Source organism: Homalodisca vitripennis, chromosome 7 (genome assembly GCF_021130785.1).
Source record: "Homalodisca vitripennis isolate AUS2020 chromosome 7, UT_GWSS_2.1, whole genome shotgun sequence".
Taxonomy (NCBI): domain Eukaryota; kingdom Metazoa; phylum Arthropoda; class Insecta; order Hemiptera; family Cicadellidae; genus Homalodisca; species Homalodisca vitripennis.
The window spans coordinates 41,864,455-42,008,633 of record NC_060213.1 but is presented as its reverse complement, the minus strand read 5'-3'; the positions used below and the strand labels follow the sequence as shown (position 1 = coordinate 42,008,633).

The 144,179-nt window shown below is 30.5% G+C and overlaps 1 protein-coding gene across 1 annotated transcript; it reads left to right on the top strand.

Annotated features, from left to right (window-relative positions):
* Nucleotides 1–61,138: 61,138 nt before the first annotated feature.
* On the top strand, nt 61,139–118,743 carry LOC124366692 (zwei Ig domain protein zig-8-like). The gene is made up of 7 exons (XM_046823291.1): nt 61,139–61,265; nt 109,250–109,366; nt 111,689–111,849; nt 112,753–112,963; nt 114,278–114,405; nt 116,650–116,818; nt 118,529–118,743. Exons 1-7 carry the CDS (start codon nt 61,139–61,141, stop codon nt 118,627–118,629), a joined length of 1,014 nt encoding a protein of 337 aa, XP_046679247.1. The 3' UTR covers nt 118,630–118,743.
* Nucleotides 118,744–144,179: the final 25,436 nt, after the last annotated feature.

Below are 144,179 nucleotides of genomic sequence, written 5' to 3'. Positions count from 1 at the left end.
TAATAATAGTAGGATATATTTACAAATACTTCTCTTTCGTTAATTCCATGATAACCTATTTTTCCACACAATCCAAACACTGCCTTATATGGTCGCCAAACCCATCTAAATAATACAATTGCATATAAAATTGTAAACTGGAGCTGTTTATAATTTCGTACACTTCAGACATACAAAATTTATGTAGTTCTATTAAACAAATAATCTCATATAAGTATATTTATTTAAAACTCTTTACTTCTATAGTTTAATCAGGAAATGATTAATAATCTTTATATAGTAAAAAGATAACACACACTTCATCAATAAAACATTTTAAAACGCTTAAAGATTCCGCTGGGCCACAGTACAATTTTTTAATTAAGAGCTGGAAATTTCTTTTGTTAGGAAAACTATATTCTAAGTTTCCCACACTTTGGGGGGGGGGGGTGGGGGGGGGGGGGGGTGGGGGGGGGGGGGGGTGGGGGGGGGGGGGGGTGGGGGGGGGGGGGGGTGGGGGGGGGGGGGGGTGGGGGGATTTAATTTCAGAGTTTAAAACAGGTTTAGTTGTTTAACTAAACCGCAGAACATAAAAGACTCACAAAGCGTTTTATTAACTACTGATTATAGGACGATATTAAATGTTCCAAATATATAATTCACCCACTTTTGACATATAAATTTCGAGTGTGTAGCACAAAAATTGATGCTCGTCTGTTAGAGGGACATTTACCATAATCGATTTGGATGTTAGCTATATGTAAATAAATAATAAGCAATTTATATTATTTATTATTATTATTTCATTATATCGTGAGGAAAGAAACAGTTTAACATATTTCTGCAACCTCCTTTCATTGATTAATACGTTTTACGACTGCTAGCCAATTAGACTAACTGCTAGACATTAACTTTAGATTAAACTAAAAAATTTATTATGAAATAGTTATTTTTTACAATTGTTACTAAACAACTGTGTACGACAACCGCTAGACTACTACTACTGCAAATTGTTATAATTGAAATAAATTTGTCTATTATTATTCTCCTGTTTTGTATTAACATATTACATTAGAAAACATCAAAGACGTTCTTTATTTTATTTTGGAGAAAAGTACACTTTATACTATACGTAAGATTTTTAATACACTCAAAGGGGTTAAGGTTAACGATATGTCCCACGTAGTTGTAGTGTCTTTTTAACATGTATAAATAAGCACATTTGGGATAGCGGTAGAGATATGTGGATTTTCGTTTCTTTCTCGTGCACGTGAACATTTGCTAAAGTCTAGATAAGTATTATAATATTAAACAGAAATTATATATATATATATATATATATATATATATATATAGTATAGCTGTTCTAGAAAAATTATAATTAGATAAAACCCGTATTATATTTTTTCTTAATATTTACTGACAAAAAAAACTCTAAACACGGGAGTTGAGTTATTCAGTTTTTAAATTTATTACATCTATAAAAATTAAAAAAACGTCAAGTTTATGTAAATTTAATGTAATCATATCCGAAAACTTGTGTATCTTTTTTAAAGAGTGGATCTGATAATGTTAAATAGTTATCAATCTTCATTATGAAATCACAGCGGTAAAGCTTCATACATACTCTCCAAAGCAACTGTCAATATGAAAATTGTTTAAAGCTGTAAGTGACAGCACAACAATTTAAATACTAAATCGATTATTTTGATATAAAAAAATACTTTAATAAGACGGTAAGTCATTATTTTAATTCATCTGCTATGTTTTAATATTTAACCTGTATATAGTATTAGGATCTAGGCCAAAAAAGTCCATAAATTTCCTCGGAGAGCTAAAATCGAATTAAAATATTTATATTTTCGGTTCTTATTTAAAGTTTTTTGCTAAATTCGGTTTAATATTAGTTATATGGATAAAATAATAATCATTGATTTATATTATAAATCCATACCTTTTTGTTTTGTAATGTAAGTTATTGATGATGGATATTAGAAAGAAAAATAGGAATTTGATCATTTACCATCGTTATACCAAATGACTAAGTAAGTGTGTAGAGATACAAGCCAGATATGATACATTTTTGATCTACTATAGGTATAAGTTTCCTTAGGCTCATCTAACAATGTTAAATTAACAACACTGCAACAAATATATGGATTGTTTAGTTACGCATACATTTCGTATTATTCCACTCCCTTTTATACTATTACAAGATTTTTTATAAGTAAAACTGTTACTCAGTTACGATGCAAGAATCAATATTTTCTTCGTTAAATTATTGAAGGAAATATATTAACTAAACTTTCGAAAAACGCAAAGTGTTTTTAGGAATGCTTCGGTATAAGCAAACAAGCCGCAATGAAAAGCAAAGACAAATTGCCTGCGTGAGAAAATGGCGCTGTCATTATTCAAAAAGGCCAGCAATTTATTCACCACTTAGTGTGTAACATCGCTAGCACTCTGTTGAAGGTTTGTCTTCCTGCATTCACATATCTTACCAGATCTTTACAAGCTTATCAAATAGATACGTGTGTTAGAGGCTGTTTCATTTTATAACATTGCTTTTATAACTGCGTTTTATTGGTAAGCTGTATAGGACTATACAAATTTTAGCAAAAAATAATTGTACTTAAATTAGCAATATGTAGTTAACTATAACATTATAGCTTTGTGTGATTGCCCTTTTTTCAACCTGTGTTACAATAATTTGGTATATAAAGCCAACGTTTTTTTTATGATTAAAATGTTTGTTATTATGCAATAGTTATTGTTGTTCGTTAAAGTAAATTGTGTTATTCAGGGACAGGGGATCCTACCACAGGAAATAAAAACACTCGCAACACAACAGTCCAACCCGCAATCCGCATTATCACTGACAATCCTTTACCACCCGCCTTACCACCACCCAACCCAACCACATTTACTTGGTCGTAAAAGGAATTAAGAAGAGATTGTAGACAATATTAGACTTATAATATATATATATATATATATATATATATATATATATATATATATATATATATATATATTTTACTTGAATCAAACTCTTAAGCCTAATATTGCCTAAAATATTATATATTGTAAGACATGACTTAATGGTCCACTACCTTTGAGATTCCTATCAGTACACAATAAATCCCTTTTTTCTTATTTAGTTTGTTCACCACCCGTCTATGTTTATCTACTAAATCTCGAACACCTACTACATCAATTATTCACACCTGTGTATACTGGTTACAGGTCTTTTATTTACTTATGGAAATAATTTAAAGAACTTAATCTTCGAGTTTGAGCAGCCAAAGTAAACAAAAAGGCTTACACCATTTCTTAGGGTTGTAAATAATTAATATTTTGTGATGGAGGAGGCAAAATGTAAAGAATCTAAAGCATGGTTTACAGATAACATGAGACTCAAGTTTTTGAATGAAGAACGATACAGAGATATTCTAAGACTGGGATTGTTTATCGACAAGCTTATGTGTTAAAGGAGAATCCTTTCATTCTGGTTTTATTTTTTAGATGTTCAAAACAGTTTCCACAAACAGATTGCATTCTCTTTTTACTCTTTCCTTTGACTTGTCCTCATCCCTAGTCAACAGGTAAGTGTGATGTGAGTTACACATTGTCTGACTTACTTCTTTCTGTTACAAGAGCAAGTTGCATCGGTGCAATTAATACTAAAACGTTTTTGTAACGGCCTGTTACACGATACGTAGTGGGTCGTCCTCCTGCATTGTAACAACTTATTACTTTTTAATAATTAACATAAAATATGGCTACTAAAAAGCCATTATTAAAAATGAGGAATAGAGCACACATTTATGTATAGGACCCTAACTCCTATCTGCGTTGTACAAACATATAAGTAGGGTTTTCTTTAAATTGAAAGTGGAATTTTACTTAGTAAACATACCAGTTATAAAACCTAAGCCTAGCTAATTTTGTAAATCGTTAAAACTATAGAAACATAAACTACGAAATGAAGTTTTTTCTCCATTATATTTCCAAGCTTGTTGGAAGAGAAATCAATTATATAACTATTATCTTATATAAACGTTATTTAGTCTATTTCTCTCCTATCATTGCATTGATATAACTAAATATACTATATATAATATATGTGATATAATATATATAATATAACATGTCACTTGGTCGGTTTGTTCATTGAATTTGAAACAAAAGTTTGTATGACAAAAATTACCGTTAAAAAGTTTAACACATCAGATACCCTTAAATTATGTCCCCTAGGAAACCCAGTATGGCTGATAAATCATTGATTTATTAGAATCATTCTCTATAAACTTCAAAAACTATAAAACAGGAGATTGCACGCAAAAAATCCTTCTTGGCTCCTACTTCTAGCTGATAGATAAGTCATACATAATCAAAGCTAACCTGAATAGTTATAATAACGACAGAACCATTTTACATGCTTTAAACTTCTTTTCTGTACAGTACTTTCCTATCTTCAGTAGAACCTCAAATACAACATATTTATAAATTAGAACGATTTATATTGTTCTGTTTAAATATAAACTAGTTCCTGATCCAAATAATTAAATTCCAGTTTGGACGAATAACCAAGTACCTTCTACTTGTTGGCATCCAGGTAAGAAAATTACCTGTTTATACACACGAGTGGATAGACTCTTCTAAGAGCATTTCTCCAGCTCAGCACACAATCTAGCCGACATAAAGTTCACTTCTCTGTTGTACATGGGTATAAATATTTTACCGTCTAGTCCATTGTTGACCTAAACTCAATGCTGCACACTATGGAAGGTTCTGTCCTCTGCTGATAGATATTCAAGCGGTCTTTTATGTAAAAAAGATTACGTATTTATATACAATAAAAATTGGTTTTTGTGTCGTATTTTCTGTTTTTGGTGTGAGAATATTTGTTGTGAAAGATGAATAAAAATTCACTGGACTAGTTGTTAAATACATTACGTGGTACGAATTTAAGTTTTTTTAAGCAACTGTAAATTTACTGTGTTCAGTAACCTAAACTAAAAATTGCATTAATAGTTCTAAATAGAAAAATATTTTAAGCCTCTCATATAAACTCAAACGGGAAGGTTAAAAGATGTGTTTTAAACTGGTCCATTTAAGGAATTTTTAGCATAGCCAATGTTTAATGTTAAAGATATATGCAATATGTACAATTAGAATAAGGAGTAACACAAGTAAGATTATTGTGCTATATTGATATTACAAAAAGGCTTATTTTACATGGAACTTTGTTACAATAGTGTATCAAGATTTCAAGTGTTCTAACATTTCTTAGGGAAGTAATGCATTAATTAGTCTATTATGGTATAAATTTGGTAAAAACATTCCTTTTAAAATATGAGTTATTTGTTGAATGTGTGAAGTCTAATAATTGAGGAGCTGGAAAAATTAATCTACGTCTGTATGTCAACACGGTAGTATGTCAAAATCAAAACATCAAATTTTGCATGGAGTTTCCTTTCCATACGAGCTTTCATGTAACAACGATTAATTCGGTTGAGCATTAGCTAACATCTTTACAAAATATTTAATCATTATGCCAAAAAAAGCAAAAATATTACTACAAAATTACTACAAAAAATAATACAGCATTTAATATATTAGTTAGTTACACATGTAGGTAGTTAATGAAATGAGCTATAGACTTTACATATCACATGAAAGCCCACTAAACCCTGTTACACGATGAAGTTGTTACAAGCTCCAGCCATTTATATATTTCATTAGATAAAAATCAAAAGTAGTTTGTATATATACTGTAGTTATATTGTCACTTTTATTTTTTTAAAAATACAACGATAAAAAGTTTTTCGAGTAAGGGTTTGCAGGTCGATAATTTTAGGCTGTGACAACCAAAAGTTTACTACATCATAACAATTCATTGGGTAAGTTGGCGTTGCCTATCGAAATGTCTTAAAATCGTAAGCAATTAAACTATAACTTGATGTCTTTTGAAAGCAATAAGATTTTAACTAGTAATTAAATTTAAGTTTAGTGCAACAAACTATTTTTACAATATACATTTTCGTTTTAAACCTAAAAAGTGACTTATTTTATTATCAGCTTGTAGTTACCCATATAAAAATAACAGATTTTAATAACGGCAACCGAGAAAGTGTGTGGAAAACATCCCAATTCACGTGTAGTGACATTAAACGAAATTTCCGAGTGTATTAATTACATTCAATTCATTAGTTATATTCAAATTGCGAATCATTTAACACACAACTCAGAAAACGGAATGTTTGCTCGTTTAATTACCTAATTGTACTTCAAGCCACTTTAATATTCAGTTTGATTCACTTTTGAATCTGTGTGGAAAGAGGGTTAACATTTTTAAAAGTAAAAGAATTTATTTCACGTCGAAATGAGGTTACATTACAAATAAATCTTTATTCTTCCTCTATTGTAAAAAGACCTTGTTTATAGTTATCTTAAAACAAGATAAAGCAATATTCTATATTTATTTACAGATCTAAATATAATTTAAAATATACAATGAATTTTAATTAGGTTAGCATACATTAAACTATTGTATAGAGTTTAATATGCAAATAGGTCGAGCGACTTTAAAAGATTTAATTAAGTTCAAAGCAGAAAAAATAAAGTATTATTGATTAAAAAATATATACTATATTTTAAAATGGTAAAGCCGCATTCATGTAATTTATAATATAAGTGTATATTACTATACTAAAGGCCCTCATTAGACGACTTGGACAACCACCGCTTCTACACAGTCCCGGCATTCTTGGGACAAAGTGTAATCGTTTAAGAATTGGGCATTTTGATCCTTTGTTATAAGTATTTTTTTTCACATCTCTAAATCAATTCTCTATTTCTTTACTCCGTTAATTAGGAAGGAAAGTATTTAAGGGTTCTAGGCTATATTTGTCTGTCCGTGTATTGGCGTCTGATTGTAATATTATAATTAACTGTTCGCAGATCAGGAAGTTAATGTGTGACAAACTGTATTGTGTTTTATTTCTCTTATCTATAAACAGAGATGATATACTTAAGTTCAAGTGCATCTATGGACTGACTAATTTATCAGCTGAATTGTGTACTATGACTACACCATTACCAGTTTCTGAGGAGGTCTATCTTGGAGAAGAAAAAATGCCCAACCCTCCCTTAAAAAAAGGAACTGATGTTAGGAAATATATTATGCTAAAGGGTAGCATGATAAATAATTTATTATCCCGAAAACTACCTTTTAAGTGACTGAGTTAAACCCCTACTTTCGTATAAGTGTGGTGATTCGTTATATTATCCTGCCTCAGACATAAGCCATTGCGGGAAACCAAATTCCAAAATTTTGAATCTGTAAATATTTATTACAAAATTGATATAAGGACATTGTTCAGTGTTATATGAGTAGGTTTTGTTAAAGTCTGTGTAATTAAGAATGGTGTTAGCAATTTGTCAAAGATTGTAGTTTATAATATCATCAGAGTGTTACACAAATAGATTATTGTCAGTTCTGGATAAGAATTACTCATGAGAGTACACCTTCTGTACTTAGGTATGAGTCTTCATTCTATTAGTTAAATACATTACACATCGATAATATGATATCATTAACGTCATCACGTTACCACATGTTCAATGTGAGCACTCTCTAAACCACGTACTATTTTAATTGTTACATTAGGAAGTGTGTATTTTTTAATGTATATTACTTGTAGACCTCTACTGGACATTTATGAAGTTACAATATCGTCTAATACGAGTTCTCTAACAAAAATATTAACAATAACAAGAACCAGTTTAATTTATAAAATTCCTTTGTGTTTATTCTGAGTTATAATTAATTTCATGTTATATTTTTAAATAAATTACTTTTAATATGGTTTAATGTATATTATTGTAACTTCAGGTATAAATAATTTGAATTAGGTCATTTTTATATCAGGATATGAAACCGTTCAAAAAATTATAGCTTTTGTTTTTGAGTGAAAACATTTCCCGAAAAACCCAAAATACTTTACATTTTTTTTTATTCATTTTATTGTGAGAGATTACTTTTCGACGTATATAAAAGTAATAAGGTACCAAAAATATTAATAAATATATACAGATAAATACGGTAAAAATTGTTTTGACTTTTTAAAGAAAACGATTATAATATGACTGGATACAAGCAATAAAGTATATAGAAAATACGTAAATGCAGACTCATTTAAGAACATATTGGGTTCCCTTGGTGAAGTAAATATTTAATTATTTAGAAAATAACAGCTTATAGCAGTTTATTGTTATTGGATAGTTTAAAAGAACAACAGAATTCAACAATAATTGCATTCAAAATCCTCACGCTTTTGAAAGTTACAAACATTAATTGAAAAATACTGTTTACGAGTATCCTTTGGGTATAGTAGATGTAATATTCGAAATAGAAAAAAAGTCTATTTTGAATGCAGTCTTACATAAGTTATCTAAAAAGTACAATTTATCATGCATTTTGCTTCATAATGAAAGATTCCACTGTCTTTTAACTATTTCACTGATTTAATATTTAAAAAAAAATTCGTGAAGAAGCCTCATAACTCGATTTATATTGCCATTAGTACTAAATTGTTCAAAATATAATAACGTTCATCCTAATCGTTCGTTAAGGATGCCAAATTCATATAATTAAAGCTGTAAAAGAGGTTTTATTATCTATAAAGAAGACGGGGTGTTTCACTCAGGGTATTAAATAAGAGAGACTTAGAAAGAGTCCAAATATAAATTGTCTAGTAGCAATACTACTTTAAGAATACGATATATTTACAACTATAATTTTGCCAAAAGTACATACCGCCGAATGTGTGGTTGCACAACATGATTTTAACAATTTACCACTTGTTTTGTTGAACAGTTCACCCTCGTCCGTAACATCTGTTTAACTCTGACAAACAACAGTTATCCTGCTCAGAGATTTATTCCTGCTGGGCAATGTTTTGTGATTTCCCATCAAAGCCAAAATCTCTCACAGGCTGTATTTCCTTTGAACAAACATCACGTTTATTGTTAGTTCCTAATAGTAAATATAGAAATGCTTTTTGATGATTGGACAAAGTTTAAATTCTTCTACTAAACATTCTATTTATCTCTCTTTCATTGTCAGGCACACACAACTCATTCAAATTTTTCCATCGGCTTAAGAACATATTTAATATAATAAATGTACTATTATTACCAATTGCTTTGTGTATAGTTCTTGTTACCTAGCTAGAAGGTTTTTGATTGTAAATTAATTGGTAAAAACATTTAAATCGTTTTATGATACGAAATATAACTAATACTAAATTTAGAGTACTACATTGCAATTTATCTCATCAATATAGATAATCTTTCTATGATACCAAAACTCGAATATAGGTAAGAATATCAGGTAAGAATATCTGTAGAATGTACTCCACTCGTGGCTTTAGGTGTTTTGTAATTGCGTGATAATTTGGGTGTAGACATGGTGTGACATGTATCGTTAGTCCAGTTTTATTAATTTGTGTTTTGTGTTTTAGGGTTGTATATTTTTACGATAGGGTGCATTGAATTGACCCATCAAATTGTCATTGTAATTCCTGATATGCTTATCACAGCACTTTGGTATGATAGTTTATTTAATCTAGATTTTAGTTAGTTTTCAAACAAATAAATAAATCATAGGACATATCTTAAAAGTAGTGTTACTGATTTAAAATTAGATAAATGTTCTGAAATTTTGTTCAAACTTCGTAATAAAAATATTTTCCATATTAAGCCTAATATGTAAATAGTTATTTATCGTAATGTATTTGAACACATATTACTAAATTACTTCATGATATAAAAAAATTGTTTTATACATTTTTCATTACTAATGTATGTTTTAGAACAAACCGTACTAAGTTTTGTACATAGTATTTACTGTTGTCAGATTTATTGGCGTTAACACATTAAATGGTACAAAACGTCGAATTAATTCTATGCACATATTATAGTTTATGCAGGGACTCAAGAGCCTAAATGTTTTTCAATTACGCAGACTTTAGTCCGAAAACTACTTCTTTCACATTTTTATATTACTTTAATATTCTTGTAATATATTATTTTTGAATTACATTATTTATACAGTGCGAAATACCTGATGTATATTATAAATATTGTGACCATTGACCCCCTATATCTAAGTTACGTCAGGTGTCGTATTTATTTCGTGTTGGACTCGATATTCATAACGTAAATGTAGATTTTAATTTTTCAAAAATTCTTATTTAATGTAAATATAAAAATGTTTTCCATATCTCGGAGTACATAGTACTACTTCAAATCTGAGAAGACCATGGCATTGTAAATATCATTTTGTTACAGAAACTTTCCAAATTGTGCTGAACAAAAATGTGTTGTAGTGTTTAAAGACAAACAGAAGAACTCGTTAAAGTTGCTACCCACCAACAATTTAACATTTAGTTTATAATTTCTAACTTATCAACAGTTTTGAACATAGGTTATAAATCATTACTAAACCAACACCGGTTTTATAGCCAACTTAAACAGTCATAGCGCCCAGTAACATAATGATTTTTCAACATGCCGCAAAGTGACATTTTAACCCACATCCTATAGGTGGATGTCCTTGGAAATTGTAGGTGAGGTATATTAATTCAATGTGCTTTCTAAATGAAAGATAAAATGTATTTTTCAACGTAAGTGTGTTTACACTGAAAATTGAATAAGTAATCCAAAAGGTCAATAATGAATCATGTCAAGACCATAGAGGGAGAAGCAACATTTTAAATTTTCATTTGTTGCAATGGTTGCAACACTGGACTGTAAAAATAAATATAAATGTAAAGTGTTTTAAAAACATATGTATAAACAAAACAACAATTTGTTTGGACAAGGCGAATAATAGATTTAGTATCAAACATTACAATATGGGGTTTTGGAAATTATCAGCCTTTTAGATCTCTCAACGTCTTGAAGGTCATTAATTTTGGGAGCTTTTAGCTACACAAAGGTTTTGAAGTATTTGAGATTTGAAATATTTCTGCTTCTAAAAGCTCTCCATATCGTCGTAAGTAAGCAGCAGAATTATTGAAACCATACCGAAATATAAAATAATCTAACTTCTCTTAGGCTCTTAAATGTACTTCAGGAATCTTCTGCAATCTGGAAGACGTATCTTTATGTTTTATGACCTTATACATTCACGAGGTCTTCCAAACTTTTGTAGCTTTAATATAATGAGGAAGACTATTTACTCCGTTTTATTTCAAGTGTATTAGTCAGAGATAAAAAGAAATAAATATAAAATCCTACAAATTCTTATTCTATTAGTATATGGCCATAGTGTCACCATCCCCGTTTGTTTATAGTATAAATTATGATTGGAACATCAGGATTAAAGCAAAGAGTATTTGTGTAGAAAGCAATTTTTTCTAGGACTATAGCATTTGTGAACCAGTATATGAACTATTATTCATCTCATCATTAGAATATTTAATTTTTACTAGAAATCGTGCATGCATATTACATACTTGCATAACAATAACAATACATAGAGTTTTGTACTAACCAAACGATTTCAACAGGTTTAATTAGTGAGTATTTTGTATTACATTTATATTGGAAGTTACGCAGAGCATTTATCCAGACTCCCATGCCAGGGAGCGTAAAGCAGGACAAAATCTGGCCTATGTAAAGTTCACTTCTTTGTTATACAGTTCGTGCCATACATATTTTACCGTACAGTCCATTGTGGTCTGACCTGAACACTGCATACCATATAAGGTTATGTCAAGGACATTCTTGGAGGTTCTTACGTCCTAAAGTTAAATTGTTATCTCTATAAACTTTTTACTCATTTCTTATTTTATAAACCCGTTTAGCTCTAAAAGAACGCATGGTTTCACAATTAAAATATATTAATTGCAATAATAGAACTTAATTGTAATTTTCAGATAAAAATAAACATGAAAACAATTAGTACAGGTTACGTCGATCAAGAATTTATAATTTTCAGAATTGGCAGCATTAATTTATGAATGAAATAAATACGATACGAAAAAAAATACATTGAATTCCTTATTGACTTGGATGATAAACCATTTTGCTATCATATTTGTCTTTTGGGTGTACAGGTTTAAATAATTATTGATACAAGTCATACTATTTGTTAGTTTATTGCACTTGAAAGATTAATTTTTTGAAGAAATTTTATTGCAAATCTGTATCTCCTTATATTTATATGAGTCTTGCCACTTATATAACATAATTAATTATAAATACTTAGGAAATTTCACACATCTCTTTATAAAAGTTTAGGAAAATAAAGTTTTTATGAACCATACGGAAATTCCAAACACACTTATTCCTTATGAACTGAAAATTACCTGTTTAAATCGATAATGGAAAATATCTGTATATAAAATATCAACGTGAAAATATTCCAGGAAGTTGGATTTCCCCTGGATTTTGTAAATGAATGACATCAAATCTTCGCATAACACAACATTTTACTAATTCACGTATAACAGTAAACTACTCGTATGTATTATATAATGTTTAATGTTACATATGACGTAGCAGTATATTGAACGAGGATGCCATATTTCTTATAATGCTAAAAAAGTACCTTTTCTGTATACTTAATTCAATAGTATCACCTAAATGCTTGTCAAGTACAATATAAGTTACTCTCATCTTAGAGATTAAAAAATGTTATGCTGTTCATAAAAAATTAAACTTTAACTTCAAGTAGTTTTAACGGTATACTATGTCTAAAAATCACACCAATATATATTCGCATTTAGTATAGCCATCAATTCTCATTAGAGTGTATAAGTTATGCATGACAAATAAACAGTAAGGTATTAAATAAAATTAATACACTTCTTCTAAATTATACTGCAGTGTAGTGGCGTGAAGTTATAAATATGTATTATCTTCTAGAACTCAGAATATCAAGAGAGAAATAATTTATTCACAGTAAACCAAGTAAAATAATATAATGTCAGATTTGATAATTACAAACATTGAGAATTTAGATTTAAACTGGAAAATAATAGTAGTAGTATTATATAAATGCATAAGTATAAATGCCTTTAATTCTGAGTAATAAGTTAAGAATTTCTGTTAGTTGTAATTTATTGAACCACAGTATTATGTTAAGATAAATTTTAAGCCTTATTATTGCTCGGAAAGCCATTATTGTAATGTGTAATCCATTCAAAAGCTAAAATAGTATAATTTATCAAGGGAAGATCAATTATGGCAATTTCCTTCCTGAGATAGTTTAAGTGACTCCCACATTTTATGTTGGCAAGAATCACCAACTTTTTTGTGATCTCAGTTGGTATTGTTGGAAACTGGCCATTACTGCACTTATTAACACTTCGATCCATGTCCTGTACAAGTCATGTCTAATGCTTGGCCATTTGTCAAGCTGCAGTTATAAGTTTGTATCCTATCGCTTAGTGCCAAAATAAGGGAATGGGATATTTATATGTTCCTGGTATTTTACAAATGGGTTATATCATTACTATAATTGGTACTATTCTTTTGGGTTGTTTTCAAAATAATATACTTATTTACTGGCTAAAATATTTATAGTTAAGGAGGTTTTTATGTTTAATTAGTATAAGATGCTGAGAAAACTCTGAATGCCCTTAGGACTTAAAGGACTTTTGCGGTTGCTTTCGGAGGATTCATTAAGGGTATTATTAGTTCAACGTGTCTTATTAGTTTCTGAATTATTACAGTAAATAAAAATACAGTATTTATGTATTGATCCCTTTATACAATATGCATGAAAAGGAAAGTTTAATTGATAGAGAATTAATATAATTATTTAACAATATACACTATACCTCGTGTAAACAAAGCTATAATATTGTTAAAAGTTAGTTGTGCTAAAGGATTATCTGGTATAAACAATTATTCCCATTATTATCTTTATAACGCGAATAGGATGTTTACGTATAAATATAGATTGCTAAAAATATCAAAGAGTCCAACAATGTATAAAGGAGATGTGATGGAATATAAAGAACCCTTTGCTGAAAAAATTAAAGCTCAAAGCTGAGTTAGGTGTTGAAAGGATCGCAGCTAAATTGTTAAGCACACGAAGGGGCAAGTACTGCGTCAAACTGCTTTCCGACGATGAAACATTCTTAATAAATTCAACAAACTTTTATTTCCCATTCGCCTTTAAACATTGGTATAATCATAAAGAATCTACAAAATTAATTGGTTTCTCTGTCTCAGTTTGTGGAGTTTTATTTTTATTCTTGGTATAATTAAATTATAAATATATCATTTAAAGAGTTTATAACAAAAATTACAGTTTATTATAACAGTTATTGCTTACTCTAGTTAAATAAAACAAATGTCTTGTACTTAAAATCAATTTCACTCCTTCAAAGATTTTTAAACTGTAGTTGCTGCCATACGTACTTCGTCCATTGTATAAATCTATACGTTTAGGTGTGCATTTGGCATGGAAATTATGAAAACAACAGTTTCTATTAGGCATTTTAATATAAAAATGTATAACCAGTATTATGATGAAACGTTTATTATAATACAAATGTGATTATTATAAATGATCAAGTTGTTTTCTGACAAACATATGATTAAATATTTTAATTTTATCAAAGCACTAAGTTTTGTAAAAGAAAATTATTTATTTTCAACTTAATTTCGTTACTATTACTTATTCTGGCAACAAAATTCTAGCGTACCTTGTTTTACTAGGAATAAGCTGTATTTCTATATAAATGTATATAATAGAATTTTGGCAGCAGTATCCGGTTAATGGTAAATTTTATAAACAAGTTAGATGTCTACATGTAAATAACAGTTGCAAATATCACCGTTCAGTATACCTCCACTAATATGAAAGAAACGAAACAAAACTGTTACGAAAGAAAGTAATTTTTTACTCCAGTATAACAGAAATTTTTATAACCACTCTACGCTCCATACAGACTTTACAATGTGTAGACTCTTGCAGAGTGTTGTCAATATTAATCCACAATGACGTCACAACACGACCTATATTCATATGTACCAGTATGCCTCTAGTGTGTTGTTTAATATTATAGTTCCGCTGAGGTATTTTATTTTGTTCTTCCTACAGACATAGGTTAAACGTCAGTCGATCAATTAATTAATTAACTGTCAACAGATATACGATTTATATATAGGTATTTTCTACAATGCAAGTAATAGTACACTATGTGAAGTTGATAATACTTTAAAATAAACAGGCTTGTAAGGCTATCAATGTTCAATGTAGGTTATACTTAAAGTTATATACGTGTGCACAGCGCAGTCATTATTTATTTACAATAACATAAAAATTATTGTAACAAAAGATCAGAATTAAATTTAATTACTACAGTAAGTAAGTTAATTAATACTGAAAAGGACAATCAACTTTTTGTTATAAGTTACTAATACACAAGTATTTTTAATTTTTTTTTATAATTTAACGGTATTCTTTAATATTTGTAATAGTAGTTTTTCTAGTAATAGTGAAAAACTGATTATTGATTCTTCAATTATTGTACCGTTACATTTTAAATGTCTTTTACTAAGTTTTTTAAAGTAATCGACTTTAAAATATTGCTGTAGTTTTAATTAATTTATGATCAAAGTATTATGGAAACCATATTAGTTGCTGCAGTTATAGCAAATGTATAGTCTCAATTTGATTTCATATTTTAACATGTATAACAAATGTTTACAAATTACCTTCCTCAATTATAATGCAAACAGTTAATGAATTTATATTTTCCTTGTTTACACGATCCGATCAAGTATACTCCATATTTATGTAATTTTAGTATGTTTTATGACAATCACTTATTATTAGAGCTAATAATTGATATATTTTCCAACACGAACTATATTCATATGTACCAGTAAGCCTCCAGTGTGTTGTTTAATATTATTGCTCCGCTGAGGTATTTTATTTTGTTCTTCCTACATACATAGGTTAAAAGTCAGTCGATCAATTAATGAACTGTCACAGATATACGATTTATATATAGGTATTTTCTACAATGCAAGTAATGGTACACTATGTGAAGTTAATAATACTTTAAAATAAACAGGCTTGTAAGGCTATCAATGTTCAATGTAGGTTATACTTAAAGTTATATACGTGTGCACAGCGCAGTCATTATTTATTTACAATAACATTACAATTATTGTAACAAAGGATCAGAATTAAATTTTATTACTACAGTAAGTAAATTAATACTGAAAAGGACAATCAACTTTTTGTTATAAGTTTACCAATACACAAGTATTTTTAATTTTTTTTTTAATAATTTAACGGTATTCTATAATATTTGTAATAGTAGTTTTTCTAGTAATAGTGAAAAACTGATTATTGATTCTTCAATTATTGTACCGTTACATTTTTAAATGTCTTTTACTAAGTTTTTTAAGTAATCGAATTTAAAATATTGCTGTAGTTTTAATTAATTTATGATCAAAGTATTATGGAAACAATATTAGTTGCTGCAGTTATAGCAAATGTATAGTCTCAATTTGATTTTATATTTTAACATGTATAACAAATGTTTACAAATTACCTTCCTCAATTATAATGCAAACAGTTAATGAATTTATATTTTTCCTTGTTTACACGATCCGATCAAGTATACTCCATATTTATGTAATTTTAGTATGTTTTATGACAATCACTTATTATTAGAGCTAATAATTGATATATTTTCCACCTAGTATATTGAAAATACTCATCACATCACAAAATATAAACGTACAAGTGTACTTTGTGATAAGAATTTTCAGAAAAGCTTTTAATACAGCATAAAAATGCAAAATATTAAAGTTGAGGAGTGGCCCATAATAATGACCTGATACAACACACACGCTCGTGTCCCTGCTTCCGGCATTTGTTCGCTGAATATTAAATTGCCTTGCCTTAGCTGGTCGATCGTGATAAATCTCTAGTATTTCACAGAATTGTTTTATAAAAATATTACATAGCTGGGCGGTGACCTTTTGTGTTGTCCTTAATTGACCTATATCCGTGTTTCCTCGCTTCCGATGTATGCATTCTGATTATTACATTGCCTTGCGTCAGCTGTTCGACAACACTAAAAACAATAGTTCCTATTTCACAGTATCCATTCATAGAACCATCATAGCTGAGCGGTGACCTTTTTTGCTGTCCTGCCTCGACCTATATCCTTATGTCACCGATTCCGGTACATGAGTACTGATTATTATATTGCCTTGCCTTAGCATCTTGATATCGTTCTTAAATCTTTATCTCGAATATTTCAAATTATCCATTCACAGAAACCATCACAGCTGAACGGCGACCTTTTTGTTTGCCTGCTTCGACCAATATCCTAGAGTCACCGCGAGAATTCAAATCCTACGTATTATTAATTATTTAAATTTTTGAAAGACTTTGTCAAAAACTTTAGGGTTTTTTGTTTAGATACATATAGCAAGAGTATTATAATAGAAAAAAGGGTGAATGTTTGCAAACTTTTCGCATCGAGAAAACACTGAGGAGTTGTGTACACCTACCACTTAATTAGTTAAGTTGAACCTAATTTCAAACATATATTTAGAGATGATGGCAGTTTTAAGCGGAACTGGATAATATAGATGAAGATATATTATTAGATTTTGAATAGGAAATGTGACCTTGAACGTTTAAAATAAGATTTACTGGTTTTGTAAGTTATTAATAGAATCTTTTATTCATGAATTAGTGTCTAATATATTTTAATTATAATAGTGTGAGAAGATTAAAAACTATCACCCTTTAAATAAAAGATATTTACAATTAAGACATAAAATATCTATAATTTATAATAATTACTGTATTGTAGAATATAGTGAGAAACCAAATTATTTGAATCGTATATACTGAAGAAAATGGTGATTACGTTAAAGATGTGGCGTACATATTCCTAAGTTTTTTTCAATAATTTGTTATTAGGTGTGTCCTTCGTCCTCTGCTAGCCGCGAGAGTGTCTTGATTGCTGAATATGGAGAACTGTTCATCCCATATGTCACTGTTGTTAGCTTAAAAGTAGATATCTACTGTTCCGGAGTATCTCGCCACAAGGTTAACTGAAAGTTTTGATCTTCAGGTTGCACTAAGATCTGTCGATACATTTGTTTTATATCACATGAAAACACTATAGCCGTGAGAGCGGAAGTTTATTAAAATACTGGAAATGTCTGGTTGTAGTTTCCTTCCAGTTAGTAGCACGTCATTCAAGGAAAAACCTGAAGTGGTCTTGTTGCTTGCGTCAAAAACAGTCCTTAGCTTGGTAGTAAAGCTGTTTTCCTTTATTACTCCGTAGTGGGGTAAATAGTAGTGCGGTTCGTCGGCGTGATGTTTATCCAAAAGTGTCATATGACTTGTTGCTTTTGTAGTCTTTCATAAAATTCCTGTACAGTTCAGCGAATTGTGGTTGGGTTTGAAACTTCCTTTCTAAGGATACAAAACGTCTTTCTGCGGCTGCTCGAGATGAGCCTAAACAGCTGGGTTTCTGTTTTAAACGGTAATCGAACAACATACCGTCCGTCTCCATTTCGCGTATGAGTAATATCAAAAAGTTCATCACACTTTGTTTCTTCAATGCTTTTATGATTGATTATAGGCGGTTCCTCTTGAACCCAATGTCGAATAAACAAATTTTAAACATATCCAAATATCGTTATTATCATTCATACATCAGATCAGCTATCCCAAAAGATTTATTTCAAAAAGTATAATATCACCTCGACTTTTATAAATATTGTTTTTGTGTTTAAAATTGGGTTTTATGGGTTCTTCTTTGTAATTTCTTCCTTTTTCAATGTATTAATTATTATTGTTAGATCCGGTCAAAAGGATCAAAAGGTATGTTAGGAGATCCGGCTTGGCGGACCGCAATTATATTCGAAGGACCAATAAAATGTCTAATATTTAATACTCATTATTCGATAGCTGAGCAGGTAGAGCCCATACGTTGATTTTCTAAGAATAACTATTAGTCGAATGGGAAAAATAAAAATACGAAATGAGATCACAAAACATAGTATTAGAAAAAGGCACACAATTAAAGGAAAAATACAGGTGTTAAAATGATTTTCGATTTCTATTAAAATGTCCAAAAATGTCTGAATTAGTTGAGGATTTTTAAATCTTGGTTAAAAAGAGAATTGTCTTTAGTTACGAAGGACCATGATAAGAATGATGAAACACTGTTACCTTGCACCGTCCATTGTCTGACACCTCGACACACATGAAGTTGGGTTGATTGTAGTTCGACCTGGGTTGCTTCCAAGGAACGTTGCGCTGGTGGAGTCCTTGTTGATGGATGAAGATTCCACCATGAAGATTCCACCTTCACTTGACACTGTTTTCGGTTCACTCACGAACGTTGAGACAAAGTTACGTTTGGCTCGTTAACCAATTAATATCCGGCAAGGGGACTGTTAATTGCCATAGAACGGTTTACGGTTCAAAAAAGACAAGACAAGGGGGCACGGCCCGAACTTAGTTAAAGCTGGTGTTGACGTACAACCTAGCGAGACGGAGTCTTTAGAAGAACTGGAGAGATGCCTTGGGGAGCTTTTCTTGTCCGGCGTCCTGGACGCCTGATTGGAAAGAGAAGTCACCTCATACCACGTGACAATTGGACCACTATAGATTTGGAATGCAGGTGGGTGTCTGTGTTTGTGTGTGTACAAAGATAAGAGGAAATAGATGGCTTAATTAAAAATGGTACCGAACAATGGTGGGCAAAGAGCAGTTCTAAATAACATACAATTCTGGTTATTAGTAAAAAACTATATTAATGCGTAAAATTTGATTAATTATTATAACTAAATATGAAAACCTAAAAATTATTAAAACATCTATTATGTTTATGTAATAAAAGACATGAAGAATTATGTTTGATAAAACACACTGAAGAAATAGAAATACCTAGTTACAAGATCAACACATATTTATATAATTAAAATAGTCCTGATAACTTTAAGTAAACAAGATAATGAATAATGAAAGACTCATAAAAAAATATTCTAGAATATATATACCATCACATACTTATGACGCAAGAGAAATCCTATAGTCAATTATAGTCAACGACAGAGTAGTTCATGGTTGACACAGTCAACAACTAGTTAGTATTCCACACTTATAATTTGGGATATTTTCATAATTATATATAAAATTGAAATAGTGTGCATTTTCTTCAAATCTGTATTAAAAATAATTACGAGACTATTTATATTCAATCGAAGTACGAGTATTGTTAGATTGTAACAAAATGTTGTTATTGATTAGAAATTAGTATAATATTTGTATGAATTATATAACAATAGAGATGGATTTATCATCGTGTTTAAACTTCAACGTTCAAATAATGTTTAATGGCAATGTGTGACAAATAACGACTTTGTGATGATTCTATTGTTTGGTCATTAATGTAAATGGAATGATTATACAGTTACAGCAGAGTGAATATCATTTAAATAAATAATAGTATACTTGGTTAGAGAATGGTTAATCATATCAATACTGATTGAAAATTCCTTAAACAATTTTATTATTAAATCATATCTTATTTTAAATAATTTCAACTTACAGGTGGAATCTTAACTGATAGCAAAACGTAAATAGAATTCTTGATAATCCGAGGTGATTCTGACCAGGCAGTAAAGTAACTCAACCGATATTATAACTTTCGTGCTCATTATTCAGGCACCTCGTTTCTTCACTGAAGTAATACTTTCTGATCACATTGCTACCAACCTTCTAAAGTAAAAAATATCTTGAAAAACAAAATGAAAGGATTTCATTTCTGACAATATACTACAAGTATCTGACCTTATCCGTAGCTTCTCAGGATTTTTCTTACAGTAAAGTAATAACGTTATTGGCAAATAAATTTTAATCCACCAAACTATTCCTCATGCGGATGGTAATTGAAACATATTTATTACATTTACAGAATAACAAGAACAACATAGGCAACACACGAAATGTAGCCATGCATTCGTAATATTTCGGGCATTGTAATATAGGCATATCATTTACAGTTTATCTACCGCGATTATACCTAACGTTTAGCAGCATTGCAGCATTCCTTAATAGAAGTGATGTTTGTTGAAATATGTGTATAACACTTAACAAGGCATGACTGGATTTCTAAGACAAATTACGATCTCAACGATTTAATGTATGATACGTCATTAGGTAAAAGGTACAGAGATCCTTAATATACAAGGCAAATGCAAGTCTTTTATTTTAGATTTATCTAAATTTGGTTCCATAACTCTGTTTTGTTCAAAACTTTCTGCGAAATGTTATAGTTTTCATACGTGTATGATATTGTAAAGCAAGTCTTTAGGTGCAAGAAAGTAAAGGCATCTGTCACAATAGTCAAGTCCATAATAATATTACATGCATTAGCTATTATAAAAACAAAATAATTTTTAAACGTTATATTTATTTTGAGCTGTTGTAGTACTATAGAAATGTAAAGTAAAATATTACTTATACAATGTTACTACAGACAGACCCTAGTACAAATTAGAATTGAAAATTTATAAGAAAACTTGAGTGGACTTAACGGCCACATCGTAAAGTATATACAGTTTATCAAACAATAACATATTCGCTTTTCAACGTTTATACTAAATAACACACAGTGCGTTATGTGCTAGTTTTTATGATGTTATATTAATATAAAAATATTTTATATTTAAAAATTACGTAAGGCAACATTTAAATACACTAATATAAAAGTAACGTATCTAAACAGTTGCAGCCTCTAAAACAACAACAAAATTTCGGAATATAAAGCAAAGTGTTGCTTTATTTTTTCAAATAATATGTCTGTGGTGGTCAATAAAATTATAACAAAGTTTACAAGCTAATACCCTGGATTGGGAGCCTTGTCAAAAGACAGAAACCCGTGTATACGATATCGACGGCTGAAAATTAAGTCTGGCGTGAGTGTTAATAATGAATAAAAGGGATTTTCTACATGCATAAAATCTGTAAACACCATTTTAATTACATTCTTGAAGCTCTTGTCTATTTGAAATGAAATTATTAATTTTAAAAACCAACTCTCCAATAATATAAAGTTCTTATTTTTGTGAGGCCTTTCGAAACACCATTTTATTGTATACATTTATCAAACAATCTGCCTTACCATTGAGGTTTATTTGACAAGCGTCACATGCGCTTTTTCTGATTATAAAAAAACACATATGTTATTGCAAGTATCTCTATTACAAAAAGTAGATATTTTATTTAAACAGCACTTTTTGACCATCTTAAATGCTTCATACAAATTTTATCTTAATCATTTGAATTCTAATTACAAATGCTCCTGGATTTAATTTTGGACTTTTCTTTTCCTTCAGATAAGACTGGCAAACTTAATTCTACACATGAAAAAATGGAACAAAACTACAACCCTACATGTCGTGGGTAAGCAACGCTATAATATAGTTAAGCTAACAATTTGTGTAAAGACACTTAATTTAATTAAAAAAAAATACTTTAATTCACGAGCCATTTTGAGCTTTCTTTTCTTTTCCTATGCATAATTAATTTAAAAAGGGTTCCTTCATAAATATAGTATACAAATAATATATAGCTAAAAGATGAAGGTAGGTATTAGCTCATAATTAAACAAATTTGAGACAGTGCACTCGCATCCTTAAAGAAAAGTTGGGAACGAATGTTATTAGTTTCATTTTAGTTCTTCAGATTTTACACCACTGAGGCTTTTATACTGAGACTATTAGAATTTTGTTTATTTCAAAACCTGTACTTTTATGTGTATAATATATTAAAGAGTAATCAGTAAAAATATCTGTTTTTTAAAAGAATTGAATCTAATATCTTCAAAACGACTATATACCAACTCAGTAATAACACTATTTCAAACTTTGTTAGCTATAAATTACGTAACTTATGTCCTTCAAACTCTTAATTACAAGTATTTTTGGTACCTTTCATACCAGTTATTATAAATTTTACCATTCAAATGATTATTACTGTTTGCATTTTCCTTCAAACGATACAGAAAAGTATCAAATTGCAAAATAAAAATTTTAAAAAATATGCCAACATATATAAATGTAAATTTTTTAAAATTTTTCCCCATGTTGCTATACTATTGAAAATGGTTTTACCTGCGGGTTAAACACAAGATTGTGGTATTTTTTATATTGGAGCTATTTTGTAGTTTGTTAGCTGTTAAATGATTTTTATAAAGCAGAATCTTTAAGGCACCTGGAACATGAATGTTAAAGTGATGCAGATTATTGTACAAAATATTACAGTAAATACAATGTAGGTTTGTAGCCCAAAAGGTGTGTAGCATTGTGACGAAAATAAAGAGCTGTGCTCTTACGTAATAAGAGTAGATAAAATGCAACATGATACATAACAGCTGTGCTATAAGGTTATAATTGTTTAAAGAAGGTTTTAAATGATGCAATATATAACATTCGATAATACAATAGAGTGGTTGTAAAAATCACATGTCACAAATTTAAGAGAGTAATAACGATACTCTCTTCTACCCCACTTTGAAAAAGCGGGGGGGGGGGGAATTTTTTATCCATCACAAAACTCAAAAGAATTATATTAAGTTTTGTAAATATTTTACAATAATATATCAATCTGCTTGGAATATCCAGGCGTATCATAATTTAATTACACCCTGAGATGGAAATACACCCCCATAACTTTTGCTAAGAATGTCGCCGAATGGTTTTATTCGCATCATTGGTTTGTATTAAATATACCTTTAAAATATATATTACAAGATATTTGTGAGAAAATCGTAAACTTTATAATTACCCTCTTTTTTACTCTCTTTAAGAAAGATTAATATTTTTTAATACTCCAAACTATCCGTAACAATATTTTTTTATAAAGATAGTGAACATTGTAACTTCGATATCTCTATTCTATTTGGAAATTATCCAGGCGGAAACAGAAATTATTTTACACCTCATATATTATTATATAACGTGAGGGTTAAACCTGTCTAAATTTTTTTAGATTATATGGTATCTTAAGAAGATTGAAATATTTTCTCTTAAACACCGTTATATCATGTAGTTATAATATTTATTAATAATGAAACGTGGGTTTGATCATTATTTTGGTACTGAAATGATATAATATTGTTGTTCTCACCTTCAAGCTGTAATCAAATGTCTTGTGAAAGTATAGATACACGCTTGCAGAGTGCTGTCAATATTAATCTACAATGACGTCACAACACGACCTACATCCATTGTATGCACCAGTGTCTCTCTAGTGTGTTGTTTAATATTCTAGTTTCTCTGCAATATTTTATTTTGCTCTTTATTTAGATATAGTTTTAACGTCAGTCGATAAAATAATGAACTACCATAGGCATGATATATAAATACAGTTCTTTACTAAAATATAACGAATTGTACACTACTTGAAATGATAATACTTTGAATAAAAAAATATCAAATTTTCGACTCAAGCTATGTAGAATTTATAAATTTGTGGACAGCAAAGTAAATATTTAGCTAACTGCTTTATGTATAGGTACAATTTAAGTCGATAAAATGATGAACTTTCATAAACGTTAAATTTATATACCAGTCACTTTTGCAATATTACATAATATTCAGAGACAATATTTTACAATGACCATGCATGGAGTGTTGTAGAATGTAATTTAGAAGGTATAGACGTTTGTATAGCAAAGTCAATATTTAGCTACCTGAACATCACATCACGATTCGCATGTATGCGTACAATAGTCCCTAGGGTTTGATGTTGACTGTTCTAATCTCACTGTAGTACTTGCCGTTGCTTTCGGTAGAGTAATTCTTTAATGAAAGTTATGTAATAGATTCTTACAAGAAACATTACAGAAATAGTACAATAATTTTGTGTATGTACGTGTTAATATATGCTTACGGTGAAATAAACCTGCATTGTTGAAAAAAATATGTTTTTTACAACTAATATTGCTAATTATTTTGCTATTTTGCTAAAATCTGTTGTCACTGCTATTAAAATTTAAGTCACATAAAATGTAAAGTTAATTTTGCTTCTTCTCTTTAAATTTGTAAGAAAACATTTTGGTATAGCTAAAAATTTATTTACTACTGTTAATCAATAATTAATTGACATAAAAGGCAATATAGATAAAGATATTACATATTATTTCATTTTGATTGCATATGTATATATATATATATATATATATATAATAAGAAAAAACTTTTTATTGGTTTAAATAGAAAAAACGAGTTTTTATTTCTGATCGTAAAATAAATATTTTTTGGTTCATATATATTGACATAGTAATATAAAAATATATATATATATATATATATATATATATATATATTTGTGTGTGTGTGTGTTCGTGTGTGCGTGTGTGTGATATATATATATATATATATATATATATATATATATTTACAGGAAGGATATTATTTTAATAACACGTTTTGGTAACTATTATATTTACAACTTTAATTACAACAAAACTTACTTAAGGAAGTTTTGCACTAAAATGTTCCCATTAGAATAAAACGGCCTTGGTATTTATTTAATTTTATATTGCAAATAATAAAAAAATTACTTGAATCAGTATCGCATTTTAAGTCATAATAATCTATTTTATCATAATCAATTCTATTACATTTAAAGGTTATGTTTGATTGAGCACACAAAAGAGGATTCAAAGTAGATGCAACACTATAAAGCTAATAAAAAGAATGTGGATTATGTAGGTAAGAAAGGATTTATAACAAAGAGTCCCATCTTTATATAAACGAAGTTAAGGACTTTATTAACGAAAGTAAACGGTGATAATATAAAGTGTCATGTTGTCTTTATTTACCATAGTATTAAAAGGAGACTACACGTTAACCTAGGTTCAAGCATTGCCCATTTTGGATCAAGATGTAAGGAATTTTATTTATTTTCTAGTTTTTCTTTTGTGAAGGAATCACAGAGTAGGATATACGGATGATACGTTTGAATTTCACCTGTTCCTTAAATTGGTGGTCCATGAATTTTTTGCCAAACCATATTATTTTAACTATTATGAATGTAAAAATACAATTCCTGTAACACGGATGCAAGACATAAAAGCTTGTTTAGAGTAGTGTATCATAAACTAGTGCTTCTGCTTCGGCATTTTTTATCCTATATTATACCTACTGAAATATATTTACAAAAAAGTCCTAATACAGTTAAGTTGCGTATAAGGAAATTACCATTACTTCAACATCCGGTGCGATAGTTTTTCGACTTTAAAAGCCTTAAACTAAGTATATGCACTTAAAAAAATTACTACTAAATATGAACAAGATCGGAAAAGCTTTTAAAGAGGCATCAGAAGCGCTTTTTGCATTAGATAAAGCTAATTCAATACAGTGATGTTATAGTAAACAATATTCATCAAACAGATTTACTCTCAATATAAATTTTCCTGTGAAAGCCGATATATCGAGCCCGGGGGATGCGGAGCAGTTTTTATACTTAATCGCCTTTTAGCGTTGTTTTATAAAATAACGACACGCCTGCCATATATTATTCACTGTACGTTATTGATAAATCGACATTTGGGAGGAAGTACTCTAGGCAATTAGGTTTTTTGATTGTTTTGATAAAGTAATAGTAAAATATTGTTTTATTACAGTTAAACTAAATGTCGTATACCTTTATTTTATCATTCCAAAATTACCTGCAATTATTTGACATACATTACGTTTAGATTTTTTAGGTCTACCATTATTAACTGCAATCAATTTGAAACATATAGTTATATGAATTAAGTGCATGGTATGTTGCTGTGTATTATTACTATTGAATATTTTAGATAAAGAAGAGCATACATTAATTAACAATATTAAGAAAAATAAGGTTTAGCTGGTAAAGTTAATGTTATATCATATGTATCAAAGAAAATTTGAATTTTGTTTGCAAGTATGTAAAAAGTATAAAATTAATTACGATAGAGTATAATTATACATGAATCAAATATCTACATTATGGCTCCGAATAATTCCATTAACATGTTTTTTATTTAAAAAAAACAATACTTTCGTTACCTAAGACATTTAATTCAACTATTTGTATATATTATTAATTAAATGTTCGACTCGCAAGATATTGGGCGCAAGTATGATTCTGAAATAACAGTATCAAAAATTTAATTAATATCATTTGGTAAATTGTAAACGCGTTTTTGTTAATTTTACTTCTATTTTCCCACATACCTCTTATTTTACATCCTGATCACAGATTGAAATAAAATTGATTATACATTAGCCCTTCCTGATAATATTAGCTGTAAATGCTAGATGATTTTTAAATCAGAATATATCTTAGCAAAGACTTGTAGTAAAATGCCATTTTAATTGAAATTAAATTTATTCCTTACCTTTTATTGTTGCGGATAAAATTATTGTATCACCTAAGTAACTACTATAATTTCCTTTAGTCGCTAAAAATCTAAATAGCTCATTCTTACACGTTTAATAGCTTTTTATTCAAAATATAAACTTATAACTCTAGTAATCATCGATTGTGTCGAAAGACTGTAGATTCTATCTAACAGATATCCGATCTTCAACATCGATAGAAATTCTAAATTATTTTAGACAGTTGACAGTATATTATTCTGATACCATTCTTTATAGTCTTTGAAACGAGTATTATTAAGCAGAACTGCACTGAAGAATACTGAAGATTCTGTTTAGGCGCAAGTATAAAATTTTCTGTACTGTAAGACTCAAGGTTCGTTGCTCAGCAACTGACTTTTTACAAACAACAAAATTCCTATATTTGGTCCATAAATATCCATCATAGAAGAAGTTCATCAAATATTACGTTTTTCTCATAAAATTATTCTTATTTTAGTGGAGCTTTATTATACCTTAGGCAGTAAACCAAGTGGTTAATATCGATAACTAGAATGTTCCACAATAGCTATAGAAAAGGATGTGGCTTTGTCATCTATCTTGGCCGGTGGGCATTTGAATTTTGTCTCTAAGCCTCAGTAATGCAAATTTCACAGAACGAGCTGCGTGTGAAATAGTTCCTATTACTTAAAAGTTGATTTATCATAGTAAAATACGTACCAAAGTTTTAAATTATATTAAGTTAATATAAATAAATTAAGATTTGAAAGTTTAATATTTAACATTACACTTGAATAGTGAGATAAATCATAGTATTGAGTAATAAAATTGAACAGGAATTCTGGAAATGAACAGTAATTTTTTTATGTTAATTTTATATTTTATTATTTAACTTATATTTATTATTAAGTTGGGACTTTTCTTACAAGTTCTTGCAAATTGTTTAAATTTGTGATAAGAAAAAAGCTTTATACCTAGGTTATAGAAGTTTACCAATCCCAATCCATATTGTTGCTATCAGTAACCTTAATGTTTAAATTAAAACTTTTATATTTTATATATATATATTTATTTATTTTTTATTAATACCAAGTATATATTAAATATTTATCACATCGTGAGATGTAGCATACTTGGGTGAACTTTGAGTAAAGGGGTTCCAGGAAAGATTTGAATAGACGATAAAAATCCAAACCATCAGAGCTGTGTGGTGACCTATTCAAACCTTTTGAGATGTCCTGACATGACCTATATTCTCGTGTCCCTACTTCCTTACATCTTCCCCGAATATAACATTGACTTGCTTAGTCTGCCTGATTGCAAATAATCGACGTTATTTTCTAATATTATTTTATACAAATACATGTATAATATATATTTTGTATTGTATTATCACAAAAAATTATTTTATGCTATCAATATATTATTGAACCAAAAGTAATTTTAATAACTAGTTTATATCGTTATATTTTCGTTCGTATTACTTACTTTGGTACAAAAATATGAATTTTCTTGAATATATTTAACAATATTGAACAATACGATATTAAGTACTAAAATAATGAATAATAAACAAAATCTTAGAGCTTTTGCATCCCATTCATTGACTTAATTATCAAGTCTTTATAAAACTCTGTCAACTTGTAAATTTATTTTACGACAAGTATCGAATAAAGCAGTTCTCACCTGCAAATGTAAAGTGTCTAGTGACCGAATAGAAACTCCTCACATGCAGTGAATCATGTTACGCAGTGAGATCTACATACACATCTAAATAAAGTAAGAAGTATATTTTTATATGGGCAGCAAAAAAATCACATAATAGAGTCATATTTTTTTAATCAATTAACCGTTTCAATTATTGTTATGGAGCAAATTTCAATGTAACTCATTTAAATACCTATTTCCCTAGAAGGTAACGTAAGTTATCCGACACAAATATAAAAACGTTATTTTACAGCTAACCATAAAGCTAACTATAATATAAGAATAATTGAAGTACTTTAAAAGGATGGTAAACTTCTTACCAATGAGTAACAGGTAGGTAAATATCTACACTACTGATTAAAATGCATTTATTTAATTACAATAAACTGCATAGAGTATGTAATTTATCATTTTATAAACAGTAAAAACTAAATTATATACAATACAAATATATTTTATATTACAAATTATAAATAACCTTTGCTTGTCCATAAAAAGATTGTATTTATGTAATTCTTGAGGTATAAATAACTTCGCATATTGCTGATCTTAAAACAAGAGGCGAAACCAAGAACAAAGAAGCTCTAACTCCAAATGTATTTCCTGGTTAAATTCCAAATTTGCAGTTATCACTTCTCGCTCAGTTTACTTTCGGCCCAATCCCTATCATTTTCCAAGTACATTACGAGAGTATGAGTTATCAAACACATGAATAGGCATTTCGTCTAGTGATGTACATCCCTATAAAACGTCTTTGAGATGACAGATTCTTTCGGTGAATTTTTGCTAAAAATATATTCAAAATGAAATATAGTTACGCAAAATAACCAATAAGTTTATTATAGTCGTTAAGGTATGTTTCTAGTTACGAAATTTTGGGGTTTTAAGGGAGTTTTCAAAAACAAATACAAACTATACCACACACACACACACACACACACACACACACACACAGAGAGAGAGAGAGAGAGAGAGAGAGAGAGAGAGAGAGAGAGAGAGAGAGAGAGAGAGAGAGAGAGAGAGAGAGAGAGAGAGAGAGAGAGAGAGAGAGAGAGAGAGAAGAGAGAGAGAGAGAGAGAGAGAGAGAGAGAGAGAGAGAGAGAGAGAGAGAGAGAGAGAGAGAGAGAGAGAGAGAGAGAGAGAGAGAGAGAGAGAGAGAGAGAGAGAGAGAGAGAGAGAGAGAGAGAGAGAGAGAGAGAAGAGAGAGAGAGAGAGAGAGAGAGAGAGAGAGAGAGAGAGAGAGAGAGAGAAGAGAGAGAGAGAGAGAGAGAGAGAGAGAGAGAGAGAGAGAGAGAGAGAGAGAGAGAGAGAGAGAGAGAGAGAGAGAGAGAGAGAGAGAGAGAGAGAGAGAGAGAGAGAAGAGAGAGAGAGAGAGAGAGAGAGAGAGAGAGAGAGAGAGAGAGAGAGAGAGAGAGAGAGAGAGACAGGAGAGCACCCTCACTGGCTCTCTAAAATGTTTGGCCCTCACTAGACAGGGGGGTGGAAGGTCACTCTAAAAGTTCAAATAGCACTTATATACGTATAACATATTATTTTCAAAGTTATTGGTTTGTCAATACAAAATTTGCCTAAAGAATTGACATCGGTCCACTCAACAACAAATGGCAGTCCCAGTATTTGACTCGTAGCCCACCTGATGCTGAGAATCATAATCAAAGTTACGAGCAGAGCTATTGTTTTATTGCCGTAATGATTGCATAGTCAGGCTCTTATCTTATATCATCTTAAGAATGTGAAATATTTACGCCAATCTGTTCATAACTTCTTTGTTAATCCAATACCTTGTTATTAAACCATAATAATAGTTTTTTTCCACAGTTAATTTTTATCCATAAAACAGATAAATATTGTATAAGTTTTTTCTAAACGACATTGTAGAAAATATTTGTCTGCCCAATTGTTGGGGATATGTTGCTATAACTTCTAATGGAAATGTTTCAGAGTCTAAAATATTGTAAGTAATTTCTTCTTGGTTCAATAAAGAACCCTATTTATTTGTGAACAAATTTAATTACATCCCTCTGTTTAAATTATCTCTTTGTTTCTTAGTTCCTAATAAAATAGTCTAGAGAATTTTAACACGGTACAAAGTTTCTTCTTGGTTTTAGGTATGCACCTTTTCATTTTAAAGGCAAAATTTCAAGTAACAGCAGATCTGATCAATTCTCAAATAACTCTTGATGGTAAAGTACCAAAGACTTGAGGCTTAGTATGATTAGTCCCTATTGGTTCACAAATTATTTATTTTATGTTGTCAAATGGTTTATGGACAGTAATTGTATTAATCTTTCTGCTTGTATGATATATGACTATATATAAAAAGTCCTACTGGTGTAAATTTTATAGCAGTGTATAGTAAATGAATGTTTGTATCCTTTTATAGACCATATATGAGAGTAGTTTAAACTTACAATTTTGAATAATTAATAAACGCAGTACTGTACAAAGTAATTTGAAATGAAATGCTGTTAGTTATGTTTTTTTATAATGATTCTGTATGGTGTGTGCACCAATCGTGGAATCATTCAGATGTGGTCCTTTTGTTAGTAGACGAGAAGGTCTATAGCCGCCTGCACTGTGACGAAATGGCTTTGTGATTAATTCCCGTAGTGAGGTGGCAACGCAGAGCGACGCAGTGGTTCATTATCCTTCATGTCTGTTTGATATTATGATTGGTTTGTATTTTGGGGGTAGATCACGGTGATTGCATCAGTAGAAGAGGGGAGGGGGTTACATGCATTACTGTTTTGTAATAGAAAGTGCTGCAGTGCACAATTCGTATAAAATGGTTTGCTTTGTAAAAGAAAAAATATAGAGACATATAAAGAAATATGTTCTTAAATGTTTATTTTTTAATTTAGAATAAAATCCTTGACGTCTATAAATACTAGAGTGTGTTATTGGTTTAGTGTAGTGAAACTAAATCACTAAATATGTGTTTGTAAAACTATAAAATATGAAAAAAAGTTGATTTAAACATAATTTGGAATTACTTAAATAAATAGTGGGAAAAAAAACAAATGAAAGTAAAAAAAAAAAACATGAAATAGTAGGATAAAAGAATTATTGCAAGTACATACGCATTTATATAACGAGAAATAATGTAAGATAAGCAGTGTGAAGGAATACGGAAACAAAAGTATATAGTGCCCTGAGTAACACAGAGAAAATGATTGAAACAAACATGATTACCTAAAATAAAATGTATATGGAATATTAGAAGCTTTCTTTAGAATTCTAGCATTAATTAATTACTGTAAAGACTTGTTATCTTTAGGTGCATTATGTAAGAATGAAACAAGTGGGATTAATATCGTGTTTAAAATTCATCCAAATACCGATGGATAATAACGACTGTGTGCTGTGATACAAAAGTCAACACTAATAAACATACCTTTATTGTAAAATTGTTTCCAGGGAAGTGGAGGGTAACTGATAATTTTCTAATAACACTTATAGTAGTATAACATAATATTTTAAAGCTTTTGTAACAACATAATTTATATTGTTCCACTCTAAATTTAATGGCGGCCTCTCTACTTGGCTCATAGCCCACCTGACACTGTGAATTATTATAAAACATGAACATTTCATGAACATTTCAGAAAACATGAAGATAAACTTCTTAGGACTATTTAGGACCTTAGTCGTGAAAGTATGAAGAAAGCTGTGGAAGAAGTTGTTGCTATGAACAAACAGTAGTGATTTGTGCGTGGCGGTTGAACGGTTCGGGGGAAAAGACGGGGACACGTACCATTGAACGGAGTTTTATTAGTGACGTCAGTTGATACTGGAAAGGAACTGGATGTATCTGTAACGTCTAATTTATGTGTTTGTTCAGAAAAAAATAAAACATTCATAACATTAGTTTTACGGCAAACTATCGAGGAAAAAGTGGGGGAATGGAAGTGCGCGGTGCTGTTGAGGTTTTTTCAGTAGGTCTCAGCAAATGTAAGATGTACGGTACCTGGAATACTTAGGGGATGGGGACTCCAAAGGCTTTGCAGCTGTAAATGAGAAAAAGATTCACGCAGAAGAAGGAGAGGTAAGCAAGTTAGAGTGTATAGGCCATGTAGAAAAAAAAGAATGGGAATCAGGTTGTTAAATATGAAAAATCTGAAAAAAAAGAGCTAACAGGGAACAGTGCGTACAGCCTCCTTGAGGGTCTGGAGAGGCGACTCTGTCTGGGCGGCCTGCGGATGCTGTGTGCTATCTCCCAGGGCGGCATGGAGCAGGGCGGCAACTCGCACCCTCCATCTCAGCAACAGAACAACAACAGTTAAACACCACAACAAGAGACGTACCACTAAAAGTTACATACTTGATAACCATCCGTCTGTGATAGTGGGACCTAAGTAATTGAACTGTACCCTCTAGGGAATATTCGTTAACACTTAGGGTGCCCAGCTGATCATCTAGTCCCTTCAAGACTTTCAAAGTTTCATTTACATCATGTACCAGTAAGCTGTGTTTCTTCACTACTGTACATCCTATCAACTTCTGGGAAAAGAATCTTTCCAAATTCACTCAAATACGAGGAGCTGCCGATAAATCGGGCAGGCACCCTGTAACCCCATCAGCAATCAGATCACATCTGTCTTGCTTCGATATTTCACCCTCACCTTTCAGGGTGATCGCACTTACATTTAGGTTCGCATCACGCCCAAAACAATTTAATATAACTCGTGTTTCTTTTGATGTGGCGTAGAGCCAGCGGGTAGGTGTTCTATTTAGAACGGGGGACTGTAAGCCAGATATCAACTTTCTACTACATAACGTTACGTGCTCTTTCATTAATAAATCTACTACACAGTTGGGTCGTTTGTAGACGCTTAATAAGGCGTCTGACAACGGACACACCGTGAGTTTGCCAAATTTACATTCCCTTGCAAAGATATCTGGTGAATAAACCGAATAAGTCTGCCTGTTTTTAATAATCACAAGCTTTTGATCTGTCACTACTCCCCATTTCACCCACTTTGCGAGTGAAGAGAGTCGTAAAACAGGATAAACTATCACATTGAAAATTTCAAACAATTGATTATCATTTTTCAGGGGTAGCTTAATTAATACCCTCAATTGAAAATTCGTTACATATGATTGGATTTGTGGCAAATTTTTAGAAATTATGCAAATTCTCTAATTTTACACCTAAAAACAATTACTGGGCGGTGGTATTACGTTTTCCACGGAAGCAAAGACCTTCAAGAACTAATGGGGAGGCAACAGGTTACTGGTAATTTTTCCGGCAGCTAGATCCTCAATGGCCAGGTGGAGTCTGGCCATCCTCTGGGACAGCTAGATTAATAGCATCTTTAACCTCCGAAAGAGCTGAAACTTCAAGTACTGAAAAAGGGTTCTCAACTGGTTGGCATATATAAGTTTTCTGATATAATTACAGGCCATAGTTATGTGCATCACCTCGTGATATTCCTTTATTGTAGAGATAATTTTGTTTATTGCTCTAGAATGGTTGGAAATTTTCCGATTGCATATTGCCTAAAAACGGTTATTTGGTCTTTAGTGATATGGGAAAGGTCATCACTTAGATTTTTCTATTTCATTTTATCCTACTATTGGTAAATTCCAGATCACTATCCGTTGCAGTACCAAACAGAAAATTTTAGTATCTGGCCTCCCACATCTATTAAGCCTCGTTTTTTCCGAGTACTAGATACTAAGGTAGTCAAGTCACTGGTTTGGCTGACATAGTCCGCTACCAGCTACTGCAAACCTACATACTCGTACCTGAATCCTGCTTCTAATCCTCGTACCGGAGAGTGCATGCTTTACATTCCTCGCTAAGAGGTCCTGAAAGAACTCATCGTACTGACCTTTTACCTTGAACAGCAATATACTTAGGTTCTGGTTTTCCTCTTCTACTTCCGTCAAGTTGTACTGCATCACTATGGTCCAATGGCTGTCAGTGGAGGAGCACATCTCCCTTCTTTTCGAAGTACGAACAACTCGGTGAAAACCCCAGGCGACTCCAAGCGTAAATAAAACATGCCAATTAGGCCTCGCATTCTTTGTGTGACGTTTCTTGCAGTCAGTACCAACCCCACACCTGACACCAGTTGTGGTAGGTTGCCTTCGTTTGCCCAGTGGGAGGTGAAAGATCTTCACTTGGGTTCGTGGCGAGGAAGGTTGTATAAACCTTTTCAAAATAAAACAACGGAGCTCGAACTAAATATATGATTTATTGAAATTCGCACACTCTTTTGGATTATATTAATAAAAATAATTAGGTTTGATTAATACATAATTAAGAATTTAGAATTTGGCTACCAAAAAGTTAAAATATGGATAGAGAGAGAGAGAGGGGGGAGAGGACCTAAGTTAACGTCTGTCGCGTTCCGCACAAGTTAGCCGACTCCCCGAGCATCACTTCAATATCGCCCGATCCTCCCGCTGCCAAGGCTCCAGACCAATCAGAGCGCGTATCGTCTTGGGATGGTACTCTGAGAGGTGCTGCCGCCTAGGCGATTCATTTATTGTTAATTACCGAAACAGTACAATGGTGCTTTTAGACTGCTCAAGGCCAGCGTACACAACACAACTATTGCTGATTTCAGCGCATTCCGTACACCACGTGGCTGCGACAACCCCGGTGTCGTCGCATCACCGCCGACCGGGCTTCAATTTAATGCATATACAGGCTGTGGCAGAACTCCTGTCCCTTTCTTCTGAAGTTGCCTTAACGCCTATATTTTCCTATATTAATCCGGATGGCACTTAATGTGTACGGCAGCATTGTGACATTATTGGGGAGGTCTTACCAGTATAAAGGTGGTTAAAATAATCACTAAAGTTACAATAAGACATTTTCGTAGTATTAGGTTAAACTAATTTATTTGTTAAAATTTTGGGGAGGCGTTAACACACCGAGGTGTCACATCTTCATAAAATGGGGGGGTGGGGGGGGGGGGGGAAAGAGTAAAGATGGCTGCACGTTTAACACTATAATATGTAAACTTAGCCTAAAAACTCCAGTAGACTGACACAATTTATTCTTTGTCTGCTGGAAAAGACGTATAATTTCCCGTTCAATATGATTTTCTTTCTTTCAAAATTGTTTAAATGAATCTCGGCCTGTTACACGATACGTAGTGGGTCGGTCCTCCTGCATTGTAACAAGTTATTATTTTTTAATATTTAATATGAAATATGCCTACTAAAATGTCTTTATTAAAAAATGAGGAATAGAGCACATATTTATGTTTAGGACGTAAATAATCCCTATCTGCGTTGTACAAACATAATAAGTAGGGGTTTTCTTTTAAATTGACAGTGGAAATTATTCTTGGTAAACATACCAGTTATAAAACCTAAGCCTTGCTAATTTTGTAGAACGTTAAAACTGTAGAAACAAAAACTATGAAATGAAGTTTTTTTCTCCATTATATTTCCAAGCTAGTTGGAAGAGAAACCAATTATATAACTATTATCTTATATAAACGTTATTTAGAGTATTTCTCTCCTTATCATTGCAGTGATATAACTAATATACATGTCACTTGATCGGTTTGTTCATTGAATTCGAAAAAAAAAGTTTGTGTGACAAAAATTACCGTTAAAATGTTTAAACTCATCAGATTACCCTTAAATGATGTCCCCTAGGAAACCCAGTATGGCTGATAAATCATTGATTTATTAGAATCATTCTCTATAAACTTCAAAAACTAACAAAACAGGAGATTGCAAGCAAAAAATCCTTCTTGGCTCCTACTTCTAGCTGATAGATAAGTCATACATAATCAAAGCTAACTTGAATAGTTATAATAACCACAGAACCATTTTACATGCTTTAAAACTTCTTTTGTTTACAGTACTTTCCTACTTCAGTAGAACTTCAAATACAACATATTTATAAATTAGAACGATTTATATTGTTCTGTTTAAATATAAAACTAGTTCCTGATCCAAATAATTAAATTCCAGTTTGGACGAATATAACAAGTACCTTCTACTTGTTGGCAGCAAGGTAGGAAAATTATCTGTTTATACACACGAGTGGATAGACTCTTCTAAGAGCATTTATCCAGCTCAGCACACAATCTAGCCGACATAAAGTTCACATCTCTGTTGTTCCATGGGGTATAAATATTTTATCGTCTAGTCCATTGTTGAGCTATAACTCAATGCAGCACACTATGGAAGGTTTTTGTTCCTCTGCTGATAGATATTCAAAGCGGTCTTTTACGTAAAAAGATTACGTATTTATATACAATAAAAATTTGTTTTTTTGTCGTTTTTTTTTCTGTTTTGGTGTGAGAATATTTGCCGTGAAAGATGAATAAAAATTCACTGGGACTAGTTTTTAAATACATTACGTGGTACGAATTAAAGTTTTTTTAAACAACTGTAAATTTACTGTGTTCAGTAACCTAAATTAAAAATTGCATTAATAGTTCTAAATAGAACAATATTTTAAGCCTCTCATATAAACTCTAACGGGAAGGTTAAAAGACGTGTTTTAGACTGATCCATTTAAGGATTTTTTAGTATAGCCAATGTTTAATGTTAAAAATATATGTAATATGTACAATTAGAATAAGGAGTAACACAAGTAAGATTATTGTGCTATATTGGTATTAAAAAAAAGGCTTATTTTATATGGAACTTTGTTACAATAGTGTATCAAGATTTCATTGTGTTCTAACATTTCTTAGGGAAGTAATGCATTAATTAGTCTATAATGGTATAAATTTTGAAAAAAAAAATCATTACTTTTAAAAATATGAGTTATTTGTTGAATGTGTGAAGTCTAATAATTGAGGAGCTGGAAAAAAAATTAATCTACGTCTGTATGTCAACACGGTTACCGGTATGTCAAAATCAAAACATCAAAATTTTGCATGGAGTTTCCTTTCTATACGAGCTTCCATAGAAGAACGATTAATTCGGTTGAGCATTAGCTAACATCTTTACACAATATTTACTCATTATGACAAAAAAAAGCAAAAATATTACTAAAAAATTACTACAAACAATAATACAGCATTTAATATATTAGTTAGTTACACATGTAGGTAGTTAATGAAATGAGCTATAAGACTTTACATATCACATTAAACCCCACCGAACCCTGTTACACGATGAAGTTGTTACAAGCTCCAGCCATTTATATATTTGATTAGATAAAAATCAAAAGTAGTTTGTATATATACTTTAGTTATATTGTCACTTTTATTTTTTAAAAAATACAAACGATAAACGTTTTCGAGTAAGGGTTTGCAGGTCGATAATTTTAGGCTGTGACAACCAAAAGTTTACTACATCATAACAATTCATTGGGTAAGTTGGCCTTGCCTATCGAAATGTCCTTAAAATCGTAAGCAATCAAAACTATAACTTGATGTCTTTTTAAGGCGATGACATTTTAACTAGGAATGAAGTTTTATTTTAGTGCAACAAACTATTTTCAGAATATACATTTTCGTTTTAAACCTAAAAAAGTGACTTATTTTATTATCAGCTTGTAGTTACCCATATAAAAATAAACAAGATTTTACTAACGGCAACCCGAGAAAGTGTGTGGAAAAAACATCCCGAATTCACGTTGTTTGTGAGTGACATTAAACGAAATTTCCGAGTGTATTAATTACATTCAATTCATTAGTTATATTCAAATTGCGAATCATTTAACACACAACTCAGAAAACGGAATGTTTGCTCGTTTAATTACCTAATTGTACTTCAAGCCACTTTAATATCCAGTTTTATTCCCTTTTGAATCTGTGTAGAAAGAGGGTTTAACATTTTTAAAAGTAGAAGAATTTATTTAACGTCGTAATGAGGTTACAATAAAAATAAATCTTTATTCTTCCTCTATTGTAAAAAGACCTCGTTTATAGTTATATTAAAACATGATAAAGCAATATTCTATATTTATGTACAGATTTACATATAATTTAAAATATACAATGAATTTTAATTAGGTTAGCATACATTAAAATATTGTATAGAGTTTATTATGCAACTCGTAGGTCGAGCGACTTTAAAAGATTTAATTAAGTTCAAAGCAGAAAAAATAAAGTATTGTTGATTAAAAAATATATTCTATATTTTAAAATGGTAAAGCCGCATTCATGTAATTTATAATATAAGTGTATACTATACTAAAGGCCCTCATTAGACGACTTGGACAACCACCGCTTCTACACAGTCCCGGCATTCTTGGGACAAACTGTAATCATTTACGATTTGGGCATTTAGATTTTTTCTTATCAGTATTTTTTCTCATTGTCTATTTTTTTACTCCATTAATTAGGAAGGAAAGTATTTAAGGGTTCTAAGCTATATTTGTCTGTCGGTGTGTTGGCGTCTGTTTGTAATATTAATAATTAACTGTTCGCAGATCAGGAAGTTAATGTGTGACAAAACTGCATTGTGTATTATTTCTCTCTTATCTATAAAACATAGGATGATATACTTAAGATCAAAGTGCATTTATGGACTGACTAATTTATCAGCTGAATTGTGGACTATGACTACACCAGTACCAGTTTCTGAGGAGGTCTATCTCAGAGAAGAAAAAATTGCCCAAACCATCCCTTAAAAAAAGGAACTGGTGTTAGGAAATATATTATGCTAAAGGATAGCATGATAAATAATTTATTATCCGGAAAAACTACCTTTTAAGTGACTGAGTTTAAACCCCATACTTTCGTATAATTTCGGTGATATTCGTTATATTATTCCTGCCTCAGACATAAGCCATTGCGGGAAACCAAATTCCAAAATTTTGAGTCTGTAAATATTTATTACAAAATTGATTATTAAGAAATTGGTTCAGTGTTATAGGAGTAGGTTTTTGTTAATGTATGTGTAATTAAGAAGGATGTTAGCGATGAGTCAAAGATTATAAGTTTATAATATCATCAGAGTGTTACACAAATAGATTATTGTCAGTTCTGGATAAGAATTACTCATGATAGTACACCTTCTGTACTTAGGTATGAGCCCTCATTCCTTTAGTTAAATACATTACACATCGATAATATGATACCATTAACGTCATCACGTTACCACATGTTCAATGTGAGCTCTCTCTAAAGCACGTACTATTTTAAATCGTTACTTTAAGCAGTGTGTATTTTTTCAAATGTATATTACCTGTAGACCTCTAATGGACATTTATGAAGTTACAAATATTGTCTAATACAAGTTCTCTAACAACAATATTAACAATAACAAGAACCAGTTTAATTTATAAAATTCCTTTATGTTTATTCTGAGTTATAATTAATTTCATGTTATGTTTTTAAATAAATTACTTTCAATATGGTTTAATGTACATTATTGTAACTTCAGGTATAAATAATTTGAATTAGGTCATTTTTTATATCACGATATGAAACCGTTCAAAAAATTATAGCTTTTGTTTTTTGTGTGAAAACATTTGACGAAAAACCCAAAGTACTTTACATTATTTTTTTATATATTGTATGGGAATAATAACTTTTAGACGTATAAAAACGGACTAATGTACCAAATATATTAATAAATATTAAGAGATAAATATGGTGAAAAATTTTTATGGAGTTTTTAAAGAAAACGATTATAATATGACTGGATACAAGCAATAAAGTGTATAGAAAAATACGTAAATGCAGACTCATTTAAGAACATATTGGGTTTCCCTTGGTGAAGTAAATATTTAATTATTTAGAAATTAAACAGCTTATAGCAGTTTATTGTTATTGGATAGTTTTAAAAGAACAACAGAATTCAACAATATATTGCATTCAAAATCCACACGCTTTTGAAAGTTATAAACATTAATTGAAAAATACTGTTTACAGTATCCTTTGGGTATAGTAGATCTAATATTCTAAATAGAAAAAAGTCTATTTTAAATGCAGTCTTACATCAGTTAAAAAAAAAAGTACAATTTATCATGCATTTTTTGCTTCATAAATGAAAGATTCCCACTGTCTTTTAACTATTTCACTCATTTAATATAAAAAAATTCAGAAGCCTCATAACTCGAATTTTATATTGCCATTAGTACTAAATTGTTCAAAATATAATAACGTTCATCCTAATCGTTCGTTAAGGATGCACCAACCTCATATAATTAAAGCTGTAAGAGAGGTTTTATTATCTATAAAGAAAGACGGGGTGTTTCACTCAGGGTATTAAATAAGAGAGACTTAGAAAGAGTCCAAATATAAATTGTCTAGTAGCATTACTACTTTAAGAATAACGATATATTTATAACTACAATTTTTGCCAAAAGTACATTACCGCCGAATGTGTGGTTGCACAACATGATTTTAACAATTTTACCACTTGTTTTGTTGAACAGTTTACCCTCGTCCGTAACATCTGTTTAACTCTGACAAACAACAGTTATCCTGCTCAGAGATTTATTCCTGCTGGGCAATGTTTTATGATTTCCCCATCAAAGCCAAAAATCGCTCACATACTGTATTTCCTTTGAACAAAACATCACCTTTATTGTTAGTTCCTAATAGTAAATATAAAAATGCTTTTTTGATGATTGGACAAAGTTTAAATTCTTCTACTAAACATTCTATTTATCTCTCTTTCATTGTCAGGCACACACAACTCATTAAAATTTTTCCATCGGCTTAAGAAACAGATTTAATATAATAAATGTACTATTATTACCAATTGCTTTGTGTATAGTTCTTGGTAACACAAGCTAGAAAAGTTTTTGATTGTAAATTAATTTATAAAAACGTTTAATATCGTTTTATGAATACGAAATATATCTAATACTAAATTTAGAGTACTTACATTGCAATGTATGTCATCAATATAGATAATCTTTCTATGATACCAAATCTCGAATATAGGTAAGAATATCAGGTAAGAATATCTGTAGAATGTACTCCACTCGTGGCTTTAGGTGTTTTGTAATTGCGTGATAATTGGGTGTAGACATGGTGTGACATGTATCGTTAGTCCAGTTTTATTAATTTGTGTTTTTGTGTTTTAGGGTGTATGTTTTTACGATAGGGTGCATTGAATTGACCCATCAAATTGTCCATTGTAATTCCTGATATGCTTATCACAGCACTTTGGTATGATACTTGATTTAATCTAGATTTTAGTTAGTTTTCAAACAAAGAAATAAATCATACGACATATATAAAAAGTAGTGTTACTGATTAAAAATTAGATAAATGTTCTGAAATTTTGTTCAAACTTCGTAATAAAAATATTTTCCATATTAAGCCTAATATGTAAATAGTTATTTATCGTAATGTATTTGAACACATATTACTAAATTACTTCATTATATAAAAAAAATTGTTTTATACATTTTTTCATTACTAATGTATGTGTTAGAACAAACCGTACTAAGTTTTTGTACATAGTATTTACTGTTGTCAGATTTATTGGCGTTTAACACATTAAATGGTACAAAACGTCGAATTAAATTCTTATGCACATATTATAGTTTATGCATAGTACTCAAGAGCCTAAATGTTTTTCAGTTTACGCAGACTTTAGTCCGAAAACTACTTTTTTCACATTTATATATTACTTTAATATTCTTGTAATATATAATTTTTGAATTACATTATTTATACATTGCGAAATACCTGATGTATATTAGAAAATATTGTGACCATTGACCCCCTATATCTAAGTTACGTCAGGTGTCGTATTTATTTCGTGTTGGACTCGATATTCATAATATAAATGTTAATTTTAATTTTTCAAAATTTCTTATTTATTGTGAATATAAAAATATTTTCCATATCTCGGAGTTACATAGTACTACTTCAAATCTGAGAAGACCAAGGCATTGTAAATATTATTTTGTTACAGACACTTTCCAAATTGTGCTGAACAAAAATGTGTTGTAGTGTTTAAAGACAAACAGAAGAACTCGTTAAAGTTGCTACCCACCTACAATTATTAACATTTAGGTTATAATTTCTTAACTTACCAACAGTTTTGATCATAGGTTATAATTCATTACTAAACCAATACCGGTTTTATAGCCAACTAAAACAGTCATAAGGTAACGTTAAAATAGCGCCCAGTAACATAAATAATTTTTCAAAACATGCCTCAAATTTACATTTTAACCTACATCCTATAGGTGGATGTCCTTGGAAATTGTAGGTGAGGTATATTAATTCAATGTGCTTTCTAAATGAAAGATAAAATGTATTTTTCGACGTAAGTGTGTTTACAACTGTAAATTGAAATAAGTAATCCAAAAGGTCAATAATGAATCATGTCAAGACCATAGAGTGGGAGAAGCAACATTTTAAATTTTCATTTGTTGCAATGCTTACCAACTATACACCGATTGGTCCAAAAGATGCCTAACCGCGTACTCATGCACATAGATAGTATTCTTACGTTTCGATCTATTGAAATATCCCTTACACTTTTCTCCAAAAATCCAAATTAAAATTTAACAGTTTTTTTAATGCATGGTAAAGAAAACTGTACAGCAATTACCTATAAAATAATCTATTTATGTAATATAGTTGTGTGCAGTGTAGGTTCTTACGGCAGATTTCATTTCTGGTTGCTTTTCATCATGTAATGTTAAACGCTCCTAAATCCAAAACATGAGGATGTGTAACTTCCCAAGCCGTGTTGAATGGTGAAGGCTGGAACAGTGATAGCCCCCTATTCTTAAAGAGAGACGTGACTGATATAGTGCCTGTTATCTTTCTCATGCGATCTTTACAGGAAGCGGCCTCCACCCGAGAATATACCCGTCCTAAACATCCTGTGACTGCGGAATCAGCGCAAAGATCTTTTTGTGACTTAATGCAATAAGATGTTTACTCGGGTTTTTTGTTCTTACTGAAACAGAGAAGAACATATACAGAATATAAATGATGTCAATTAAGCAGCGTTTCTATAGAGTTACTTTAAATTAGCACAAAAATTTAAATAAGTCTTAGTGTGTAAAAATATATTTAGCATTACATACTATTGATTTAGTAAAATATAATTCGATAATTTTAAACTATAATTATGTCCAAACTTATTTTATTAGAAATTTCATGTATAATAATTAACATTTAGCTACTATTACTGCAGGATACTTATTATATTTACGTCCATTACATTATATCTGTAATAAACACACTTCATACAATTACGTCAGTTTAAATGTTAAAGATAAGTTTAAAATGTATATTCTACTCAAATTTTCTGAACGTTTTCCCTTAATGGATAAGTGCTAAAAACACTGGCAAAGCTTACGAAAAGCGTGCGAAACCGCGGGTAAGAGATATTTTGGGATAATGAAAGTTATATATTACCCTTACTGCCAATTTTACATTGTTGATAAAAGTTTTTACCTTTTTTTTTGTATATTTGATCTCAATCTATTTTTTAAACAGTAAACTGTAATTGTACGTGAAGTATGCTAGGGAGTTACAATGAATATGTTTTTATAGAACTATTTGATAACCGCTATCATATATTGCGATATGTGCTGTGTTTTCGTTTTGTTTGTTGTAATACATTGAAATAGTGAATTTAGTGTAATGATGCCTGTGGAAGTTGAAGAAATGTAATAACTAATATCATAAAACATCAAAACTGTAAGCAAAGTAATTTATCATTTGAGTAGATTTATTTTCCGATTTTATTAAATGTAAAAGCCCTCCTGATTAAATTCCTTAGTTTTTCTGTCATAAATTAATTTCTAATACTTTAAATATCACAATAAATCACATCTTAAACTAAACAAGGTAGATGTACGCTACAATAGTGTCTGGTTTTCGTCAGCCTGTATTGCTACATTTAAAATCGATAGCTACTTGAGTTCACTTTTTAGTTAAAATGTCATAGAATTTGAACTTGGTTTCTTTAGAAATTTTGTTACAGTGAAGTTTATTTTCCCCATCATAGTTACCCATAAGAAAAATGTGAAATGGAATGGACCATCATCAAACGCAGTGTTACTTTTTATGATAACGAAACTTCGTGCAATATTTTTAGTCAACAGGTCTTTTTATTTTAAATATCATGCGAAGAGACAGACAGGCTAAAATAAATTGTTCTAGCAAATTTAATTACAATTTTCACTGCTTAGCCGATAAGGTGTAAACCACATTTGATTTGTGTTGTAATATAATCAGTGTTTTATTGCGTGAATATTCTTAGTTTATTTGTATTAAACGATTCGTATTTACACTTTTATAACAATGAAAATTAATTTATTCCGATTAACAGTTGCAATCGTGCTTCATTTTATACATATATGAAATTTAATAATATTTCATATATATAAACTTACCAAGGAAAGAAAAACGAAGGACTAGAAATACATTTAGGCTTTCATGGATTGCTTCAATCTAAATTACAGCGTTTCTCCTGTCAACGATCTCAGCAGCCTTTAATTTTATATACATCCTGAACAATGGAAACGATTCCTTTATTTAATGTACTACCAACATTTCCAGTAATCCTGTGAAATAACCGCACTCTATTAAATTCAGAATATTCGACTAAATTTTACAATAAATATTTTCTTGCTCCAAGATCTTAATGGATTTTATTTCATAAATGACGAAAGTATGTTACTGTCATTTTCGGGAATATGGGAACTAAAACAGTTAATAAGTAAATTAATTTTCTATAAATATAATAGTTTGAATTATTTTATGTATACATTTTTAAATATATAGAAAGTTCCAGTACGCCAGTATAAACATTTCCAGTACTCTAAAAATGTTTAAGTTCCCAATAGTGGACCAGTTAATAGTTTTTTGTATAGCTTAAATGTGTATTTAAAACGTAATAAAAACCTAATAATTATCGGAACTTTCTTTGAAATATACCAGAGTCTATTGCGTGTTAAGGATATTTTTTGCATCTAACTTTCTAACATCGATAATTACGGAGTTATATAAATAAAAACACTAAATCATATTGAAGATTTGAGATTAAAAAGATAAGCTTACAAGTTAAAATTTAAGTGTTTAGAGGAATAGTGAGGATTCTTAGTTCAAATTTGAATGACGTAACAGCTTTTAAATCTGAAGAATATTATATTTAAAATTATACTGGATACTTTTTTGTTCCCGCACTCAGAGTTGTCTTTAAAAACGATTTAAAACTTTGTAAATTGATGATACTTCATTTAATGGAATTTTAAGATTTTTTCAGTTTATCATTGAAATTAGTTATAAGAACCAATGTATTTTCTTTAAAATTGTAATATGTTAAATATAAAAACATATATTTCTGGTTTATATAAAAAACATGTTTGAAATTTTTAATGATAAATGTAAAGTGTTTTAAAAACATATGTATAAAACAAAACAACCAATTTGTTTGGAAAAGGCGAATAATAGGTTTAGTATCAAACATTACAATATGGTTTTTTTGAAATTATCAGCCTTTTAGATCTCTCAACGTCTTGAAGGTCATTAATTCTGGGAGCTTTTAGCTACACAAAAGTTTTCAAGTATTTGAGATTTGGAATATTTCTGCTTCTAAAAGCTCTCCATATTGTCGTAAGTAAGCAGCAGAATTATTGAAACCATACCGAAATATAAAATAGTCTAACTTCTCTTAGGCTCTTAAATGTACTTCAGGAATCTTCTGCAATCTGGAAGACGTATCTTTATGTTTTATGACCTTATACATTCACGAGGTCTTCCAAACTTTTGTAGCTTTAATATAATGAGGAAGACTATTTACTCCTTTTTATTTAAAGTGTATTAGTCAGAGATAAAAAGAAATAAAATAATATAAAATCCTACAAATTCTTATTCTATTATTATATGGCCATAGTTGTCACCATCCCAGTTTGTTTATAGTTTTAAATTATGATTGGAACATCTGCATAAAGCAAAGAGTTTTGTGTAGAAAGCAATTTTTTCTAGGACTATAGCATTTGAAAACCAGTATATGAACTATTATTCATCTCATCATTAAAATATTTAATTTTTACTAGAAATCGTGCATGTATATTACATACTTGCATAACAATAAAAATACATAGAGTTTTGTACTAACCAAACGATTTCAAAAGGTTTAATTAACGAGTATTTTGTATTACATTTATATTGGAAGTTACGTAGAGCATTTATCCAGACTCCCATGCCAGGGAGCGTAAAGCAGGACAAAATCTGGCCTATGTAAAGTTTACTATCTTTGTTTATACAGTTCGTGCCATACATATTTTAACGTACAGTCCATTGTGGCCTGAACTGAACACTGCAAACCATAGAAGGTTAATGTCAAGGACATTCTTGGAGGTTCTTACGTCCAAAAGTTAAATTGCAATCTCTATAAACTTTTTACTCTTTTCTTATTTTATGAACCCGCTAAGCTCTAAAAAACGCATGGTTCACAATTAAAATATATTAATTGCAATAATAGAACTTAATTGTAATTTTCAGATAAAAATAAACATGAACACAATTAGTACAGGTTACGTCGATCAAGAATTTATAATTTTCCAGAATTGGCAGCATTAATTTATGAATGAAATAAATACGATACGAAATAAATAACAATGTATTCCTTATAGACTTGGATGATACACCATTTTGCTATCGTATTTCTCTTTTGGATGTACAGGGTTAAATAATTATTGATACAAGTAATACTGTTTGTTAGTTTATTGCACTTCAAAGAATAAGTTTTTGAGGAAATTTTATTGCAAATCTGTATCTACTTATATTTATACGAGTCTTGCCACTTATATAACATAATTATAAAGACCTAGGAAATTTCACACATCTCTTTATAAAAGATTAGGAAAAATAAAGTTTTTATGAACCATACGAAATTCCAAACACACTTATTCCTGATGAACTGAAAATTATCTGTTTAAATCGATAATGGAAAATATCTGTATATAAAATATCAACGTCAAAATTTTCCAGGAAGTTGGATTTTCTCCTGGATTTTGTAAATGAATATCATCAAATCTTCGCATAACACAACATTTTACTAATTCACGTATAACAGTAAACTACTCGTATGTATTATATAATGTTTAATGTTACATATGACGTAGCAGTATATTGAACGTGCATGCCATATTTTCTTATAATGCTAAAAAAGTACCTTTTCTGTAATACTTAATTCAATAGTAAATCACCTAAATGCTTGTCAAGTACAATATAAGTTACTCACATCTTATAGATTAAAAAATGTTATGTGGCTGTTCATAAAAAATTAAACTTTAACCTCAAATAGTTTTAACGGTATACTAATGTCTAAAAATCAAACCCAATATATATTCACATTTAGTATAGCCATCAATTCTCATTAGAGTGTATAAGTTTTGCATGATAAATAAACAGTAAGGTATTAAATAAAATTAATACACTTCTTCTAAATTATAGTGCAGTGTAGTGGCGTGAAGTTATAAAATATGTATTATCTTCTAGAATTCAAAATCTCAAGAGAGAAATAATTTATTCACAGTCAGCCAAGTAAAATAATATTATGTCAGAGTTGATGATTATAAACATTGAGAATGTATATTTAAACTGGAAAATAATACTAGTAGTATTATATAAATGCATAAGTATAAATGCCTTTAATTCTGAGTAATAAGTTAAAAGTTTCTGTTAGTTGTAATTTATTGAACCTCAGTATTATGTTAAGATAAATTTGTAAGCTCGGTAACTCAATATTGTAATGTGTAATCTATTCAAAAGCTAAAATAGTATAATTTATCAAGGGAAGATCAATTATGGGCAATTTCCTTCCTGAGATATTTTTAAGTGACTCCCACATTTTATGTTGGCAAGAATCGCCAAATTTATTGTGATCTCAGTTGGCACTGGTGGAAACTAGCCATTACTGCACTTATTAAACACTTTGATCCATTTCCTGTACAAGTCATGTCTAATGCTTGCCCATTTGTCAAGCTGCAGTTATAAGTTTGTATCCTATCGCTTAGTGCCAAAATAAGGGAATGGGCTATTTATATGTTCCTGCTATTTTACATACGGGTAATATTATTACTATAATTGGTACTATTCTTTTTGGGTTGTTTTCAAAATAATATACTTATTTATTGGCTAAAATATTTATATGTTGTTAAGGAGGTTTTTAAGTTTACTTAGTAAAAATGCTGAGAAACCTCTGAATGCCCTTAGGACTTAAAGGACTTTTGCGATTGCTTTCGGAGGATTAATTAAGGATATTAATAATTCAACGTGTGTTATTTGTTTCCCCAGAATTATTACAGTAAATAAAAATACAGTATTTATGTATTGATCCCTTTTATGTAATATGCATAAAAAGGAAAGTTTGATTGATAGAGAATTAATATAATTATTTAACAATATACACTATACCTCGTGTAAACAGGGCTATAATATTGTTAAAAGTTAGTTGTGCTAAAGCATTATCTGGTATAAAGAATTATTCCCATTATTATCTTTATAACGCGAATAGGATGTTTACGTATAAAATATAGAGTGCTAAAAAATATCAAAGAGTCCAACAATGTATAAAGGAGATGTGATGTAATATAAAGAACCCTTTGCTGAAAAAATTAAAGCTCAAAGCTGAGTTAGGTGTTGAAAGGATCGCAGCTAAATTGTTAAGCACACGGAGGGGCAAGTACTGCGTCAAACTGCTTTCCGACGATGAAACATTCTTAATAAATTCAACAAACTGTAATATTCTATTCGCCTTTAAACATTGGTATAATCATAAAGAATCTACAAAATTCATTGGTTCCTCTGTCTCAGTTTGTGGAGTTTTATTTTTATTCTTGGTAAAATAAAATTATAAATATATTATTTAAAGAGTTTACAAGAGACGTACCACTAAACGTTTCATATTTAATAACCATCCGTCTGTGATAGTGGGACCTAAGTAATTGAACTGTACCCTCTAGGGAATATTCTTTAACACTTAGGGTGCCCAGCTGATCATCTAGTCCCTGCAAGACTTTCAAAGTTTCATTTACATCATGTACCAGTAAGCTGCGTTCTTCACTACTGTACATTCCATCAACTTCTGGGAAAACAATCTTTCCAAATTCACTCGAATACGAGGAGCTGCCGTATCAGATCAGATCACATCTGTCTTGCTTCGGTATTTCACCCTCACCTCAGGGTGATCGCACTTACATTCAGGTTCGCATCACGCCCAAAACAATTTAATATAACTCGTGTTTCTTTTGATGTGGCGTAGAGCCAGCGGGTAGGTGTTCTAATTAGAACGGGGGACTGTAAGCCAGATATCAACTTTTCTACTACATAACGTTACGTGCTCTTTCATTAATAAATCTACTACACAGTTGGGTCGTTTGTAGACGCTTAATAAGGCGTCTGACAACGGACACACCGTGAGTTTGCCAAATTTAAATTCCCTTGCAAAGATTTCTGGTGAATAAACCGAATAAGTCTGCCTGTCTTTACTAATCACAAGTTTTTGATCTGCCACTTCCCATTTCACCCACTTTGCGAGTGAAGGGTCGTAAACGGGATAATAAACTATCACATTGAAAGTTTCAAACAACTGATTATCATTTTTCAGGGGTAGCTTAATTAATACCCTCAATTGAGAATTCCGTTAAATATGATTGTATTGTGGCAAATTTGTAGAAATTATGCAAATTCTCTAATTTTACATCTAAAAACAATTTTACTGGGGGTGGTATTACGTTTTCCACGGAAGTCAGGACCTTCAAGAACTGATGGAGAGGCAACAGGTTACTGGTCATTTTTCCGGCAGCTAGATCCTCAATGGACAAGTGAAGCCTGGCCATCCTCTGGACAGCTAGATTAATAGCGTCTTTAACCTCCGAAAGGGCTGAGTTCAACTTCAAAGTATTGAAAAAGGGTTCTCAACTGGTTGGCATATAATAAGTTCTCTGATATAATTACGGGCCATAGTTATGTGCATCACCTCGTGATATTCTTTTATGGTAGAGATAATTTTGTTTATTGCTCTAGAATGGTTGGAAATTTCCGATTGCATATTGCCTAAAACGGTTATTTGGTCTTTAGTGTTATGGGAAAGGTCATCACTTAGATTTTCTATTTCATTTATCCTACTATTGGTTAATTCCAGGTCACTATCCGTTGCAGTACCAAACAGAAATTTTAGTACCTGGCCTCCCACATCGATTAAGCCTCGTTTTTGCCGAGTACTAGATACTAAGGTAGTCAAGTCACTGGTTTGGCCGACATAGTCTGCTACCAGCTGCTGCACAACCTACATACTCGTACCTGAATCCTGCTTCTAATCCTCGTACCGGAGAGTGCATGCTTACATTCTTCGCAAAGAGGTCCTGAAAGAACTCATCGTACTGACCTTTTACCTTGAATAGCAATATACTTAGGTTCTGGTTTTCCTCTTCTACCTCCGTCAAGTTGTACTGCATCACTATGGTCCAATGGCTGTCGGTGAGGAGCACATCTCCCTCCTTTTCGAAGACGACACCTCGGTGAAAACCCCAGGCGACTCCAAGCGTAAATAAACATGCCAATTAGGCCTATAACAGAGGCAATGGTATTTTAAACAGCAAAAAAAAAGTTGACATCTCGCCTAAATCCCGGGCTAAGTAGCGACTAAACTACCGCTTATCTATCAAAATAGATTTATGAGTCTAACAAAATCTCCCCACCTTCCGGGTACTATTTCTCTTTGGGGCGTTGCAACCTATCGGAGGGTCCGGCGACTGCTACTGGGTTCCCCGGAACACCTGCACGATCTTCTACCTCATCACTGTAATCTTCCACCCTATCACTCGCATCTTGAGGCCTAGGGCCACGTGGATACACTGCCTGTTGGGGAGGCACGGGAGCTCTCCTCATGCAGGGCTTGATCCTGTTTACATGGACGGTCACCTCTCTTTTACGGATTTTCAATACAACGCTCAACGGGGATAGTACTTTAACTATTTTGTACGGCCCGTTCCACAATTTTAGATAACTTCTTAACTCGGTGCCGACCTACACTAGGCACGTGTAGAAAGACCATCTGCCCTTCTTCCTATTTCAATTCTCGAGCCTTCTTATTGTATTGCTTCTCATAACGGCCGCGAGCTGCTATTTTCCGTTTTCAGCGATTTCAAACGTCTCCCTGAGCTATACTTCGCAGGGTTTCTACATGATCATTGTAAATATCATCGCTCTCGTTGATGGCCAGATCAGCCTCCATGCGCATTTCCATCTTCCGGCCAAAAACCATTTCAAATGGAGAAAACCCTGTCGACTCATGACTCTGGGAGTTGTACGCCATCGTGACGTAGGGAAGGTACTCGTCCCAATCGGTCTTATGTCGATTCACAAAATGGCTTCAGCATGCGCGCAATAGTCGAATGCACTCTCTCTAAACGGCCGTTCGACTGAGGGTGGAATCCTGTAGTTTGTATCTTACGGACATGTAAGAACTTACAGAGCTGACTAATTAGGTCCAGAGGTAAAGTTCGCACCCTGGTCGGTAATAAGAGCCTTTGGTACGCCAAACTTTGTTATTACACGCTGTACGTGTGCTCGCGCGACACTTTCTGCTGTTTGATCGGGCAACGGGATGAATTCGCAATACCGCGAGAAATGGTCCATTACACTTAAAATGTAAACGTGACGAGACTCACTGAGAGGTAGTGGTCCCACTAGGTCAGCCGCAATCACTTCAAAGGGCTCTCGGGGTTCGTTGAAGATTTTCCCTAGAGGCGCTTTAGCTTGTCCACATTAGTCCACTGATTACAGGTACGACACGTCCCTAACGTAGTCTAGCACGTCTTTGTCCATCTTTTTCCACCAAAATTTCTGTCGTACCCGTTCCAATGTTTTTGCTACTCCGGCATGTCCGGCAGTAGGCAAGTCATGATTCAACCGAATAACTTCCGGTACTAGAGATGCCGGTACTACAATCTTTTGCTTACAGGTACAAGATTTTCTCGGACTCATGCGAAAACTCTTGGCCTGTCGTAAGCCTTGCACTACAGGGTCTTCTCGCTGTCGCGTCCTTAGTAACTTCAAAGGTCCGACTATGGGGAGCACATCCTTCCTCATCGCGTGTACCGATCGGCTGAGCCCATCTGCGTTACTGTGCATTTTCCCGGCTTTGTGTTTCCACGGTGAAATCAAACTCTGCTAGCCTTAACGACCACCTCATCAATCTACTGCTAGGATCTTTAAGGGAAAGCATCCACTTTAGAGCAGCATGATCGGTAATGACTTTAAAAGGGCGGCCTAATAGGTAGCATCTGAAATACTTGGTACTCCAGACCAAGCTAACCAATTCACGCTCAGTGGTCGAGTAATTTCTTTTCAGCCGGAAACAACGGCCTAGAATAATAGGCTACAGGGTGTTCTTCTCCATCTACCTCCTGCGATAGGACGGCTCCCAAGGCAAACATACTCGCATCCGTGGCCAACACGAAAGGTTTACTAAAGTCCGGGTACACTAGCACGGGTGCCGAGGTCAGTTTTTGTTTCAATCGATCGAAGGCCTCCTGACATTCGGGTGCCCATACAAATTCGCGTCCCTGTTTTGTCAATTCAAAAAGTGATTGAGCGATCGTGGCGTACCCATCGATAAAACGGCGATAAGAACCAGACAGGCCGAGGAATGGCCTTACGTCCGTTACGGTCTTTGGCACAGGGAAATCGCGCACGGGCGTTAACCTTACCCGGGTCTGGTTCTACCCCTCTCTTTGTTATAACATGGCCAAGGTAGTTCACCTCGTCAACCACAAAATTGTATTTACTTAACTGAACTGTCAGATTTACTCCTTCTAATTTGGAAAATACTTCTTTTATTGCTTCCAGGTGAGAAGGCAGGTCCTTTGAGAATAAAACTATATCATCCAAATAGACCAGGCATTTGTCACACTTCAGCCCCATCAAAACCGAGTCCATTAATCTTTGAAAGGTGGCGGGGGCGGTGCTTAAATCCGAACGGCATGCGCTGGTACTTATAGTGCCCTCCCGGCACATTGAAGGCGGTCTTGGGCCTACTTTCTTTGTCAACTTGTATCTGATGGTACCCCGACCGAAGGTCTAAAGTGGTGAAAACTGTGCAACCACCCAACGAATCCAAAGTCTCCGTGATATTAGGGAGAGGGTACACGTCTGGGGTAGTTACGGCGTTTAACCCCCGGTATTCAACACAAAACCTCATCTTAGGGGTACCGTCTGGGGACTTTTTAGGCACTAGTACAACTGGCGAGGCCCACGCACTTTGGCTAGGGACAATGATGCCCTTATCCAGCTGGTCTCGGATAAGATCATCGAGCACGGCCTTCTGGTGGTGTGGCACGCGGTAGGCTTATAAATGGGTGCCGCGTCCCAGTTCGGATGACATATTCGACAGCAGACGTACAACCAAGGGGTTGGTTGTCCCCTGAAAGCCAAAACATGTCCATACTCCATGAGAGTGGATTTCACCAGAGCCCGTTCTTTTGGTGGGAGATGAGTCAGCTTCGCATCTATGCACGTCTCAAACTCTGCCTCATCCCACCGTTCAACCCTTCTGACCCTTGCCTCCGCTACTTTATGACTGAATAGAACCCTGTCTTTAATAATTCCGTGCTAAATTTAGCTTCCCCTCCTCATTTAAGTGTAGTCCGTGCCTCGTATACCAACGTCGGTTCATTTCCCCTTTTAGATCCAAGAAATTAATTTTCCCTCGACATTGTTTTTCGTTAAATTTTGGACAATGGCTTTGAGGAGGCCATTCGCGTCACTCAGTTCAGTCTTAAGTTCCTTATCATAGCGATCAAATATGGAGAGCACTTTGACAGTCGCTTCCCATTTCGTCGGCAAAGCTACAAAAGCCTGCTGCAAGGTCAACGGATAAGGCTTTGACTTATCTACATCGTTTGTCCCACCTATTACAACTACCGTGTCATTGGCAGTCAATTTGTTGAGCAAATTGCCTAGTCTTGATGTTTACGTGTTTCAATTTACCGTTTAGGCAGGAAGAAAACTTCAACATCAACATTCCGCAGCAGTCTCTCTGATATAATACTCTGCAGGCCCCTGTATTATTACCAATTTACACCGAGCAGACTGTTGATCCTCCTCGGGGGCAATATCGCTAACAAGAGTCCCTAATTTTTGATTTTTCGCCAACGTGACTTCCTCAACACTTACATTCACGGTTTTGACCCAACAACAATTTTGTTCTATTTTTTGTTAAAGTCCGGGCTATGTAGACGCCATGCATTAAAAATTCACCGGGCTCAATCATTACTTCTGCGCCTTCTAACTCGTCTGGTTTTGTGGCGATACGAGTAGTTTTTACACGAATGATCTTTTCACAAAGTGGTGGGATTTTGACCTCGTTGCAACAGTACACATAGCGCTGTGTCTTTGGCTCCGTACCTTCTCTCATCACTGCGATTAGGGTCTGGCACGGTTTCTCCCTTTCTTAAACGGTTCAGCCAAATGTCCCTTGCCCAGCAACCTGAGCACGCCGCGTCCTACGCTAATCTCTCCATTTCCCTGACCCAAGATATCGCAGCCTAGCACCGCTAAATACCCCTTTGGAAGATTCCCTACGACAAAATCTCCTGGTACTGGAACTCCCGGTTTTAGGTTCAAGGTTACTCGCTGGCGTCCATATGTTTTAAGTACTTTTCCTGAAATTCCTCTTAATACCACGTCTGATTTTAAAAGGTCAGAGGAGGAGGCTCCCCCGCTTCAATAGGGACACCTGCGCTCCTGTATCAATTAAAACTTTACCCTCCGCGTTTTCAATCTGGCCAATTGCCACTAACTCATCAACAAGTTCACGAACTATGAGCACTGTCCCTTATCTCCTTTCGAGCTGTAACATCTTTCTCTGTATTGGACCTTATCGTTAATGTCGCCTTCTCAGGTTGCTTGGAAGCATGATCCTCTACTTGCGTGGTGACATGGCGGCGCTTCCACTTACCCCGGCCTCGTTTCCCGAACGAGGGCCATTTGTGTTCAGCCTAACACGACAATCTCGCTGTATATGGCCTACTTTGTTGCAACGCCAGCATACTAGCTTATCAGAGGAAGATCTTTTACTGTTTTTACATTCCCTAGACATATGCCCTTTTTCATTGCAGTTGTAACACGTTACGTCAGCCTGCCGAGCTGTTTGGAATATTTTCCTATCCGGCTGAGGGTGTGCAGCGTCACGCGTTGGCCTAAGTCTTACGGGTGTATAAGCTAGGTCCGGCTCCATCACGTCATGGTCCTATGCACATTGCGCTGTTCTACTGGACCGGAAGCGTCCCGCTTCTGCCTTGCGGCCTAGTTCCGCAGCTGTTCGATCGATGTAACATCAAATAGAGCTAGCCTATCTCGAAGTTGGGGATTCAGATTATGATACATTTGCCCGCAGCCTAGCTTCTTCGGGCACGTTGGTAGCTAGTCGCCCGTACAAACCCTCCATCGCCGCGATGAAGAGGTCGATTGACTCGGTCCCTCTCCTTGCATTCTGTTAAAAATCTCCTGCTGTAACCGGATGTCATGATCGGGTGGCTGGGAAGACTACTTCCAAATCCTGACACAGCTGTCCCCAGGTATTTATCCGGCATATTGTGGATCGATACCACACTAGGGCTGGTCCCGAGAATAGGTCTACAGCAGACTCAAAAAGTTCGGTAGGGGTCACGCCCCTAGCTCTTCGGAGTTCTTCAACGCGTTGGAGGAACGCCCCTACGCTTTGTGATCTACCGTCAAACATCAACCCCCATTTGTAGACGGGCACGGCTCGTGTGCGATGGTACGAGTCATGTGGCGCCGGTGGTATGGCGCTTGAACTGACCAGCTGTGTGCGTTGGTCAGCCGGGCTTGGTGTCGAATCCCCTACATTAGCTTGATGATCGCCGCCACGGGCGCGGTTGCACGGAGCGGTTGCCGTTTTTGTTGGTTATAGGCTCACTATCTACGATCTCCTTACCATCCTCACTCCCCATTTCCAATGCGGCCCCTTCCGTTCACTAGCCGCATCACAAAGGCGTTTAGCCTCACTCGACAACTTTCGCTGGCGTCCCTCGTCCGCCTCGGTCACTACTGGGATACGTTGAATCCTGAGGTAGTTGTGCCATAACCGGGCCTGAAGCCGCTGGCCTTCCGTATCCGTATATTCTCCCTCGTATTCGTCAATGGATGCCGATAACCGATTTAGCTTATCCTCACAGGCCTCTAATTCCACTTCTACGTCCAAAGATGCCAAAACAGCCGGGTCTACAGGCATGTTGGCCTTGACACATTTTGGTCAGCCGTTTCCGTAGGTCCTCTGCGCTACCGGTCGTAAGTTGCCAGCGGATTTTTTATTCATATTGGTTTTCCTCTTTGATCAGAAAGTAGGGATTCATATTGATGGCCGATACTAAATTCTAAAGCGAAAAAGAACAACTAACTAAACTGACCAATCAATGTGAAATATTTTTTCAAATTTTCAAAACTAGGTATATTTTCAATGTTTTCACCAATAAAATTAAAATATGAATTTATAATTCCCAAATAATTATCACTGCGTTCCTTGGGAGTTCACACACCTAAATCTGGACGTTGTCGGATTTTCAAAAAGAAAATGTGACAATCAAAATTATCAAGTCCCATTGTGACAAAAATCTAATTTAAAAACCACGTCTTTAAATTACAAAAGATCACAAGTCGTTTGCAGTGTTCAATAAATATTTAAGAAAATCCCCACTTCCCCGAAATTCAGTTAACTACCTAGGTGAGTTGTTTTAAGTTACATCAAGTTTTGTCGTTATAAAAGAATTTCCTTTTTTTAATTTCACAAGTCAAAACAAAAACAAAACTATTTATCATAGTACTTAATTCCTAAGGAGATCTGAGTGATCTGGGCCCTTTTGACCTGATAGCAAGAATAAGCCATTGAAACCGACTCTTTTATTTTAAAAGGAGTGTTACAGTATTTTATTTATTTCAATTTAATCAATTTTTTTTGTTAATACAAATCAAAAGATATCAAAACTAACAAAACATTATGTGGTTTCCTAGAAAACGTTAAATTATTTTTTGGAAAATTATTTTATTTAGGTTTTAGTCACATTGTACTATTTATGTCATATTAAAAGCCTTCTACTAAATCTCAGCAAACTAATAGTAACACACTATAGTTAATACAAATCAAAATATTTTGAAAACTAACACAACATTAAGTGGTTTCCTAGAAAACGTAAATAATTCTTTGGAAAATTATTTTATACAGTTTTAAGAGACTCATTGTACTATATATGATACATTAAACGCCTTCTACTTAAAATCTCAGCAATCTAATAGTAACACACTATATTGAATACAAATCAAAAGATATCAAAACTACTAAAACATTAAGTGGTTTTCCTAGGAAATGTAAATTATTCTTTGGAAAATTATTTTATTCAGTTTAAGCCACATTGTACTATATAATGATACATTAAACGCCTTCTACTAAATCCCAGTTACCAAATAGTAACACACTATAGTTAATACAAATCCAAAGATATCGAAACTAACAAAACATTAAGTGGTTTCCTAGGAAACGTAAATTATTTTTTGGAAAATTATTTTATTCAGTTTTAGTCACATTGTACTATTTATGTATATTAAACGCCTTCTACAAAATCTCAGCTACCTAATAGTAACACACTATTGTTAATACAAATCAAAAGATATCGAAACTAACAAAACATTATGTGGTTTCCTAGGAAACGTAAATTATTCTTTGCAAAATTATTTTATTTAGGTTTAGTCACATTTGCACTATTTATTTATACATTAAACGCCTTTCTACTAAATCTCAGCAATCTAATAGTAACACACTATATTGTTTGTTTGAAGGTTATTTTTGACGATGGAAGGATTGTGAAGGAAACAGGATTTTTCCGGACATTTGCCATCGTTTAAGTGAAACAAGAAAACAGTAACACTACGTTTCGAGATCTGCAATCTGATCTCTTCTTCAGGTAAAGAACTAACCTAATACATAATTACAGACTAGGTTTAAAATAAACAAATCTTACTAAAGCGTTGTGGCACGCCTGAGTCAGGAATCACAACCTACATGTTGTATGTCAACTTCACTAACACTAAAGACATGCACTTAATAAAAAAACTATACAAAACACCAATCATTAAACTAAACTACGGAACTAACTAACTAAACTTTAGCTAACTAAACTAAACTTAAACTAAACTTTAGCCGGCCGTCACGATTACCATTGGCTACCCCCTCTGGTCAGTCGTAAATGGTTAGTAGACGAGTGAAGACATATTGTGACCTGTATTCCGTAGTTTAGTTTAATGATTGGTGTTTTGTATAGTTTTTTTATTAAGTGCATGTCTTTAGTGTTAGTGAAGTTGACATACAACATGTAGGTTGTGATTCCTGACTCAGGCGTGCCACAACGCTTTAGTAAGATTTGTTTATTTTAACCTAGTCTGTAATTATGTATTAGGTTAGTTCTTTACCTGAAGAAGAGATCAGATTGCAGATCTCGAAACGTAGTGTTACTGTTTTTCTTGTTTCACTTAACGATGGCAAATGTCCAAAAAAAATCCTGTTTTCCTTCACAATCCTTCCATCGTCAAAAATAACCTTCAAACAAAGAATTGAATCTCGGGTACGGACCCCGGAAACCAGTAAACAAAATCATAAAGAGACTGGCTTGAGAGCTTTGCATCTATAAATTAACTAAAACACATTAATCATTTAACTTTCTTTGCTATAAATGTAAGGTTGAAGACCTTAATGGCCTATAGGGGTTAAACTCTAAAAACTCCTTTTCATAGTAGTGAAAGCCAGTAAAATTGTTGTCTTCTTGCTTCATAAATCTTTTACTTAAAGAAAAGAATTGCATATCAATTCAATCGTGAAAAAAATACCTCCTCCAAAATCATGTATTGAGTGTTAAAAAAACTGAATTAAAAACAACTGATCGGTACAGAAATTCTAACAAACAATCTCCGAGAAAAGCAAATCCAAAATAAGAATGGATAAAAGTTTTCTGAAACAGTATAAGGAAAAAGAAAATCTCCAAACTGGGAAAAAAAATTATGGACCTAAAAAAAAAGTGATTTTGCCTAAGGATGGCAACGTGAATACGGATGCAAATAATAAAAAACGTAATCAATCTCTCTTCGAAAATCCTGAATGAAGCGGAAATAATCAGTATTATCCAAGGGTTTTAAACTTTGTCTGTGGCACAAAAAAATCGGTAAAGGCCACTGGAATCTTCGTAACTGGAATTGATGTGCGGCTGTTTTCAACAGTTACCTGAGGAACAGGGTGAGCCGCTTTCCTCCCGACTGCAGAGGCCAGGTCTATTTTACTCAGATAAAATTCCTCCCACAAAACCCAATTTTAACAAATAGAGGAGAAAAAGGAAGGCCAGGTCGATCCTTGGGAAAGATGGACACCGGTCAAGAAATCTTAACCTGCCGAACAAAAGGCTAACGTCGTATTCACTACTGTGGTACTTGACTCAGTAGCGTATAAAGTAAAAAGATTGTGCGGGAAAAACTTTAAATACTGGCAAAATATACAGTTTTTAAATATAAGACCCGACTGATATTCATTTGGAACGCAAAGTAAGCCAAACTACCTTAAAGAAAACATAAAGGAATTATTTTTCAGATAAATTTAGATCTAAAGTTAACTCCTCACCACCTACGCAAAATCCCCCATATGTATGAAAAATGGGACCCTTCCCAAAAATCCACAAACCTACCATCCCTCTCCGGCCCATCATTAGTTCTCCGTGATTATCCACCTTGCAAGGGAATTGTCTAAAGTCCTCTTGGACATTCTTAAAACACCATTGGTAAGGAAAATACTGACTCTTTCATCAAAAATTCCAGGGATTTCGTGTAGAGAAGGTCAAAATCCCCTAAAAGTTGACTTTGAAACTTACAAAGCTGGTAAGTTTTTGATGTCCGAAAGTCCTTATTATTAACAAATGTACCAGTTCCAGAAACTCTCGGAATGTATTAAATCACGTCTCCAAAGAAGACCAGAAACATTAAAGGATAGAACTAAAACTTCCCGTGCCAGTAATATATGGAACTGTTGAGAACTATGCACTCCAATGCAATTATTTTGAGGTTAGAGGGTAAAATTTACCGTCAAGATGAGAGGGATGGCAATGGGTTCTGTCCACTTGTCTCCTATTTTCCGCCAATATCTTTATGGAGGAATTCCGAGCGAAAAAGCCTTTGTGCCTTCAGCTTCAGTTCAAACCGAAGGATTTGGTGGAGGTATGTGGATGATAACCTTTGTTATTTTTTCTCATGGAGACCGATTGAATTAAATAATTTTTATATGAATTCACATTAATGAGTATTTTCTACCTTCCATCCGCCTCACAATGGAAGTGGAAAGTTCCTAAAACAAGCTTCCCTTTTGGGATGTGTGTTGTATTAAGAGATGAGGGATGTCCTTAAGACAACTGTTTTTTCGAAAGATAACACACACAGGGAAAAATATTTAAATTATCAATCCAAAACCATCAAAAATCCTGTCAAAGGAAGGAAGTAGCCTGACTCGTTGATTATGATAGAAGCAAAGAGCTTGTGCTCAGATAAAGATGCGACTAAAAGAAGAATTTTACAGAAAATTGAATCGGGATCTCAGAAGCACTGGATACCCTCAATTAGTTAATTAAATAAGTGCAAACGAAACCAGAAAGAATCATTCCTGAGTCAGATAAAACAGATTGTGGATAAATTTGCGTTTAGTGTCAATCCCTTATGTGCCGGGATTAATCGGAGAGAAATTAGAAGAGTAGGTAGGAAAAGTACAACATTAGAAACCCACGCGTTTAAAAAACACACAAACACACTTCTTAGACAAAGTCTCCGTAAAAAACAAAACCAAAATAAATGGCACAACGAAAAGATTTCCAAAAACTTGTGTTTACAGTATAAAAATGTAAGCCTGCAATTGGGAAATACATAGGCGGAGACAAAAAGACCACTAAACATAAGGATAAAGGAACACAAAGAAAAACACGAGATAAAGGGTTTCACAGAAAAGTCAAAAATTGCACAACCATTGTTTGGTTCCGAAGACCATACCATATGAATTGGGTATGAAAGTGACCCACATAATTACATCGGGAACCACATTTCTTCAAAAGGAAATTAATTGAGGCAACATACATTAAATTTGGCAGACCAACCAATTTTCAGTCAACCATCAGTCGAGATTAGGCCGCTTTGGTTTGCCAATTCTAAAAAATGTTTTTTTTTTTATAAGTAAACTTAAAAGAGAATACCAAAAGTATCAAACGGATCGGATATTTGCAATTAAACCAATAGCGGAGTCCCACCAATTATGGTTTTTATAGGAAGTTCATCTCGCAATGAACCAATAATAACGTGAAAGCGGCCCATTCCTGTTCCCCGGTTTCCCTTGTATTTCCGCCATCTTGTTTTTAAGCCGGCCGTCACAGATATACCAGTTGGGCTACCCCCGTCTGGTCAGTCGTAAAATGGTTAGTAGACGAGTGAAGACATATTGTGGACCTGGTATTCCGTAGTTTAGTTTAATGATTGGTGTTTTGTATAGTTATTTTTTTATTAAGTGCATGTTCTTTAGTGAGTTAGTGAAGTTGGATCATACAACATGTAAGGTTGTGATTCCTGACTCTAGGCTGTGCCAGAAAAAAAAAAAGGGGGGGGACAACGCTTTAGTAAGGGGGGGGATTTGTTTATTTTTAACCATAGTCTGTAATTATGTATTAGGTTAGTTCTTTACCTGAAGAAGAGAATCAGATTGCAGATCACGAAACGTAGTGTTACTGTTTTTCTTGTTTCACTTAACGATGGCAAATGTCCGGAAAAATCCTGTTTCCTTCACACTATATATTGAAATAGCAAATCAAAAGATATCAAAAACTATCAAAACATTAAGTGGTTTTCCTACGAAATGTATATTATTCATTGGAAAATTATTTTATGCAGTTTAATCCACATTGTTACTATAAATGATTCATGTAAAACGCCTTCTACTAAATCTCAGCAACCAAAGAGTTAACACACAATTGGTTTAATACAAATCAAAATATATCAAAACAAACCAAAACATTATGTGGTATCCTCGGAAACAGTAAATTATTGTTTTGGAAAAATATTTTATTCAGTTTTATTCATATAATGCACTATTTATAATATATAAACGCCTTATACTAAATCTCAGCAAACTAATAGTAACTCTACTATAGTTAATTACAAATCCAAAGATTTTGAAACTAACAAAACAGTACGTGGTTTCCTAGGAAACGTGTATTATTCTTTGAGAAATTATTTTTAATCAGTTTTAAGGTCACATAGATCCTATTGTAATGAATACATTAAACGCCTTCTAAAACTAAATCTCAGCTACCTAATATTAACACATATATTTTAAAACCAATCAAAAGATAACGAAACAACCAAAACATTATAGTGGTTTCTTAGGAAACGTAAATTATTCTTCGAAAAAATATGTTTATTCAGTTTTAGTCACATTGTATTATAAAGTTATGTATTTAAACGCCTTCTACAAAATCTCAGCAAAACTAAATAGTAAACACACTATATTTAATACAAATCAAAATATATCGAAACTGAACAAAACATTAAGTGGTTTCCTAGGAAACATAAATTATTTTTTAAAAAATTATTTTATATTAGTTTTAGGCCACATTGTACTATTTAAGTCATACTTAAAACGCCTTGTACTACATCTCATCAAACTAAAGTAGCAGAAATAATAAAGTTAAAATACAAATCAAAGGATATCGAAACTAAGCAAAAACAATATAGTGGGTTTCCTAGGAAACGTAAATTTATTCTTTGGAAAAAATTTTATTTCAGTTTAAGCCACACATTACAATATTAGATATAATAAACGCCTTCAACTAAAAATCTCAGCTACCTAATTGTAAAACTGACTATTGTTATAACCAAATCAAAAGATATCGAAAATAAGAAAACATAAAGTAGATTCCTAGGAAACGTAAATTTGAGTCTTTAGAAAATTGTTTTATTTTCCGTTTGAGTCACATTGGTACACATATATGCTATATTTAAAATCAGACATGTAACCATTTACAAATCAAAAGATATCGAACTAAACATTGTTTCTAGAAGTAATTATTCTTTGAAATTTTTTATTTCCATTGTTATTTATGTATTCTAAACCTTCTATAAATCTCAGTAAACTAATCGTAACGCAGTATAGTTAGGCCAAATCAAAAGATATCGCAACTAACAAAACATTGAGTGGTTACCTAGAAAACGTAACTATATTCTTTGGAAAATTATTTTACTCACATTTAGTCTCATTGTACTATTTATGTTATATATAAACTCCTTCTACTAAATCTCGAAGTTCTACCATAAGAGTAACACACTATTGTTAATATCAATCAAAAGATAACCAAAACTACTAAAAACATTAAGAAGGTTACCTAGGAAAACTTAAAGCATATTCTTTGGACAATTTATTTTATTCAGTTTTAAGCCACAATTGTACCATTAACACTATATACAATTAACACGTCCATTCTACTAAAGTCTCAGCTACCTAAAGAGTAACACACTATTATTTAATACAAATCAAAAGATATCGAAACTAACAACCAAAAACATTAAAGTGGTTTCCGAGAAAAACGTAAATTATTCTTTGGAAAATTATTCTACTCATTTATAGTCACATTGTACTAATTTATGTATATATAAACCGCCTTCTACTAAATTCAGCAAGTCTTACTAATAGTTAACACACTATATTTAAAAACAAAGTCAAAAGATATCGAAACTTAACGAAAACATTAAGTGGTTATCATCTAGGAAACGTAAATTATTCTTTATAAAATTGATTTATTCCGTTTTAGTCAAATAAAAAAAAAAAAAACATAGTGACAATTTATGCTATATTAAACGCCTAATTCTAAAACTCAGTAAAACTAAAAGTAACGCAGTATAATTATGCGAAATGAAACAAGATATCGAAAACTAGACAAAACATTAAGTGGTTTACGTATGAAAAGTAAATTATTCTTTGGAATAAAATTATTTTAATCCGTTTTTAGTCTCATTATACTATGTTTAATATATCTTCTAACGGCCTATCTACAAAAATCAGCCCAACTAATAGTAACACACTATAATTAATACTATTCAAAAGATATCTAACTAACAAAACATTAATGTGGGTATCTTAATAAACTAAAAATATTTCTTTGGAAAATTATTTTTATTTAGTTTTAGTCACATTGTACTATTTATGTATTTTAAACGCCTTCTACTAAAATTTCAGCAAACTAAAGTAACACATCTACACACTATAGTATAATACATATCAAAAGATAACGAAACCGAACAAAACATTAATTGGATTTCCTAGGAAACGTAAACTTATTATTATGAAAAATTATTTTACGCAACTTTAGAGTCACATTGTACTATGTAAAATACATAAAACGACTTCTACTAAATCCTCACTACCTAAGAGTAACACACCCTATTGTTGTAATACAAATCAAAAAATATCCGTAAACTACCAAAAACCATTATGTGGTTTCCTAGGAACGTAAATTATTCTTTGGAAAAATATTTTATTCATTTTTAAAGAGCCACATAGTTACACTATACGAAACATTAACGCCTTCTTTTAAATCTCAGCTGACCTAATAGTAAACACAAGCCTATTTTTAATACAAATCAAAAGATATCGAAACAAAACAAAACATTGTAAGTGGTTTCCTAGTAACGTTAATTATTCTTTGAAAATTATTTTATTCAGTTTTTAGTCACATAGTACTATTTATAATAAGTATTAAACGCCTATCTACTAAATCCGTCAGTACCTAATAGTAAACACACTATAGGTTAATCCCAATTAAAAAAATATCGTGATAACTAAACAAAACTTTATGTGGTATCCTTAAGAAACTTAAATTATACTTTGGAAAAAATTATTTTATTTAGTTTTAGTCACGATGTACTATTTATGGTAATTTTAAACGCCTTCTAACAACATTTCACAAACTAATAGTAACACACTATATATAATACAAATCAAAAGTATAACGAAACCAAACAAAACATTATCAGTGTTTTCCTAGAAACGTAAATATATTTTTGAAAATATTTTACTCCTTCTTTAGCACATTTGTACCTATTAGTAATTACTTAAAACGAACTTCTACTAAATCTCAGCTACCGTAATAGTTAACACACTATTGTTAATAACAAATCAAAAGATGATCGAAACTACTAAAACATGTGGTTTAACCTAGGACTACGTAACTTCTTTCTTTGGAAAAATTATTTTATACAATTAAGGCCACATTGTACACTATAAATTAAGACGTTGCAATTAAACGCCTTCTTTTAAATCTCTCAGCGTACCTAATAGTAACACACTAGATTTTAAATACAAATCAAACGAATATTCGAAACTAAACGAAAACATTAAGTGGTTTTCCCTAAAAAAGTAAATTATTCTTTGGAAAATTATTTATAATTTCAGTTTTAGTCACATTGTAACTATTAAAGTATATATTATAACGCCTTCTACTAAATCTCAGCAAACTAATAGTAACACCCTATAGTTTAATACAAATCAAAAGATATCGAAACTATCAAAACATTAATGGTTCCTCCTAGAAACGTAAATTATTTTTGAAAAATTAATATTTAACTCACTTTAGACAAATGTACTAATTTTATGAATACATAAAAACGACTTCTACTAAATCTCAGCTACCTAAGAGTAACACATATAATTATAAATTTAAAATATCGAACTAACAAACATTTGTTTTATAATATTAATTTATATAAGCATGATAAAAAAATCAAATAACATAGTAATTAATTTAAAACAGTAAATTATTTTGAATTATTTTATTATTAGCATCACTATTCTAAATATAAAACTTTTAAATCTAGAAATAATAGTAATTCTAAACTTTAAATTTTCAATTAACAATATTGTAATTAAAAAACATTTATGATTCAGCAAACTAATATTACGAAATTAATTATTCATTTTAAATTCATTACTAATATAAACTATGTATTCCTAGAAATAAATCTAATAAAAATATTTTATCATATAATAAAAATTCTAAGATAAAACTTACATTTACATTTAGTGTTTCTAGTAAATAAATTATTTTTGAATTATTAATTCAGTTATAATAACATTAATTTATCAATAAATAAAATTTGGATAAATCACTATTTAGTTTAAACAATTTATTTATAATAAAAGTATCAAATTAAAAAAATTATGGTTCTTAGGAAAGTAAAATTTCCTAAATTATTTAATTAATTAGTCCTATATTTAATATTTATGTCAATATGGGGGGGGTGGGGGGGGGGGGGGGTGGGGGGGGGGGGGGGTGGGGGGGGGGGGGGGTGGGGGGGGGGGGGGGTGGGGGGGGGGGGGGGTGGGGGGGGGGATTGTCTACGTCGATATTAAATGCTGTGAAATAATTTTAGTTTACACATTACAACTACAATATATCTCCACACAAGACAATTTTACGCTATTATTGATAAATTTTTCTTTCATTGCAAATAATAAAACTTCTGTTAAGGTATGGAAGGTATTGCAATGCAAGAGAGCTCAGAAATAAAACGTTCTCAAACAATTTTTTATAATAGGCTTGCTACCGTTAGATCCTTTTTTAAAGGATTTATAAAAGAATAAGCTTCCTATTGTAAAGTGTCGTATGATTCACACATTTTGAACAAACAAGGTTTCAGTTCTATAATTCATTTTTTAATAATCAGGCATGTGCAAATTTATTTTGGTGGTAAATTGTGTTTGGTAATAGTTAAAATACCCTCTTTTTTATTCACTAGTTGATTTATTTGTATAAGAGATAATGGACGCCAGTCCTAAAAAGTAAAATAGAAGAGAAGGTGCCCTCTTCCAGAATATAGTAGCAATATTTCAGTTGCCCTTATCAAATTTAAAAAATTGCCATCTATGCCATCTACGTAGCAGTAGCCTGTCTATAATAAGCAAAATGTACTTTAATTGTTTGTATTATATTAAAAGTTTTTGCTCCGCAAGGTACGCAGTTTAGAAATAATATAATAGTACGTTAGAGATAAGATATTTTTTAGAGCGTTCAAAGAGAACTGTCAGAAAACAAATGTTACTTCGCGTATAAATCAGTCAGCTGGAAAAGTTTTACCGCAGCTAGCGAAGCAAGAGTTCGTTTGCATTACACTAGTGTTTGTAAAGAATGTTTATTACTTTTCTCCGACAAGTTTGAGGTCTTCGCATACAAACCTGTGTATGATCCATTTTTCACTTTTTCACAATATGCGTGTTAGAAGAATAAATTGTAATATACGTAGGTATATATTAATTATAATATGACTTTTTATTAATTACAGTAATTTTATATCATTTACGGATTATGATTAGTTTTATTACAACTATGAATGTTTCTTTATAGTAACGATTTGATAAATTAACTCTTTGTTATCTAAATAAATTATAAATGCAAAAGTACCTTTGTTTGTTTCTCTGTTTTCAAGCACAAACTATATACCAGATTGCACTGAATTTTGCCATGGATGTTCTTAGGACCTCTGGGATGAATATCGGACCATTCTTATTTCAAAAATCCCTTTGAGCTTTCCGTACTGGTCTCTATTGCAGCAAAAAGTATTTTTTCTACATTATGGCAACTATACAAACAATTACTGTATTCTACATTTTTATTTAAGACTAAAGTGGGAATGGTAACATGTAAAGTATTGGAATTGGTGTTTTTAGATGTTGTGGGATGGGATATTTAAACTAGCTGAAGAACCTAAAATGGAGGGACTGGATATTAGTATACTTCAACAAACCGTGACCAGAAGTTAAGGAAACAAGCGACGGCAGTGATTAATGCAAGTGGAGTGACGATGTATACAATATACAACGTGTTATAATAATTAATTTGATAACATAATAAACACTGTAATTACAAAGGAAATCGTTTGTTAACAGTAAAAGTTGTTATAATATAAATCAAAATGTGTTTTTTGGATATGTAACTGAGTTAATAATACTTTATCAGTTTTTCGGTAATCTGCTCATAATAAATAATCTCACACCTGTTACTACTTAACAATCGGTGCCTTAAAGCATACTAAATTGTTGAAATATTGAATTATCTTCCCAGAATCCAAAATATCGTTCCACGGTTTGATAAGGGTTTGCTTTCTCACAAAACGTTTTGTTTTGGTATTAATTGCACCGATGCAACTTGCTCTTGTAACAGAAAGAAGTAAGTCAGACAATGTGTAACTCACACATCACACTTACCTGGTGACTAGGGATGAGGACGAGTCAAAGGAAAGAGTTTAAAGAGAATGCAATCCTGCATCAGTGGCTGTTTGTGGAAACTGTTTTGAACATCTAAAGAATAAAACCAGAATGAAAGGATTCTCCTTTCACACATAAGCTTGTCGATAAACAATCCCAGTCTTAGAATATCTCTGTATCGTTCTTCATTCAAAAAACTTGAGTCTCCTGTTATCTGTAAACAATGCTTTAGATTCTTTACATTTTGCCTCCTCCATCACAAACTGTTATTAATTTACACCCTAAGAAATGGTTTAAGCGTTTTTGTATACAATACTTTGGCTGCTCAAAATCGAAGATTAAGTTTTTTAAATTATTTCCATAAGTAAATAAAAGACCTGTAACCAGTATACACAGGTGTGAATACTTGATTTAGTAGGTTTTCGAGATTTAGTAGATAAACATAGAAGGGTGAAGAACAAACTAAATAAGAAAAAAGGGATTTATTGTGTACTCATAGGAATCTCAAAGGTAGTGGACCAATAAGTCATGTCTTACAATATATAATATTGTAGACAATATTAGGCTTAAGAGTTTGATTCCAGTAAGATATATATATATATATATATATATATATATATAAGTCTAATATTGTCTACAATCTCTTCTTAATTCCTTTATGATTTGCCTCCTCCATCAAAAACTAATATCATTTATATTCTGTGCATTGGATTATACCTTGTCCACAAATTTTGAACTGAAAATTACTGTAAAAACTTGCCAATTTTTTTGTAAGACGCTTTAAAATTGGAAAAATTTACAATAATAATAAACATTGCGTAATGTAACATAAATTATTTCATAAGTTTTTGCGATATATCCATTGATTTTATTGCACGTTTACTTCTCCAACAACTTTGCAGAACTCATACAAACAAATGAAGTGCTTTACTAACTACTGAGTCTAGCAAGATATGACATATTGCAATTTATATTTAAGTTTATTTATGAAGTGTACATTTGAGTTTATAGCAGGTTTAGTTATTTAACTAAACCGCAGAACATAAAAGACACACAAAGCGTTTTATTAACTACTGATTATAGGACGATATTCAATGTTCCAAATATATAATTCACCCACTTTTGACATATAAATTTCGAGTTTGTAGCACAAAAATTTATGCACGTCTGTTAGAGGGACATTTACCATAATCGATTTGGAAGTTAGCTATATGTAAATAAAGATTAATAAGCAATTTATATTATTTATTATTATTATTTCATAATATCGTGAGGAAGGAGACAGTTTAACATTTTTCCGCAACCTCCTTTCATTGATTAATACGTTTTACGACTGCTAGCCAATTAGACTAACTGCTAGACATTAACTTTAGATTAAACTAATAAATTTATTATGAAATAGTTATTTTTTACAATTGTTACTAAACAACTGTGTATGACAACCGCTAGACTACTACTACTGCAAATTGTTATAATAGAAATAAATTTGTCTATTATTATTCTCCTGTTTTGTATTAACATATTACATTAGAAAACATCAAAGACGTTCTTTATTTTATTTTGGAGAAAAGTACACTTTATGCTATACGTAAGATTTTTAATACACTCAAAGGGGTTAAGGTTAACGATCTGTCCCACGTTGTTGTAGTGTCTCTCCAACATCCATAAATAAGCACATTTGGGATCGCGGTAGAGACATGTGGATTTTCGTTTCTTCTCGTGCACGTGAACATTTGCCTAAAGTCTAGATAAGTATTATAATATTAAACAGAAATTATATATATATATATATTACGGTAAAATAGCTGTTCTAGAAAATTATAATTAGATAAAACCCATATTATATATATTTTTTCTTAATATTTACTGACCAAAAAAAACTCTAAACACGGGAGTTGAGTTATTCAGTTTTAAATTTATTACATCTATAAAAACTAAAAAAATCAAGTTTATGTAAATTTAATGTAATCATATCCGAAAATTTGTGTATCTTTTTTAAAGACTGGATCTGGTAATGTTAAATAGTTATCAATCTCCATTATGAAATCACAGCGGTAAAGCTTCATACATACTCTCCAAAGCAACTGTCAATATGAAAATTGTTTACAGCTGTAAGTGACAGCACAACAATTTAAATACTAAATTGATTATTTTGATATAAAAAAATACTTTAATAAGACTGTAAGTCATTATTTTAATTCATCTGCTATGTTTTAATATTTAACCTGTATATAGCATTAGGATCTAGGCCAAAAAGTCCATATATTTCCTCGGAGAGCTAAAATCGCATTAAAATATTTATATTTCGGTCTTATTTAAAGTTTTTGCTAAATTCGGTTTAATATTAGTTATATGGATACAATAATAATCATTGATTTTATATTATAAATCCATATATTTTTGTTTTGTAATGTAAGTTATTGATGATGGATATTAGAAAGAAAAATAGGAATTTGATCATTTACCATCGTTATACCAAATGACTTACGTCCGTAAGTGTGTAGAAGATACAAGACAGATATGATAAATTTTTGATCTACTATAGCTATAAGTTTCCTTAGGCTCATCTAACAATGTTAAATATATGGAAACACTGCAACAAATATATGGATTGTTTAGTTATGCATACATTTCGTATTATTCCACTCCCTTTTATACTATTACAAGATTTTTATAAGTAAAACTGTTACTCAGTTACGATGCAAGGATCAATATTTTCTTCGTTAAATTATTGAAGGAAATATATTAACTAAACTTTCCAAAAACGCAAAGTGTTTTTAGGAATGCTTCGGTATAAGCAAACAAGCCGCAATGAAAAGCAAAGACAAATTGCCTGCGTGAGAAAATGGCGCTGTCATTATTCAAAAAGCCCAGCAATTTATTCACCACTTAGTGTGTAACATCGCTAGCACTCTGTTCAAGGTTTGTCTTCCTGCATTCACATATCTTACCAGCTCTTTACAAGCTTATCAAATAGATACGTGTGTTAGAGGCTGTTTCATTTTATAACATTGATTTTATAACAGCGTTTTATTGGTAAGCTGTATAGGACTATACAAATTTTAGCAAAAAATAATTGTACTTAAATTAGCAATATGTAGTTAACTATAACATTATAGCTTTGTGTGATGGCCCTTTTTTCAACCTGTGTACAATAATTTAGTATATAAAGCCAACGTTTTTTTAGGATTAAAATGTTTGTTACTATGCAATATTTATAATTGTTCGTTAAAGTAAATTGTGTTATTCAGGGACAGGGGATCCTACCACAGGAAATAAAAACACTCGCAACACAACAGTCCAACCCGCAATCCGCATTATCACTAACAATCCTTTACCACCCGCCTCACCACCACCCACCCCAATCGCATTTACTTGGTTGTAAATGTCTTGGAAAGCATGATAATAAAACAATCCTATTTCTTTCTCAATTTTCTTATACAAAACAAAATTATATACCAATTTATTAAATGAATTCATTTGGGTTGAAAGTCTTTGGGGAAAGCATTAGTAAAAAAAAAACACTCCTTTTAACTAGGAATTTCCTCATACAATACAAAATAGTAAGACATTAACTAATAGCATAAATTATCTTATTGTATTGCTCTTTAAAAATGAACATAAACACTATCTTTTCACATTGAGTTTTTCATGTAATAAGAATGAACGTGACACTTACCTAATCAAATTTACTTGGTTATAGATCTTTTGACGTAATAATTGTTATACGTTGTTATATAATATAATAATACTTCCTCATGCAATAAAATATAAAGAGTATATATTTGACAAAATAACTACTACAGTTCTCTTTTCGGTCATTAAAAACGCAATAATCGATTGCCATAAAAGATTTTCATCACTATCAAATGCCTTATTTTCTCTATCTAGATAAAACCTGGTATTAAAAAGAATTGCGTGAAATGAATAAAAAAAAAGAATTCAGTGCAGCTACTACTGTTATCACTATGCGTTTTCTAATATAGCACCTGCAGTAATATCATTGCTTACCACTACAGTCCGTCCAGAACTGATGGTAGTTGTATACAATATTTGAGCTGGAGTTCTGATAATAGACAGAACACAGATTTTTGTCTTTTGATAGATAAATGAGTGATAAAAGTAAAAAATCCAAATATAACAAGTTCAAAAAACCCTTTGACTCCAAAATCCTCAACAACCTCAAATCCTGGATTAACCTCAGCGAATAAAATAATTGTTATGTTGTGTGTCAAAACTTATTTTGGTGTCTTATACTTTTAAGTACTTAGAAAGTAATTCTAATATTTATTAATTACCGTAAGTGTGACCAAGACCTGTTCGTTCCTATTCGTGTATAAGAGGGCATTCTTTATATGATAACCACTGGAGTGAGAGATTAATTAATAATCAACAATTAAAGACTTTAAAGCTTTGGAAATAAATATGTTACCAAAGTAATTTAATAAATTTAAAAAAGGTTTAGAAAAAAGCATATTATGTGAAAAAATACACGTGCCAATAAATATTTTCCATTGCCGTCATTAATTTATAACGATACGAATGCTGTTACCACGGAAGCATGATAAAAGTAGCATAAGTCTATTGATTTGTAAAAAATTGCATCCATCCATCCTTCTTATATGTTGAGATAAAGACTTATACAACAATATATAGATGAGATAAAATAAAAACAAGGTAAGAACATGCTAGACAACATCGCTTAATAGACTTGGCTGAAGTCGCTTAATCACTTAATCAATTAAGTAAGCTTTATTAATTATGTAGATGTCGTGTTGAAAAATGAAAATGAGATTATAATAAAAATTTTATGGCGGAAAATGTATATTAATTGAGTTATATTTAGAAATAAATAGTAAAGTGCATTATAAATGTGTTTCAAAATACATTAACTATAGTTATATCAAAAATCATATTGCATCCTATATACAGAATTAATCATCATAAACACGATTCATATATCTTAATGTGGAGTTACATGCAACATGTTTTCAGAAATAATAAATGGAATAAAAAAAATGAGTGACAGAGTATTTCATCAAAACCTATATTAATGTCTAAGCAAAACTTAAAAAAGAAAATATATATCTAAAGTCATTTTTGTAATATAAAACCGAGTTGTACAGTTTCCAAATATACTCGTATTGATTTTATATTCTCTGCTAAAGCCAAAAGAGGGAAATGCGTCAAGATTAAACTCTTTTGTGCCTTTCCGTCCATTCAAATAAACCGTTACAACAGGATATCGAGAACGCAACGAAAAGTAAAGAAAGTGTTATTTCCAACAAAGAAACTTCATTAAACGCGTTGCTGTGTTAAATGTTTAAATGTTAAACGACGGGACATATATTTTTTTTTTATTTAATGGATCTAGGTTTTTCTCGATTCCAAAATTGTTATATACAAGACTAATAGTATAAACTAACACTCAGAAAGGTCTCATTGAGTGATACGTACCATTATAAATTTTGATTTTTCATTTGTATAAATTAGGAGTTAAGTACAGTTCGAAGTTTATATGCCGATTCCGTTTTTGAAATATCGTCCATAAAAACAGACAGGCAGAGTTTAAACATTTTTGAACACACAAATTTCACACGCACACCATTGTTACATTATAGCTAATGTTTTTTGTGACAAATAGATCTACCACTAGCACTTTACAAACTGCGCTATAAGCCATTTTATTAAAAAAAATATTTTCATGTTAATGTATTTATAAATGGACGCTTATTAAAAATAACAATTCATATGTAAATTACGATGGGTGTTATGAGAAGAATTACTCATGTGTAAATACGGATTACTCTGGTTTACTAAGGATTAAACAATAAAGTTTGTTATAAATCTGCCTGAATTACGTTAAGTAAAGCCAAAAGGATATTCAGTGTATTTTTACAAATATACGTACAATACAGGTTATTATAATCCATTTATTGTTTTTATTCATGTCTCTTTTCTGAAAACGTTCTACTTATATGTATTATATTCTACAATTTTGGTAAAGTAGCGATCATTCTTAAAGTTGTTTCAAAATATCTTCTAAAATCATTAAAAAAACACCATACAGATATAGCGGAAAACCAGCAGAACAGTAACAGCTAAACGACCAGATAACCCGGAAGTCCAGCCCACACAACACTTGAAAACACCGACTTTTGTGTAGCTGAGTATTACAATACTTGACTCATCGATTTAGCTTTACATATAAGCCTTTCAGGACATTGTTTATATAGTGTTACAAAATAGCTAAATTTATAGTTAACTCCTAACCTGAATTCTTTAAGTAGTTAATGTCGACGTTGAAATATACTCTTTAAATATCAATTTAAAAACGATTATAATCTTGTATTTTATAAGCTTGTTGAATAACTTGTTATATATTTTAATATATTCGTATTATTTTACTAACTTAATTATTTAGTACGTAAAAATTATATACGCGTGAATATATTTATACATAAAACATAAGCCATTATATAAGTTATACAATGTTAGACATGTATGCACACTTATAAATTAGCATAGTACTTTGATATACTATTTATATTTGACTGTATTAAGTTAAAACCTTTATTTTATATCTAAAAAACTACATACATCTAACCATCCTAATTTATTTCAAACGAATTTCAATTACACACAAGAGACGTAACGGTTTTTGAGAATCCCTGATTGATATCGAGATTCAAAAATCAACGATGTATCCAGAGATCCAAAGTGCACCGCTGAAGATAGTACAACATCAGATCATAGAAACATGACAGATATCCACTTTTCGATAAATTACATTGGATAAAATTATTCAGAAAAATATTAACTATCGTTCTAGAATAGTATATACGGGAACAGAAACTCCAGCCTTTAAATGGCTTTTCCGCCACAGGAGAGGGACCGTAAAACATGATTTTAGGCATCTATTGGACCTTATTTAATCAATTTACTAAAATGGTAACATTCCTTAGAAACGTATTGCATCAAACAAGGACATTTTTCTTGGAATACGTGGCCTACTGCTTTGTTAAGAATGCTCAAAGGGACATTTTCCACAATTCCTTATCACAACCAATGAAGGACCCACAAAAAGAATGTATTAAGATCAAGGCGGAAAGTCTTAAACGGTGATCAAATTCTTGAGTAAGATAATCCTATAGTAAAATTTATAATGAAGAAGAAATGGTTTAATATAAAATCGAGGAATTCCACACACAAGTCGTAAACGCTAAAATCATGCAAATACGTCACAATCCTGAAACTTATAGAAGCTACACTGACAATTTAAGCTATTGCGTTCCAAGTGTAGAACTTTAATGGTTGTCCTTGGAGAATTGTTAATATATATAGACCTACCAAATTCAGGATAAAGGTAATATTGTTTTTTATTGGGAAAATTTAAAATGATATGAGGTGATATTTGGATGCTTCACGTTATTAATTCCACTGTTAATGAATTGTTTTGAAGAAGAATTAGCAATTAAGTTTTCCATTATTATGTGAAAGTAGTTCTTCGTCAGAGCATAAATACTAAAGTATACTTTTAAATTACATAATACATTATCATTTTAGAATTAAATGAAGGTGATCATTAATATTTCACGCACCAAAATTATATCTTGCTTATTCGTGGAATTTAAAGCAAAAATATATTTGGTAAATACTGATTTTTGGTAGATAATCATATTTATGTAATTTGAAGTAATATGTTAATAGTATTTTTTTTACAATAAAGAGATGCGCTGCAGCCGCAGAAGGCTTGCATATTATGTTTACAGAATTTATATAATTTTTTAAAACTGCGGTACAACTTCCGTTAGTATTAAATCCAGGCATATTATACAGGAATGTATTGACACAGAATGTTTCCTCGCTGTACCTTAAGAGTATCGCGAGTTAGATAACCGCTGTCTCATGGATTATTCAAGAAAGTCTGTTTGAATATTCAGAGAAATACTTCCTCAGATATCAAACACGAAACTAGCTCCGAGTTAGGAGAGCTCATAACTTCTGTAAAATGATATTTATTTAATATTAGATGCGGGTGAAGAATACAACATTTAAACGTCCATCGAACAAAGATCATGCATGCAGATTTTTCTAAAGATCAAGGTCTATGAAGAACACTTATTCGGAAAATAACCAAACAGCAGTACAGTTACAAAATATTTACTAGAAAAAATGGCCTATTTGAAAAATGTATTTAAATTCCAACGGTACATGTTGAAATAATATATATTTTTTTAATATATATATACATACATATATATTTATATATATTAAAATTATTATACTTTAAATAAAAAAGTAATACTAAACGAATAATATAAGTAATACATGTTACGTTAAACATATAATGTTTGAGGAACAAGCAATTAACCCGTGTTTTCTTTGAAAATAAATATAGGCCTATTCAGATAATGTAACATAAATACATTCCTTGACAAACCGGCGCAATGAAAAAATAATTGTCAAACTAAACATGCATTTTCCTAATATAAAATAATCTCAGATATTATTGATTCGTAAAGCATTGCTTTAGTGGTTCTCCTGCAAGACAATCAGGGTCGTACTGTTTAGTAATGTGATCCGACGCTGTCTTATGCTATTGCGTGTGTATTTTCTTTGAAGTTATTTTCATTTATATTTAAGTGATGTGAAGTGTTATTTGGTTATTTTATACTATATTTAGAGATAAGTTAAATAATTAGATTCCTTATTTATTATAAAACCTGCTCGTTTACTTATTAATTGATGGACTTTCTAAGAAAATATATATTGTAGCAACATTTTGGTTATTTAATAAAATGTCGTTCAAAATATGCTATGTACATTTATAATAATATAAAACTGAACGCAATGTATTAGAAATAAAGAATCTTTTCCTGGTCTAATTTTTGTATAATATGTTATGTAAGTATTACTAACATAACATTAGTTTTAGGATTAGAAAATTTTGCTCCATATTGAGAAAGTTATAACTTTTCACTACTAATTAGACGTATTGAAAGTCGTTAAGTGTTAATCATTGTAAGTTTATATTAATATATCAGCATTCATTTAAGAGTTCTGACGTAACTTTTTATCTGCTTGCATAAACCAGAAAAAATAAACTTTCATATGAACAGTAATAGGAAAAATTACTGAAAGTAGTTAGTATTTATAACTTTATAACAATTACAGAGTTTTTATTCAATCACAAATTATTCTGACATAAAAAATGTTCCTATTTCGCGGAAAATAATAGCATAGCAAAGTTGTGTTTTCAACTCCTCTCATTACTTTCAGTTTATCAGGAAAGGAATATTTTAAAACTCACGGGTGTTTAGTGTAAAAACTCCATACTGAAGTGGCTTCAGCTTTATGGTCGAATCGCTTTCTCATCCTTTCTCTCTTCTTTCAATACATTGTATACAGCATCCACTTGACACACTTTTGTTAACATTTTAGAAAATTCCCTCATCTCTTCTAGAAATGTTTAGTATTATTTACATATTTAGTACCTGTAGTTTAACTACGTTCAAATGTTTTATGTTTGAATATAAATATGGATTGAGGTAATATTATGACTTATGCTTGACTTTGTAAGCTTGTACGTACAGAAGACGATAAACAGATAGAATACATGTAGTATTTTCTATTATTTAAACTTTAATTTAATAGAATTTTCGTCTTTACCATAAATTATTAATTTAATTGTTTGTACAACAAATGATTTTTCTATATCAAAACCGGCCCCGGGCTTTAGCAAATAATTACAAAAAAGAAGGATAATTAAGGGAAACTCACTTTATCTTTAAATTATAAAATAATAATATGATAACAGTTTATCATACTATTCAAAGAACTCAGAAGCTGATGTTAGTATGATGTTAATTATATTTAAAAATCATAAAATTGATGGTTATATTTTTACAGTTAATATTAGAAAAATGCTTTTAGTAAAAGTATTCTAATTTAATTTTTTATGCAAAACGTAACACATTTTATGTAGGTACTTTTATTGTTGTACATTTTTAGAAATTACTGAACAATTGTTAATCAAAATCGATTTAAAAATAGGAACGATGATCCTAAGTAAGTATAAAATAAATCAACGACAATTCTGTTGGCGCCATTTACACCTTAGAGCAACTTTTCATTGCGTTTTTAAAACGGAGTTGTTGGAGATCTTATCATGCCTAATAAAATCACTAGAACTATAAACAGTATATAAAAATATACTATTACTTCTTACCTTCATGGAGGATTCTGGTCTTATTTAATACTCAAATAATATAAACTATACTATAAAATCAACTACTTCTTATTAAACAAATGATATGAAAGCAAATACTTCTCCAGGTAATATGAATAAAACTTATATTTTAGTGGGATAAAGCATAAAATTTATTCATTATAGATTTAATTAACTCCTAAAGTTATTTTTAAGTAAGACAATGTACAATAAAAAGAATGATCTAATGTTTCTAAACGTTTCATTATGATACAGTTTTTTGGATCTTTAGAGATCATGCGTGAACAGTAATTTTCAAAAATATAATATTTCAAAATCTAAATATGCATGAAAATTTATGTAAGAATTCCAAGGAATACTCAGATTACAAAAAAATATTATTTCTTTGAAAGATATATATGCTAAGTAGTAATACACAATATAACTTATATGTAAAGATTTAGTAATATAAATGTATAGGACTATGTGTAAGACAATTAACGAATAAATTTTAATAGTTATTTTAGAAAAGAAAATCCTATTCATTAATAATAATAATACTCCAATGATCCTCTAGATATTTGACCGACTTACCAAAAATAGTTTTGTATAAATTGTGAATACAAAATCAGAATGTTGCAATATTCCTTTTGGTGGTAGGTACTTTCCTAAAATATTAGACAATACGTAAATATTTTAAAAAGATTGTACAATAGAAAATGTAAACATGGTGGTGACTGAATATGATTTAGTGAAGCCTTAGATGTAGGTAGAATAGGTTTCTAATAACAAACATAAGCATAGTAAAAAGTGTAGGGCTCAGGAAAAGGTCCTGTGGTGTTTAACTCAAAGTTTTGATTAAGGCAACTTTTTACCTCAAAATGGCTTGTTTTATATGATTTGTTTATTTAACTTAATTTTTAAAAACTAAAAGATATATAAATAAGGAGTAACCTTTAAAAAATACTTCTATAGGTAGAAGATTATTTCAATGAACGCCAACCTGCAATAAAACATTTCTATTTGTACATTCAACACGATGTTAAATACACTTTACACCTAAGTGGAAAAGAATTTGCATATTTTGTCAAAATAGAATATTATTATTTATTATCATTGAATTTACTTCTACTGATATCTTAAAAACTGTTAGAGTTAAAAAATTGCATACTACACAACGTCTAGGAAATGTTGTAAGAATTATAACAGGAATTAATTTCTGTGGGTTAATAAATAGCATAGTTGTTAATTAAAAAAAAAGTTTAAATGGCCGTCATTATGGAAAGGATTAGCTCACTATGCTGGACAGCGAATCTACTTAAATTATTTGTAAGTTAAATATACTTATTAAATTTTAATTTGTGTCATAATTAATTCCGCTTACCACTTTTTGAAATTTTCTTATAGGATTTACATGTAAGAAATATCTAAAAAACCGTCCAAGATACTATAGCAATCTTGCTTATAAAAACATGTTGGTAAGTTTTGCAGGCATTTTAAGACACTTTTTCTGTAGGTTCATCAATAACGCAGTTTGGAAATTTTCTAAATATTTACGCCACCATATAGAAAAGGATTTGCATACATAACTTCATGGAACGAAACTCAATTTGTCTACTAAAACGACTAGAAGTTAAAAACTACTTGAATAAGGCGTATAACCGTATAAAATGCTTGGGCTTGGTCTTTTGCCAGGAATCATTTCCAGGAACTTGATTTAACTGTCAAACTTCCCGAAAGTTTGGTGTCTAAATTATATTGCTTATTAGCATTTACATAAATTCAATTTAAATATAAATAATTATTATCTTTGATACAGCCAACTGTTACAAATTTTGATTATATACTCTTAATACCTATCACAAACAATAGTTATAATTTAATTTAACAGTTCTTCATAATCCATTTATACCACTTTACGATCTTGATATCTTCAGCTAAAAATAATTTAGTAAATTAACATAGAGGAAAATAACTCATAATTGTTTCCAAAATAACTTGTTATGTGTGTAAATAAATGGCATATAAATAATATTGCTTTTTTATTCAGAAAAATTATACTAAACAATATTTAAAAAAAATTAAATTTTGTTAAGGTCTGAATGAATTATATAATCCTATACTTTTGATATATCAAAGATAAGAAAGTTAAGAAGAAAAGAAAAAAGATACTTCCTACTTTGTATTATATTGAATGAATTATCAAAAGTTATCTAAACATAAGACTGCTACAATATTAATTATAACACTACTGCTCCTTAAACATATGGATAAAAGCATTACAAAGGCTACATTTTATATACCAAAATTGTATATAACCATAACATTCCAGTAAATGCAAAACACAATGGTAAATATCATGAGATATCATTTAGTTAAATAATTTGTTATTATCAGCATTAGTTAGATAAGTTAAGGTGATGGAACAATTTCATTTTGTATGTATTCCTGCCTCTTCCCTCGACAATATTATAGTGAAAATAATATGTGTCTAAAACAGATTAAGTTAAAATTCTTTCATTACTCTTTAGATACAATAATGTCACGCATAATTATAAATGATATTTAACACTGTCGTGATAATAATACATTTTTGTAAGAAATTTACAAATAAAATACTTTATTGAAATATTGTAAACTGTAAAGGGCTGCTTTTTTATGAGTATTTTCAAATAAAATCGCATGACTAGAACAATTTCCTTTTATTTTTTCCATTAATGTGATTTATTATATCAGTTAAAACATTTTAGACTTCACTGATACCAATGAAATTTTAAACTAGATGTTTGTCTAATGCCGCATCTATAATGAGAAACAAAACCTTTATCCATTATATACGCAGTAGACTAAACATAAGATTAGACTACAATGACTAATTTTGCATCTATATTACTGCGTCTACAGTTTCTAAATAGTAAGGTAACTAATGCAAATAACTATGATTTTGAACAAATAACCTATTGTTTACCTCTAATTGTCTAATTTGTTTATTTACAAAAATGATAAATCAAATTGAAAGATTTAAAAATATTTATTTTAATATCAAAAAGAGCTTTAGCATCTGAGATAATTTTAGAAACATTATATTCATTGAGTTTAAAATCTACAGTTTCACTTCTTAGATTAATAAATGATGTGGCAAAATATTCTCACAAAAGCCTGATTTTTCATTTCAGTAAGCCTCCCTTTGTTTCCCTACAGGACTGTTTCACTTTTGCACCTCGGTGAATAATATTTAACTAATTGAAAGAAATTCACTAATTACATTTTATGTTCAGCACAGTATTATATTTTTCATACAAAGCCATATTAGGTACTATTAGACATATTAATAAATATATTTATTATTTACAATATAAATGTGTGCATATTTGAAGGTGCAGTAAAAAAAAACTAATGCTATCTGTAGCATAAAAATTTGCCCAAATAATTATAAAAATATAATATATTACATAAAAAATGCACAAAAAGAGTATAAGTAAACTACAGTTACTAATTAAGTGTTCCGCGTTAAACGATGCACTGATATATCAATTTTCCTATATCAGAAGCCCTTAAATCATTAAAAATCTTTGATGGATATTCCTATTGCCTAGTGCGGCAAATAACCTGTAAGAGTTTTTAGGCTTAAATAGGATAGGAAGGCACTCTGCCCTGTATGCAAGTTATGGAAATATTGCTTACTGTATTGTGGAAAAGAGCCTGTACATTGTGCCAAACCACCAGCAAAGATATATAAACCAACTTCTGCTATTTCAGACAAGGGATGTCCCTAAATCTATATCCCATTCTGAACCAACCCAACTTAAAATCTCATGTTTTGTATAAGGTAATAAGAGGTAGAACTACGGAGCAATATTCCACCAGTAGCAGTAATAACGAGCAGTATTAGTTTTAGTGAATTATTTGTGTAAATATATATATATATATATATATATATATATATATATATATATATATATATATATATATATATATATATATAAAACATGTTATATATTTCATTTTGAATAGTTTATCTAGTTCAAATGAACATTTGTTCTGACTTGTTAACATTAGTTTTGCCATAAATTTTACGTTTGAAATTGTTTAAAACTATTAATTCAGAGATAATATTAATATTATCTTAGTGTTTAGAACATTTAAATATCATATAAATATTAATAATAAATGAAAATTAATACAATTACAATTAATTATATTTCAAAACTTACAGAAACATACTTCTACCCTTATAATCTTTGAAGCAAAACTATTAAAAGTGCGTGCCTGCTATCATTAGTCACTTTAACGTATATCCAACCGCACACAATTATGAACCCAATACAGCAATTATACACGTACTTGAAAAGCGCTTTTTTTTCTAGGTAAATTTTGGGTCAGTTTAAAAATTTAAAAGGTAGTTTGGTTCTAAAAGAATTCCGAGTGGATTGAATAAAGTAAATATTTCGTAGGTGGCTTGAAAAATAGCATAAATATTTGTTGATTGTTATATTCAAATAAGTTTCTACACTGTTATACTGTCATATTATGTATATCACTGTATAAAAATTTTACATTTTACATAGCCTTGTTTCGAAATATTTCTAAAATTCATTAATATTTATTAATATATATGAGTGAAGAAAATTTAAACATATCCAGCGGTATATGTAGTGCATAAACCCTATGTGAATATTAAAATTCGTTTAGAAGCATTCACTTACTTATCCAAACACAACATTAGCAAAACATCATGAATAAAATGAGAAAACCTTAAACATCCTAGGCCGCTCGGGCTGTAGATAACATTAACATAACATTAATAAATAGGCAGTAAGTGTGCATGAAAAAATTAAAGTATATGGATCATTACTTAATGCTCTTGGAAATATAGACAACCTTGTGAAAAGAACGCAGCGAACCAATTACTTTACTACGGTTTTACCGGTGCCGTGAAGGATATTTATTACAGTAGTATGTTTAGCTTAGGCTCAGCCAAATTAAATGGAATGTCATGTTGCTTGTAAAGAAATTAATCTTTCCGAGATATTTTAGAACCATATCCAGTTTGGTTCCTGATATTTCGTGTAGGCAAATAGGCACAACCTCAATAACTTTCTATTGTTATCGTATTTACTAATCAAATGTTCTCAATATTGTCAATATTGTTATCGTAAAACTTATAACTCAAAACCTATTTGTCCTCCGAAATGTTTCTTGAGATATTGTACTCTAGTGGTTGTGTTGACACAGGCAAGGCCTTCACTTCTTATTGCACAGTGAGGCCAATTAGATTGCAACTAGCTCTAAGTCATATATATATAACTTCCTTAGATAACAAACTGGAAACTATATATATATATATATATATATATATATATATATGACTTTACAAATAGTAAACATAAACGGATGTAAAGGAATTTTTATTCTTATAGAAAAAGGTTTAAAAGAGAAAATCATCATTTATATAGAGGAACTAAATAGGAGGTTCTAGATAATAGGAGGCTCCTTGTGTAGAATTCTATAGAGATATTCAAAGGCTGGTATTTTTGTCTATAAGTTCTATTAAAAAAATATAAATTAAATGATAGTCCTTCCATTTTATCTTATACTTTAGACCCCCATACAGTTTTAATAAACATCCATTGAAGAGGAAATAGAGTACATTTTGTTTAAACTCTTTTCTTTGACTCTTACTTAACTCCAATCACCAGATAAGTGTAATGAGGGAGATACATTTTTAACACTGTGTAAGACTTACATCTTTCCGTTACAAGAGCAAGTCAAATCGGTACAATTTACACAAAACAAAATCTTTGTTGACAAAGCAAACTTTCTTACAAACCTTCAAACGACATTTAGGATTAAAGAAGAAAGTCCATATTTCATTATTTAGTGTTCTTTAAGGCGTTATTGTTTAACGATAACATCAGTTAAATGAATTATTATTATTATTCATAAAAGGATTACGAAAAAATAGTGGTTAAAATTTTAAAAATTCAATTATTGAACTAAAATAATGCATTATGTTTTAATCTATAACATTATTTACTGTTAACATCTGTTTTCCTGGTTATCACAATTTCATTATATCATAAAACGTAGTATAATATATTGCATGTATTTAAACATTTTCCTTTCAAGAACATTGTTATTGCATAATCTTAAAACGTATTTAAAATAACAAATGTAATTAACCTTCTTATAGCATAGTTCTCCGAATACTGTATTGTTTAATGTCAAACACTACATTAATACAAATCTTAAATGATGGGCAATAGCTGTTGAATCGATAAGGATTTATAAAATATTTAACTGTAAATAGTTCAGTTCAGAAAAGACTAAAGCAATTTGAAACAAACAGCTGACTATACACGTTGCAAAAAATCAACAATTCACTGCAAAAATAAAGTTTCAGAGTGTGGTAGCACAGAGAGCTTTCGGTCCTTGATGTTTACGTGATGATTTCTAGAATTTTTCTGCTCTGTTTAAACATCTGCTTGAACTGAGAGAAATAAAACTTGCGCTGTGTAGTGATTTATGTGTGCTCGATACTGTTTTTTAAAGCCTGTGAAAATACACAATATGGATTGTTTTAATTAAACACATATATTTCTAAATCAAATTATACACTCCATTGTAAGAATAAATATAAAATTGAACGCTTCAAACATTGCTTCAGAGCAATGATCAGTTGTAACTGGATTGGAGCTACCATAACGTAAAAAGCAGAATGTACTTACCTTACCCGATATTTCTTGTGATATATATATATATATATATATATATATATATATATATATATATATTATTCTCTAGTTTTTACCATTAAAAAGCCTTTAGCAAGGCCTATACTATCACCATATATTTAATAATAGTTTAAATAGAATGATTTACTTACTTATACTATTTATATTGTTTTAAGGTAAGGATGACTGACATAATGTTTTATCTTTAATGTCTATTCCTGTTCTTAAAGAAATGTTGAGTGTACACACAGTTTCACAGTATATATATATATATATATGTAAATTAATATTAATGGACGCATTATATATATGCTGTAAATGTGTGTATATATATATACATAAATTAAATTTATAAATGACAATAGCCGAATTTAATTTCAGTCAAATCAAAATCAAATCAAATCAACCAACCAAATCAAAATAATTTATTTCTCGTTGACATTAACATGTATCGAGAATGGTCAATATGTATAAATAACTAAATACTAAAAATATTCTTGACAAAGTTATTGTTATATCTGGTAAAACTACAAATTAAGTAATATATTGAAAAACATTACTACTGATATTTTTACTTGTACGGTTGGGTGGGGCACAAAAATTCAGAGAGTTATTAAAAACTGTTTTTTTACAAGATAGTCTTTTAGCTTGTTTTTGACAGATGTAAGTGAAGTGCTGGCTTGTAAATAATCTAGAAATCTATTATAAATTGTAGGTTATAAATATTATATTATTTCCGGAACATATTATTACTATGGTGGGGTACTGTAAAACTATTTTTATTTCTGGTGGGATGTATATGATTGTGGGGAGGAAAATCGGTAATGTTTTAAAGGTGTAAATTGAAACGGAAAAAATAAAAATGGAGGGGAGGGTTAGTATACGTCCATGGTAAAACACTTGCCTACAGCTCTCCAGGCCCCTCAACCCAAACACTAAACGAATAGTCCTCTTTTGAAATTTTAATACTCTTTGTAACAGAGAATATGAAGCAGTTCCCTATGAAATTATGCCATATGACATCACAGAGGAAAAGTAACCATCATATACCATTTTCAGTGCACTACTTTTCAGGAAATTGGAAAAAACGCCTTAAAGGAAAACAATACAGAGTTGAACTTAGAGCAAACATACATGCGTACGCCAAGAAAAACAAGCATCCAGATGAACGCCCAAGAAACATACTGAATCATCCTCAATGATGTCAACCTCGTCTAAAGCAAAAAAACCTTTAGAAACTGTCTGAGATTGAAAGTGAAGAATGGATGTTTTGTCAACATTGAGGAATAAATTGTTGTGAATGAACCAAGAGTTCAATTTTTCAATTGTAGCGTTTAATTGAAGATTTAACGCTATTGAAGAGTCTGCCCGAACAATGACCGTGGTGTCATCAGCATATTGAGTGACGCGAGCTTCAGGGACACCAAAGATTAAGTTGTTTAAGTACAAGGCAAAGAGAAGAGGTCCCAAGATAGGACCTTGAGGTACACCCATGGAGACCTCAACGAAATCTTACTGTGCCGTATCAAAGGAGTTGGTAACCTGAACACTCTTGTAACGATTTGAAATGGTAGGACCTGAACCACAGCATGGGACAACCTCTGATGCCATAGAGTCCAAGCTTAATAAGGAGTTTCAGATGGTTAACTGTATCGAATGCTATCTTGAGGTCGCAAAAGATACCAGCTACGTGATTCTGATTGTTAAGATAAGTAAATACATATTTGGAAAATTGGGCAATATCATCGGTGGTGGATTTAGAAGGAACAAATCCAAATTGAGTGATACTCAGAATGAAATTTCTGATTGGAAAGTCTGTTAGTCTACCATGAATGAGACGTTCGAAGACTTTGCCGATGGTTGGTAAAATTGATATGGGACAATACTTTTGAGGCGAAGACCTACTGCCTTCCTTGATAACCGGAATGACCTTAGAGAGCCGACGAAATCTTGCCCTGAAGAACTGAGTTGTTGAACAATTGAGTTAAAGGAGGGCTTAAGGGTGAAGCGACCCATCTAATTATTGAAGGACTCTTTTCAAAACGTCAGGTGTTGAACTGGTTTTTAAAGGCGAAATAGTATTGTACATTTTAAGGAGCGTTGTTGGGGCTATGAAGAAACTTGATGGACAGTTTTTTGTTTAAGAAGAGTTGTTAGTGCAACTATTTGTTCCGTTTGACGTGGGTCAGAGACTGCAGCTCCATTATCTTGTAGCTCCTGAATATGTCTTTGTCTAGCCGTTTGCTTTCCAGAGTTCTCAGACACTATGTTCCATACAGTTTTGGCATCATTCTTACTCTTATTCAGACGGCTTTCGATCTGAGATGTTTTCAGAGATGAAATTAGTAACTTGTAGTTTCTCTTATTGACCTTATACAATATCCTATGCTGTTCAGAAGGAAAGTCACGCTGCAGAATGTACAGGTCCTTGAGACGTTCTCTAGCCAAGAGAACATCTCCTGTCAACCAACCAGGCCTTTGACATTTTTTACGCTCCGATGTGACGAAAGGAAAGACCTGTCAGTAAACATTTAAATATATATATATATATAGCAAGGTACATATGTAAATAAAACCTATATTTTACTATTAGTATATTGAAACTCAATAAAATATATAGAACTATTAGTTGTAATTAAAAAATCCTTAGAATTAGTGATCATCGTAGAGAGAAACTTTTTATTGAATCATGGTCTTACTTCATTAGCCAAATAAACGACGTTGAAAAATATTCCCAGAAACCAAGCGTATTTATTACCGTAAGTTTCTCTTTGTTTTCATGTAGTAAAGTTGCACATTTGTATCCCGGTGAATAATATTTACAATATTTAAAGAATGTTTTAATTGGATATTCTATTCTAGACCATAATGAATTTGTATAACTTTATAATTGTTACTAGTAGGATCGGCATTTTAAGTTTATATAATTGAAAGAAACTGTATAATTTTTGTACTACACAATTATTAAAATTAAATTCCTTAGTAATTAAAATAATATGTAACCGTTATTAAAATAAATATATTATATGGTAAATATTCAATTAAGAATTTTACAGAATTACGATTATATATCTCTATTTAATACCTAGGAATTTTTCGTGTTTTTGTGCTCGTAAATGTTTTGAATCTTTATATATTTTTCGTTTATTTTATAAATTACATTAGGTTTTCAAATATTTATTATTATTAATTTATTGACTAACTGTTAATAATGTTTTCATGAAATACTTGAAATAATTTTTGTTATATAAAACTTGCTAAACATTACTTGACTATTATGTGTAATATACAATCAACAATAACAATTGATTGAACCGTGCTCTAAGTTTGTTTAGTGAATTTTGTTGAAGTTTTAAATACAGATATTTGTATGATTCATGTGAAAGTAACGAGATATATGTTTGCACCCAAAACATTCAATATTGCATGCAGTTTTGAATCTGTCAACACAGGGATTACGTAGAGTTTATTATTTACATTAGTTCAAGAACGCATTACGCACAAGCAAACTTTGGGTACAGAAAATTTCATATATTGTGCCAAACCAGAATGCTTTTAAAATGAAAGTTTTTCTGTGTTGTTTTAAAATGATGTACCTCTAATTCAATATTTTAAATCAATGATTAAAGCAGCACTATAATATTCACAGAGTTATTGTTTGTAGTAATTAAGAATAGAAATAAGTGTGTTATAATACTTCCTGTATGGAAAGTCAAAAATAAAAACTTTAAGAAACAAGAATTTATAACCATTGGAATAGGAATTGCGTTTTTCAACTCTAGTTATACAGTACTGTGAATTGGATTAGCTAAAACTCGAGTCAGCGGGAAGGTGAATTATAGATCCCCGCAATTGTTACGCCGACACTCTATACTCTAAGTTTACAGTTAAGTATTGCATTTAAGATAGGTAAACAATTAGAATATATTTTCCTTCAATCACCATTAATACAGATCTAGAAAACGATAGATCAATGGTACTATGTAATAATTCACTCTAAGTTCCTTTTACTTCGGATTTCTAAAAAGATAAACTAAGTGTAAGTTTTGAAAATTTTTCATATAGTTGTTTAGTAGCAGCGATTAGGTATATATATATATATATAGGATTTTACTAATTTGATACTAATAATATTTATTCTTTAATTCAAGTAATCGCTGCTACTAAACAATTATATGAACTATTTTCAAAACTTACACTTAGTTTATCTTTTTAGAAATCCGAAGTAAAAAGAACTTAGAGTCAATTATTACATAGTAACATTGATCTATCGTTTTCTAGATCTGTATTATATATATATATATATATATATATATATATACACCTATCATCAGAACAACCCCAAAAAATATTATGGTATGAAACCATGTAAACGGAACTTATCAGTTTACATATTCTATTTTTTCAATATTCAAAACGGGTTTTTTATTTTATTATGCAGTAAATCCATTAAAAATGTTCTCGTTTAAGAAAATTCTAGGAATGTTAAGGTATCCTGGATAAGTAAATGGACTATATGAGAAGAAATATAGATGAAAACGGAAATTGATTACCCTGATATAGTATAGTGAACAAAAGGGCTTGGTTCGGTTTCTTCTATACGATGTTGCAGATACTTATAAAAATGTAAAAAATGACAAACCCCTTAGTGTTGTAATATATGGTTTATTATTGAATTGCCATGTTTACAAGGAACAAAAATTTTAATCCCTGTTCAATCCCAAACGTATATAAAGAAACTGTGCACAAAGTGGGGATACAATTGTGTATTCTATTTCAACCAATGGTTTGTTTTAAATATATAATCCAGTTTAATTCGACACATACACACATTTTATGAACACGGTACAACAATTTAAAAACATTTATAGGTACGCAAACAGTTTCTTTATATATACATATACATATATATATAATTCAAAACAAAAACCTGTTTATCGGATTATTTGGAGATTGATTGAAACTCTGAAGTAGAAAATATGTAACCGTTTATGACTTAAATAATAAATACTCTTTCTATATTAGACAACACGGAAGGCATTTGTATTGTTTGTGATGTCTTTGTTTTCTTCATTCTTATTTCTGAAATTTATTTTCTATTAAACATAATTTAAATTTAAAAATGTTGAAATTCTACCATGGATACCAGACTAGACAACATGTGCGTAAGAATGGAACATCCAAATCGAAATGATCATTTCTAAAAATTCTTTTCTACTGGCGCTACGTGATGAGTTATTGTTGAATGATAAATGCAACAATTATTAGAAACGCCCGCCTGAAGGTGTGAAATTAATCACAGTGCGTTTGGAACTATGACAGGAGTATTTGCTGATGAGGGCAATTTATATCCGTCTTTTTACAACGCAGTATTTTAACGCCCTCTCTTGTTTGTACCGATTTGATTTACGAATCGTTTTTAGATAAATATATATATATATACTGTAGAATACACAGCATCTACGATTATTAAACTAAACAAAATACCTTTTGCAAATTATTGCATTGCAAGTGTAAGTAATTTTTCAAACAACGATAGTTCGAATATATATTAAAAATGGCAAATTATTCGGTATATTATAAGGAAATTTACTGCAATGCACAGAAAGGTTTTAGGGTATCTAGGCATCTTTAGACTTTTAAACTCAAACGAATACTGCAGTTATTAAATTCAGAAAGGGATATATAGTAAATTACAGAAATAATATCACAGTAATCAAATCACAATGATAAAATATTAGGGTAATTATTTAAAATTTATTGTACATTTAATTAAATATTATGATAAATTCCTGGGATTTACAAGGAAATATGACTTGTACTTAAAATTAAAACTTTAAGTAAAATAATTCAATCTTTAACATGTTATTTACTAAACACGTAAATGTTCATGTACAATAATTTTATGTTTTTATTGTTTATCTCATTGAAAGTAACGTAATTAAGTCCTCACTTATAGGTATTGGAAATAAGTTTAAATTAAGTGTTATAGTATAAAATCAAAATTATCATAAAAATCATTTATACTATAATGCATACATTATTGCAATTTAATGCATTATAGTGTATACTATTTTATTATTATTTACATTTTGCTTTTTACAAGGAAAAGTGAAGTACAGAATAAAATAAACCATAAAAAAATTAACCATCATTCAGTCGATTAATTAACAAAAGTTTAAACATGTGTTCACATATTTTATTACTATTACTCAAATTTACTGGATTACTAAGTTTATAGTTGATCCAAGAAACTCTTACTTCAACACGGTATTTAAATACATATAGGCTTCGGTAATATTTTTAATCTTTAAACTTAAGCTATCAAACTTTTAAATGTATAAATTAACCCTTGTTATGAATGACAAATTTCGAGAAAAAAATCTTAGATATTATTATTTTTAAATTTAGCTGTACATGTTCCTATGTAACAATCAAACATGTCCTAGAATTCAAATGATTTAGTTTATTAAAAAAATGTATTATTTATTCTGCAGCTATATCATTACTATAATGGATAGTATAGTAAACGAACAAATATATTTACCATAGTTCAGATAGATACGTTAGAGTGACATACACCGTTCCTGATTATTGTGTACACATACATACAGATAGGCAGACTTGCAGTAAGAGAGACAGAAGTTTTTAGCATACTCTTAACTTAATGATTACAGAAAATTTCTTGAATATGGCTTTTCTTACAAGGCCAAAACAATAAAAATCATGTTGTAATTAATTACTTAAATATAAAATCCAAGCATGTTTCATCACAAGTATACGTAATAATCTAGATTCCTTGTCCACATTTAAGTAACATGCTACTGAAAAAAAAAACAAATAAAGCAAATTATTAAATCGTAAATAATAAATCTATAAAGCTACGGTAAAGGGAAACTCTAACAACAATGACACAACTCCTGGTAACTGTAACGGAAGCTTTCAGTGTTACAGTTCCTACACTCTGTTGACCCGACTCGGTCTCTCATATTGTAATAAAATTCACCCTTTGTCGATCATTCTTTCTTTGTAGAGCACAGTAGACTGGTTCTACTTTGACGTCAGCTCTCTACATCAACCAGTGAATTTGTCAGTATATTCCAGATATTTTTATCATTCACAGGTTCTGTAACAATTTCTGTGTTGTCTATAATACACCACAAGTGTCAAAACTAAGTGTATATAAAGAATACACACTATACTTTGTACAATATTTTTTTAACATGTTACTAACTTAATAACTTTTAATTTAATTTCCTCACGAAAATATCTAATTTATTTTATAGTTTTTAGATTGTAGTTGAGAACAAAGTGCTTAGTTAATGAAAATCTAACCATATACGCTAATAATTATTACGCGTGATATTTTTATGATAACAGCTTATATAGCACAATCCTGTGATATTGTACAGATCCGTAACATTCTCATGAACATAAAAGCTAAGTTGGTGAGGGATGATTCAATGTTATTGTTAAGGTAAGTTCACTTCTCTGCTCAGTCCTTCATCTGAAAATAATATCCTTAGTGGCTCTGCCGAGCTTTGGGAGCGTGCATTAAAACATAGCAGAAACAATGTCCTGAAAGGCTTATATGTAGAGCTAAATGATTGAGTCAAGTAGTGTAATACTCAGCTACACAAAAGCCGATGTTTACAAGTGTAGTGTGGGCTGGACTTCCGGGTTATCAGGTCGTTTAGTTGTTACTGTTTCCGCTATGTCTGTATACTGCTGCGCAGGGTTCATATATTAATTTTATACACTGTCTATTCCATTTGAGTAAGTAAAGTTTATTAATAATATTGCATTTTTTACTGAATGTAATGTTTATTTTTAAGTTTAAAGGGATATAGCAATAAAAACTGTAGTGATTTCCTATGATTTTTGAGGATATATCTTGAAACATCTTTAAGAATTTTCGCTACTGCACCAATATTGTAGAAGATACCACACATAAGTAAAACTTTTTCGGGTAAGAGACATAAATAAAAACATTAAATGGATTATAATAACCTGTTTTGTACGTAGATTTGTAAAAATAACCAGAATATCCTTTTGGACTTACTTAACAAAATGCAGTCGGATTTGTAACAAAAATTATTGTTTAATCTTTAGTAAACCTGAGTAATCCGCATTTTATACCTGAGTAGTTCTTCATATAACACCCATCGTGATTTATATGTGAATTCTTATTTTTATTAAGCGTCCATTTATAAATACATTAACACATAAATAGGTAAAAAAAATCATGGCTTATAGAAAATAGTTGGTAAAATGCTGGTGGTAGGTCTTTTTGTCACACAATACATTAGCTGCTATCTGACAATTGTGTGCGTGTAAAAATTAGGTGTTGAAAACCCTGCTTGTCTGTTTGTATGGACGATATTTCAAGAACGTCATATTTGTTACTATTAGTCTGGTTTATAACAATTTTGGAAACGAAAACTCCTAGATTGAAAATACTGTGTCAAGTCGTTTGACATTTTAACATTTAACACAGGAACGCGTTTAATGAAGTTTCTTTGTTGGAGATAACACATTCTTTACTTTCTGTTGCATCCCTCAATAAACTGTTGTAACGGTTTATTTGAATAGACGGAAAGGCAAAAAAGAGTTCAATCTTGATGCATATCCCTCTGTTGGCTTTGGCTGAGAATATAAAATCAATGTAATTAGAAACTTTACAACTCAGCTTCATATCTCAAAAATGATTTTAGCTATGTACATTCTTTTATAGGTTTTCTTTAGATTATAATATGGGGTTTGACGTAATTCTGTCTTGGCTTTAAATGTTTATGTCTATCATTGTTTCTGTAACATTAATTGCATGTATCTTTACGCAAAGATATAGGAATCATTGTCATTAAGATGTGCCATTGAAAAAACAGTACGGTATATATATATATATATATATATATATATATATATATATATATATATATATATATATATACCGTACTGATTTTTATATTACTATACGCAATATATCTTGAAACATATTTATTATGTACTTCACTATTTTTTTCTAAATGGAACTCAATTCATATATAATTTACGTCATAAACTTTTATTTCTAATCTATTTTTTTTTTTTAACAGGACGTCTACATAATTAACTAAACTTACATAATTTAATTTTGTATGCCACTTCAGCGAAGTCTGTTACGTGATGTTGTCTAGCACATTCTTACCTTGCTTTTATTCAATATTCATTTATATATTGTGCATAAGTCTTTATCTCAAAATATATGAGAGCTGGAGGAATGCAATGTTTTAACAAAGCAATAGACTGATGCCACTTTTAGCATGCTTGCGTAGTAACAACATGTATAGTGTTATAAAACTATTACGGCAATTAAAAATATTTATTGGCACGTTTATTTCTTGAATATTTTTCAGAACCTTTTTGAAATTTATTTTTTATTTACGAAATGTTTTTCCCACAGCTTAAGTCTTTAATTGTTTACTTTTAATTAATATCTCATTCCAGTATTTGTCTTTTAAAGAATACCCTCTTTACACGAAAAGGAACGAACAGCTCATGGTCACGCTTACATTATATAATAAATATTAGAAGTACTATCGTAAAAAGTATAAGACACCAAAGTAAGTTTTGACACACAAAATAAAAATTATTTTATGTACTGGGATTTCAAGTTATAGTTGTTGACTGTGTTGTAGTCCAAGGGTTTTTGAACCTGTTATATTTGGAGTTTGTAATTTTATCACTCAGTGTTCTATCCAAAGAAAACAAAAACAGCGTTCTCTCTATTAGGCCTATCAGAAATTCTACTATATTATAAATCGCATAGTGGTAACAGTTGTTTATTAACCTGATTTTAATAAAATATTATTACTTCGTAGTAGCTGCAGCAAATTCTTCTTTTTATTCACAGCAACACATTATTTAAATTTTAGTTTTTATCCAGATAGACACAAAAAGGTATTTGATAGTGATAAAAATCTTACACGTGAATCGATTAATGCGTATTTTATGATCAAAAAGTAAACCAGAGTAGCTATTTTGTCAAATATATACTGTTTATCTTTATTACATGAGGAAGTATACATGTTATATAACAACGTATAACAATTATTTCATCAAAGCAGTTATTCAAGGCAGGTAAATTTTGCAATGGAAGCTACATATTGAAATGGCTGGTAATAAGTATAAGTTGTATTTATAAATAAAAATACATGGTACATGCGTTGATTCGATCATTTTCATCGTCGAAGTAAAGTAAACATTAGCCTCGGTGGCAAAGTTCTATTTTTATTTACCTAACTCTTCAGTCCCGCCCCACTTCCAAACTCAATTTAGCTCAGTTTCCACAGTGGACAGTTGGGTCCATTCCATTATGGCTGGACATTATGAAATATTATAGTGCAATTTTGGTTGTAGATACAGTTAATTTAATTTCTTTTAATGAACTGTGGATAAAATACACCGGTTATTAATTTATTTGTAAAAATATTAATACATCACATTATATAATAGGTTATATGATTTGTTATAGTTTACGTATCATGCAAACCCCTAAACTTCTTAGATATTTTTTTCTTTAGTAGGATGTTGTGAAAAACAAACTGAATGAGTTTTATGGTGACCCACTTGGTATAAAAAGCTATTTAATTTCTCGACTCAATAAGATAAAATGTGTTCTGCTCATTACCTAGACAAAACTACTTTATCTTCTTGAAGAGTAAGATTTCTGATAAAAATATTTTAACGAAATGATTATTGCTTGGAAATAAATTTAACCTACTTACTTGGTAGAAAGGTTTATACATACAATGAATATCCTTTTACGAGTAAGTGAGAGTTTTACTCCCTCTGGTTTTAAAATTATATATTCTAATATTGATATAAACCATAAAATCAGTAGAGTGAAAATAATGTGTCACACGAAAAGTTTACAGGGGATATCATTAAAATGTTTGATAGGTAACATTCAAACATAATTACGAGTAACATTAATCAAATGTATATATATATATATATATATATATATATATATATATATATATATATATAATTCAATTAAGACATATATTACCAGGTAAACATCTAGGGATATCTTTTCTGTCAAGGATATTTATTTCCATACTTTATTTGCATACATGTGTGTGTGTGTATGTATAACCTAAACTTATCTTTATTGCAAAATAAATATTTGAAAGATGATCTTGAATTATATTTTTTATAATGGCTTATCAAAATCGAGCTTTAATAGGATTAACACACGTACATAATAGAATAATCATCAAAGGCAAGCTACCAGCTGATCAGGTAGATCGAGTAGAAGCTCAAGACCGATTGAGTTAAGAGGGTTTCAGTACTTAGAGGTATTTGGTGATCAAAGTGAACTGCAGCATTCTGCCAAAATATACCAAAACCTTTTATCTGTATTAGTAAATATTATTGCACATTTACAATTATATTTACTACTACTGATAAAAGGTTGTGGTTACAATAACGTATATTGTTTTCATTCATCTAAGAAAATTAATAAGTATATGAAATGTTTGTATTTTAACCTTATAAACTGTTATAATAACATAAACTAACATCAGAGTTAAATTTAATACAGGAAGATATAGAATTTTATAATGTTAATAATTGATATTTTAAAAATTTTCTATTGAGTATAAACGTATACTAGCTTATACAAATGCAATATAAGAGGTCCTAAGAAAATAATCGTGGGATTATGGTAAATATGTAACATTTTTCCTATTACATTATTTTAATAACAGAAATAAGGAAAATATACTAAATTTGTAAAAAAAACAAAACGCATATGAAATGTTTTTCATTTTAGAAAACATAGTGCAAATCTATAATAAAAAAGATATTTTAACAAATAATAAACTCAAAACGAAACCAATATATTCGTAAAAAAACGGTGTAAACACTTACGATATAATATACTTTTTCACTTTTATTTAAGTAATACTATGGCTAAAATTATCCCTCTAGAACCCCTCCTGTTAAGGATATGTTTGATTGTGAATGGTTTTTTTCTTTCCTATAGCAATAAAAAAGAAAGAAATCCCTAACCCCAGTTATATATCTGTAAAAAATTTGGAACAGAAATAAGCTTTATTTCAGTGTAAATAATTCGATCAATGCTTTGATTTCAAAGTTCAAAAAGTCATCCTATAAAAATAGATTCCCACAAAAGTTTGTCACTGCGAAACACGTTTTTCGTAATGTACACATACTAGAAGAATGTTATATAACACATTAATCCACGAGATAATAAAGGACCTTAAAGCTACTTCCACAATTACTGGATCTTCAAGGTGGACAAGGTTCGAAGTATGCATTGCATAATCTACAGATCCCTTGAGGACACAGGGTCTATTTTTGTCATTTCAGCTCGGAGCAAAAAGAAACTAGCTCTTTTCCAGCCTCGTATATTCGAAGCAGGCAGCGAAAAAAATACTCCTTCATGCTTAAGCTTCTAAACTTTAAAATTAACAGAGCCAAATTCCAAGTAGACCTTTCGACCAATACATTTTACCTGATCATCTAGACATATGCAGTCAGAGTTATACCGCTGCTATCAAGATCTATACATTTAAGTAACATAAATCTTTTGTTACCTTTTACAGGTTCTACTAAAATGCGTATTATAGCAAGAAGAAATCCATCTATGTATTACATTTAATTTTCCTGAAAGCTATTTTTCATAATAGAAAACATTATTTAGATAAATAATTGTTTTTGTTTAGTATCTACATACGATAAACAGTGAGGAATTGCGTAATTTACGGCCTAAACAGTGCATTTTTGTATATATTGCAATTCAAAACAGTTATTTTTATAGTATATTCAAGCCAATTAAGATGTAAAAGTTTGTTCAGTGTAAAAGAATTGAGGGTGACCGGGTTTACTCCTAAGGCTTTCTTTAATTTAAAAATTTTTTACACTTTATTTAGTGAATACTGCAGTAATTTATAGCCTAAATCTATACACTTATTTTAAAATTGTATTGTCTATAGTTAAATCAGTAAATTCTCAGTTCTTAAATTCAGAAATAAATCAGAGTTTTGTGGACCCTACACTTTTGATGTTGCAAATATCACTAAATAGGGGCACTGAAAAAAGTTATTCTTTTCTATAAACTATTACTTATAATGGTTATATTTCTTAAGGTGTTATGATAAATATAAAAATATAATATCATTTTAGTAATATTCTTTCCCTATTTCATATGGTAATCAGTCGTAAATTGCTTAGCTGATGACGTCAATAAAGCAGTCAATCATAGTTTCTACTGAAAAGCATTCTCTTTTGATTTTATATTCATTTCAGTCCTCGATTTTAAAGCTCGCAGAGTTTGAAAGGAAACAGAGTGGAGTGGGTGGCACAACCTGCGTTTCATTGTAATATAGAAGATTCGAATTGCAGAAATAAATTGAATATATAATATTTTCTTTTATACACTGTGCAACCTTCATCAGTTTCGCTACTGAATAAAATTAATAATTTATATCTCGTAAATAAATCTTCCGTCTGTAAAATTTAATTCATTTGTTTTGTTTCATTCCATTACACTAATAAAAATCGTTATTACGCAAAACATAAAACGTGGTTAAATGGTTAAAATTTCATATAAAATGTATTGTAAATTGTATTATCTCACAAAACCATTTATTTTGAAAGTAAGTTGGTGTTGACAGTACCATAGTGAACAAAATATTGGTTTCTAAAATTTGCTTATAAAACATGTAAAGTGATATTAAATGATTTGCGTAATTAGCATAATATTTATTATAAAAGATAAATCTCAATATTAGTAGCAACTTGTATAAACTTGTATAAAAAGAGATATTGCACCCATATTATTTATAATAATGTTTGTAATGTACTATAAAGTGCGTTAGTGAAGGGAAAGTAGTTACTAATCTGAACGCTGTTCAACGACTTTACTGGCCTAGTGAGGTTCTCAATATATTAGTCACATATTTACCTTGTACCTTTATATAAGATACACATGAAGTGACTCATTAAATGCTATTAAGTAAGGTACGGCAATAATGAGCTCTCACCTTTTATCCGTACCACGAGAGGTCAGGTGACATTTTGGAACGGTAACGAGTTATAACGTTTTTATACGAGATGATTTAAAGTGTAGACAATATAATTACTATTAGTAGCGATGTATTTAAGTTAATCTACTTGCTACCGTATTTAATTTCAAGCACTTGTATTTAGATAATATTCCTGGGACTGATTTTGTTTTCATCTCACAAAGTTTATAAAATCTAAATAAAAAAACTGTTAGGGGTAATCATTTCGTGAATAACTTTTATAAGGAGGCTCTTATTGTAAATGTAGGATATCATAAACTATCTTAGATAAAATTTTGTGAATTTAACTTATTTGTTTCAGATATAAACCATTGAAATAGAAGTGTAAGAATATTAAGGTAAGTTACGTGAGGATATATATTTATTTAAATATTGATTTAATTAACTCATGCAGACAACGTACTTTTAATAAAGCTATAATAACTCAAAAAGCTTTATATTAATGAAGTATGTTCAAATAATAAAGCGTAATTGCACTAATATAGTGTATAGAGTATGGTAATAAGTTACACTACCATATACCAATGCTGTCAAAGAAGGTCCTATATAATTTTGACATAGAAGGTGATGTCTAATCATATATTTTGTATATCTTGCTCAATAGTAAACTGACTTAAAATGCAAGAGTTGCTTTAGTCATTTTTTAAATAATCCATATTATAGTCCTTTGAACTGTCTAAAATTAATCACAGTATTATTTTTTGTTTATAAACAGTAAAACTATATAGCCTAATAATTTACTTACATTTAAAAGAGACATTTTTTTAATAAATTTGAAACATTACCTCACACGCTTCTTGAAAATGAGACTGACATACATAATTATAATGGGTTATCAACGTAACTATATTAGCGAAGTTTATGTTCAATCTATAACATACACTATAAACGGTGACCATACGACTTTCAGTCTCCTAGCCGTTTGAATTTAATGTGAAGGGGAATTTCTATACTTTTCATTTAAATGTTATAGTTCTATAAAAACATTTTTGTTTAACTAATTGCTTAGGTATGCTATGGTTGATAATGTTGGAATACAGGTTTAATAGTTCTGAGATTTACATTTTGAGATAAACTATCTGTTCTTTATTTGTTACTTTCTAAAAGTTGGATTTAGCGTTAAAGTCGCTATTATAATTTTTACAATGGGTCTTCCTACAAGTATATTGTTCTACTGTTTTGTTTAACCTAACGGATGATTAAACACCATAATATTTAATAATTCCAAAGTTTTTACAATATACAATTTATTATAACAAAACCTCTCACTTAGTGTAATGATGGTTTTCGATCAATAAATTGAAATAAAAATTTATAATAACTGAAAGATTGATATTTTGTAAGTTACCTAGTCATAATACTAAAGCTGATGGTTTAAAACAAAACAAATCTCTGGATAATATTGACTTTGTATATATTTGTTCAATATATTATTCTAGTGCGTGTCTTTAAAATATGTTGTCTTAATTGATCCGTACTTGTTGTAATTACCAACAAAATCCATTTCTGATTACAAATACTTTGTTCCTCCAGCCGAGACACTTATTTATCATTAAAATGGACAAGGTAAAAGACTACTGCAAATCCTTTCAAAGTATTTTCTATAGCTTAGTTATAAATACGGAATTCATTCTAATTTCTAACCTTAAATTTTACCATTACTAGTGCAGTTTGTACAAAACTTAATTCTACAATAACACAACGAACAGTCTAATTAGTGCTATATATATATATATATTTTATATATATATTATATATAATTATTAGAATAACTAGTAATTGGTAATATCGAATCTATATTTTCCTCTCCTAATTTCTAATGGGGATTTATTCCTGTCATCAGTTTATCCTAGTTATTCTGTTATTTCGTAGATAGTTCCGTTAGGATATCAAGATAACATTAGACCACGAGGAAGGTGCTATATTGGTTTATACATTAATCGCTGCGACAATAAGCACTCACTACATAAAGGACATGAAACTAACTAAAGACGTGGATCCAATTTTCTGTTTCCAAAGGTTGCTCAACAGCAACGAACTCCGTGCATTTCCATGCGACAAATTTTAATACGTGATAGACGAAGAAAACCACCTTATGAAAATAAGATAGACTGATTTAAGATACAAATCATTTTGCAAGTTAATATTTGCCCTAGCAATATTTTTTATTACATACTAATATAGTTGCTTACAGTTTACATTTTAAATTGATTTACACGATTATAAAGGGATCCCCTTGATGGTTAAGTGGTAGTGAAAACACTTTATACATACAAGTTAGCATTAAATCGAAATTTTAACAATTACATTTATCTATAAATTTGCTCTAGAACACAATTAAAAGGACAATGTATTGTATATTTAAATCTAGAAAGATTTCCAAATATTAAGTGCAGTCTTACATTACAAGAAGTTATGTTACACTTCTAGTTGGGTCCTGTTTGGTTAGTAGGGATTACAGCTTTGATGAATTAGCAATGAATTTGTTAGAGTATTTTGCAAGGGATTCAACATTAAAGCGGTACTTCAACTGATAGTTAAAAGGCAAACATACCTATTTGTGGCCTCGGTATGGTATACTAAATAGTTAAAATGATGTAACTGTGATTGCATCACAAATCCTATAAACTTTCATGAATTTTCAACGTACATAATAGTACAATCGACTACAATTATTCTCAAAAATTACCATATTATTGACGTAGAATAAAATTAATTCTTATTGAAATTCAAAGACTGTACACTTTTAGTTTTCTACATATATTATTTAAACATATTAAGTATATAAAAGAATACATGCCAATAGTGTTTAGAATTAACCTTTAAAATTTATGTAGTTTTCACTGAAACCGTAGGTAACCTGTTAGTTAAAATTACCCACACTATCTGTTTATAAGCTGTACTTTTGCCTGTTAAACTTTGTATTAATTCATAATGTACGTAATGTGGTAAAAAATATGTACACTCCATGTGCATAATGAGTACACTTTCAGTGTTAAAAACGATATTTGAAGTAGTACCTTTAGAATGTAATGTGGTGACAAATCTATAGATGCACCCAAACATCAAAAGTAACAGAATTAGTTGGATTGTGTTGGATCTACCTGAGATCTGAATTGATGAAAAACCAATAAGCCGGGAACTGCATTAGCTACAGATCCTAGAAAATTTGTCAGTCTCATCTGTACGTACCCAAGCAATAACTCATAAAAGCTTATATTAATTGCACCATATTATAAAGTGGTTTACAATTTGGTACACTTACTACGTTGTGGAAAATGTAAATGAGGATAAGATTTATTGAACATTATAGTATATATTATATATATTAAACGTAAAGGATAAAAGAAAATATCCTTATTTATAACACAATGTTATATGGCATTGGATTATTATGTAAAATAAGAGGTGAAATTGAATTCAAATACTGTAGTTTGTGTTATGATGGATTATTAAATCTTTAATTAAAGAATAATTGATTGTAATAAGTGCTTTCAAACATAGATATCCGGTTGGATTTCTCACTCTGTACATTAAATTAGGTAATAGTTATTTCCAAAATTAGCAATGACAACGATATATTTATAAACTATTCTTATAAAACAAATTAAGTAGAGATTTGAAAATAGTTAATAAAACTTATCTTGATAAAATAATGTTACAATTTCCATATTTATCATACAGAATTTTTATGAAAAAGAACTATTTAAAATAAGTTACCATTATTACTTTGAACGGATGAAATCCGTAGTATTTGGTTTATTCAACCGATATCTATGTGAACAGCAAACATCGCTCAGGGACAAGACAACCTCCCCTTCCCCACCACACCATACCCTTACCAATCTATCAATGTAACGTTCGATCTGCTTGTACTGCTAGTGACATCCCTTTGATATTAATTTAACCATCCTTATGTAACTAATCAATGCAAAATTCCATTGGATAATCTGGAAATATTACATTATTCTGCATGCTACCAAAAGAAGACAGCATACAATTTTAAAGATATTCACAAATAACGTGTACATACTCGTAACTTTTATTTGAACTAAATCCATATTGGTGAAGCTAACTGTATAAATAGAATTATATCAACTCTTAATTCTAAAGAGCACACCCTTGGCTATAGATGTAACCTCAATAGGGCATTTTGAGTTGTAGATCGTCATCTTAATATTAATAAACTTGAAAGTTATGAATTTCGAGGATTGGTACTTCAATGGTTTAATGCTCACTTGCTAGGGTGCGTTCAATTTGTTGAAATCCGCAATAATTTCTAGAATTCTTTTTGGATTTCGGATGTTATCAATACAGGAGTTCCTCAGTGATCTGTCTCTGGACCCATAATTTTCCTCTTATACATTATATTACGGAACTGATTTTATTAAAAGCCATTGAAAGAGTAGCATGAAACCTGCTATGACTCTTTGCAGATTATACTGTCATTTTTTGTGTTATAAACAACTGTCACCTCAGTACTCCGTTAGAACAATATACAACTATATCATGTATGAAACATGTAAATAGTTTCAAAAGCTACTTAACGGCTAACAGGACCGAGAATGCTTTCTAATTGTTGAAAAAATAATAATATCTAGATGAGAAATATAATATTATTTACGATGAATAATTTTTAAATCGTTGCAAGAGTGTACTGTGCTTTACGTATACAATTTGTGCTATATTAAAACAGTACTGTTTTATTTCTATTGCAAAATGACTTTTTATAATGATATTATAACTTTTACAGATAACCTTTCTATTTAATTTGGAAAAAATTATTCATATTCTTGGTACTGTTCATAATTTTTGTGTTTAAGCTAGATTCTAAAAGCATGTAATCTAAATAAATTTGATAACTAGAACTATTATATCTGTTGAAAAAAAACCTATTTATTATACAACCGCAACTAAGTAGGTTTAATATTTGAACAATATTTAATTTTTAAAACTGTTGGAATCGTTCGAAAATAAAATAATACTAACATTTGTAGTTTTTATTCAAAGTATTACAAAATCCATGATTTATAATTTGCAAATATCTTTATTATCATAGATTGTCAAAGAAATATTAAGTGATTTATACTAATTATACAAGCAAAATTTTATTAAATTTAAAAAAGTTTAAGAAAGTACATAAATCTATTTAAAGCTAAGCAAAATTTAAGGAGTATTTGAACGAGTAAAATTAATTTAAAACATAATTTACAAGAAATTACAAAACATAGGTTGGGGAAAGCTACAGTAAAAATTTTACCTCACAAATTTTTAACTTTATAAATAGGTTTTAATCTCTCATAGTAGGTCAAGTTACACATTTTCTTTATCTTATTGGAATTATAGATACATTTATAAAATTATTTCATAACTATAACTGCTGTATGTAACTATAATTCAGTATATGCCGTTCGTAAACCTTTTATACATCGTGACATACATAAGCGTCTACGAATAATGTTGCTCCTGGCAACAAAATGGACATAACAGCGACATAAAAGCTTGGAAAAATCTCTCGAATAAACTTACACCTACTCGTGCGACTTCAAGTTGAACCTCGTTTAAAAAACAAGGACGGAGAGCGCAGCGAACTCACGTAACAAACAGGGGTGTTGAATAATAAACCATCCTTAACAATAAACAACACGTGACTTAGCCTAGAGCTGCTTGTTTCGTGTATGTTTCATATGTAATGGGCATTTTTAAGTGAGTTATTGTTTGTTTTAGAAATGATATAATACTATCCACTTCTTGTCATGAAGAGGAAAATTTCATTAGGAAATTGTAGAGTAGGCAAACCTTTTAGAACTTTAAAAATATACTAATATATTTTAATACTAAGATAAGGCTTTCAGCTGCATGTAATAACAAATTTATATAAGAAAATTTGGAAAGTATTGTCAAATATTTTTTAATAATTAGCGTTAAAATCAAGTGGTTACAAACAATATACTTTTAAGTGTTTATTGTAATAAGATTATTTTAAAATATGAAATGACTTGCATTTTTAAGATAACATATATAAAGAGAAAATCAAGGAATATTAACGTCTATGTACAATTTGTATAGTATTATAACTAGCAAAAGAATCCTCCTGACTCAAAACTCCCCGATGGTAAAACACTCCCTTCCAATGGAATATTAAAAATAAAAGAAGTTACTAAGAACAAAATTTATTAGACTTAGTTTTTCATGGTTAAGGTCCATGAAGAAAAACATTATAAATAATAAATATAAAGAAAATAAATTATAATCTACAATGTTTATACAAAACATTTAAATGATTTCAAATTAAGTTCCATGCTTTTAAAATTATTGGAAAAGACATTGGCGTAAATTGCAAATACTGTTCGAACATGTACACACGTAAAAATCATAGAATGTAATTTAATGGCCATATACTAATATTTACTTATTATTCCTGTGACAATTTTTTCTGAAGAATATCTCAATAAAAAGAAGTAAATCTTAAACTTCGGATAAAGAAATGTTCTCAATGCATTGATTTTATTATTGGACACTAATTTATATGAAAGGAAAGAGAATTAAAAACAATATAATTTAAAAACTGACCGTTTGTTAAAGATTTTTATTTTAAATGTTTTAGGTAAAGTCCTCAATAATTTATTTGTGTTGATCATTTAACTCTCATTATGTAATTGGGAGGAAGAGATATAAAATGCAGTGTTTTAAGTCAAGAAAAAACAATGCAGTTACAATGCAGACAAGAAAACAATTACTAATTTACAGAATGGAAAACTGTAAATTTTTTAAATTCAATAAACGAGGTATGATGAACAATTTTTTAACAAAATTACACAGAAGAGAAATATAAAACAAAAAATATTCAAAATGTACTAGGCGAGTCGGTAGATATTAAAAAAATGATTAAACTTTAATCTTTTAAGATTATAAAAAGTAAACAATACTAAGATGTCCGAGATAGAGGGATATGTGCAAAATTAATAGGTTTAATAGAGTCAAGTTTACTTTTAGTTAGAGATCAGCTCAGCATGACTATTTATGCATCAAAACAGGGAGTTTAGTCCGCCTCAGTAAAAGGCTTGAGTAACCAATAGGAATAACTGTTACGAATAGGATTTGGATTGGTATTAGTAATACTTAATATGACCTAATAAAATAGGTTTTAATATTTTACTGCACAAAGGAAAAACTGCTTTTATCGACTATTGACCTAATCAATAATTTACACTTTGTAGACGAGGGGGGAAAACATTTGACGAGTTTTCCAGATCAAAAATAGTACTGCAAAAAACAATGCATTACAGCCTAAACGGTATTCCATTATGAAACGAAATTACGCACTTTACAACAAAATTGTAAAGAATACTTGGCATAGGCGAGAACAATATATATCAAAGTTTAAATCAGTGGTTCAATTTAAATTAACTTAAATTAAACATCAGCAAAACTATATATATATCCAGTTTCATCTAGGGAACAAAAACCAGTTTAATAGCATCGTTTACACTAAAATTTAAAAATAAACTATATTAATGTTCATAGGTCTATATAATATAATCTCGTTAAAAACCAACAAAATTGATCTTTTGTAGATTTTAGATTAAGATAAAAGACGGAATAGAAGGGACATAGATAGCAGAGCAGTGTTTATGCAATGATGCCAAGTTACCGACGTTGTCTTAGTTTATGCTTCGCTTCATCCAAGGAGAGCATTTTCAGCTCGTTTAAGGTATCCAGGGCAGTAGCAGGATTAATAGACGAACGAGCCACTTACGATACCTCTCTTTTGTCACTAAAAACAGACATTGGCATCGAGGTAGGATAAAAGTTAGAGGGAATGTATCCGTCTATCGCACACGAGACTAATTCAAATCGATAATACTACAGTAACCGCGTTTAGAAAGGGTATAAGGACCAAGTACAGTATTATTACAGCCATCTAGGTATACCAAGGGGTTCAATACCCAAGCACCTTGGTAGAGCGGGAAGAAACCCGCGTCTGCTACTTCATAGCGCGTCCAGTTCTAAGACGAGACTCGTACTACAAACGAGAGGACTACCGGATAATGATCGAGCTCATATCGACTCATACAGACGGTCAACGCGACGATTCCACTAATATGAAAGGGCTGTTTTATTGTACGAGATTATCCATAGTACTAAATAAGCCTATCGATATATGCCCTGTTTGAAATCCCTGAACTATTTTTAGAAATAGCATGGTCTTTCATCAATGATATAAATAAAACCTACTATATCTATACCTTTTTCAAATAGTTAAAAACTTTTTTTATTTCATACTGTATAAAACAGGCAGTTGAGCAAACTAACTTCAATATTATGCATGAAATATGTCTTATTAAATAGCAAATAGTGAATTCATTGCAGTGTCACAAATATTCAGAGGGACAAAATATAGATTTTCCAAAGAGTAGAGGATAGGTTTATCTTTCCATTGTCTGTGATAAATAATGCATTAGGTTCTCCCTTGTGCGATACTCGATCAAAGCCGATAAAGAGATGTCTCCTTGAAGAGCTTATCTCCAAAGTGCTTCGATGTTATAGCTACCTTCACAAAGGACAAGCTATTGTAAGAAATAGTCTATAGATTGTTCTATTTATATTCAAAAATGCATTTTAAATATTAGTAAGAATTTCATAGGCCGACTGAGACATATATGTGTTGTTTTAGGTTCTTAAGCAATGTTTGGGAACGGATGGATGATTTTGAAGATTACTTCACTTTGAGATACCACAATGAGAAGAAACTACTTTTCAGTTAAAATAAAAGTTAGTAAGATATAACAGAACCATATGGACCACAAACATATCTAACAGGAATTTAAAGTTATAATGAAATGCAGTTCTACTTTTGAGTTCTGGAATAGCATTTCTTCCCTGCCACATTGATGTTTCCAAACATGAAACTTTCAAGGACAAAGTTCAGATGAACGAGAACTTTTTCATGGCTTGGACTTTACTTCTTGTACTTCTCGTACATCAAGGTAAGTTTTAATTTTATTTGAATGCTATTTGTAGAAAGTTTCATATTAGACTACTGATATTTTATTACGTAGAAAGGAAAATAATAATAAAATGTTTTATTTGTTGTACGTTTTTAAATGCAAAGTACACGTTAATTTTGATGAAAGTTGTTCTAATTGGCCTAATGTTTGCAAAAACATTTTTATAAATCCAGTTCACTTTAGAATGATTTAATAAATTCTATAACCCGTTATGTAATTGTTTAGTTTCATTAACATACAGGTACAGGGTTACGAATTTTCGTACGAGATATTAATTAAAGACTTTTTTAAAGGAACATTTCTTAGTCCAAAACCGGTTATTTCAAATTTCTAAAACGTAAAACTCTCATAAATATATGCATAAATTAACCGAATATGACACCCAGAGCCTAAATCCACCAAAATACTATAGTATAAGAGTTGTGAACACGCTAAATGTCTAAAAAGGCCTAAAAAGTTTAAACTCGTTAAGAAAATTAACTTAGTCACCACATTAGTTAAATTCACGGCCAATTTTTTATGCTATTTATTTCACTATTGCACACATTCAAAGCTTAAAAATATCACAACTGTAAAACGTATAGGCCTATAGAAAAATAAATCTTTCATGATAATGCTTCTAACCTCTCTACGCTATTTGTAGCACACTTTTATATCTATAAAACTTTTCGTAAAATGTATTACATTTAAGTAACGCGACCTTAGTACATACTTTAATTTTTATGTATTTCTATGTAAAGATACAGTTCTACAGCACAGAGCAAAAGCAGGGACGTTATGAAAAGTTTAAAGTTTTTCTCTAAATTCTCCGATCCTAAAAACATGAGATAAGTTTTAAATACAGGAGAAGACAAAACTGCGACACAGTAAGTTAACAGGTAAGGAAATAACCCATCAAGACACAGCTGGAAGAGGATCGTGTGCTCTTGTAGATTGACAAATGGCTGACGTCATCCCATCTGAGACCTGCTGACTTTGTGCCTTAGCCTGGAGATGGTGAGGGGGCGGCTACAGTGTGTCAGAGAGATGATTTAATATCATCTTAAAGCTACACTTTCTATTTCAAATCTTTATTATCTGTTTTAAGAAGGTATTTATTTCTAATGTTCTCCCTAGATTAAATAACAAATAAATTAAATTAAGTAAAATTTTGAAAGAAATTAGATAACTAAAGTATGATGTAATAAAGGACCTTCCCACTCCAGATTGTATTTGTGATTTTACGATGACAAGAATATTTTTCCTCCACTACTTTGTAAACGTAACATTAATAGGGCTAATTCAAATCATGTATAGTATTTAAATGTATGTTAATTGTCAATATCTTAAACTTCATTTCTGTAGCCTTGTCTAAGTCTTTTACAAAAATATGAAGTAGTCTTACTAAAATTAGTAATAAAATATAGGAGTTTTAGTGAAAAGTTATGTAAGTTACAAATATGCCTCTTATTTTTTAATGGAATATGCTAAAAAACACAGGGGCTTAATTTATTTGACTTAGTAATGTAAAATAAAAAAATTATATTAATTTAAAAACGTTTCATAGCATAAATAACAATGGATATTAAAAGAACGTATCCTTCCTTAATTACAAATTATTTTCCACGTACAAATAGTCTCTTATTTTTTAAATGGAATACGCTAAAAAATACAGGGGCTTAATTTGTTTTACTTAGTAATGGCTAATAATAAAATAATATTAATTTAAAAACAATTCATAGCATAAATAACAATGGATATTGAAAGAACGTATCCTTCCTTAATTACAAATTATTTTTACAAGTACAAAAAAGTTATTGTTCATTCAAACGTATAAAACTATGGTAAAATGCTATCAACAATTCTTGTAAATGTATTAGGGGAGCGAACAGGTTTATGTGCTTACAACAGTTTTGAACTCTCAGGCCAACACAATGAACAGCCTTGTTATAATTATTATCTTCAGTCTTGTTCGTAGAGTCTTTTACACTTTATAGTATGATTTCGTTCTGTGCAATTAAAAGCTATTTAACTGACTTAAGCATACAATAAAAAATAAAAATTAATTTAATTTAGTCTATACGAAGTTTGCTCCCCTTACTTTGGGTCAGTCTTTACAAACCTTTTACTTTAAATTACAATTATTTCTCCATTTATTTTTACAATTCATACTTAACAACCTCTTCATGACGTTTCAGTACACCGTATGTTTGATAAAATAATTATTGAAATAAAATGTATCTAGAAATATTTGTCAATCTATTTTTTCTAGGGTTTTCGCACAAAATAACGAGGAAAATAATATTTCTTGTGTCTGGACAGGTGCCGATGGATCCAGGAGATTTCGTACGGATTTTCTTCAGGACTTCCCCACTCCAGGCACCGGGCCCTCCTTCGACACTTCCATCCCCAGCAACCTCACGGGTCTCGTGGGCAAGACCGCTTACCTCATCTGTAGGGTCAAGAACCTGGGGAATAGGACGGTAAAGTTTGCTATAATTATTGGCATATAAACTTATTATTACACTAATTAGTATGTTTTCTACTTTCTTTATGCTGTACATATTTTAGGAATGTTGGTTATAGCGACTATATTGTTAACGAGCTTTAATATATGTCCTTATACAAATTTAAACTTCACACATTATTACCAAGTTATCTTTGACGTAGAAACATGGTTGTTATGTATTTATAACATTTTGAATTGTTTTATTGTACGTTTTAAAACCCCTTAGACTAATATATTTTGTCAGTAGTAAAGTTATATTTAACAAATTTCAAATGCACACAAGAAAATAAACATTTATAGTGAAATACGAAATCATTTAGTACTCAATCATTTCAATGTTTGATAAAATAAAACAAACGCATACGTCTGTTAAACATTAAGTTTATTAAATTTAGGTAAATGTTATATTTAATGATAAAAGTACAATAATAAAATATACACTTTATGTATTTTATTGCATCGTAAAAAGAGACAGAGATCTTAATTTATATTATGTGCCAATAAAAAGTTTGATATTTGTTAAAATAGTGGTTTTGAAGTTTCTGACTCTGAAATTTATACACATTTTATGCAGTATAGAAATAGGGGCTCTGAATACCAATTTAACCTAGGGATTAAAAGAGACTTATAAACAATTATTCTTTATTCAGGGACAGGCTGTTTGCAAGGTAATCTCCAGGACTGGTCATCCAAGATTTAGTCACGCTTGAAGTCGCTTCATTTGAGTATTGTATAGTTAAAAATTTTTGTTAACTTAAGGAAGATAAATTACAACTTTTCATTACAATTACTACAATTTATTATTATAAAATGATATGGTAACACCAATTACAAACTGCTAATTGATGTTATTAAGAGTGATGTAACTACTGTCCAGGTCTCATGGGTCAGACACCGTGACATCCACCTGTTGACAGTAGGCAGGTACACCTACACCAGCGACCAGAGGTTCGAGGCCGTACACTCGCCACACACTGAGGACTGGACACTCAGGATACGATATCCACAAAAGAAAGACACGGGCATTTACGAGTGTCAGATCAGCACCACACCACCTATCGGCCACCCTGTATATCTCAATGTTGTTGGTAAGTATAAGCTAGAGTGAAAAGTAAACCGACCTTTTTTAAAACAAGTAACAGTGAAGACATTACACTCAGCGTGCCGCACATTATAATTACTGTGCTTATCATATTGAAACACCTAGATAAAAAGAATGAAAATCATTACTTTAAAAGTCTGTAAACATAATCAACTGGTGGTCTTTTAACATTAATTGACGTGGTGTACCTTTCGATAAAAATGTGGAAAGGTAAGAATAATACCATTATAGAATTTTTTTATTTCATAATTTTAAAACTTTAGATATTCTCTTATGATTAATTAGAAAATGTTAACACGCCTGATAATCAATGTTTTTCTTAAGTGATATTTTTAAATTTATTTAACGAAAAATCAAGTTGTATGCTTATACTATGCAAATTGGCTCTAGGCTCATGGAGTGATAAAGTCATGTATTTTCAATATCACATATTAATGCAGTCAGAAAAAATAATCAAACATACCAGCTATTTTTTATTTTAAGTTTATTTTTGACGATGGAAGGATTTTGAAAAAAAAATAGTTTATTCCGGACATTTGCCATCGTTCAGTGAAACAAAAATCAGTAAAAATGGTTATACTGTGTTACTAGTTTTCTCTATCACTGAACGATGGCAAATGTCCGGCAAGTCCAGTTTCTTTCATACAAGCTATAACACACGGCTTTACGTAATAAGTGAGTACATTTAACTACGTGTAAATATAAACCATGTTTTCCAGTATTTTTCTTGGATGCTTTGAACAGAATAATATTAAAATTGCTCCTTGATCATGACTCAGTATCTCTGAGTAAATTATAAAAGTAACCTAAAAACGTTTATAAATAAATTATAATTAAACTTTTGAAGCACGTGTAGGAATGCTAGTTTAAGTTACTATGATGTGTGCAGAACCTAACTAACTATTTACTATTTAATATATTCTGTTACTTAATATTAAGTAGATATTATAGCGATTTAAATCAGTATTAGCTACTACTGTACTGTTATACTAGTAATTAGGTAGAAGAAAAGGTTTTAAAATGTTTGTTATTCTAGAGTACGATACAAAATGTTCTAATTTGGTCCGTAACAGTTATTTTGTGACAAAAAATACACTTAAATTAATGATTTTCTTGTACGCAGAATACCGTTTTTAATGTATGTAAACATTTACATTATGAAAATATACATAGTTTTATGTATAATATATTATACTAATAGAAAAAACATTTAGATTTGTTTATCCCAAATGTTTATTAGGTTTTGAAATACTATGTGGCATTATTCATAGCATACCTAAAACTTTATATTCTTTTCCAGAGCCAATAACAGATATTCTGGGAGGACCAGAATTATTCATCAACAAAGGAAGTACGATCAACTTGACATGTTTGGTCAGGTTCGCTCCTGAGCCTCCACCCATAATGCTATGGAGTCACAACCGAGAGGTAAGGTCATGTTTAAGAAAAAGTTATTCATTCATTGATTCTTTACTTAGTTAACTTCCGTTATAAATATTAGTAAACGTATTATTCTTTTGCGATAACAACATATTACCAAGACCATGAAAATCACAGGCCTCTTACGCTTCCCTGAATTATAAAACTAATACCTGAATGTATATAGGATCTTTGGTTTAGTGGTAGCCCGTCAACGATGCAAGTAAGAGATCCGGTTTTGAATCCTGGGGCAGCAATTACTTTTTGCGATTTAATATTTATTCTAACTGTATATGACACGTGTATTTCAATTTGTAAGCATAGTATTTATTTGAATTAACTAAACAACTTCACTACTTAATATACAAATCCTGTATTAACATATTACTTGCTGATGTTGTATAATATTTTCATTTTCTTTTTAAACATGCTGGAGCATAAGACTTTATAGTGTAAAGAAGGTCATTATACAAGGTTGGGCCAAAGTAAATGAAACTTCTCCTTCCGACCTCAAGCCGCACTTGAGGAAAGTGAAGCTTTCAGTTTTGGGGGGACCTCCTTTTCAGTGATCTCTTCCCGATACGACAGTTTGTGTCCAGGATACCAAAGCTCCCCAAGACATAGGAATTTGTGAGACATGCAGTTTGTCAGGACCCTGCATACGTCTTTTTAGGGCCATCCCACTTTATCTCTAAAGGAGGATACATGATCCTGCCGATTCAGACTAGATTGCACCTAACGGACAAGTTTTGAACTTTCTGAATTCTACAAGCATCCCACCCCGAATACCATTTCCGTATGCAGAGTAGCAGTAGTAAAACACTGACAATAGAAATGACTGCATGATCTGCAGCTTTAGAATGTGACCGAACAATTGATATACAATAACAAAAGGGATAAATGATACATATCATCATTGGGGAGAGAGCGTACAGTGGGTTACGTCAGTTCCTGTGCTCTGACCCGTCCACGCCGCTCTTACATCACGAAGCGTGGGTGGGCACCGCGACCCTTCACTACTTTTGCATTAATATGTTATATTCTCGAAGCGCCAAAACCATAAAAAGACGACGCAGCGAGTGAGTTGAGCTCCAGAGAGGAACCTTTTAAGTGATTGAATTAGTAGTAACACTCGCGATCGTTGCAGTTGCAATTGCGTAATAAGGTATTGACTGTGCCAGTGTTAAATGAGTCGTGTGTAAGTAGATATACAATATAGATAATATTAACATTGTTTCAGTACATATTAGTGTCTGATTTGTAATTTTAATTCCATTTAGGTTTAGGTTTAGAAATATTATATTTAGGTTCATTTTTAAGATAAATACATATTTTGTAGATTCATTATTCTCGGAATAAACCGGTAACAGTGGGTGCAACACTTATGTTTAAAGAAGCTTAGTATTTTATAATTCGGGTGTGACTAAGATAGTCTAGAAAGGAAATTTGTCAAATAAATGTTGGAAAAGGATTCGAGGTTTCAGGAATTTACATCACCTTTCGCATTTGCACTGTTTGGAAAAAAGAGACGAAGCAGACAGAGGTACACGAATGTTACCGATAACTACGTCAAGCCCTGTTACAGGTTAATGTAACCGAAAATTCGAAATACCTGACAATAACAAAAAGGATATTACATGAATAGCGTCGTTAAAGAAAAATTTCTCAGTGGGTTTGGTCAGTTCTTTAGATTTGAGAAACTTGCCCTTTTATTGCTTGTCTAGTAAGTCCTCAAATTTGAATGTTCTCGAATCGCCAATAAAAAGATATGTAATGACATAGCAATGAAGTTAAGCTCTAGAAGCGAACTTGTTAAGTAACAGAATAAGGAGCAATACTCGGGATCGTAACAGTTATAAAAGTGTTCAAAATTATTGACTCGTCTGTTATAAATATGCTCGCTTGTAAATGGATATACAATAGAGTCAATATTGGTTTAGTCATAGTACAATTTAGCCACAGGTATATATATATATATATATATATATATATATATATATATATATATATATAATACATTGTAGAGAACTCTGTTCAATAAATATAGTCTAAATACATGTTGTATTAGAGGTGAATGCTATTGTACAAGTAACAAAATAACCGGTTATAAACAACGAGGAGAGGAGTGATTCTCCTTACGATCAATGGTGAACACCACCAATAAGCTGTATATCTCGTAAGCACAACCACCAGCTGAGGATACAGAAATGTATAGCTTAGTAACAGAGGTGTATTTTCTTTTCTTTGTAACAGGTTATTAACTTTGACTCGCCGCGGGGAGGCGTAAGTCTGCTGACGGAGAAAGGTATCATTACCACCAGCAGGCTGCTAATACAGAATGCTGTTCACACAGACAATGGCGTCTACACGTGTGACCCGTCCAATGCTAACTCTGCTAGTATCAGAGTCCATATACTCAATGGTGAGTGTCTGTTCTGCTGAATTAGTCATTTATACTATATCAATTTGAATTAATTGTTGAAACTAACATGTCCGTTAATTAGGATGTTTAAAACAAACTGTTTCTATTATTTTAATAAATTATAGTTTTTATATTAATTTTGTCATTAATACAAGTAAAATCATGTTTTTTGAGTCAATATGGATTTTGCTAACACAAGAGATATTAACCTATGAGATGCAAAGACATTTAGACACATAAAGATTTCAAAAATATTTTTTTCGTCCTAGTAGTTGTACGTTCGAATATTGTTCAATGTAACGGTAAATAATGAACAACATGATATGAAGCGATATATGTTTCCTAAAATAAGTTTTAAATCAATTATATTTCTAGCAAACAGTTAAAGATTAAAATAAAATTTTTCGTTATTACCAACATTTTCCACGAGCGGTTGAGTGGCTTTTGTAACTGTACTAAACACAATTTGAACAATAGTATTTAGTAATTCACCATTTTTCCATATAGGTAAGTCGGTAATTCAATGGAAGTAATTACAGTAAAAACTAACTCTTTTAAGTATAAGAATTTTAACATGATATAACAAATTATCTGGTATTACTATACTTTTACTCTTTTACAGGGGAAAATTAAGGTAACATTAATTTTTTCTGCATTTCTGGTATTTCTTATTTTTATGCAATAAGAAAATCAATAAGACTACATTATAGTGTTATGGACCTGAAGACGATGTCGTATTGCAGACCTAGAAACGTAAATTAACGATTTTTATCACAAAACGATGACAAAATGTCTGCAAAAATATTCTCATTTATGATCCTTACATTGTAAAAATACTTTAAAGAGTACGAATCTAATGTGGCTTATTAAAAAATATAATTAAAAAATAATTCTTTAAACGTCATGAAAATTTATTACAATATAACTTTATTTTTTATAAGACTGTTATGAGTATCAACGTAATAATAAAAAAAAATTGAATTAGATGTGTATTAATATAAGATTGATTGGATGAGTCTTAGTAAGACTGAAAAATACTACAAAGAAATTACAACTTTATTAGACGAAAATCCGAATTACCAACTCCAAATCATTTGTATTATTTATTATAGTTATTAAACAATGCCATTTTTATTTACATTGATTAATTTCTCATTTTTCAATAATATTTTAGATATCTACTCCTATATTAGTGATGATAAATTGAAAGCTATATTCCATGCTAATCTCTTTACCAACATTTTTTTGGCTACAATTAATTGTCTCAATATTGGAAAAACACAAAGAAATGGAAAACAAATTTAAGTCAGTAAAAGGTGTTTCCTAGAATTTAGAATATTCATATACATAAATAAATAACACGTATTATGGACTCTTATACATTTTCAATAACGTGAAATACAATTTACCAAATTAAATAAAAACATAAATAATATTATTGTATAATAAGACAATATTCAAATCCAATTGAAAAATAAAAATTATATTATGTATTCAACTTTTAAATAGAACGTATTATGAAGAGTTTTCTTGTAAAACTAACTGCAATCTTTATCTAACACTTATAAAAGTGTATTTTCTAAGAGAAAGTAAATAAATGCTTGATTATAGTGAAATGTATTCTGTATTAATCGAACATCTTCGACAATTTGATATAACTTAAGTATATATGCGAAATATTTTTGTTATAATACCGTAATAATGTTTCAGGGGAACACCCAGCGGCCATGCATCACGGCGGCTCCTCACGGTCCTCCCCACCACTTCTCAGTGCCTTGCTGATATCCTGGCTCCTGCAACTGATCATGTAGCACAAGCTGTGCCGTGTCACCTGAGTCACGGCACCCTCGGTTAAGTGACAGACTCTCTCGTGATCCTTCGTGATTATTCAGACAAATTCGTGATCTTTCGACTGTCTCCATGACCACTCGGATAACTATGTTACACATCGCACAATTCCGTGATCATTCTGGTATACCTAAAACGCTGCAAAATGTTACTTTTAGAGAATTCTTAATCGGAGATTTCACGTTTATTGGGGTACTGCTTTTATCCGTCGGGAATAAGTGAGAATCCCGGAGAGTGGTTAGATGGATTTTTAAAATGAGGCAGGAACTTATCTCTCTGTGTCTAAATACATTTCATCGACCAGTGACTGAGGTACTGCCCGTAGCGACACTATTGTAAGATGACACGAATTTGAATACTAAAGTATTCATTGCCGATTCGGTAAAGTAATGTAGATTCTATGTGTTGTTTAATGGAGTGGCGCTACGTCCAGACCAATTATGGTACGCAATAAATGCTCAAACGACCACTTGCATGTATTGTACTGTTGATGTACCCGAATGGAAATATTAAACTCTTATTATTTTAATCGTTTGAGGCTAAGCATACAAATGTTATTTTTCATATTTGTTATTGTTGTGTATATATATATTATAAATATAATATAGCAATAAAATATAATTTAGCATAATTTTAATTTCAAAATTTCTTTCCCGATGTTAAATATTACTTATCAATACTCTTATTGGTTTGTAAAATTCAAATTTATTTTTCCTAATAGGGTATGTGTTCGTACTAATTTGTTTAGCATAACATACATAAAAATATTATGTAATTTGTATTATTAAGTTATCATATTATTGTTTATGATTTTTAGAAACCATGCTTTAGAACTATTCATGATAAAATATCTTAATATAAATGGATGATTTAAAAGGAAACTAGATGATTTTAATTTTTATATAGTTACACTTGTTATAATGTGCTGGCAGATATGTTATAATAAAGCGATTTTAACTTTCATTTCCATGACCACTGGTCACAAATGAAAATTAATATAGATGACAAATAAGTCATTATCAATACAGTCTACAGAGTTGTACTACTTGTAGTCTAAGAAGAAAGAAATTCATGATTAATATTTGTCATTTGTGTTTGTCCATCCTTATTATATTTTTATAATAGACTGGCTAGTCATAGATATGTTAAGTGAATTAGTCAATTAAATGCATATAAGTTAATATTGGTTTAATTGTTTCTGGAACAAAATAACCTGACATCGGTGATGTTATGCGGAGCTGGCGCTTTTTGGAACTTGACATAGACTTCATTGTAGCTTTCATACCAACTTACCTGACGCATCATATCTATAGCTAATAGGTTTTAACTCTTATAGAAGTTATTTTTAAATGCTGCAAATTATAATTGTTGTTAATAAGTGTACATGCTGTATATTGTTAACTAATAACAACTCTCATTAAATAAACTTTAAGTGTATTTTGTTAATAACCATACAATGAGAAATACGTCATCCCGAAACATGTATCCTTGACAGATCTACTATCAAGTATAATAAATATATTTAATTTTTACTCGTTTTCTTAATAAATTTGTATCCTCCTAAGACCCATAAATACACCTTTTCTTACATACATCTCTTAAGCAATGGAAAAATTATTGTTTTTATCTAGAGTTTATTTATTTAGATTTTAGATTAACATGAGGCATGTGCATCTAAATTTGTTAAACTTTAAAGAGACTTGGAATTAATTAAAATGAAGGTAATATCATTTTTATAGTAAATTATAGACCTATTCAATAACTTCATACAAACTATTGTTTTAATAAATTTTTAGTCATCCCGGCACATGTAAATGGCACATGTAAATTGTGCCATATTATGTTATAGCTATGCTACTGAATTAAAATGTTTCCTGCAACACAGGAACACAATGAAGGCCTGAGCAAGGCCTAATATGTAACACGTGGTGTAAAGAACTGCTTCCTTATTTTATATAATAACGACTAAGAAAATTAACAATTTGTATGTGATAGTTGTAATTACGTATTGAAATTGTAAAGCAAGATTAAATTAGGCTCTGCAGACATAATCGTGAATTTAATTAGATAAATAGGTAGGTATCAGTTTATATTTGCCAAACTTTAAAGAGACTTGTCAGTAATTAAAAAAGGTAATATTATTGTTTTTATAGTAAAGTATAGACCTATTCAATAATTTCATACAAACTATTGTTTTAATTAATTTTTTGTGCATTTTCTTTTTCATACTAAAAGCTATATTCCTTAAAATTAATATCCAATTATTTTTGGCTTACATATATGTGTTAAAAAAATTATCCACATAACATAAATATTAGCGGTTATTGGCTGAGCTTTAACGAATCCTTCCTCCGGTGGTGCAAAATAAATTTAATTTTTACCGGCCTTCTTGCCTATCTCTATATCTGTCTGTCTGTATTATATAATTATATCTCGAAAAACAACTAACTTATTGTATTTAAACTGTTCAAAAAAAATTCTATCCTATATGTGGAACACTGAAATGATAATGGTGCATGTTACTGCGTTGGATTTGGCTGAGCGTTAGCAAATAATTATAAATAAGCATTATGAGTAATCATTATAGCAACGTTAAAAAGTCGGAATTAAGTAATTTTCAATTAAAGCAAATACACCGTAAGATATCAAACATGTGACATTTTAAAAACACTTGGCCTAACTACAAAACAACACTAAAATTATTTTTATAGTGATTTTGTACGAGAAACTTGATAATTGAAACATTTATGATACTCAAATATTAAAAAAAACGTTTAAATGTGTCATTCGGCAAGATAATCGAAAAGGATGTTACATAAACATTGTAATTATTCATAAAACCCGTTTACAGAATGAGTTGTTGAGTTGAATAAGTTGACACATTTATGATTATTACGTAAATTATATATTGTACAATTGTCTGTCTGTCTATCTGTCCACAGTAAATCTCGAGAATTAAATGAGCTATAGATATGCAATTGTGCATGTAACCTCAGCAAAGCCTCCTATGACGTGTGGTGTGGCGTACTTCTACCTTGTACTTTATAAACTTAATTGTGCAACATTTAATTTTTGTAAGTGTTCTTCATATAACATTTAAATGTTCAAAAATGAATTTTATGTTTATATAATTGTCGTATGGTTTTTAATATTATATATACTATCTATTAGTATGTTTGAATTGTGTTGGTACACATTACAAAGCTTGTTTTAGTGAAAATTAAATATTATTGCTTTAAATATTGAAGAAAAGTAATAAAAATAGTTTGTTATGAGACTTTGGACCATGTAAAATATTGCATGACTGTAATATATACGATACTTAAAGCATTTAATTTGATGAACCGTTTTCGATTGTGTACAGAGGCTCGCGAATTTTGGAAAGGACGAAATGACGTAGTGTATTTACACGTTGTGTTAAGTTGTAATTTTAAATAATATTAATATTGTAATAACAACCGAGTTTTTTAAACCTCGTTCTCTCCAAATTTTTATGTACTTAGGTACATTAGGTCAATTATAACTAAGTAGAAATTTGTAATTTAGTCATTAGTTTTTTATGAAAAAAGATGGAAAAATTACGTGTGAAACATACAAATAATGGGATCAGCAATTTCTGATATTAAAAAAACAGTAGCAATAACACAGGATTTAGTATAAATAAATCCAAAATTATCTCTAAAATTGAACATACAAATATATACATCTCGTACAAACACATAATAAAATAATTTTATTTAAAGCTATATCTTTAATTCTTGGTGTTTTATTCATATTGATTCTTTTATACGCCTAACTGTAAAATTGTACATATTTAGATACAAAAAAATCTCGTTATGTAGTGTCCCGTAGTTATTGATCCAAAATTTTCAAAGATATAATACTGGTTAAACCCGACACATTTCATCATATAACTAACGTATAGTTCTATTTAGATTAAGCTTTTATCTGCCTGTCTGTATTACGTATACATTTAAATATTACTTCTTAGATATAACTTTGAAAGTTTTCTCTTTGAAAGGTTAAAATTTGATTAACATTAAGGGGAGTGATTTTTTCACAAAATAATAAGAATGTTGGCTCTGTTTTGTACAAACATTACATACTACAAAGTTTAAAATACAACCATTATCAGAGAATGATTCAAAAATTTAAAAGGCTGTCGTTCTGTTAGGAGTAATAGTTTTATATCCTATCTAGCAAAGGTTTAGGATAGTATCCATTAATTAAATATTAAAACTTATATTGATTTAAGTGGTTTGTTTAAAGAATTAAGTACTAGTGCTTCAATTTAGGTAACAAAATTTATAGATTACTATTAGTTGAGTGTAGCAAAGCAGTAACAATTGGTAAAAGTTTTTTCAGTATCCACCATGTACTTTCAGTGGATGTATAAAATACTGCAACAACTAGTAAAATTAGGTGTGCAAACGATGAAATACAAACGCTGAGGAACTCCCGATAATTAGATTATTGATTCTATTGTTACATTATCTTAGCAGTATGATATGATAAATAACGACTAACGATGTAACTACTTATACAGCTGATATGGGTGAACTCCCCAACCGACGGCAACTTAACAACAACACACATCAACAACAACTCACTCAATTGGGTGTGTCAATGGGTGACTCACTGACTGATTAAAACTGTGAATAATTTTACAATTATTTTATCGGCAACCTTGATGGCAACGAGAAAATAATTAAATAAATAAATGTGTAAAGAACCTCAATTCGCCCTTAAGAGATTAAAACATGTGACGTATGAACGTATGTAGTTTACGTATCCCAAAACATACAACATAGACTTAGTGTCCAGACTTTTATTTTTTTTTAAAACTATTATATAGAAACTAATTCAACTAACACAAATTTGAAAGTCATTTAGCAAGACAAATAGTTATGTCAATATTTATGCAGTTAAAAAAATTTAAATTACACTTCATTACTACAACAATGAGCTCTATGGTGGATAACGTTTTTCAATTTCTTTTGTGTAATCGAATATCTGTTTATCTCAAGAACAAAATAAGCTATAAATAGGAGATGAGAGATGGCTTTGAAATTATAGAAGTACTGTAGATCATGAAGTCATTTATTCCAGCTCTAATTTATGCAACAGCATGTCTTTATAAGTCTTAATAAGAAGCACACTGTACCAAATCTGGTAGTGCATGGCTGTAAGGCGCAAGGGCATGTAAGTGTGTCCTATGGAATAATGGACAAAAGGTTATTTACTATGCAACTACCCTCTAATGTTAACAAAGCGACATGTCAACTTAAATGGTATATAATTTTGTAATTTTAATTTTTTTCCAATAAACAATGTTTATAAAAAAAATAATTTGTATAAAACAAAACTCTAATCCTAGGCTTTAATATTATCAGTAAAAGCCAATATAACTAGAAGCATATTCTAAACGTAAATTGGAAATATATGACGTAGTGTTTATAATTTAACCTGACACCTGTTTAAATACTGTTCGTTTCATATCACGCTCAAATCCTGTCCAAATATATATATATATATAATATATATATATATATATATATATATATATATTAGCAGACCCGACAGACGTTGTCCTGTACACACGTCTTTAATTAGAAAATTTTAAACTTTGATTAATCTGTAACAACCTGGGCTGTTTTGATAAAAATGTCTATCAAAAAGTTATTACAATATCTAACTTCATTACATGTACATTTAATCACACTTCGACCAACCGATAGTGTGTGAGTATAACATGAGTGATGTGAAATGTAGATGAAATGTAGAGGATGTTTTAAATAAAAACTTTAATTTACTTAATCTGAAGTAAAAAAGTTGAAACAAACTATTTTATAACAGGTATATTTTTCAATTTACAACTTAATTTATCGTAATGCCATTGAATGTACAATTTTTTTTGTTAATCCTTCAGGAGTATACACAAACAACTTAGATGGTTTTCCGATAGGGCTGAAGTATAATAAGTGGCCTCCATCACAATCGAATTATTGATATTTCTGAATGGCCTATCTAAACTACTATCCGAATTAGATTATAGTTATGTAAATGTATGTAATTATATATATACGTTTGATATATATATATATATATATATATATATATATATATATATATATATATATATATATATATTAATGCTAAACTTTTACCTGCAACGAAGCACTTTTAAGGCCATGTATTGACATTATAATGATAACATTTCTGTTTCATGAAGTATAATCAAACATTTCTTATCGCAAAAAGATTAAATAAATGTTCACTAAACATTATAATTACTAAAGGAAGGTAAAGGGCATGGATAAATCCGTAGAAACATATAAAACCTTGTTTACGTATTTTTAAAGAGGAATGTCATGCCTCTGAAGGAAAATCGTCACAAGTATATCAGTTTTATTCTCGCAGACAGCTCAGACTATTCTAAGCGTATTGTTTTTTTACGGCTGGGTAACTCCAGGGTACATAATGTCTCAGAAATAAATTTACGGAAAGAAAAACAGAAAGAACGGATAGGCAGGTAAATTAGTATATATATATATTATTTAAGGTAACGGTGTTCACACAATTTACACAAACGATTTATGTCGCTGCGTTGTATTTAGGTAAACAGCGGATGACAGTAATGTGTTTACACGTACCAGTCCACTCCATATAGTGACAAACGTGGACACGGCCACCTCGCTCTGTATATTAATTTACACGTCAGCACAGTGTGAATGTATGTCATTACCTTTGTCAGGGCCGTATGTAAAACATAATTCGACATAATTTTACCGTGTTAACCTAAACACTACCCTACATTTGCATAACATTGTATTATTTGGTTAATATTAAAAATGTAAATTTTATGAAAATTGATTTTTACACACTGTATGTTGTCCCATGAGGGCTGTTAACACATTCAGCACATTGTGTGTCTAACTTTCTGCACAAGGACTCAACGGCTATGGCTACGTGTATCATATATGATGCATAAAAGAATAGTCTGATAGTGATTTTACAATTTTACCGTCAGGGATCATGGGCATTTTATAAAATATAATACTATAATAGTAAATAAATAAATTTTGAAATATTTTAAAATCAGATTCATGTAACCAGTGAGGCACCAGCTGTTCATATTTGTGCATTAAACAACATACGGTCAAACTGTTGTAGTTAATTTATTTGTATCAAGAGGTTTTTAAAACTGAGTTAAAAGGTTTGTACTTACACACCTTTACAAATTGTATTGTAAATTATGCTCATTATGCTATTTTTATAATTTCCTAACATGCTTAGGCATTTTTATATAAAAACGAGCAGAAATAGGGTGTTTTGCGTACTTAGATATATGCAATTTAAATAGTAGTCTGGCGCCGAGTCGTGAGCCGGTCGCGGCAGGCTTTTTGTAGTGGACCTTACCCACGATTTTCAAGGGATAGTGTTAAAAGCATTGTAATATGAAATCCTACGTATGTACCAGAAACTATACACGCGGCTTGATATAATGGAGGGTATATCTTTTTTGTATGCAGAACTAAAAACGATAATACATGAAAAAACCTAATGGTATGTAGTACATTGATTTTTTAATACGTCATGGCACTGGATTTGTTAAGGTCTTAACCGAAGATTCTGGTAGTAAAACTATTAACAAATAATCCTTCCCCTCAGAAAGACTTTTCGACAACTCATATATCAATTCATACTATATCATACAACTCACATGCACTCGACATTTTTAAAACTATTTTATATCAAATCTTGCAAATTTATAAATTCTATATGCATTTTAAAGCATCTTTAATAATTTAACTTGCTCTTTTATTCTTTGCAATATGAAGCGGTCATGGGCTTGCACTTTCAAGTTCCAATACACTAGCCATCAAAGGCTGGATTACCAAACAAATACCTTGAAATCCAGAGTAAAGATTTATGTTATAGAGCTATGTACTAAAAACTACTATTCCCAATTTTATAATTTTATCTCAATAGCCTTTATATATCAGTAATGATTCTATGATATGAAATAAGCTGAATATAAAATGCTTGATATACTTAAATTGTTATAGTACGGGAGCTAGCAACGTTTCTAAAACAAAGAATTCCAGGTCAGCTGATTTTTGGATATGCTGTCTTTCTTGCTCTTTCGGTTAGAGTCCGGGCTATCTGGCTGGTGGTAGTGGTTGCGTTTATTAATGCGCATCTTGCCTGCACAGGTAAAAATCCTGGAGTTTAAAAGAATTTTATTATGCGTAATTTTAATTTTTTTCCCTTTAGATAGATCTACCAGACATTATTTTTTTATTGCCAGACATTTTTACTGTTGTTAATTATGTGCCATACGCGAAATTTTATTTTTTTTATAAAAAATTCAAAGTATTTTAGAATGTCTGTTATTTTTATATTATGTTATTTAAACCTAAAATAATCTAAAATTAATTTGCCAGACGTTAATTCGTTTGTTAAATATTAAATATATATAAAAATGTAATGAAAAGTATTGCGGTATGATGCTTGTGGTTGGAGAGAGACAGTTTGAAGTGCAAGAGAGACAGAAAGCGACGGCAACGCTTAGGCTAGTGTATAACATAATATTTTTAAGAATGAGACAGAAAATAATCGCAAAAAAATACATTACTTACGTTTGTTCTTGTAAATACAACTTGGGATGAAAAAAATTTTAACATCAAAATTAAAATAAGTATAAATTAAAAAGAATGGAATTAAAAACATAGCATAGAAGGTTTAAAAACTACATCTTTTATTCAAAAGCGATTATAACGATTTTTCATTCTGTAATAGTGTCACAAAAAAGGTGGCATCTTCATAATCATCATCATCATCTTCCCTGTCACTGTCAGAATTATTTAGATCATCGTCTTGGGAATTGTCATTGTCTTCCAATAACTCTATCATCTGTAAAGAAGAAATTAAAATTTTCTTTTAATTCTTTTTGTTTTTTATACAAAAATTCAGTTTTTATTGATAAATTTCTATTTTTTACTTACTTTGAATAATAACATCTGAAACTGTGGAAGGTAATTGCTCTCCGACAAACCAGATAAAATCATATTTATCATTGTTGATGGTCCAACCGGAAATCAACTGGAGATAAAGATGTTGGATGTTTTAAGTGAGCATTTCTCCATAGCTTAGTCACATAGCGAACTCTTAATAAATGTTGAAGCAATTCTGCTTTACAGGGTGGCAAACTGGATGAGTCGAAAGTTACGATATTTTTTTTTTCAAATTTCTCATCGGATTTTTTTTGACTGAAAAGTGCTTGAGAATAGATGAAATCGAACATCATTAACATTCGAAGAATTTTTAACTCCATACATTTGACAAATAAACTTCTCAAGGGTTACAAAGGTAGTTTTAAAGTATTTCTTCGTCACCCGTAATAATATTTTGAAAAGCTAATTGATATTCGTTCGATTTCTTTAATATTTTAAAGGGTCTATCTTTGCCTTTTCTAAAAAATGCTGGTATGTAATCGCACCCGGTGATTGCGTGGAAGCATGGCAAAAGCTTTACATAAAGATACTCCAAGTATTTGGTATATTTCATTGACGTTTATGTATCGTTGATGATTTCCTACGCCCATATCCATCCAGATTTTTTAAAGATGAGTTTAAGTGATCCGTATTTCCCAGAATTATAATTAAAAAATATCAGAGTCAGAACAGCGTATAACAACTTCAGCGTCAAAATCGATTTGACAAATATGAAAAAATGATCCTAGAATCAGCTTCTTCGTGTTCTTCACATGATAATGATTCTTCAGTTGTTTTAATCACTTTGTTATTTGAAAACCTTGTAAGAATAACATTTATTGTAACTTACATAAATATTTTTATTAGCAATAAAAGGTACCATGTCTTCACTATCCCAGTGATCTATAAAAAAGTTTACTAGAGCTTCTTTAAATTGTATATTTTAAGTTCTGCTGCAAAATTGTGTGGTCGAGCTTGATTTGGACCAATTGATACTGGACTGGTTGCTTCTTCTCGACGTGAAAACGTTCGTAATCTTTGATAGACGGCGAGAAATGCTGGTCAAAGACAATGTCAATACGAATAGATTTCATTTGGGAGATAGTACTCATAAAACTTTTTTAGATATACCATCATACGTTTGTGGTACATCTTTCATGAGATGCAACAAAAAGAAACCATCAACAAGACAAACATCAAAAGATGACGGTTGTTGATGTATAGTGTTGCCCAATTTTTTTCGATGAGCTTTGCTAATTGTGATTTTATCAGTTTTTACAGATTGAACCATCTGGGTGACACATTGATGTTGGCATAGGGGTGAGTGGGAATGTCAAAACCTTCTCAATGTGAACCTTGTGAGCCAGAGAAATCCCCAGCATTCTACCAAATAGATCTCTTTGCATTCGCAACTCAACGACTTTATTTCCTAAAGTCAAATTCTTTTTCTTCGGCACCTCAGCAAAATTAAAAAACTTTATTTTTTGTTATTGGTTTATCAAATCTATTCCCATCTTCAATGCATTCACTGATAAATTGTTTTCTTAGAGTCTCACCATTCTCTTCAATATTTAGTAAAAAATCAGTAACGTCAGGAGAAGCAGGCTTTGAAGTAGCAATGTTGTATAGATTTTCTTTGTCTAATTTTGGATCAAATGGATTGCAATTTTTATCGAGAATTTCAATAAAAATCAGCAATTTGTTTTCCATAGATTTTAATTCTGTTCGGTTGTAAATTCTGCCGTAACATCTTGTAAGTATCTTAAGCCACAAAACATCCAAGACATGTGATATTAACGCTGCTGCTCTTATGCTGTGACTTTTGGTCCAGCGTTGACGTGCAGCTAAAGAATTAGTAAAGTGAGCAATTCCGCTCAGTCGTTTAGCTGCATCGGCATTTATCGTTTGCTCCAGTGTATAAGATCTATTGGTATTCGTGAAAATGGCTTATCAGTTCTTTTTGACTCCAAAACATCCTTTATTAAAATCATCTTGTAGTCCCAGGGTGGGTTTTATCAACATTATTTAAATAATCTGAATATTTTACACAATAAACGAGCGTAGTTAGGTTGATTTTACAATAAAAAACAAGTTCGACATTTTTGGAATTACGTGCGTAAACATTTGAATGTCACCCATACGTATACTTCTCGAAAGATTTATGTAATAAACTAATCAACTGAATGTAGATCATGTAGAACTGTGCTGTTTTTCCATGGGTACCTTGCCTGGTCTTTGCTACGTATTTCTTGTATGAATTGAGCAGTTGCGATAACATTTCATTAGGTAATAAATCAGTGTCCGTTGATGATGAGAAGGAAATTTTTTCTCCTGATATTCTAAAAGATCTTCATAAATTTGTCCTTTTACAAAATCATATTCAGCATTCTTACTTTTTCAAAAATTGATCAAAATGTAACATCTGTAAAGCTTAATGCCATCAACGGATGTAGACGTTTGCAACGATTAAAGTGTTTACCCTCAATTATTCCATTTACAGACCCTGAAGCAATGATTTTACTCTCAATCATCATGTGGGATAATCCACACTCATCGATGAAAGTACCGACAGCTTTTAAAAAAAGCTATCATTAAATGAAACGATCCAAGATGTATAAACAGATTACTAACTGGAGACCTTCTGTTGCTTGAATTTTATAAGCTATTTTAGCAATTGCTAAATCGTATGTGACCGTACATAAGTTTGACCACATTCTTTACCAAACTGTTTGTGCTTGTTCCATTGTAAACGCGACCACTGATACATTTGTTGGTGATAAAATAATAGAAGTAAGATATGATACTTTCTGTTTTGGAGTATTGTCTTCTATCATTCTGCCATTAAATCCTGTCCAAGATGGTGTATTTGGCACACGAAAAACATATGATAGCAAATGTAACAGATCAATGGTTTGTAAAGATGAAACATTTTCAGGTGATGTAATGATCGATCAATTTCGACCGGTGTTATGCGACCTGCCATCTTTAATCGCTTACCATAAGGAATTATGTCGGGAGTGAAGTCTGGTCAACGATCGTTTTCTTTTTTGTGATGGTTCTGTTGGTAATAAATCTTCTGAATTATCATTAGCTTGATTTAGTTGAGCATGTGAATTATTATCAAATGTTTTGGTATATGATTCCCACAGTATCATGCAAAGTTTCTTTTCCATTCAAGGTATCAACGTATCTATCAAAATTATCAAAAGCTACACTAGTACATAGTGAGGGATTTAAAATGATGTCTGGAGGACAAACTTGTGTTCGATGTACTGATGAGATAGTTGCTTCTGTTTTTCAATTCTTCTAGAGTAGTATAGTTACAGCAATGCCCAAATCTATTTAAAATATTTATTATTTTCTTACTACTTGTGAGACTTTTTAATAGTCATGCCAAGAGTAATATGTTTGGATGGTTTAACGGTACCATTACTAACACAAAAAATTGCATCAGCAGCCATTGAAGAAACTCAATCTACTACAATTTAAACCATCTCTGCGTCTAATATCTTTACCTCCAATAAATGCTTTGAAGAATCGATCTAATTTATCAGTAATCACGCATTCACCAGTAATCAAATGATTTGTTTTAATTTTTCATGGTAATTTTGATTTTTCAATTTTCAAAATTGTATTTCGTAATATTAACGCGACTTTATCAATAAGGTCGTTTTCTTCAAGTTTTGTTAGATCATCTTCTAATAAACTACAATCCTTATGAATAATAATTTTTTTCTTTTGCTTCGATATAATTTTGATATTTTTCTTGAAATATTTTTGTATTTTTTCTTCCAGATAATGATTAGTTATTAAACTTATATCTGTCTGAGGCTGAAATTTCTCCTCATAATTTCAACTCATTATTGTACATATCACAAAGAGATGATAGCGATACACAATTTTTTTTCATTAAAACCTCTTCGTTTATTGCTGATACAATATGATTGAAAATTTCTTTATGGATATTACGATTTCTATGCCAAGAAGTATATGGAATGTCTGAAACTACTTTATTATACTCATTTAAATAATTTAGTTCACACGAATGATGATAATAAAATTGGTCTATTTGTAGATTTTAAATCGTTAATTTTTTGTAACAACACATCATTTATTAAGTTTCTCCATCCACTCAGTAATATTTTGATAAAGTTTTTGCATCATTTGATGAATGAAGAGATTTTGTTGTTTTCCTTTATTTTGTTTACGATCTTTCTCACAATAAAAACAAACATTTTTGAATTGTCGACCTGCCTCAAACACATTCAATATTTGCGTCAGGATAATCATCACAAACGTTATTTTCGTTGATCCTCAAATTGCTAAGAGAGCTGGAAGCAATATCTCCAAGCATTCTCTGACTATCTAAACTTACAGCTGCATCCTCTGAAAGTTACCTCATCGTTAAAACTTGGGTTAGGATGTCCTGACATACAATGATTATTTACATTTTCACGAGCATCTTCCGGTATTATTTTTTTATTTAAACTCAAGTTCAAAATCATGGGATGTTGTCTGATGAATTTTAAACTTGAAGCAGCAATCTCACTTACTATTTCACTGTTTGTGTTACTCGTAATAGTATCACTGATATTTGCTGGAGTGTTTGATGACAAATTATGTGGAATAGATTTACTGGTACTATCTATTTCAGTCGATGAATCACGGTATTTTGCCATTAAAGCTGTAAAACTGCTATAACATTGTCTGTGGTATCAATCTGTCTCATTTATTTCAGTAGGCAGTTCAATGTCACTGTACTTTAATTTATATTTCAAACGTATATTCAAAACTTCCTGGCACTTCTTCAATTTATTCAATCACGAAAAGAATTATTTTACCTTTATGTCCTTTACAGAAAACACATTTCATTGTACCACTGGCCATTGTAGCGAAGTTAATAAATAAACATCATAAATAAAACAAACACAACACAAACATGTGACTTTAGACTGACGCCATGTATTGTTGTCCATATGCCGAAGCGCTGCCGTCGCTTTCTGTCTCTCTTGCACTTCAAACTGTCTCTCTCCAACCACAAGCATCATACCGCAATACTTTTCATTACATTTTTATATATATTTGATTTTAACAATCGAATTAACGTCTGGCAAATTAATTTTAGATTATTTTAGGTTTAAATTACATAATATAAAAATAACAGACATTCTAAAATATACTTTGATTTTTTTATAAAAAAAAATAAAATTTCGCGTATGGCACATAATTAACAACAGTAAAAATGTCTGGCAATAAAAAAATAATGTCTGGTAGATCTATCTAAAGGGGAAAAAATTAAAATTACGCATAATAAAATTCTTTTAAACTCCAGGATTTTTACTTGTGCAGGCAAGATGCGCATTAATAAAACGCAACCACTACCGCCAGCCAGATAGCCCGGACTCTAACCGAAAGAGCAAGAAAGACAGTATATAAAAAAATCAGCTGACCTGAAATTATCTCTAGAAAACGTTGCTAGATCCTATACTATTATGTTTTAATTTCAATATTCATCACTTTATACCACAATAACTTAAAATTGCTTAAAATTACCGCTAATAACTGTGTTATATTACTGTAGTGTTATCTTACAGTGTTATATGTCATGTACTGTATACTCTAAAACTACGGTCAAGATCAGGTACTCGTATATTAATTAAGAGAATTAAAGTCATTCATTTTGTGTCTCACGATAAATTTTAATATTCTAGGAAAGGCTTATAAATATGCATTCCTAACAATTTACGTTAATCAATAATTTGGGGTGGTAAAATAATTTGTATCTAAGATAATATATCGGGTGAGGTACTTTATTTTCTGTACTGAATCATATCTTACTCTCACGAGTTATATTTCTGTTTTTCTATTTTAAATATCTCTTTAATATTAGTAACTTAATTATTGATGTCAGAAAAAGAGTTTTTTAAATTATTTATTTCATAAATTGGTTTAAGCTGATGTTCTACTTATATTTCGTTTAAAATAACGTGAGAGTTAAATGTTTAGCTCTTCAATATTCACACTACTGTAACTGTCTAATCATTATCGTCATTGATATCGATACACGATGGCATCATTACGAAATCTTCACTTAATGCATGAACCGCATTCATTAATTTGGCGAAGTTTAAACGCGATATTAAATCTTACCTGTATAATTATTATATACTTCACCTAAAGATAGCAAGTATTTTAAGTAATTAATGTTAAAAAAGATGTTAAATTATCAACAATGATCAAAATATGTGCTAACACAGGCTGTATTAATCAATATTAATCAATTAATCAAATAGGTAAATCAATAGCAAGTTATGTAATTCTTTTCATTTAAAATTTTAAGAGAGAAATGCATATACAGTTTACATTTCATATAATATCTATATGACATCCAAAGTTGTTCGTGTTCATTGTGACATCCGTTAATCTATCAATGGCTACAGATCAAATGAATTCTCTTTTGTCTTTAAGTGTAGTTCACTTGAATGTCCTAGAACTTGTAGAAGAAATTCTTCAACTATTCCATATCAAATTTATATTTTTTTAATATCTGGTTTTTAAATAATTTTACTCTGTCTTTTTCTGGTCACTGTTTACTTTTGTTTCAGTATTCCTTCACTCTGCTCATCTCACATTATTTCTAGTTTTGTATATACTTAGATACATGCATTATTTGTTTGATGTTTAATATTTTGTTAAATTTGATTTGATTTTTCCTTACTATTTATTTCCATAATTTTAAATTGTGTTTAAATCTTCTTCCTATGATATATTAAAATTAAACGAATACTACTATATGATTTTGTATATGATATTTTATGTTATATTTTATGATAAATATGTATAAAATATATCTGGTACAAATATAACTATTTAGGTAGACTACACTAAAACTATATTAAAAACTATATTTAAAATCAATCACACAGCCCAGTACTTATAGACGTAAATTTTTTGTAATAATAAATTCCTTTTTTGTACATATTTCTTTATATATTTCAATTTTTTTTCTTTTGCAATGGAACACATTTTAAATTATAAATTATGTACTGCAGGACTTCGTATTATTGAATGTAACCCCCGTCCTGTTAATACAGTCACCAAGATCTGAACCCAAAATACGATACAAACCAATCACAATATCAAACAGACATGAAGGATAATGAACCACTGCGTCGCTCTGCGTTGCCACCTCACTACGGAAATTGATCACAAAGCCATTTCCTCACAGTACAGGTGGCTATAGACCTTCTCGTCACCTAACGAAAGGACCACATCTGAATTATTCCACGAGTGTTTTGAATGCAGCAGTCTGTTTGACAACTTGAACGGTTTCGTTGCTTAATAAAAAAGAACATAAATATAGTGACATCGTACAGGGTATAATAATATGAAATTATGGAATTTGTCGTCTTATTGTTACTTTATTATGGGGAATAATAATACATTATTTAAATACCTGTTTTGAACATTATTATTCTTCAAAATCTTGTGATATTGACGGAGTATCTCTAAATTTAATAGCCGTATTCTTCAATATTTGTTTATACCAACACCATACAGAATGATTATTACTTTTAATAACTGATATGAGTAAAATATATTAGACTTTCTCTGATTGCACGATATTGAACATTCATTATAAAACGCGTGCATTTCTGTTTATTTTATGTATGCATTCATAGTAATATCTGGAACTGAAATAACCTGCAATATAGTTCCACATATGTATCTAGTTGAACTACAAACTGTCATCTCTTATTATATGTTTACAGCTCAAGATGAGTCCGTCATTTTGTTCGTCTTATTAAACAGGAAAACAGGTTTACTCTACGTGCCATTAAACTTAAAATATATAACTTACTTATTTTAATGTATTACATTTCTTGGGCCACAATAATACAACTCATTTATTCCGCTTTCACTACATAGGTTTGAAATATAGGTGTATATGTAGGTGTTTAATTACTTTAAAATTTTTTTAAAACATGAAAGATGTCAAACATTTTTTAATTTAAAATGGAAGGTATGCAGTACTTACCAATGTTCTTTTACAGATAGTGTGCATATTCATTCTCATATCTATGAAAAATATTTTCTATGTGTACCAATAAAGAGAAAGTTAAAAAAAAACTTCATTTATAATTTTAATTTAGTTTCCATCACAAAAAAACCTTCGTCCAATCTTCATCTTCAGAACTGCCTGCCTTTCTTTCAGAACTAAAACCTATTATTTTCATCTTAGGCTTCCTTATTTGCTTTCTTAATATTTCATAAACCCCTTATATTAAACTATAGACTATAAATTTTACAAGTGTAAGAAAATTCATACCTAAAAAATTAGATTTTCTACCGCATCTACCACTTTCAAATTAGCTGTGTTGTGTGTACAATATTACTAAAAAGCCATCATGGTTTTTGTATGTAAATTTTTAAACATTTTTTTACATTCAAGTTTCTAAAAGCTAAACATACAAAGTGGAATGCGTCTTATATTATTTACGGTGGAATCGATAACCAATTCAAAGAGAAAACTGTTGGTATTAAATTAGTTCCTAGCGTTGAAAGGGTTCGTCAATGATTGAGCGGCCGCAGTCAGTTTTAAAAGTAATATTTTAATATTATTATTTGTAAATACAATTTGTAACTCTTACCCCACTGGATTTATATATATATATATATATATATATATATATATATATATATAAAATATAATTTAATGTTTCATTTTTAGAAACAATAGACAAAAAGTTTTTCCCCAACCATTGTTTCTGCAAACTAATTAGTAATTGGCCTCTATTATTAGCTGAACGTATGTGAAGCTCTTAAGGGGTTGTAAGAATTTAATTTCTGTTCATCGAATAACCAGTCTAACTTTATAACTGCTTGCACAAAATAAAAAGGAGTAAAGTGACATATAATTTATGCAATTTAATACAGCTTCATTTCTATATAATTAATATTAAGTTTTACCTAGCATGGGTCACTTCAGACATTTTTATACCTTCCAGTTGATACACACTAGGCATAGGAAAACCGATGTGTCACTTAAATCTGGTCAACTTTATGGATGTCCATGAGCAGCACATCACTAATCGAAAATGTTGAAATTCCGGTGTGAAAGTGTGATTCGATAGATCTAGTCTACAGCAGGAGATGACTGTTGGAGTTGGTGTGACCCTTTGATACTCCTTCCCTAGGTATCAAAGGTTATAATACGCGGAAATAGCTTTGACGTAAAGGTGTGCCACCCTATGCATGCTTTGACTGAATAGGCTGGTTCAGAGCTGGCTTACCCTTCTTTCGAGGGGACTTGACTTGAGATTAGTTCCCTAAATTCTTTCTCATGGATCTCGATAGAAAGCTGCCCTTAACCCTACTCCAGAATAACTTGTCACCACGGAAGTAGCCTAAGAATCCTTATAGGACTAGGTATAGTTACCATGCTTCTTTTCCTAAGAGAATAAAAAAAGACATAAAGTTTAACGAATATGTTCTTTCATGTAATTCTTTCATGTAAGTGATTGAGGTAAACATTATAAAATAAACTTACACTGGAATTATGTGCAACGTTGATATAGAAACGAAAATGTAGCAAAGTAAATAAATTAATAATCGAAAATAGAGTAATAATTCTAAATTTTTAAATGTGATCAAGCGGAATATTTAACATAATCCCTCAGTAAGTTGGTTTGCCAGGAGTTATTATTTAAACAGTGAGATGAAATTCAAAATAAAAATGTAATGTATCGTGTAGAAAGATATTTCAGTTATATAATGCTGCATTTCGTTCATTGCGGTGCCATTGAATAAAATAACCCAATAAAAAGCTGCAAGCAGGGGACATCATAAAATAAAAATATATCAATTTAGAAATTTTTTTAATAACTTTATGAAAGGCTAATGTTTTTGCCATTTTTAAATGTTTGTATTTTTTATATACAAATAACGTTGGTTTGAAAGTTTAAATTTAGTAGGATTGTTCAGTTAAGTTTAATTTCTTTTTACACACATTTTAAAATTGTTAAATTTATGTTAAAGTGTTTCATACAGTTATTTATTTGAGTCCTGTAATCTGTTCGAATACCTCTCAAACTGCAGTAATATTGTAATACAAGTTATGTTTAATTCATATTTCGCTCTTCCAGGTTTGATAAAAGAGATACAGTAGCAAAACTTAAAAGCCTTTCTTTTAAGAAAATAAAATGTTCAGAAATTTTGTAATTATATCATGCCTTTATCATATATTTTTATAAGAATTGTGATCATATATATATATATATATATATATATATATATATATATATATATATATATATATGTATATATGTTATATTGATTTAGTATATGAGTTTGTTCTTTAAATTTCTATTCAAATTGAGTTATCACGCTATCACTTTGTAAAAAATACTCCAAAATGTTAATACAAAATGTGTAGCATATCTTATGTAGGGCAGTCTTTAATACCGACTTACAGTGATTGGTGTTAATACTACTGTCGTACTAGAGCAGTAATGCCCATATAGTTTTACAAGTAGTTGGTACTAATGCTTGACAGTTCATGTCCTTGTAATATACTTGTTAAATGGCAGGCATTGGGCTGGAAGTCAACTGAGAGAGACGTGACAACTGTAATTTTGAACTACAACCAGTAAACTTATTTGGATTGTCAGCTTCTCTGTTCGGGAAGTTACCACGCTTATTGAGTTTGGAAAATGTTCCAAGCTAGAAATACATCGAACAAATGACATTTATTTGTTGTTTTGCTGGAACTGAACATATGTGATTAATATTTAATATAACAAATTTTGTCTTGTACAAAAAATATGGTATTGAAATTAAAGTATTTTAGTATGTTGGATTACCATTGTTGATACTAGTCGAACACTAGAGCAATTGATGTTTAGCTTACCCTGTCCTAAATGTAATTTGTTAACACTATGGCCTTTATATTTTGTTAAAGAAGGCTTTGATATTTTGAGTAAAAGTTAAAAGTTATAATTTAATAATACAAAGTTAATGTAAAGTTTTATTTATGTTGACAAGATATGGTGCTATTATATTCGTTTCCTACGTTTTAAGTAATGAATTTTTAATTTTAATTTTTCAGAAATACCCATGACGTCACAACGTAGCATTTTTAACTGCATTTTCAGAATTTCACTCTGTAATTAGACACTTTCACTTCGTGGACATATACGTATACGATATTCTACAGAAAAATGCAAGTTATTTGTAGTTCAAATGAATTCATTAATTCATTGGTAGTTTTACATGAAATCAAAATCAAAATTTATAATAGGTTCGTTCACGTTCATAAATTTTGTTGAACTATCATATTTGTTATAACGAACCGTTGACTAAAATATTCAAAACACACACACACACACACTCACACACACACACACACACACACACACACACACACAAACAAATATGTATATATATATATAAACAGTCTTTTTTATTTCTTAGTATCCTTTTATACACACTAAATAAATATTATATTATCTCTACTATATATATATATATATATATATTCTGCTATTTTTGAACTAAAATAAGTACTGCGAAAAGAAAATGCAATGGTTGCATACCAGTAACACAAATGTAGCAAATATCTTATCTTTTAATATAGTTATAATATAATATAAAATATTTATTTAGTCTACATAATAGGATATTATGAAATAACAGAGACTATATATAATCTGGCAGCTTAAGCAAGGCAATAATATTTTGACCGCATATGCATTAAGCAGGTACACGAGGATATAGGTCAGGTCAGGACAACAAAAAGATCACTCAGCTGTGATGGTGTTTATAAATGAATACTAGGAAACACCACCGACTTTTCGCGATGGAGCAGCTCTGGTGATAATATAATATTTTGCGATCGATCAGCTCTGGTGGTAATATAATATTTTGCGATCGAGCAGCTCTGGTAGTAATATAATATTTTGCGATTGAGCAGCACTGGTGGTAATATAATATTTTGCGATCGAGCAGCTCTGGTGGTAATATAATATTCGCGATGGAGCAGCTCTGGTGATAATATGATATTTTGCGATCGAGCAGCATTGGTGGTAATATAATATTTTGCGATCGAGCAGCTCTGGTAGTAATATAATATTTTGCGATTGAGCAGCTCTGGTGGTAATATAATATTTTGCGATCGAGCAGCTCTGGTAGTAATATAATATTTTGCGATTGAGCAGCTCTGGTGGTAATATAATATTTTAAGATCGAGTAGCTCAGGTGGAAATGTAATATTCAGAGCACATGTGAGGAGAGCAGGGACACGAGTATTTAGGTCATGTCACTACACCACAATAGACCACCGCTTAACGTTAATGGTTTGCATTTTTATGGTGTATTCAAAACTTTGCTGATGCCTCTTTTCATAAAGTGCACATCAAACTGTACATTTTACGATGTGATAGATAGTTGTAAGATTATAGGTATAAAAGTATATAATTGAATAGTCCCATTTTTATCTTTAAGAATGCAATGTATAGGAAAAGTTAAATATTTATTAAATTAAACACTAAGGTTACTAGTATGAAACTTCATAACATAAAATCATATACATATACACATATATGTATAAGAACTTAAGAAAATATACGGATTACAACTGATAAAATCCGATAAAATTTTAAAATGTAAATCCTAAAACCGTTTCCTTTTTAGAAACTAAAATGGTTTATAAGAATCAGTGAAAATATTTCATTACCTTTTTTTTGGTAAAGAATGAAATCCGCAGGCATTTTATTCTAAACATTTGATTATCATAGAAATAATTATCATAATTTTAAGTTCGTAGACAAATTAAATAATTAGAAATTATATAATTTAATGAGGAAGCGTGGTTCTTGATTAATGAAAAAACAATAGCATCATCCCAATAACTCACCATTTTATAGAAAACAATGACAGGTTTCGAAAAAGATAAAGTAAGCTGTGACAGGAAGACACTGAAATTGTGTCAACTTAATGTTTTTTTTAACCATTTCATATCCAGCCCAATCTTGGAAATTTGCCTTACGAAGAATTGTGGCCTCACCCTACATGAGGAAGACTGTCGGGATAAATAATACCCATTAATATGAAGGGTAATATACCCATTAACACCTGCATGGTCTTTTTTACATTACAGTTATGGGTGTCAGACATTTGGAGTAGTGTCCAAGACTTCATCTAAATATATTTAAAAGCTACTCCTTTTTTGATAAAAATGTAGTTGTTGAGTTGAAATGATAAATATAGCTGTAATCTGTATAGATAGCGTAGGTTTTGAAAACTCAGAAATTATTGATATGTATTCTTATCCAAGTTGATTCGAAAAGAATATTCCATTATTGTGGAGTTATATAGTATATATACACTCATAGATTTTTTTCAATTTCTCTTGCATTAATTCATTAGTTGATTTTATATTAAACAATCAATTTACGAAAAGCAGAGGTACGTACTACAGGGTGAGTAGAACAGTCAACAGTCAAACCTAGGGACCATCGTACACGTACATGCAAACCGTGTTGTGGTGTTATTTTTTTTCAATTTATCTTGCATTAATTCATTAGGTGATTTATATTAAACAATCAATTTACGAAAAGCAGAGGTACGTACTACAGGGTGAGTAGAACAATAAACAGTCAAACCTAGGGACCATCGTACACGTACATGCAAACCGTGTTGTGGTGTTATTGCAGCCAATAAATGACCAAACGTATTTGCATTGCAGTATAGACCTGTATAAATGTCATGTCAGTGACAATTCATTATTTGATCTATTGATTAAATTAAATCTAACTGTATAGGAAGAGGTATATAAAATCCTGCAGTGGAACTACAATAATAAAGAATACACTACAGGGACACTAGTACGTATGGATATAGGTCGTGCTGTGACGTCATTGTAGATTAATATTGACAGCACTCTGCAAGCGTCCATACCTTCTGTGTAGCCTGCTTTGAGAGTACAGTGTTTGCACATTATTGTTTAATATAAGAGTAACATGTTAATTTCTTTCTCAAATGATCAGCTTTTCTTAAATCACGTTTTTGTTAGATAAACGTAAAATCTCTGTAAACATTTTGCCACTAATGTATCATGTAGTTTACTACATCGTTTTTATTATCTATAACTACGAAAGTTGTCATTACAATACAGATTTCTTTATAATAATGCTTTTATTACAAGTATTTTATATTTAAATATCTAATTGAAATAGTTATTTTCAAAGAGACCACATAAATATATTTTATTATTCTCAACATTATTGTCCAAATTATCATAAGTAAAATTATTTAATATTGTTAGTGAAAATAATTGGATCAAGGCATAAAATATTTGCTACATTAAATCACATTGTTTTGTCCTAAGAACGGTAGTGTTGCAGGTAATTTATAGTGACAGGTAAATTATCAAGTTTGCTTGTCTCATCTGGAATAACAGGAAGAACCTAAAATATAATGTCGGGATAAATTCATTTACTAAAGCAATTTTTATTCCAGTGTAATAGATTATGTATAATGGAGGAGTAAACAGCGCTTGTTTATGTAACGTCAATGCTGAGTCAGAATTTTGACAAAATGTGTACAAAAAAGCAATGTTTATTATTTTTCTGAAAGTAGAAAATCCCTTTATTCGTTTATAACACACCTTTTGGGTTGGAGCTACAGCTGTAGATATCATATGTGCGGATCTTTTTCTTTGACAGGGCTATCAATCGCTGTAATAATAAATAATTGTATATGATTGTAGTAATAACTATTGAAATAGGGAGTAAAAAGAAAGTAACACTTACATTCATATTTCGATAATTTTTTTTGTAACATTTTATAAAATACCAAAAATAAATCATATTCTGTTCGAGTATTTAAATATTGCTCACACATATTTCAAGAATAAAATCAATTTTCATTTTATAATAAGGCAAATATAATACGACTCATACAAATTTAGGTTTATTTATCTTAGCTTAGAATATTTATTTTCTACTTTCTTATTTCATTTATGTTAAATATTTGTTGAGCTTTTTCGTCGTCGACTTTCTTTGAGTCTCTTCAGACGAACACGACTCTAGATTCTAGGAGTTAAGTCTGGGACAGCGACAGTTACCAAATGCTGCTATAAAAGGAAGATGAACTGGAGCTTAACTGAAAATTCAATTGAATCAATCCTTCCTACAATAGCTATGTTATGTGATATTAAATGTTAAAAATTATTTTGTAGATAGGGTAATACGGCATTAATTGTTATAATAAATAATAAGTTTAGATTAAAATGTAATTCTAATACATTAAAATAGATTTATATTTTAGAAATAATGAGAAATATATTCAAAATCCACTAACTGAGCCTAAGGATACAATTAATTTTGTAGATTATCAATGGTTGCACCAATGTTTTAAAGCGAAGAGAAAAAAGTTTTTATCAATTTAATAAGAATAGTTCCATCGTCTGAAAGCTGTTTGGCGCCATACTAGCCCGTCTGCGTGCTTAAAAATTTAGCTGCGATCCTTTCTACACCTAACTCAGCTTTGAGCTTACATTTTTCATCGAAGCGTTCTTCATATTCCATCATATCCCCTTTCTACTTCGTTTTAATCATAGATATTTTTCACGGTCAATTTTTCTACGTAAATATTCCGTTAGCGTTATAGAGATAATATTTGAAATAAGCGATTATACCTAATAATTCTGTAGGACAATTAATTTTAAATTATATTTAAAACTTAATGTGTGTTGTTTTTACGACTTATATTCAAATCAAAATTCAAAGATTTATTAATATTTTATAAACAAAAGTTTTATATATATATATATATATATATATATATATATATATATATATATATATGTATAACAGTATAATCGTTATAATTTCAAATTTCTCAAGAACACCGTATAAACGTACACTAAAAAAAAAAACAATAGACGAAACACTTGATTCTATGTTTGTCAGAAAAACATACTAAGAATAGAATGAACTGTGATATTCAATTTTTACATGTTATATCTGTGAAGCATGTTACGCGACACGTTGTGTAGTATACCTAGTATAAACCATTAAAACAGTTTTATTTATAAATGTTTTCCTTTCATGTGTTGCATGGAGAGATACATACTTAAATACTGTATTTATATTCATAAGTGGACATTGAAATCTCCTAAACTATAAAAACAGGAGACTGATAATAAATTAAGGTATTAATTCAAAAATTTAATTGAACAATAGTTTTGAAGTGATATCATTCGGACGTAACAATTTTTAGTTTTTTATAAATGTCTCGTTATTTTATTTTAGCTCTAAGCGATAAGCTACAAAGCTTACAACTGCAGCTTGACAAATTGGCCGGCATTACACAAGGCTTTTACAGGAAATAGGGCAAAAAGTGTTAATAAGTGCAGTCTTGGCTAGTTTCCAACAGTGTCGACTGAGATCACAATAATGTTGGTGAGTCTTGCCAACTAAAGGCCAGGGATTAGTTGATACGCTCTCAGGAGCAAA

Bases quoted from the DNA above. Each gene is read 5' to 3' on its own strand.
- LOC124366692 (XM_046823291.1), top strand. From the start codon at position 61,139: ATGAGAGGGATGGCAATGGGTTCTGTCCACTTGTCTCCTATTTTCCGC. The intron at 114,406-116,649 runs GTAAGGTCATGT...TCTTTGTAACAG, and splicing joins TATGGAGTCACAACCGAGAG to GTTATTAACTTTGACTCGCC. The intron at 116,819-118,528 runs GTGAGTGTCTGT...ATAATGTTTCAG, and splicing joins CAGAGTCCATATACTCAATG to GGGAACACCCAGCGGCCATG.